Here is a 121,942-nt window from a genome sequence, read left to right as displayed (position 1 = left end):
TCCTACAAAAGGAACATCAATCAATAAATCAACCAAAGATAACTTACTCTAAGATTTAGCTTAGAAAGAACCATTCATTCATTCATTCATTGAAATCAGCCAAACTTTAGTGTTATCTGTGATGTACCAAGTACTGTGCTGGGCAATGCTGTGGACAGATATCATTCAGACCAGTGTCACTCCATAACCACTTATAGCCTGGTGGTAGAGATAATGATGTGAAGATCTCCAAAAAATGTGACCAAAGGCCCTTTTGTGAGGGATGGGTCCTTTAAGCCCATCTCACAGGGATGTTGGGGAGAGCATGTATGGCAAGGGAAAGGCACAGGTAAAATACAGTTAACCCTCGCCTGGCCAGCGTGGCTCAGTGGTTGAGCATCAACCCATGAACCTGGAAGTCACTTTGGAGTCTGGTCAGGGCAGATGCCCAGGTTTCGGGCTCGATCCCCAGCAGGGGGCGTGCAGGAGGCAGCTGATCAGTGACTCATCATTGATGTTTCTGTCTCTCCCTCTCCCTTCCTCTCTCTCGGAAGTCAATAAAGACATATTTTTAAAAATAAATAAAACTAAGTTGGTATTAAATTCAACTAACTTCATTAGTAAGATGTTAGTCATAATCTACAGGGCAAACACTAATAACAAAATAATAAAATGAAATAAATTGCAGTTAACCCTTGAACAATGGGGGGGGAGGAGTAAGGGTGCTGACCCACTGCAGATCAGAAATCCTCATGTAGCCCTGGCCGGTTTTGCTCAGTGGTTAGAGCATCAGCCCATAGACTGAAGGGTCCCAGGTTTGATTCTGGCCAAGGGCACGTACTTCAGTTGCAGGCTCGATCCTCAGCCCTGGTCAGCCCTGGTTGGGGAACACGTGGAAGGCAACCAATTGATGTGTCTCTCTCACATTGATATTTCTCTCTCTCTCCCATACACTCTCTGAAAAGCAATGGAAAAAATATCCTCGGGTGAGGGAGGGAAAAAATAGAAAAAAAAAAAAGAAATCCGCATATAAATGGACCCGTTCAGTTCAAACCTGTGTTGTTCAAGAGTCAACTGTACTGAGTTTGTAAATTACATGCAGGCCTTTTCAGGGAACAGTGAATGGATGTCCAAAATGTGGGCGAGGAATGAGAGTTAGGACTAGAGATCGGCTGGGGCCAAGTGGTGGAGAACCTCCAACATCAAGACAAGGAGTTTACGCTTGTTTCTGTAGGTGGCCGAAAACAGCTCACTGTGTCTGGCAGGAGGTAGGCATTTCACATGTATCTATTAACAATTGCCCTGTGAGATTATTGTCCCTATTTTACAGGTAAAACACCAAGCTCTGATGGGCTAGGTGACTTGTCAAAAGCAACAGTCAAGTCTGTGAGTGAGCCAGGATTTGAGTGCTAAAACTGAGCTTTGGAAAGACAAGCCAGCATCAAATTGAAGGTGGGAGAAGAGGGGGACAAGTGCAGCTTGGTGTACCAGGGAAGAAACAAAAAAGGGCTGATTGGACTGAATTCCTAACCCTCTGGGTCTAAGCTCTGCAAACACTTAGGTCTGTCTGGTCCTCTGGGAGGCATTAAATGCTTAGATGGCCTCAACTGCTGCTTTTGTTTAAATGTGCATATGAGGAAGAAAACAGGTATTGGTTCACGACGCTAAAGAGTAGGGTCATCCAAACCATGCCCTCTTAGAAGCCATTCCAGGCACCTAAAAAGGAACCAAAAATATTTACTGACTGCTATCTCCGGGGACCCTGCTGACCCAAACCAAGAGCCATTGCTTTGCCCCATTCCTCCTGGGCTGTGCCGAGGCCCAGGACATAAGCAGTTGCTGGACACGTGTCCATTTCATAGGGAGGCTGTTTGGAGAACTGTCTGTGGCCTTGGGAAAGGTCCTTCCCTGTCTGGGCCTGTTCCCTCCTCGGTAAACCAAAGGGAGCCCAGCTATTTGTTATCTCACATTCTAAGTATATACACAGAGCTCTTCTAACGTATCTAGCCCCTGGCTTCCTCGCCCAAGTCACTACTCTGCTCAAGGACAGAGATGCAGGCAGCTGTGGGGAGGGGAGAGGATTCCTGCCACAGGAAAGGTAAGTATCCAGCCAGTGAAAGGAAGAGAAGGGAACTAACTTGCTGAGCACCTACTCCACGCTGGCTGCTTGACATTTGTTACCTCTGTGTGGCAATGGCTCATCACCTCGTTTTAAACTGAGACACTCACTGAGAGAGGGTATGTTTCCCAAGTGCACATACCTAGCAAGAAAACCCCCCAGCATTTGAACTGGACCAACTCCACTGCCCAGAGCTTGTTACTCTCTCATGCAGACCATTAAATGAGAGAGGAAAACCTCCCTCACCCTAACCTCCTACCCAATCAAAGCATGTCACCCACCCAGTTTCCTGAGCTTCTCCATTAGACCCTCACCTCCCAGGGCTAAGGCCTCTCTCTCTATGGGCTGCACTGTGGGGGAGGGGGCATAAGGAGGAGGCAGAGGCCGGAGGTGAGCACAAGGTCTTTTATGAGGCATCAAATATACATTCTTATATACAAGGAGGAAAAAAGACAATGCCTGAGCCCCAGCTCCTGTCCATACAGCCCCTCCCGCCGCCGCCCTCCCCTGAGCCCAGGCCCCACGGTCCCTGGCCCTTCAGCCAGCCAGGTCTGTCTGTCCTTACTGCAGCCCATGGTGGAGAGGGGAGAGGGAGGCAGGAGCTGAGAAAGGAGCTGGAAATACGGGGCAAGAAGAGGAGCTGGAGTTTGTAAAAAATATATTTATAATAAATAAACAGGGCTGTAAAGGGGCTGGAGAGGCAGCAGAGATTTTGATGGACAGAAGGACTCAGGCATCTTGGCTCCCAGCCCCTGCTCTGATGGCTTCAATCTTTCCCTTGGGAGGGACATCTTGGGCTCATGGTGGCCCTCTGGGAGCCTCTTTCCCCAGGGCTGATGCTGGGTGCCCTGCCCCAGCGAGGTGTGTGTGGGTAACATCTGTAAAGTGCATTGTCTTCCGTTGTAGGTAGGGGAGGTGTAAGGGGAGGGCATGCAATATGGGTGAAGGAGGGCAGTGCCCTTCTCATCCCAGACCTGAGCCCCCCCCCAACCTGTCTGGACTTTGATCAGGACAACAACGTTGCAAGGAGAGGCAAGGTCCTGAAGCTGAGGGGTCTGGGCTGGGGTGGGGACTGGCTTTGCAAGGGCAGCACTGCCTCATCTGGGGGCAGCATAAGTGGGGGCCCACCCACCCAGTGCGAGGACAGTCTATGTCTCTGGCAGGCGGAGAGACACATGAAAATGTGGAGCCAGGCCCTGAGGTCAGAGAGAGAGCCGAGCCCGAAGGTCTGGCCACAACTCTACGGAGCTCCCTCCTAGCCACTCGTGGCCGGGGGCGCCCTGGGGAAGCCTTTGCCTTCACCCTTCCTGACACCTGCCCTTCCAAACCGGCCAGAGCCCACAGGAAGCTCACACTGGCCGGGAGGTCTGAGGCCACCCAGCTAGACCTGGAGGCAGGGAGGATGAGCAGAGGAAAAAGAGGATGAGGCTCCCCCAAAGGTCCTCAACACTCCCCAGGGCTCGAGCTGTGTCCAGGTTTCAAGTGGCAAGGATCCTCGAATCTGGGAGGAAACCCCATGGCAACTGTTGGGGGTTAGAGGAGGGGTGCCGAGGTAGGGAGGAAGTGGGGAGGAGGACATTTCTATGTGTATATATATTTTGGGAAAACTGAGGAAGCTGAGAGGGTGCAAGGCCCCTCGCCTGTGGAGTCCCCAGACCTCCCTGGGCCCCAGCTCACGCTCTCCATTCATCAGACCACGGTGCTGATCCGACTTGGCTTGGCCTTAGGGTTTCCAGTGGGTTGGTTGGCTGTGCCAGGGGGCCCAGAGGCGTGCAGTGGGCCATGGGGGGAGGTGGGCGGCAGGGGCGAGTGCGGGGTATGGGGTGAGGGTGGGGGTAGGGGTGGGTAGGAGGGGTGCGGTGGGATGGGTGAGTGTGGTGACAATGGTGACTGGGGGTGGTGGGGGTGGGAGTAGGAGCCCCCTGGTGGCCGGGATCCTGGCCCCCCAGAGGCCCCTGCTGCTGGCATCATCTGTGGGTGGTGGCTGAAGATGAAGTGCTTGGGGCCCTGTTTGTGAGCCGGAGGGTGCTGGGGGGCAGGACTGTACAGGGGCAATGGGGATGTGGGCTGGTGCAGGGGGTGGCGGCCATGTGGAGCAAACTGAGGGTGTCCTCCAGCGCCCCGTCTGGGAGCTCTGCCCGGCCGGCCCAAGGTATAGTGTTGGGGGCCTGGAACTGGGCCATGGGCGTGGAAGTGGCGATGCGGCCCCACAGGTGGGGCTGAGGCGGGAGGTGGTGGAATGGAACCCAGTTGAGGCAGGGGTGGGGGCTGCTGAGGAGGTGGGGGGAGAGGGGGTTGCTGGGGTGGAAGGTAGGGTGGCGGAGCAGGGCCTGGTCCTTGGCAATACTGGGCATGCAGGGCCTGGAGCTTGGACTGCCCATCGGGCAGAGCCCCCAGGCCACCGTGGCTGTGACCATGGTGGTGGTGGTGGTGGTGGTGGTGGGTGGAAGAAGCAGATGAAGAGGAGGCAGAGGCCTGGCCTGTTGGTTGCGGTGGCATCTGGAAGGGCCCCTTGCCCCGCTTGCTTCCAAATAGGGAGCCCAGGAAGGATGAGGAGTTGGACACCGGCCTCTGGCTCTTGTACTCCTCTGGCGGCGGGGGTGGGGGCGGAGGTGGCATCCTCTGGTGAGGGCGTGGACTGCTAATAACGGACCCCTGGAAGGGGGAGGGGGGGGAGTCAGGCCAGCCTGGACATCCTAAATCCCCAAACCTAAGCTCCCCCCCAGGCCCTGAAGGCTAGAGCTGGGGAGACGGGAAGCCCCACAGCATCATGAAAACAGTCCTGTACTTGTGCATGAAGCTCCCCAGCTCGCAGAGCTGTGCTGTCACATCCACTATCTCATCTGAGCCTCAGCTGGGAGAAGACAAATTAGCGGTCCCTCCTCCTCACCCCCATTTTGCAGGCAGGCAGAATGTTAGGCCCAGAGAGACAGAGTGACTCGCCCAGGCTCCAAGAGCAGGACTTGGAGGCAACAGCTCCTCGAGGCCCAACTCCAAGGGCTTCACTACTCAGAGTGGCCCAGGGGTTGACGGGGGGGCTCGGGAGAGCGGAAGACAGACTGAGAGACAGGCAGAGTGAAGACAGACAAGAGTTGAGGACAGATGGAGAGAGTGGTTGGCTGGGAGAGGTAGCCGCAGGGTTCCCAGCAGGGAAGAGGGCGGAGCAACAGGGCCCCTCCTCCTCGGGGGTCCACGCAGGGCAGGGCTGGGCTCATGCAGAGACGAGTTGGGCAGGAGCTGGCACTTACTTCGATGGTGCTGTCCAGCGATCCCACGCTGTTACGCCGCCCCCGCTTCCCTGCGCCCACAAGCAAGGAGCCCAACGTCAGAGTGGCAGCCCCCCTCCCCACTCCGCTGGGCTCTTGAGCTGGGCGCCAGCCTGGGCCCCTCCCGGGGACGGACACCCCTATTCCCTTTCCCCCGCTGAAGGGGGGGGAGGAGGAGAGCTGTAGAAGGAGGAGCAAGAGGAGGAAGAGATGGAGGAGGAGAGCTGGAGCGGGAGAAATAGAAGAGAGAGGAGGTGGAGCCACAGAGAGGGGCGAAGACTGTGGCCCCGCTTCATGCCCTGGCCCCAACCCTGGGCTCCACCTGTTCTGACCTGGCTCCGGGGGCCCCTGCAGCGCAGCACCCCGGGTTCTGGATGAAGGCAGGGGGCTGCGTGTGTGGCAGGTGCAGGGAAGGCAGCCAGTCAGTGCAAGGAGGCAAAGAGGACACCGGGTCCCACGTCTCCCCAGCTAGGGCAGGGGCCCAGGAGGCTTGCCTGCATCTGAGAGGTCTCGCAGGGAACTGCTGAGCGCGCCCCTTTTGAGCCCATCACCGGCTCCGTAGGTGTCCTCCAGGCTGCTGCGGGCCAGCGTGCCATTCACTGAGTCCTTGGCCCCTCCGGGCTGTGAAGCATTTGGCCGCATCATACCTTTCTGCTTCTCTAGCTCCGCTGGGTGGCAGGGGGAGGAGACAGGGATCCAAGGTCAGGAACAGGAGTGAGAGGACACCTGATTGACCCCAGGCCTCTATGGGCCTTTCCACCCTGTCTCCAGGGCTCTGGCTTTGCCCCTTGGACCTCCAGCACGTCCCCACTCTCAGCTACATCTCCTAAAGCCCCTGCAGCCCAGCCCCTCCTCACACCATCTCCTCTGGCTTCCTCTCTCAATGCCTGCCCTGCCTCCTCTTGCCTCTCTTGCTTTCCCCTGCCGCTGCCCACCCTCAGTTTGGTCTCCTAATCCGGCCCTGCCCTTCAAAACAGCTTCACAGTGGCTGGCTCACAGTAGGGGCACGAATGCCCCGCTAGACTATGGCAAAGGGCAATCGTTCCAGAGCCCGCTCAGCTCTCAGATACTTTGCTCCAGAGCAGAGAGCTCCTGGAAGGGCAGGAGCAGGAAATGGACGGGAACTGCGCCCTCTAGTATGTGCCGCAGTACGCTGGGTGCTGTGCGCCCTAGCTCTCTCTCAATCCTCACAAGAGTTCCGAGGCCAGTGTTATCATCCACATTTTTCAGAGGAAGAAGCTGAGAATTCGAGAAGTCACAGAGCTTGCCCAGGGCCATACAGCTGCAAACGGGGGAGCCGACAATCTGGAGGCAGGTCTGCCTGAGTCCAGAGCCTGTGCTCTTCGGCCTCCTTATACCCTCACCACCCTGCGGAGGTCACGGGGCCATCTATCCCCCTCCCCTCATCTTGGCACGCTTGCCCCTCTCCCTGAATGTCAAGGATCTGGTGAACGAAAATGCGGGACCTGCTTTGCTGAGGAGTAGAGTGGACCCTGGAACTGTGAAGGTCTGGCGGAGGAGCTGTCAGCCACCTCTTCTGTCCCCCCTCCCCCTCTTTCTCCTTAACACTATGTTACTTAACTGTAACTGCTTAGTCTATAATAGAAAAAACTTGGACAGCATTGAGAAGGATGAATTGTAATCACTATTTCCCATCATATATGATCAAAATGACTTGGTGCGCTCGCTGGGGGCTGGGAGGATGGGCTGCCAGGACTCAGCCAAGAAACTGTCATGTGGGGAGAGGAGAGGAGTGGGTGGGAAGGACAATGACATTTGCTGGCCACCTAGGATGTTCAACACGAATGTCCTACTAGCACGGAGGGCACTATGTTGGCCTTATCTCATTGAATCTCCTCAATCCTATAAAGGAGATTTCATTATCCAGATTTACGTAGGAAGAAATTGAGACTCAGAGAGTCAAGTTGGTCCAGCTTACCCAGATAATAAGTAGCATACCTGGGATCTGAAACTAGAGGCCACCTCCAATACCCAGATTCATCTCCCTGATGCTTTTCGTTAGAAAGAAGAGTTGCTCATAATTAGGCCTTGGAATAATAATCAAAGGCTGACAGGTAATGAGCCCCTTGTCACTGAAGGTATTCAAGCAGAGGCTGAAGGGTTCCTGGAATGAGGGTAGGAAGGTTGGGCAAGCTAACCCTCAGCTCTGAGACTTTTAAAGGACAGGATTCTTCGTGTCCCCAAGGCACCGTGTCAGGATGGGGGGAAGGAGACACGGTGGGGCTACTCACACTCCACGCGGTATTTCTCCATCTCCTGCACCTCAGCGATGGACTCACGCAAGTCAGACGTGAAGCGCAGCCTATCCTGGAGGCTGGGGGCGTTGAAGATGATGAGGACTTTTCGCTCCCCACCAGGTACTGCAGACAGTAACTTAATTCCAAACTGGTAATCTGTGGGGCAACGGGAGGCGGGGCCCCTCTGTCAGAACTGAAGCAAGGTGGTTCATATGCAAAATATATTTCTAATGTCAACTCTGATTGAGCCTCTTCTTTGCTCAAGCATCTTCAGTGGCTCTCCTTTATCCCCAAAAGCCTCCTGGGAGTCATAGACCTATTACTCCCTCTACTCTGGGATGTAGCAACAAACCGAACTCTGGCTGCCCTCTGGGACCCCTTCCTTTACACCTCTACCTCCACTCACATTGCTTTTTCTGCCCAGAATGCCACCCAACAAAGCTCCTCTGGCTCAGTCCTTCAAAGAGCAGTGTTATTACCATCTCTTCGGCCCACCAGAAAACATACACACTGTGGGACCATGAGCTCCCCAGGCACAGACCCAAACCATACTTCACCTTGGCCTGCCCTACATCCTGGGACCAAGTAGGTGACCTTAGCCCAGTTATAAATGACTCCCCAAACTGGAGGTTGGTGTGGATGAAGGATGAGCACGGGGGCCATGGCATAGACTCTTGGGATGATGGGATCCAAGAAGGGACTCACATGAATTCTGGAAGAGCTGCATGTGCATTTCCACTAGGGGAAAAGACTGACGGAAGCTGTACGTCACCAAGATCTTCTTCTTCTGGAAAATTTTGGTGACCTTTCACAGGGTGGGAAAAAGACAAGAGGCAGGGTTTGGGGTGGGGAATTTCCAAATGGCACCTATTTCTCATCACCTCCCTCTCCTCCCACTGCCACTCACAGACATATATACACACACAAACACACATACCCACAAATTGGGGAGAGCTGAAGCTTGAGGAGCACAACAGGAGAAAATGCAAGTCCCTGAAGTAATGACTATGCACAAACAGGCGTTTATAGTTTTCACAGGAAGTAACTGAATGCCCCCCCCAGGAAGCCTGTCCTAACACCCCACACAGATCCACCCCCACCTCCCAGAGTGCTGGTTCAGTGCTTTTCACCATAATCAGGCTTGAAGAGTGTGCTCTGAGTGTGTGATCGCCCCCTGCCGTACCAGAGGAGGCGGGAGTCTGGTTTTCATGCATCTCACCCACCCTCAAGGGTCCCAGCACACAATGGTAATCTCCGCTGAACCAATGTATGCAGTTAATGTCTTCCTCTCAACAACCCAAGGTCTTTATCAAGTACTTGGACACTCTGGACCCAACTAGCATAGGTTATGAACACCTCAGACAGTCTGCAAGTAGAGCAGTCTGTAATTTGCATTTAAAAGCAAATTATTTGGCCCTGGCAAGGTGGTTGGAGAGTTGTCCCATACACCAAAAGGTTGTGGGTTCCATCCCTAGTCAGGTATACAGGAAGCAACCAATCAATATTTCTCTCTCACATTGATGTTTCATTCTTTCTCTCTCTCTCTCTCCCTCTCTCTCCCTTCCTTTATCTCTAAAATCAATAAAAACATATCCTTAGGTAAGGATTAAGAAAAGTTTTAAAGCAAATTATTTGATTTTAGGAGGGTTACAGTGTAGTTAGGCAAAATATTTTTTTAGTCCTTCAGACTGTGAGCTCCCCAAAAAACAAGGACTGAGTCTCAGTCATCTCTGTGTACTCAGTGCCTAGCATGGGGCTGGACACACACAGGGGTCAGTGCATGGCGAATGTTGAAACATTTACTCAACAACTATATGGGCCAGGCACTCCTCTGGGTTAGGCTATTCCACATCTGACCTCTTATTTCATCCTTAGGACAACCTATGTGATAGGGAGCAGCCCCATTTCACAGAGTAGGAAATTAAGGCCCAGAGAGAGCACTGAAGGGGCTTCATCTAAAGCAGTGATTCTCAACTGGGAGTGACTTTTTCCCCCAGGGGACATTTAGCAATGTCTGGAGACATTTTTGGTTGAAAAGTGCGACAGACATCTAGTAGGTAGAGACCAGGCTGCTGCTAAATATCCTACAATGCACAGAACGGCACTCAAAACAAAAAATTATCCTGCCTCAAATGTCAATAGTGCCAAATTGAGAGACCTGCTCTAAAGGAGGAAAGATCAAGGGGCACAAGTCACTGTCCTCAAATCCCTGAGCAGAGAGAGAACTTGTTCTCTGTGATCCCAAGGGTTGAGTGACAATCGGAGGAAACCCATTGGGAGACAGATTTTAGCAGCCTTCTGTCCTCACAGTCACACAAGCAGGGGGCCCTGAGTAAGATGCTGGGCAGGAGACCCTGAAATTCCCTTCCCACCTGTAGAGTCCTCAGAGTCCCAGCTCTGAAACATGCAGGTCAGCATGGCGATGAGCTCGTTTTATTTCTGTTTTGTTTTTAAATATATTTTATTGATTTCAGAGAGAGGAAGGGAAAGGGAGAGAGAGATAGAAACATCAATGATGAGAGTCATTGATAAGCTGCCTCTTGCACGCCCCCACTGGGGGATCGAGCCTGCAACCCAGGCATGTGCCCTGACCGGGAATCGAACCATGATCTCCTGGATCATAGGTTGATGCTCAACCGCTGAGCCACACCGGCCAGGCACAAGCTCGGTTTTAAGAACCACTTCAAGCACCCTGACCACCTGAAGGTTCCAGACTGACCCCAGGGTCACAGGGTCACCTCCCTCTACCCAGCCCTCCAGGCTACTGACGTGGACCAGGACATTTCCTATCACTTCCCAGGCTGTGAGCCTATCATCTCTCCTGTTCCTCATATTTTCTGCCCCCATGTGGCTGTCACTACCTCCAAATGGATCCAGGAGGTAAAAGAGGGCAGGGGTGGCCTACACCTTATCCAAGACTGCACAGATCACATGGCAGAACACCTCATCCACCATATCTCCACCACTGATGTTAACATGGTTCACAGCTCACGGGAGCCCAGCTCACGGGAGCCCAGCTCACCACCTCCTCTCCATCTCCTCCCTCACAGTGCTCTTACCACGAGGAGGTCATTGAAGAGGAAGACCTCCCTCTGATGCAACCCTAGCCTCTGGGGGCGGTTTGGATCTGGCACCTCATAGAGCTGGCAGCAGCAAACCAGTCGACGGTGAGGAAGAGACAGGACCTAGACAGGCGTGAAGAAATAGGTGTCAGCAAGACCAGCACGGCAGCTTTAGGCACCTTAACACTGACTACAAGAGGACATTTACCTCTGATGCATATTATTGTCACTTGGACACGTTCCAGTGTCATCTCTTCCAAGAAGCCATTCCTGTTTTCCATGGACTGAAAATGACCTCTCCCTCCTCTGTGATCCCTTAAACTAACTGTAAAGCAGAATATTGTCTTTGTCTGACACTCCCCTCCCCAGGTTCTGTGAGTGCCCCCAGGGACAGAGACCACCACGTCTGATTCATATCTGCATTCCTGGTGCCCAGTGAAATGCTGGGCTCTGTGGAAAGGCATCTGTCAAAGTTTGTTGACTAAAAGACTAGAGTATGTTCTTGACTTTGGTTATCAACTATTGGCTTGGCTCCTTACTTGGGATGCATAGGCAAAACCAAAGGTGGGAAGGAGGCTAAGATTTACACAGCACCCACTGTGTGCCTCACAGTGTGCTAGATGCATCCCCATAGAGTGTCTCACTCAGTGTGCGCTGTGACCCCCAAGGAATGCATTAGCACCCACTCTGTTCGGCAAGTGAGGTGGGCCTAGGGCTCAGAGAGCAGCACTGACTCCACTTGGTGGCAGAAGCTGACCCAAACCCTGTCTCTTCTGAAGCTTCACAAGTCACTTACCGGCTTCTTGCCCACAATCATGCGCTCCACAGCTTGCACCTGGGACACATGGTCATCATTGGTCCGAAGTTCACGGCCCTGGATTCGCTGGTAGATGCCCACCAGGAGGTCTCGAGGGATGTCTTCACCATTGTCAACCCCTGGGTGGGGGAAGTAACAAAGAGATATATGGCATAAATGTTGGGAATGGGTGGCAGGGGTTCTCCACAGCACCCCACATGCAGGCCTGGGCCACAACAATGGCCAGGACTAGAAGGAGTAGGCACCCTCGACCCCTCTGTTAGGATAAGCCAGGAAAGGCATCTTTCACCCAGATAGTCAGTTGCTTTCCTCCCAGTGTGAAGATTTTGTCTAAACAACTCAGATCACACTGTGATTAAAACAATCAGATACTTTTTTTTGCCTTTCGAACTAGCAAAAATAATGTTAAATAATATCCAGTGTTAGTAAGAGTGCAAAGAAGTGGGCACATGTGTTAACATAACTATGGAAGGTAATTTGGGAAGAACCTAAATATTCAGCGATTCCTCTTCTAGGAATCTGCCCTAAGGAACTACTCAGAAATATGTACAAAGACATATGTACAAGTGCTACTGGGGAAATTTTTGAAACAACCTAAGTTCTAACAGTAGAGGAATAGCTAAGTAAAGGTGAGTACATCTGTTTAATAAAATAATTTATAGCTATTAAGAACCTGACATTTACAAAAAGCATAAGAAAATTCCTGTAGCAAGTTAAGTGAAAAGAGCGGGATAAATTGGATATATGATCCTTACTTTATGAAAAGGTATATAAGCTAGCAAAAAAGACTAGAACACCCCAAAATGTCAACCATGATTGCCTCCAGGGGGCAGAATTTTGGGTGATTAAAAGAAATACGCTAATTTTCTATATTTCCAAAAGTTCAGGAGTGAGCAGGTATTCCTTTCATTTGTTTATTCCACTTAATAAGTGGAAAGGGAAAGATACACATATATACACACACGTAAAAAACATATAAACATACATATACATGTGGGGGGGAGGGGAGAGAATGAATGAAATGAATGAATGAACGAATGAATGACTAATGACAGGATTCTGGGAGATAGCTCCAGATGGCCTCTGATCTGCCTCCCTCCTCCCGTCTACCATCCTTCTCCACTCCTGACTGTCTGCTAAGCAAACCCACTCACTCCTCTCTAAACCTTCTGTTGGAGAAAATGTCTTCTCCTTTGGAAATGCCATGCCTCCTCCTTGGACAGGTGCTAAAGAAACATCCTTCATCACACTGCCTTTCGACCTCAGCTGTCAGGGTGCTTAAGCTCATCGACTGTGCAAACCCTGAAGGTCAGCAAATTTGTCTTGTCTGCTTGCTTTTCTGCAATTCTATTTCCTTCTTTGGTTTCTGTTTCAGTAATCGTAACATCTGTGCCATTTTTAGGAGGTTGCTCTTTGGTGAGAAGCAGGCCTGACATCAATACAATAAAACAAGAAAAAAGGTCAAGGCGACACCTTTAATCTGGCACTCAAGGCCCTCGCATATTGTTTCCAACTGACCTTTCCAACTGGATCATCTACCCCATCTCGACTGATTTCCAAACAACTTCGCATTTTCCTACTTCTGTGCCTTTGTTATTCTTACTACCAGGTAAGCCCTACTTTATCTGTGCCTTCAAGATCCACCTTAAAATGAATACTGCTTCCTCCAGGGATGGCTTTGGAGGTGGGCTCTCCCTCCTCTGAGCACTGATAGTCCTTTTGGCCTGCCTGACATCATGGTCTGACATCACCGTTCACTTTCTGCCTTGTGTTGTGTCTCTGGTATTATAAGTCAGTCTCTCCCACACACAGGGAGCTCTCTTGGGGCAAGAACTATGGCAGACACCCTTCCACTGTCCTTAGCACCCATCATAGCTCCTAACACACATGAGAAACTCGGTTTGTGTCAACTGACTGGCTGAATAGTTGAGTTAAAAAATAAATGCATAAAGAGAGGAAAGGGTACTAATAATTAAGTAAGTATTTATGGGCACAAATGAAGAGAGAAAAGGAGGGAGTGATGACTGAACAGACACATGAATGATTGGGTGGAATAGTATAAGCTCTGTAAGAGTCAGGCCTTTTCTTTCTCTTGTCTAGGACCTGCTCAGTCAATATTCAGTGAGGGAATGAATAGATGGACAAACGAGTGAATGAATTAATAAGCGAATGCCCCAGGAACACCCAGTCCTAGCAGAAAGTGAGAACATCACAGGTTAATTTCCAGGGAGCCTTTCCTACCCCACCCTCCACCCTGCCTCTTCCCCTTCCCCTTCCCAGAGGAAGGACAGGAAAAGCTGATAGGGACGTGTGGGGTCACCTCTCAGGTTCTTGATGAAGTCATCTAGCTTCATCTTGCGTTCAGCCTTGACGCTGGGACTGTACATGTCAGTATTGAGGAGGATGATGGCAAAAGCAAGGATGAAGATGGTGTCTGGGTTCCGGAACTGGCGCACGAGGGCAGGGTTACACACACAGTACCGCTGGCTGCAGGGCAGGAGGGGTCAGGGCCAGGGTCAGGCACCAGTAATCTCCACCGACCCACCATCCTCCCAGTTTGGCACCACCGACCCTCTCCTTCGAGAAGCACTCCCAAGCCCTTTGGATCTGTCTTTTTCCTTCAGTTTCGCCAAGACTAGCATGCAAAATTCGCAATCACTAACTTCTACTGAACTCTGCCAGAGGATTTATGTATATGTCTTATGTAATCCTATCACAGTCCTGCAAGGTAGCTATTACAGCCCCATTTTACAGATGAAGTGACTGAGACCCCAAGTGATAAGGTAACTTGCCCAAAGTAATAGAGCTGGTAAATGGGGACGCCAGGATGAAAATCTAGATCTTTCTGACTGCAAAGCAAATGCTCCCATTATGGGAAACAAGTTCTCAGCTAAATACTCCCAAAGTTGTGGGGCCAGGATTTAAACCCAGGTCTGCCTAATCCCCACAGCACTCATAGGAGAGGATAAGAGTTAAAAGTCATGCTCTGTTATAGCCTGGCCAGCATGGCTCACTGGTTGAGCATCGACCTATGATCCAGGAGATCGCAGTTCGACTCCCGGTCAGGGCACATGCCCGGGTTGGAGGCTTGATCCCCAGCAGGGGACGTGCAGGAGGCAGCCGATCAATGACTCTCTCATCATTGATGTTTCTATCTCTCTCTCTCTCTCTTCCTCTCTGGAAATCAATTAAAAAAAAAAAGAAGAGTCATGCTCTGGCCAGTGTGGTCAGTTGGTCGGATCGTTGTCCCGAACACTGAAGTTCACAGTTTCAATTCCCGGTCAGGGCACATGCCCAGGTTGCGAGTTCGATCCCCAGTCGGGGAGCATACAGGAAACAACAGATTGATTAATGTTTCTCACATCAATATCTCTCTCTTTCTTTCTCCCTTCCTCTCACTCTAAAAACATATCCTTGGGTGAGGATTAAAAAAAGAGTTTAAGGGACATGGAGTCAGACATATTTGAGTTCAAATCCTGGTTCCACTGCTTACTCACTGCATGACTCTGGACAAGTTACTTAACCTCTCTAAACTTCCAATTTCTCATCTGCAAAATGGAAATAATAATACAAACACCTACCTTATAGGGTTGTTGTGAGTATTCGGCAAAATAATCATGTAAAGTGCCCAGCTCAGCACCTGATACCTGGTAAGTGCTTAACGAACATTAGCTACTGTTGCTGATGTCATCGTCATCACTTATTGGAGGCCCATGTCCCAGATACAAAGCTAGATACTTTATGTGCATTACGTCTGATCCTCACAGCTTAACTGTCTTGCAAGATAAGATTTATAAGTGCCATTTTCTGATGAGGAAAGTGTGAGGCTCAGAGAGGTGATCTGAAGACACACTATGTTCCCCCCCGAAATAGGGAAAGGCAGCTTCAGCAGTGGGAAGCTGGCGCACCTGAAGGCTTCGATGAGTCGCTCCACTTTCTGGGCCTCACCCTGAACCCGGATATGGGACTGGAACTTCCGGAGTGCATCATCCAAATCCATGGAGGAGAAATCCATCTCATCCACTACACAGCTGAGGAACAAAGGAGGGGGTGTGGCACTCTCAATTCCTCTGCAGAAAACCTCTGACCCACCCTGACCTGCTCAAATGGACAAACTCCTCCACTGACAGATGTCCACAAAATATGGACCCATGGCCCAAGTAAGTACAGATGAGGACAGAGCATTTGAAATTGAATCCACCCTAGAAAATCCGGTCCAGACACATGGTTACTAAGAGTCCTTTCCATTACCCACTCATTTCAGAGATGGGAAAACTGAGGCCCAAGGAAGGCCATAGGATAAGCATGCCTTACCTGGGGCCACCCAGAAGACTTTGGGAATTGGGCCAAGAGAGATCAGACCTCTTTGGTGCAGAGGGGTATGGGAGCAAGTTTATCTGAGCAGAAAGGACAGGCTGCCCCCTCCCTTCCTCCTGCCCTCCTTTTCCAGGAATCCCTGGCCCAGCCTGCCCCATCCTGGGGTCCTCACTCCAACACGTCTCTGTTGAACTGCTTCTGCCGGTTCCCTAGGAATTCCCCTATCATCTGCCGGCTGAGGCCTTTCCGTTCCAGGATGAAGTGAGCCACTCCCACCGGTGTGTCTGACAGGAAGCCCCGCTCGATCAGATACTGGATACCCTTCTCTGGTTTCCTGTAGAAAGAGGGGAGGTAGGTGAGATGACTGTCCTCTGCCCTCTGTCCCATTGCCTGAACTAATTTTGGGCCCAAAACTGATCTCAGAGAACCAAGGAAGTCAAATACATAATTTGGTCCAGTCCCTTCAGAAAACTGAGGCCCAAGCAGAGGAAGCCACTTTCTTATTTCACAGTTTCAAAATTCCAAGGCATCCTCAACCCAACTTCCTCCTTCACTGGAGCCACTACAATGGAAAGAAAACTGAGATTTAGTGAGAGCCTACTCTGTGCCAAGAGCTTTGATTTTCCCAGCAGGCACTGAGGAGTCCTGGGAGAGGGCCTGAGCTTCAGGCTAAGCCCTTCTTTCCAAGTCCCAGACCCTCAAAGTAGGAAAGAAGTGAAGAGGTGACTTTGTTCTTTATCTCACATCCCACCTATACAGGTATCACCCAGCCTCTGAGCGTTTCCATAGACGAGGCGCTCCCTACTTTCCACTAGGCCAAATCTGGGTTGAGCTATCCCATATTCAGAATCCCAGAGCCTTAAGACCCCACGAGGCTAAAATTTGGAAGAGACTTTGGTGCGACTGGAGCCTCAGGCCCATCGCTTACCTTGCATGACTCGGGACAGTTCCCTTTACTTCTCCATGCCTCAGTTCCTTGTCTATAAAATAGGGACACTACCACCCACCTTGCTGAGTTATTCTGAGAACTAAACATAGATGGCAGTGTCTGATAGGCTACAGATGTAAGGCATTTATTTTCTATTTTCAAATCAAATGTCACACTCCCACCCCACTCCTAAGCACCTGGCCCAGGACCAGGCATCTAGAAAGAGCTTGGTCCTGGTTACTGACTAGTCCAGCACTCCACCCTGCCCCCAATACCTCAAACATACACATCCTGCTAGTTGATAGATGGAAACACTGAAGCCCAAGGAAGGAACCCACTTTGCCCAGAGCTACACAGCGAGTCTGGCCAAAGTGAGGATAGGGTCCAAGTCTCCTGTTTCTCAGAACAGAGCTCTTTATATACCACATTTGCTCCCCACCAAAAAGGGAGGTTGGGGACCCCAGGATCAGAATCCATTCTATATATAGTGAACTGGGGCTCCGAGAGGGGAGCATCTCACCCAAGATCACACAGTCAGCCAGAGGCAGTGCTAGGACTAGCAGCACCTCTTATGGGTGTGTTGGGGGAATTTCTACTCTGCCACCCTGTTGCCAATCCTCTTTACTGAACGGCTGGGGAGAAACAACATCCACAAAATGAGAAGCTGGCAGAAGCAAATTAGTGCTTGGAGTTCAGCCCCAGGGGTCAAAGCGCCTAGTGGCAGGGTAGGAAGGAGCAAGGGGGGCAGAAATGGGAAGCACATACTTATTGAAGAGGTTGAGGCCGATTCTGTAATGCCGCCTCTGCACCACATCATTGTTGAAGGCTGGAGAGTCCCAGCTGTGCCTCGTCTCTCGCTGGTAAGTCTGCTTGCACAGGCCAGTGGCTGGAGGCTCCCTCAGGCTGTCCCTCGAAGAGGAGCCAGAGCTGCAGTTGATGGTCTCGTTGGAATTGCTGGAGCTCTCAAGGCTCTCATTATCTCCACCATCAGAGTTCTCGCCTGCTGCCTCGCACTTCCCCATCCTCCGAGCCCCAGCCACACCACTGGGCCCAGTGCCACTGTTGGGGGCTGGTGGCAGGGGCCCTGGTGGGGCTGGGGCTGGGCCCTCTGGGGCTGGGTAGTGGCGATGTGGGATCGGGGCCCTGCCTGGTGGCCCTTTGTGCTTCAGGGTCCCATGGGGGCTACAGCCATCAGCCTCATACACCAGCTGGCGGTGGACAGAGCCGCGATCTGAGCGGTCACTCAGGTCCACAGAGCTGTCACTAGGAGGCTCAATGGTGAGCAGGGGAAGGTGAGCAGCTCGCAGCCGGAAATCCCGACACTCCAAGCACCCAGGCCCCCTTCGAGGGCCTTCCTCACGGCTACCATCTTCCCGGGTCCCTGGTGGCCCTGGTGGAGGAACTGGCGGGAGAGGGGCTGGTGCCCAGAACTCAGGCCGGCCCTGGGGTGGGGGCTCTGTGCTGGGCAGTCGTTCAGGGGATGGTGGGGGAACTGGGTCATCCAAGTAGAGGGGAAGGTCACTGAAGGATGTGGCTGAGCTGTCCTCTTGCTGCTCCTTTGACTCTCGTTTCTCCAGTTGGGCTGACCCTGCCTCCTCAGACATGGGCCCCGATGGGTGGCAGTTCAAGGCCTCGTCGATGGATTCAGCCAAAGACTTTACCTGTGTTTGGAGAGAAAGGGGAGGAGGGAAAGGGAGAAAAAGAAAAGGAATATGAAGGGAAGGTTGGTGGCGATGGAAGAAGGATGAGAATGAGGGAGGAGGGAAAGGGAATAAGGGTAACTTCCTTCTCGATGGGTCAGCCAAGAAAAGGGATTCCCCTCCCCCACCTCCACAGGCTCTCTGCAATATATAAAATAACTCCCAGGAGCCATTCTGTGGGACTGGTAGCATATGGCAGAAGTGATAAGATATCACTTCTTAAGATAAGATTAGGTTATGAAAGACTACAGCTTCTGTCCTGAGAGCTTTCGCTTGCTTGTGCTTTCTCTCTCTCAGACCCTTTGCTCTACGGGAAGCCATGGCATAAGCAGTCCTATGGAGAGGCCCATGTAGTGACAACATGAATCCTCCTGCCAAGAGCCAAGCGACTGAGCTTGGAAGCAGACTTGTCAGCCCCAGTCAAGTCTTCTGAGATTGCCATCCCACCTTACAGCTTGATTACAGGCTCATGAGAGACCTTGAGCCAGAACCACCAGCCAAGCCACTCCCAGATACCTGGCCCTCAGAGATAATAAATGTTTGTTGTTTCAGCTCACTCTTTAAATATAGTTTTAAGCTACTAACTTTTGGAGTCATTTGTTATGCGGCAATAGATAACTAATACACTTCCTCATCAGACTTGGATAGCACTGAGAGCTGGGCCTAGGCCTGGTTCTTTGATCTCTCTACCAAACTCTGAGCTTCTTCCCTCTACTCCCCCTTGAAGGATAGTTCCAGGCCCAGTTTCTCTCTTTCTAACTCAGCTCAACACATTTCTTGATGCAGAAGAGATGTTCAACTAATGTTGGTTGTATGAGTGAATAGATGAATGATTTAGATTTTTCTTTAATACTTCTTTCCTCCCCTCTACCTCTCACCCCACATACCCCTTCACAAGCTTCAGGGAGGCATGTCTAGGCTGATGGCAGGGCCAGATCACAGAAGTTAGGCAGAGTGATTTCTTCTCTTATAAAGCTTCATTCATTCATTCATTCATTCATTCAACAATTTACCTTCTTGGCTTTAAGGAGGAAACTAACATGTGCTTAGTACCGACCACATACTAGGTGTTTTTCTATACATTACCCAGCTGAACTGAATCTCCAAAACAACTCTAAAAGGAAAGTTTTATCTCCATTTTATCATTATTCTTTTTAATTCTGACCTGAGGATATTTTTCCCATTGCTTTTTAGAGAGAGTGGAAGGGAGAGAGAGAGAGAGGAGGAGAAACATCGATGTGAGAGAGACACATCGATTGGTTGCCTCCCGCACAGGCCCTGACCAGGGCCGGGGATCGAGCCTACAACCGAGGTACATGCCCTTGGCTGGAACTGAACCCAGGACCCTTCAGTCCACAGGCCACTGAGCCAAACTAGCTAGGGCTATCTCCATTTTATTCATCATGTTCCAGTAAGGTTAAACAGTTTGCCCAAGGTCACATAGCTGGGAAGTGGCAGGACTGGAATCTGCACCCGAGCAGCTGTGCTGACATACCCAAGCCTAGAATGATGCCCCACTATCAGTGCCTGCTACATTCCCACCCTTCCAAGCTTTTGCTGATGAAATGTCTATGCAAGCAACACCCTGCCAACTAGCTCTAACTTGCAAAATCTTGACAAAGAAACCTTCCCTGGTCCTCCCAGAAAGTTTCTTCTCCTTCTTCTGGGTTCTCAGGTTACTATATGTGATCCTTTCTCATGGCTCTGAGCACACCTCTATTTCGGGAGACAGTCACACACACATGTGTCGGCCATTAGATCCTTGAGAGCTACTGATCTGGGAGATCTTTGAGAACAGGGAACCTGGCGGTTCACCCGTCTCCCCCATCGCGCCCAGCATAGGGGGAGCTCTGTGGTGTAAGTGAAAGGGCATGGGCTCTGGAAACACAGAGCTGAGTTCCAATCCATTTTGGAAAAGTCACTTCAGCTTTCAGGGTCTCAGTCGCCTCCTCTGTAAAGTTGGACCCCTATCTCACAGGCTACTATGTGGTGCACACACCAGGGGCTCATCGCCTGTTAGTTAGGCCTTAATTTGATAGTTGATCAAGTTCCAAAGAGTGAGAACTTCAATTTTCTTATGTATTCCATACACCCAGATTTTAACAATATAATTTTTTGTCTTGCCAATTCTTTCTCACTGTTCTCACAGTCCCTACTCATGGGAGCTTAAGTGTTTGTCGGGCAACACCTTTTAGGTAAAAAATCATAGGAGTAACCAGAGCATAGGGATGGGGCAGGAAGGCCCTTTTCAGGGATGCTGACCTGTTTGGAGAAGGAGTCCTCGAGCTCTGTGATGTCATTGGAAAATTCTCCCGATGTGGTGACAGAGCTTCCCCCACCATCGATGCCCCCTCCACAGGAGCCTCCATATGGGAGCCCCCGGTCAAGCCGGTGGCTCCGGACACCGGCCATGGCACCCTCGTCCAGCGAGGCAGGCTTGCCCTCGAAGTACGCGGGGTTCTGTGCTTTCTCGTATTCCTCAAAGGAAAACTGCATCCGCATGTTGGAAAGGATGATGCGTCGGGACATGCGGCTTTCCGAAGCTGAGCTGCGGAGCCGCTCAAAGTTCTTGTTCATGCGGTACTGGCGGAAGGCCGTCTGGATGGTCCTGGCAGCCCTCCGGCTCAGGAAGGAGCCCCCATACTTCCTCTCCAGCATTTCCACCTGGCAGGGAGGGGCGAGGGGAACAAGGTCAGACACTCACTACGGCCTCACCTCCCTGGACCTCAACCACACTACCACCGAGTAACCGCTAACGGTTTACAGCCACCTGAATGCGCCAGGCCTCGCTCTCAGTACTGTCTTTTCTTTCTAATCTCGGACAGCACTTGTCACACTGGACTGGATTGTGGTTTTCTTTTATTATTTATGAGAAGTAGACAGTCAGTATTCCAAGAAAGTTAGAAAAAACAGACAAGGAAGGAAGGAAGGAAGGAAGGAAGGGAGGGAGGGAGGAAGGAAGGAAGGAAGGAAGGAAGGAAGGAAGGTGCCTGACTGCCATGGCTCAGTGGTTGAGCGACGACCTATGATCCAGGAGGTCACAGCTTGATTCCTGGTCAGGGCACATGCCAGGGTTGGGGCTCGATCCCCAGTGGGGGGCGTGCAAGAGGCAGTCGATCAATGACTCTCTCATCATTGATGTTTCTATCTCTCTCTCCCTCTCCCTGAAATAAAAAAATTTTTTTTTTAAGAAAGAAAGAAAGAAGTGAAGGAATTAAGCAAAAAACAAAACCAAAAAATTCAGACACAGACAACAGTCTGGTGATTACCAGAGGGGAAGGGGGCGGGTGGGGGGAGGTGGAAGAGGGTATAGGGGGGATAAATAGTGATGGAAGGAGACTTGACTTGGGGTGGTGAACACACAATACAGTATACAGGTGATATATTTTAGAATTGTGCACTTGAAACCTATATAATTTTATTAACTAATGTAACTCCAATGAATTCAATAAAAGTGAAAAAAGAAAGAATGAAATTGAGAGCAAGAAGGAGGTGAGGAAGGAAGGAGAGGGAGAGAGGGTAAGAGAGGGAAGGAGGGTGTGGAAGGGGAGAGAGGGGAGGAAAGAAGGAAGGGAAAAAATTTGGTTCACTTAAAGTCCCAACACCTAGGCATAACCACAATCAAAATTTTGGTATATATCCTTCCAGTTATTTTTCTATACTTAGTATTTTGTGCCCTCCCCTTTAGCTAAACAATATCTTGTGATATACTGTAGCACACTCTTCTGAAATTGTCAACTTAAGTGTGTGTTTCTCCCATTAAACTGAGATTTTTGAGGACGGGGTCCAGGTCTCATTCATTTTTGCACCTCCAGTGCCCAGTATAGAGCTGAATCGCGTTTGCTGAGGGAAGTGAGACTTGGATCAGTGGTGAATGAGTCCCCATAGGGTGAAGGGTCCTGGAGCCAGTCTTCTCCCATTCCAGCCTCACTAGCCGACTATGCAGACCACCCTCAAGTGCCACGTCCCAATCCCCCCCAGTTCCCGCATACCCCCATCTCTACTCCTACCCCCAACCACAGCCATCTCCCCTGTACCTTCTTGTCCTGCAGGTCCGTGGAGAGTTCGTAGCTGTCCGACAGGGCCTTGGAGCGCTTAATCTCCTCCTCCTCCTGCTTCCTCAGGGCAACACTGGCTGGCTGGAGGCGAGCCCGCTGAGCCCAGGGAAGGCCCACCCCAGCAGGGGGACCCCCCATATGGCTGCTGCTGGGGGGCAGCTGGCTCAGCCGGTAGGGGGGTTGGCTCCCAGGACTATCAACCGCTGTGCTCAGGTCACTGCCTGGGGCATCACCCTCCACACTGTGGGGATTAGATAAGATAAGCCAGGATGTGGGAACAAAGGACGCCTGCTGGGCCAGACTGAGTATGTGGACCAAATCCCTTCCGAAACCCCATCCCCCTCAGCTTCCTCACAGTTACAGGGACCCCAATACTCCAAGGCCAGAAAGGAATCCTACCCCCCAAGCTGTCTCCTCGCTGCCCTCATGGTCCCTTGCCTTCAGGTCCCTTTGCCCTACAGCCCGATCTTCATGCCACGTCAGCCTCACCCCTCCCAGCCCCATCCTCCAGTGCCCTCTGCACCCCGCCCCCAGCCCTCTGCACCCCCCCCCCAGACCCTATCCCCTCCCAGCTCCATCCTCTACACTTGAGGCTTGGTCTTCTCAGTTTTGTCTGCAGTCCTATTCATCCTTCACTGCCTGGTCCCCTCATGGCCACATCCCCTTACAGACTTGTCTCCAGACTAGTTTCCTCCCGGTCTTGACCCAAGTCTGATTTTTTTCTGATAATCCTGTCCTAATAGGTCCGCCTCCAAATCCACCTTCCCTTGATGGGCCATTTCCCTTATAGCTCCCCCCTCCCCCCAGGCCTCTTCCCCTCAAAGCTCCATTCCCTCCTGGCTCTGTTCCCCCACACAACCTGTGCTGTGGTTTCCTTCCCTGCCTGATCCCCAGCACCACCTCAGATCAGCCCTGTCCCCAGGCCCGAGGCCCACTCCTGGCATCCTGGGCATCCAAACTCTCCCCTCCCTGCCCAGTCCTGTTCCCTGCAGCCCCAGCCCTGCCCTTAGAGGCCTGGACTTGGGCCTGGACAGTTTCCAGGGTTCCCTGGCTGCCCGGGCACAGGGCTCAGAGACAGTGGGAGGTGCCTCCCATCCAGCATCCTCACAGGTAAAGAGCTGCCCTGCGGGGCAGCTTCCTTTTTCTCCTCATGGCCTCCTCTGCTCGGCTGGGGGAGGGAGACAAGGGTCTCAAGGCTGAAGAGTGGTAAGAGCTGGGCCCTAGGCCTTGCCTGCCCTGGTTACCCAGAGCTGTTGTTCCACCAGACCTGCTCCCATGGTGCCATGGCAACCAGGCTACCAGGGAACCCAGGTGGCGACACAGCCCAGACGCCCTGAGCCCAGAGGGCATGGTGAGGAGCACGGAGGTGGGCGAACAGGAGAGGGAATTAAGAGGGAGGTCTAGTGATGCCTGGGGAGAGGGGGGAGATGGGTGTGGCTGGGCCCAGGTAATGGTCTCTTTTGGGTAGGCACAGGGTTGAGGGGGCTCTTGCCTGGTGAAAGGGTTAAGGAGCCACTCCTCAGCTCCCACTTGGCAAAGGCCAGGGTGCAAGGCGGAGGAGAGCTGAGGTGGGTGTAGGGGGCTCCCTACCAGTGCAGGAGCTTGAGCTGCAGCAGGCCTGCCAGCCTTTGCAGAAGAGCACTTTGGGCTGGGTGCTGGGCTCCGCAGCGAAGCTGCACCCACAAGGCGGGTCCTGGGCTGCAGGGGTGGAGCTCCCGCCCACTGTTCGTATTCTACCCTTTCAAGTATCAGCCTGCAACACTACCAGAAGCTAGGCAGAAACAAACTGGGGGGCTGCTCTTTACCCCAAATTCTCTCTCCTCATGGGCCTCAGGGGCCTGTGAAGTCCCCCTTCAGGAGTCAGACTCAGCCTAGCCCCTTGCCCCTACCCCTACCCTTACCCCAGGCATTTAATATGCACCTTTCCTCCCCTTCAGGACAGCAGGATCTTGCCTACCACCTCTCAAACCTCTCTCTCAGTACACAGCTCCTGCTCAATTTTTAATCAATAGTCTCCCTGTTCATGAACCATCCATAGCTCCCATTGCCCACAAGAGACACCCCAGTTCCTTATTGTGGCATTTGAGGCCTCTCCAAGGTAACAATAGCTAATGCTTAGAGAGCACGCAGCATGTCCTGGCACTATTCTTACCACGTCACATTTAATAGCTTGTTTACTCTTCAAAACAACCCCATAAGATAGGTATTGTTATTATCTTTATTTTACACATAAAGAAACCAAGGCCCAGAGAGGTTAAGGAACATATCTATGATCACACACAGCTATTAACAACAGAACCAGGATCCAAATCCAGGCAGCCTGACTCCAGAGCTCACACTCTTCAACATTAAGCCATGCTGCAGGGTTGGCTGCCAGTCCCCCACCCCACCCACCCCTCTCTCCAGCCTGGCCCAGACCCTGTTTCTCCCCAATACTCCTCTGCTTTCTACCTCCAAAGCTGCTCACACAATACCTTTCACCTGGAATACAGTCCCTATCATCTCTGCCATCTGCAATCTGAGAAATCCCCCCACACCCTAGTTCCATCAAGATTCAGGTCAGATGCCACCATTAAGAAGCCCTCCCGAAGCCCGCCTCCAGCCAGAAATCATGCCTGATCCTGTTTTGAGCTCCCCCACACAGCACGTCTGTCCTTTTTATGGTGCAGCTTTGGCAAAGTGTGACAGCTATTTGTGGTCATGACTCCCAGAATCCCAGCACAAGAAGAGAATTCACTAATCTCCTAACTAACACAGAGTACAAGGCCTGAAGCAGAGTAAGTGCTCAAGAAAAACTCCCAGCCCGGCCGGGCGTGGCTCAGCGGTTGAGCATCGACCTAGGATCCAGGCGATCGGGGTTCGATTCCCGGTCAGGGCACATGCCGGGGTTGCAGGCTCGATCCCCACTCAAGGGCCTGCAGGAGGCAGCTGATCAATGACCCTCTCATCATTGATGTTTCTATCTCTCTCTCTCTTTTCCTCTCTGAAACCAATAAAGATATATAGAAAAGAAAAGAAAAGAAAAGAAAAGAAAAGAAAAGAAAAGAAAAGAAAAGAAAAGAAAAGAAAAGAAAAGAAAAGAAAAGAAAAAAGAAAAACTTCCAGAGGAAGGGAGTCAATGAATGAGCTCTGGTAGGCTTATTAGGTAAGAGGACAGATACATTTTGACCACAGCATCCAATCCATTCTCCATCCTTTGGCCAGAGAGAGCTTTGCAAAGTATAAATTTGACTCTTTTGCTCTCCTACTAAAACCCTTCGATGGCTTCTCATGACTCAACCAGCAAACAACGATAGAGTACTTTCTCTGTGTCAGGCACAGTGCTGGGAGCTGAAAATGTAATAGTGAACAAGACACATAAGATTTGTTCCGTCAGGGAGGTGACATTCTAGCGGAAGAAGCGGACTATAAATATATACTATCATTTCGGGTAGAGATAAGGACTAGGAAGGAAATTGCAGCACAATAATAAAAGGTGCTGTTTTAGATGTGGTGGTCAGGGGAGAGCTTTTTGAAGAAATGGCATATAAGCAGAGCCTTGATGGAAGTGAAAGAGTAAGCTGTGTGGTTATCCGAGGCAAGAACAGTGCAGATAGAGGGTAGAGCCGGTGCAAAGGCCCTGAGGTAGAACTGTGCCTGGTGTGACTGAAGAATAGCAAGGCGATGTAGCTGGAGCAGAGTGACAGGAAGGAAAGTGATAAGATCAGAGGTAATAAGGGGCCAAATCATGAAAGGCGTTGAGCCCACAATAAAGACTGGCTTTCTTTTGTTTGTTTGTTAATCCTCACCGGAGGATATTTTTTTCCATTGATTTTTTTAGACAGAGTGGAGGGAGAGGGAGAGAGAGACAGACAGGGAGACAGAGAGAAACATCGATGTGAGAGAGACACATCGATCGGTTGCCTCCTGCATGTGCCCCGACCGGGGCTAGGGATTGAACGTGGAACTCAGATACGTGCTCTTGATGGAGAATCGAACCCTTGACTCTTAGGTGCGTGAGCCGATGCTCAACCATTCAACCACACTGGCCAAGGTAATAAAGACTGGCTTTTACTCTGATTGAGATGAGTGGAGGGGGAACACAATCTAACAGGTGTTTGAGGAATTATCACCCGTGGGATAACCTCCAGCTTCTTCCCCATATCCATGCAATGCTCTCCTGACCTGATCTCTGCCCCTTATACCCACTGCTCCAATACCCCTACCTGGCAACCTCCTGCTCACCTTTGAACAGTTAGCTTAGTTGTGCCCTTCCATGCCTGCCTGTCCCCTCCACACAGGTTGGCTTACAGGGCCCTTCTCTGTGCTGCCATAGGGCCCTCTAGTCACCACGATCCTTAAGGCAAGGGCATTAGTTAGTTCATCGAAGCCTTGCAACTTACTGAGGCAGGCATCATTAGCACCATTCTACAGATGAGGACACTAAGGCTCAGGCTCAGAGAGGTGATGTAAACTGGCTCAAGGCCACACAGCTATAAAGTGAGAAAGTGAGGATGCAAATCTAGGGCCCAAGCTGTCTTTTCGTGACATCTCTCTGCCTTTCCCCACTTCTGGCTCCTTGGTGCCCCTGGCTCTCCTCTCATTGACATTTATTTCAGCCCCAACCTTCCAGCCCCCAGAGCTCTCGACACCCTCTTTTGGTTGCAAAGGGAATAGTGGCAGGGAGGTCAGGCTGTCAGCTCAGGCTCCCTCCTAGAGGGCCTGGCAAAAAGGACAATGCTTGAGGGCATTACTCCAGAAGTCAGACCTATGGGCTGAAGAAATGAGACCTGGGGATGTGAAATCCCTTAACTCAGAGTCCTCAAAACACTCAGGGACATGCTGATCAGGTGGACCCCCACCACACACACCCTTGGGTGCACTCTCTGCTGGGTTATTCTGTGGGGGAACTGAGAGCATCCTCTGCATCGGGGGAAGCAAACCATGTTTCACAAATAACCACAGTACAAAGCTGAAAGTTCTCAGGGCTGGGAAACAGAGGAAGTGCTGGGGGAGCTCAGGAGAGAGATTCCTTCTGCTTGGGGGTGGCTGAGCAGAATAAAAATAAACTCGCACTTACAGTGCACCTTCCCTGTGTCAGGCATTTTCTGCACATTATTTAATCCACATGGCAAATGTGAGGGAAGAATTAGGATTCCTATTCTGAATGTGAGGAAAAAGGCTCCGAAGGGGGAAACAACTGCCAAAGGTCTCAGCAAGTGGCAGAACAGGGACTCAAAGCCCAGAGCCCTGTTAGTTCCTCTGTCGCCTAAAGGCTTCCTAAGGGAGGAAGCTATTGAATGGGGCCTTGGATAAGAGGAGTTGAGGAGTGAAAGACCTTGTGAGTCAAGGCTCTGAGATGGGGAGAAGCAGGGCAGGACGTTCTGTATGGATTCCTGGTAGCCTGCCCATGGCAGAGACGCCAACCCTCCCGGTTGCTGCTCCTAATAGGAGGTCTCTCTCCCTCCTTCCCTTTACTGGCACTGCCCGAGCCAAGCAGCCAGCAGGGGATGGGATCAGGATGCAGTTGCCATGGAAATGAATGGGGGCTGTTGCTATAGATACCATAAGATGAGGGCAAGAGGAAGCCAGGGATGCTGAGGACTATCCCCATGACAACTTGGGCTGGAAGCAGGGGACCAGAAGTGAGAGACAAGAAAACAAGATGAGGAGGTCAGTGCACCTTGATAAGGCCAGGGGCTGTGGGCTCTGGAGAAAGACTGGGCAAGGAGACCAGACCCCTTGGGAGGTGGAGGGACTCCAGTCACCTCCCTCTTCTCCCACAGCTCTTCTGCAAACTGTTTCTGCTGCCCAAGAATCCAAGTCCCCTACCTTCCAGGCCAGTGTCCCCCTTTTAGCTTTTTTTAGTGTCTCCCCCACATTTAAGCTCCTAGAGTAGGCAACAGACGGCTACTTGCACTTCCTAGGCCATGGCGAGCTGATATGCATCACCCATGCCTGTGCTTATGTTCTTCCTTGGTTTCTTCCGCTCAGGATGCCCTCCCTCTCTCTCCCCTTCACCCGCAGACTCCTTCTGTCTGGGGAAGCTCATCTGCATCTTGCAGCACCCTGGGCAGGAAAGCCCTCCTGGGAAGTCGGTTCTGACTCCGAACCTGACATTCATGTCACAGGTGGTCCTCATCTCCAGCTAACTTGTAATTATCTATTAAAGTGTCCATCCCCCACCCCTGTTTCCCAAGAGCAGTGGCTGGTGTGATTCATCTCTGTGGATCCTCCAGGCCCAACACACAGCAGGTGCTCAGCAGGCATCTTGGTACCCTAAGAGCACAGGTAGCAGTCATGCGTGTCTATGTGACCATCCTGCCTGACAACTATCACTCTAGAAGCCGCAGCCCCCTATGCACAAAAGCCACCCACATCCAGTCTTGTGATGATCTCCACCAGGCACAGAAAGTCACCATGTCCCACAATTGACCATGCATACTCAGAATTCCTCGCACCCAGCCTCACACAATCACATTCCCTCAGATATATGCCAGTGCACAGTCTCTTGCTCCTGTTAGACTGGCTGCCTCATGCAAACACACCCACACATGCGCATAGGCACAAACGCTTCCGTCACAGCTGATAGAAACCTGCCCCCTTTCCGCAGTACAGACCCTCAGCCAATTCAGTTGCCTACACAGGAGTCTACACCACAGCTCCCACGATGGCCATCTGACCTTGACTTGCCTTGTCTCTCCATTTAGTTGGATCCCTGTTCCCCCTACTTCCTTCTGTCTCCAGTCAAATGCAGGGTAGAATGTTCTTCCGCATCCCAGACATCGGTCACCTAGACCCACATGCCCTGCAGAGCCAAACAGAACAGTCTACGCACCATTCCTCAACATGACCCTAGAGCTCTCCACCAGGTTTTTGTCCATTTTCTCTCTCCTGTAATGCCTTCTCACCTCTCGACACCTATTCAAACCCTTCCCAGCCTTCCATTCTTGCCTTCCTCCTCCAGCAAGCCCTCTTGGACAGCACCCTTCAGCCCACCTTGACATCTCCCTCCTTTTGGGTCAAGAATATATTTTGCTCCGTACTGAAGCCATATCTGCTCAATCATTTCAACCCTCCACACCCTGCCTACTTTCCTCAGAGATTTCTCATCTCCCCTGGGAGACAGAGAACTTATGGAGAACACAGCCGCTGTCTTACTTTTGGTCCCTCACAGTACTTAGCTTGGAGTCTTGCACAGAATAGGTGCTCAAGCAATGCCTTCTGAAGGAGTAAGTAAGGGAGAGGAGGAAAAGAAATGAGAGCATGAACGAGTAAATGAGTAGATGAACTGACTGAGTGAAACAGTGAGTGAGAATGAGGTGAGCCTCTGGAAAACCTACGGGGTCAATGTGATGGAGATGCTGAAGGCAAAGAGCAAAGAAAGGAGAGGAAGGACGCTCACCTGGGCCTTAATCAAAACAAGGGCCACTGATCACTGCCCACCTGCCCACAGAGCACCAGACCCTATACTGGGTTTCTTGTGTTTTCTTGCTAATTCGCATGACAACCCAGAGAAGTAGATATATTCTCACTGTACTTGGAGGAAAATGAAGCATAAGAATAAAACCCTTGCTCCAGTTTACATAGAGAGCGAGAGGTAGACCAGAGGTAAACTCAGATTTGTCTAATGCCAAAGGCATAGAAAGGGAAAGTCGGGGTATGAACTCACTTGGGAGTCTCCTGGCTTTGCTCCTAACAGACACATGACAGAAGATGTGGGTCCTACAGCCCATAAAGATGTGGGTCCTAGAGCCCATAAAGGACCCCTTTTATCCCCCTGCTGACAGCCCCCAGGGATTCTTAGAACCAGCTTCTGGCAGGTGCAGGAAACATTTAGGGTCATTGCATCTGGGGCAAATGGCTTCCCCTCAGATTCAGAGATCCCTAAAACTGTAGAATCAAAATCTTGAAAGTGCAGAATCAAGGACTCTTAATATCTCAGAATATTTAATTCATACCATCAGAACATTTTTGAAATGGCACAGCCATAAAATCTTAAAACCACGGGATTGGAGAATCCAAAATTATTGTAGAATTAGAAGCCACAGGATTGCATGAAATGCATCACTGAATTACATCTTAAATTCATAGTTTCTTGTAATTGTAGCATCTCAGTTTGATAGAATGTCAGAGTTGGAGAAGCCCTTGGAGGCCCTCTGGTCAAGCCTCCCTCCTCTTTTTACACACGGGGAAACCAGGCAGCAGAGAGGCCAAGTGACATGTCCAAGTTGGCCAGCTCGAGCTTCCTCAAGGCTGACCGGCTGGAGAAGGCACCAGGCTTGAAAACATGGTGAGAACGCCACAAAATTCATTCATTTATTGGGTGCCTTTGGGGTGTTGAAAATTAAACCCTACTCTCTTTCCCAACCACTGTTCCCAGCCCTGGATAGCAAAGCAGGTAAGGCCCTGGTGAGGATAGGGAGAGGGAAGCAGGGGTGGGGTGGAATATACATCAGACAGAGAGAAGAGATCAGCTTTTATTGATGGAAATTCCTTTGTACACAGCGACAAGCACTCTGATAGGCCTTTTCCTCCTGATAATATTTACAGAGCACTATGGGAGTGGCACGGGGCATGGGACAAGGCCCTCAAGCAGTGGCAGAGATGGCAGCGATGGCCACAGGAAGGGAGAGTGACCAGGAACTAGGCAGGCTGGGTCCCGTCCCCCCGACCCCCGTCTGGTCCTCTGAGCCCTAGGCACCCTGCATCTCTGTTTGTGCTCACAGAGGACAGAGGTAGGTCCTTGGGATGTCATTTGGAGACCTCTCCAGGAGTGGCAGGCTCCAGGGTGCCTGGGAAGTGGGGTGCAGGTGAGGGACGATCCAGGTTCCAAGCTCCAAGCTCTGCTGCTCCCACATTTTAGTCAGACCTAGGGCTCCAGCCTTTAGAATTGGGGGCTGGAGTCCAGGGGAGGCAGCAGTGGGGGTAAAAATTCCAAGAAGGAGGTAGGGGAGGAAGGGGCACGATGCTTGCCCATCTGGTTCTTGAAGCAGGGATGGGGTCCCATGGAGGATTGCGGGGTGGGGGGAAAGGGGGCTGGTTAAGGCTTTTGCTTCTGCATAGAAAATGGCCCTTGTCCTCTCAGTTACCGAGAGGAGGGACTGCTGCACTCGGAGGCTGGACAGCAGAACTGATGAGCGTCTTCCTCTTCCTCTTCCTCAGTCTCCTCCTCCTCCTCTTCCCTGGGACCAGGAAGGGCAGGGTAGAGGCCACAGGCGGCGGGTGACAGAGAGAGGCAGAGGCATTAGTTTGCAGAGCAGGGGAGATACATGAAGGGCTGGAACCAGGGAGGTGGGGCTAGGATGGGGGTCATATGGGGAGGCTAGTGTGATTGATTATCCAGGGCCACAGCCTACTAGGTCAAAGGAGCCTGAGGCTGGTCCCCTCCTAGGACAACCCTCCCCCACACCCAGGCAAGGCTCAGTCTTCAGGTCTTAGGGAGAAAGTACAAACTCCAATTCAGACCAGACTGGCGCCCAGCCTTCATTTGAATATAAATAGTAGCAAATTGCTCTCTGGGGCACTTTGCATATACATCATCTCATTTAACTCCCCTCTCCCCCAACCTCACAACAACTCTGCAATATTTTAGAGATGAGGGAATTGAAGCTCCGTGAGGGTAGGTTAACTGCCCCAGGTCACATATCTGGATGAGTGTTAAGAGTCAAGAGTTAAACCTGGAATCCCTGGAGTTCCAAGTCTCAGACTCATCTGACCAGAGTCTTTGGGTGAACTTGGCACTGACTCCAAAAATCCACCCTGCCCTTGAAGGACAAAGATTTGTATTTCCTGAAGGCTCAGGGTTGGGAAAATAGGAGATGCTTAAAATTGGAGTGTGGAAAGCCCACAGCCTTGGACTCAAACAGACCTGGGTTCCAATGCTAGCTCTACAAGTGCTTCCAGGGTATGTCCCTAGGCATATTATCACCCCTCTTGGAGCCTCAGTTTTCTCATCTGTAAAAATGGGACTTATATGACAACCCCACTGGATTGTTGAAAGGACTGGAACATATGTCAAGTGCCTGACAAATACGAGCAATGGGAATATGGTGGTGGTTCTTGTTCACTGCTCATGAGCTGAATCTAATTGCCAAGGTAGCCATTTGCAAGCACACAGAGGCAGGGAGGAGTCCTGGAAGGCACAAACGCCTGTCCCTAGGGCACTGCGGAGGGGTACCAGGGGCCATACTGCATGTGGCAGTCACTGGAGCTGCACTACAGTTTCATGGGGTGGATGGACAGACAGTGGGCGGGGGACACACACCAGGTGCCTTGGGAGTGAAGAGCCTGATCTTCTGGGGAGAGCCAATGAAACAGTATCACCCCACTCCCAGACCCCTTGGCTTGGGGGAGGCGGTAAGTATGGAATCCAGGAACCTGGGAGAGGTGGGGAGGAAAGAGGATAGGCAAGGGAAGGCACTGCTGTCCATCTCACAGACAGACGAGCAGGCACAGGCAGCACACACGCGCACGCAGGCACGCACACCCTCCTCCTGCTCAGAGTTCCCTCTGACACATTGTTCCACAGAGCCCCTGAGTCAACAAAATCACATGAACCAGGGCTCAAGTCCTGAGCAAGTAGCTCTCCCTTTCTGAGTCTCCCATTCTTCATCTATAAAAGGAGAAGAAAACTCCACACTTCTCAAGGCTGTCATGAGGAACAAATAATCGTCCAGGCTCACTGCTCACTTCCCTCATATCCAGGCCAGGCCCCTGCTACCCTTCACCCTGACACCGCAGCCACTTCCTGATGTCTTCTTTCTACCCTCTTGGACCACATGAGCCTTCCTAAAGCCCACCTTTAAGCATGAATCTCTCCTTGGTGGAATCAGACACCCACCTTGGCTCCCCATTGCTTCCTGGATAAAGTTCAGACTCCCCAATTTGGCATTCAAGTTTCCCCCACATTATGGCTTCACTTGGCCTTTCCTGTCAGGTGGAAAAGGCAAGGGCTTTAGAGTCAGATAGATGTGGGTTTGAATGATCAGCCCCCACTACCTACGACCTGGATGAATTTGGGTCCATCTCTTCACCTCTAGGACTTATTTTCCTTGTCTGATAAAACGAAGAAGAAATACCTATCCTGCAGGGCTTGGTGGGATTAAATAAATTCAAGTATGTAAAGTACCTACCTACCACAGGGTAGGCTTGATGCCTCACACAGGATAACTTATTACCGTCATTATCAGTGGCATCAACGCTATCCTGCTCACTCACGCCCAGCCTTCATCACACTAGCTGCTCATGATTCCATCAGCATGTCCAGCCTTTTCACGCCTCTATGCCTTTGCTAATTGTGTTTCTTCCCTCTGCACAGATCTTTGCCTATTGAAATCTGGCCTGAACTTCATGGCCCAGCTCAAATGCTGCTTCATGCAGGAAGCCCTCCCTGACTCCCAACCAGAAGTATTCTTTGCTTCCTCCTAGCTCCAGCATCCATGCCGTCGGTCAGGGATATCCATTTATTGTTTTGAACTTTCCTGAAGCATTTCCTTCACCAAGTCTCTTAATGCCCTTGTATTCTCTCCCCCACCCCTCACTACCACCACCTCCTGTGCTTTCCTTCCCTATGCTATTTAAGGCGAGTCCCTCCACCTGGGCTCTGTAGCCCACCCCTACTACCTCCTCCACAGCAATCATCCCCTCTCCCTCCTGTGTTTCAACCTCTCCCTCTTAGTGCCTCCTTCCTACCAACATTTATAGAAGCTCAAGTCTCTCCCATCTGGGAATAAAAAACCCTCTATCTGCCCCCACATCTCCCTCTAGCACTTACTGCCCCTCTCTCCTCTTCACAGCTAAGCTTCTTGAGAAATTTGTCTACACTGGCCATCTCCATTTCAGTACCTCCCACAAGCTCTTCAACCCACTGCAATCTGCCTCATGCGCCCACCACGCCACAGAAACTGCTCTTAGTAAGGTCGTCCAGGACCTCCTAGTGGTTAAAGCCAATAGACTCCCTTCCACCCTCATCTTACTTCCCCAACTGTAACATTTGCCACTCTTAACAAGCCCCTCCTGTGCACGAGGGCTCTTTCCTTCCTCTGCTTCAGTGAGCCCACTCCCTGCTGGTTTTCCTCCTACTTCTCTGCCCACCCCCAGCTCTTCTTCCTCTCCCCATTCCTTATGTGCCAGTACCTCTTACCCAGCTCTGCTCTGGTGCTCCTCTCTTTCATTCCACACGCTGTCATTGACTTCATTCCATTCCATAGCTTCGGGAATGGCTGAGGACCCCTGCAGCTCTCTCTCTAGCATGGTCTCTCTCCTGGGTCCCAGCCTCATCATGCCTAATCCTTTCTGGAGGCTCCACCAGGATGCCCCTTAGGCTTCCAGAGCTCACAGGAAACTCTAACTCACCATCTTAACACTGCGAACGTATTCTCCTACATTTCCCACCTTAGAGAAAGGCACCACCATCCACCCAGTCACCCAAGCCTGAGACACACCTCGGAGGCATCCTAGATTCTTCCCGCTTCCTTAGCAATTCCAGCTACCAATTCCTGCTGATTCTGCCCGCTAAATAGCTCCCAAAGGCTATATATATGTCATCTGGCCCCTACTACCTCATTTTCTACTCTTCTTGCCCCTTGTTCACTCTCCAGTCATACTGGTCTCTCCGGTGTCCCTCAAACATAAAGAGCACACTCTTGCCCCAGAGCTCTTGCACTGATGTTCCTTCTGCAGATAGGTGTGGCACCAGACACAGTATATTTATTTAGTTATTTATTGATTGATTATCTGTCTCACCCACTGTAAGATCTATCAGGGCAGGCATCTGTTTTGTTCAGTGCTATATCCCTAATCCTCGGCACAGTGCCTGGGACCCAATAAATATTTGTTGAATGAATGAGTGCATTGCCAGGTCTGAACACTACAATTTACTATGAACTCCACCCTCAGTCATCTCCACCTCCCTGCCCCACCTATTATCATTTTAGTCTTTAACTCCAGTCCTCTCTTCCTCCCAATCACCTCTCAAATCCATCCCCTCTGCTCCATCCCCATGGCCACTACCTTAGCTTACCTCTCTCTTGGATTATTACAACAACCTCCTCCCTAGCTTCCCTTCATTCTAATTTGATCATGTTATTTTCCCTACTCAAGAACTGCTCATGGCTCTCCAGCTGCCTACCACAAAAAAGGAGCCTGAACTCCCCAGACAGCTGTTTGAAGCATATCTAATCTTTGCACACTCCAATGTTTAGTTTCACCATTTCTCACCTCCAGGCCTTGGTTTACACTCTCAGAGCATTCTCTCCCACTTCTACATCTCAGAATCTTTACGACTTTGAATGACTGGCTCAAACACTACTTTCTTCAGAAAATTCACAAACCAGAATCCCTCTCTGAAATCCTTAGAGAAATAAGTGTCTCCAATATCCCTCAGGATCTCTGAGTATCAGGAGTAGGATGGAAGACAGTAATTATGTCTAGGACCAAAGACTTTGGGTACTGGGTTAGCACTAATAGAGGTTCCCTTTTCCTCCTGCACTATTACCCTGGACTTCTGTCCCCCAGACCTCTGCTAACACCGGACTCATCCTTGACTCCTCCCTTTCCCTCACTTTCTATTGAGCCTACCTCATTAATAACTCTCAAAGGACTTAGATTCCATAATTTGAAGTTAAAATGCTGCTATGTGAATGGTGTCCACTAGAGTAGTGCAAGAGCAGCCCTGCTCAAATCCATTTCTTCTATGCTAGCACTCCAGTTTGGGCCTTCCAGCTGGCCTCCATGCAGAGAATCCATTTCTCATACTGCTAATATGATGTTTCTAAATCACAAATTTTACCAAATTTCTCTCCTATTTATAATCCATTCACATGACAGTTGGTCACCAGAAACACTGGTTCTTAACCTTTTGGGAGAAACACAAATCCCTTATGCATTTAATGAAAGTCATTAACCATTTCCCTGATGAAAAATACAGATAGGTATACACACACAACATTTCTCAATTTCAGGAGGTTCATGGGCCACTTGAACCCATCTGGGGCCCATACACTCCAGGTTAAGAACCTCTGGCTCTACCCAGTAACATCAGGTTCTTTTGCACACACTGTTCCTTCTGCCTGCAATGTTCTTCCACACTTCGCCTTTATGTCCCTAACTCTTAATCATCTTCTAAGGCTCAGCTTTTAGGCTGCATTGACCTGCGCCAGACCTAGATGGGGCCAGCTCCCTTCCTCTGGGCTTCCACAGCCCTCTGTGCTCTCTTCTATTTTAGCCCTTGTCAGTCTCCCCAGTTGACTGGAACTTGTGGAAGGTAAGAACCATTACCCCACATAGGCCGTGGCCACAGCAGAACTCCATTAAGTGTCTACTGAAATGAATACTAACAACTGCTACACTTTTTTGAGTACCCCTTGTGTGCCAGGCACTCAGCGAGGTGAATTCTATTTATGATCTCATCTACTCCTCAATAAACAAACCCCATGATGCTGGTGATATGGTGTCCTTTTTAACAGATAAGGAGCTAGGCTAAGAGATGTTAAGTGAGTAGTTTAAGGTCACTCAGCTAGTGAAGGACAGAGTTGGGATTGAAAACCCAATGTGTTTGCACCAATGCAAGTATTGGTCCACCATGCTTCCCTGCCCTGGACTGTGAGATTGCATCAGCCAAAAAACAGGGCCGAGAACCAAGGTCAGAATGCCCTGCCTGAGCTCCATTTCCCAGAGCCACCTACTTTGACTTTCCCTCCCTGTGTCACCATGCAAAACCAGGCACCTGGTCTCTCTCTTTTGGTGCAATCCCCTCCATCCCATGCACTGCTCTCAGCCTCCTCATCCCAAAGTCCCACTATGGTCAGGCCCATCCTTTCCCCCAGAACCATCCCCAGACACATACAGTTTTTAGATCCAATCTAATCTAAGGCTACACGCTTGGCCCTGAGGAAAGCAAGACCCAGATAGCCCCTGCCCTTCAAGAGTTGATAGTCACCCAGACATTTAACCTGTGTCATCTCCAATCCTAAAGTCAGCCCTGAGGAGGTAAGTAGGCATTATCCTCTTTACACAGATGAGGAGACAGGCTCAGAGGTTAAATGTCTTGCTCAAAATCATAGAGTTGGTAAATGGCCAAAACTGGACTTGAATAAAGGTACTGACTCAATAATTTTTTCCCCATTAGGTCATCCCTCCTGGAAGAGCCAAAAGTGGGCATCTATTTCTGGCAGGGTTGGGGGAGGAAGGAAAGCTATTATTCTTTCAACACTCAATACACATGTTCCCTCCTATAGGGGACAGATAGGGCTAGGGGTCCCTCCTCTGGCAGCCCTCTGAGCCTACTTCTGTCTCATCTCAAACCACACTACACTGCCATTGTCTATCTGTCTTTCTCCCTTCTAAACTTGAGCTCCCTAATGGTGGAATCAGATACAGTTCTTTCTTATATCCCACCAAGGTTCAGCACAAGGCCTAACCAAGAGCAGGCAGGACAAATGCTTGCTAAATGAATGGGGTAGTCTCTGAGTTAGTTATTAAAAGGAAAAGCAAGATCTGAACAGTGGATACAGGAAAAAGATATAGAGGAGGAGGGAAATGAGTTAGTGAAAGCAAGGAAATGGGACCAAAGAAAAAGGCCAGTACTTTTAAAATTGTGACAGGGTGTGTATAACATGTTATTGTTGTTATGGAGATTTTGTTTTCCTTATAAGAATGGGATCATTCCAATAAGCCCTGCTCTGCAACTTGCTTTTTTCATATAACAAGAAGTCTTGGAGATCTTTCCATACCAGTACACGGAGAAAAATCTTTTTCTTTTGATCTGCTATAGAGTAATCCATAGTATGGATGGATCACGAAGGAAAAGCTGTTCCTTACTGATGGACATTTAGGTTGTTTAAATTTTTCGCTATTACAAACAATGCTGCAATGAATATCTTTGCATATGTCTGGAAGTATTTTGAAGGACAGGTTCCTAAAAATTGAATTGCTGGGCCAAAGGAATGCATTTTGTTTAAAATGTAGATAAAAGTTATTTCTTTAACATTTTTACAGACTGATTATATGCAACCTTTTCATTAAGAGTTGGTTGAGAATGCTACCCTACAAGGGCATATGATAAAGAGTTGCACAGTATGACTTATGTTTGCAGTTGGGATTGAGGTATTTCAGAAGAGGCCTCTGCTGGCCAAATTGGGGTCCATCTAGTAGTAAATCCTCAGAGAAATCTAGCTTTAAGACATGGTTCCCAGCTTGGAAGTATATGACATTTAAGATTCTGGTGGCAACCAACGAATTGTCCCATTAAAAAAATGGTACTGCCCTGGCTGGTCTGGCTCCCTGGTTAGAGTGTCGGCCTGCACAATGAAGGGTTTCGGGTTCAATAAACAGAGCTCAAGGGCATGTACCTGGGTTGCATGTGGGAGGCAGCCAATCGATGTTTCTCTCATATCGATGTTTCTCTCTCTCTCCCCTGCCCCACTCCTTTCCACTCTCTCTAAAATCAATGGAGAAAATATCCTCAGGTGCGGATTAACCAAAAAATACAATTAAATTAAAAAATGGTACCAATTTGCACTCCAATCAAGGTGAGAGGTTCTGTTTCCTCACAACCCTTTCAATATGTTAAATTTTTGTACTTTTGAATCATTACATTGTTGTTTTAGTTACATTTCTTTAGCTATTAGTAAGCTTGAGCATCCTTTCTCATTCATTAACTAATTGTCTATTTCTTCCTGGAGTTGTCAAATCATGTCATTTCTCCATTTTTAAAAAATATGTCTTTATTGATTTCAGAGAGAAGAAGGGAGAGGGAGAGAGATAGAAACATCCATGATGAGGGAGAGTCATTGATCGGCTGCCTCCTGCACGTCCCCTGCTGGGGATCAAGCCCACACCTGGGCATGTACCCTGACTGGGAGTCGAACCAGGATCTCCTGGATCCTAGGTTGATGCTCAACCGCTAAGCCACACCGGCTGGGTTATTTCTCCAGTTTAAATGGGTTGCACACCTTTTTCTTCTTGATTTCCAGGAGACGATGTAGATGCAGACAGAGATAGGAACCGTTGCCTGATATCTAGGTAACAAATACTTTCTCCTAGCCGACTGTTTACGTTTCAACTTTGTATATAGTATCTTCACACAAAAGTTCTTAACCTTAATGTAGTCAAAATTAGTTGCCTTTCCTTTGTGGCTTACGGATTTTTAAGTCATGCTCAGAAAGGCTACCCTAATGCTAAATATTCTGTGACAGATCTCAGAGGGAAGGGGGGAGGGGAGACGGGAAGAGATTAACCAAAGAATTTATATGCATATATGCATAGCCCAGGGACTCAGACAATAGTGTGGTGAAGGCCTGGGGTGAGGGGGTGGAGTAGAGGCCAGGTGGAGGGCGCCAAGGGGGGGGTGGTGTAAAATGGGAGACATCTGTAATATAGTCAACAAAAATAAATTAAAGGCAAAAGAATACATGGAAGCAAAAAATAAAATCCCTACATTGACAAAAAGTGAAAAAAAATTCTGGACTTTCCTTTGGCAGTTTTACAGCTTTATTTTTTGTATTCGGTTATACATGAGGTAAGGATTTAACTTATTTTTTCCCAACTGGTAGGCAATAGTCCCATCCCATTTACTGACTCCCCACTGATTTGAAATGTGTTCTTTATCATAAATTCCCATATGAATACATGGATTTGTTTTTAAACTCTTTATTTTGTTCTGTTTATGTATTCTTCTATTTCTGTGATGATGTAATATTTCTAATTACTGCAGTTTTATGATAAATTTTTGTATCTAATAGGGCAAGCCCCCCGTTTGTTCTTTTTAAAAATTTTCTTGGTAATTCACGAACTTCAAAATCGAATTGCCCAATTCTCAAAGAAAATAACACTGAAATTTTAATGAGAAATGCAGTGAACCTTTTGACCGAAAGGGGGGTGGGGGGAATGTCACTTTTACCGTGTTGAATGCTCCTGTCCAGGACTAGGAGAGGGCTCTTGATTTACTCAAGTCTCCTTACAGCCTTTGATGAAATTTTATAGTTTTCTATAGAAAACTATTTCACATTTCTTGTAAATTCCTAGGAATTTTGCAAATTTTTTTGCTATTGTGAATGAAATCTTTTTCTATTATGTCTTCTAATTAGTTATTGCTAGTATTCAGAGAAGCTAATAGTTTAGGTGTATATTTATCTTGTATTTACCCATCTCACCAAATTTTCTTATTAATTCTAATAATTTTTTCTTTTATTCTGCTTGATTATCTATATAGACACCCATATCATCTTCAAATCATGCTAACTCTGACTCTTTCTGATATTTATACCACTTATTTCTTTTTTTAAAAAATCCCATTGGTTAAACTTCCAGAAAAAAAATGGTTAATGACAGTGATAGCAGTCACCCTCATTTTGTTCCTGAATTTAATGGAAATTTATCTAGTACTTCTCTGTTACATTTGAAGGTTGTCTTTGGTTTATGACAAAATTTTTTTTTTAAAAAAATGTCTTTATTGATTTCAGAGAGAGGAAGGGAGAGGGAGAGAGAGAGAGAAATCAATGATGAGAGAGTCGTCATTGATCGGCTGCCTCTTGCACGTCCCCCATTGGGGATCGAGCCCGCAGCCCAGGCTTGTGCCCTGATTGGGAATCGAACCTTGAACTGGCCACAATCTCCTGGATCATAGGTTGATGCTCAACCACTGAGCCACGCTGGTCGGGCACTGACAAAAATTCTTTACCAAGTTAAGGAAGTTTTAATTGATCCCTAGCTTACTGTACTAATTATCTATTGCTATGTAACAAATTACCCCAATGCTCCAAGAGATAACTAAGACTAAGAGTTTTTAAATCAAGAATGAATATATAACTTTATCACTTGATTTCTTTCAGCATTTATAGAGATAGTTATAGGCAATTAAACATAGATAAAAACTGAGGTCTTGTCTCTCAGTGTATATATATATATATATATATATATATATATACACACACACACACACACTCTTTTCTCTTTAATCTATTAATGCAATTAATTACAATAACATCTTTCCTAATGTTGAACAATCCCTGCACTACTGGGACAAACCTTCATTTGTCATGACACATTCTTCTTTTAGTACATTGATGGATTCAGCTTGGTAATTAAAATATTTGTTACTCTATTAATACTTGAGATTAGGCTATAGTTTTCCTTTTTTGTGTGTGTCTAAACTTGTCCAGTTATACTAGCTTTCTGGAATGAACTGGGAAGCTGTCGACCTTTTCCTACTATCTGATCATTCAACCAGCATGGCTCAGAGGTTAAGCATCGACCTAAGATCCAGGAGATCAGGGTTCGATTCCCAGTCAGGGCACATGCCCAGGTTGCGGGCTCGGGGACGTGCAGGAGGCAGCCGATCAATGACTGTCTCATCATTGATGTTTCTATCTCTCTCCCCCTCTCCTTTCCTCTCTCTAAAATCAGTAAAGACATATTAAAAAAAAATTCAGTAGACCTTTCATAATACCAGAACTTCCATAATTACCAACTGGGCTTGGTACTGTTTCTCACGAGAAAACTTGGGCCATCTTTTAAACTTATTCTATACTGTTCTATTCTGATTAGGTTTTCTGCCACTTCTTAAGACATTTGGTAATTCATATCTTCCTAGAAAACTACCCATTTCACCTAGATTTTCACATTTATTGGTATAAAATTACAGAAATCATTTTCTTATGACATTTTCTGTCTCCTCAGAATCTGTGGTTAAATCTCTCTCATCGAACCTTATTTTATTTATGTTTTCTTGCCTTTTTCTCAGACATATCTGGCAGAGGGGGGTCTGTCCAGTTTACTGGTCACTTCAAAACCTACCTCTTAGTTTATCAAATCTTTTGTTTTCTATTGCATTAATTTCTGGTTTTATCTACAGTAATTACTTTATTCTGCTTTCTTTTGGTTGTTATTTTTCTACAATCTTGAATGGAATGGTAAGTTCATTTCATTTAAACTGTCTTGTTCTCTAGCAAAAGCATTTAAGACAACAAATTTTCCTCTGGGAACCCCATGGTCACATCCAATAAGTTTTTATACATAGTATTCTCATTGACATTTATTCTAAATAGTCCATAAATTCCATTCTTCTTTCCTTTTTAACATAAGTATTTTTAAATTTTCAAATGGGCCTAGCCTTTTCTGCCATTGCTATTAATATTTCATTTTATTGCATCATAATCAGAAAATGTAAAATGTGTTTTCCAATTAACTTGGAAATAATGCTGTTCCTCAAAGGTGTGGGCAGATTATTGCCTCTGCCTGAATGCCCTTCCCCATCCTATCCAACTGGCAGACTCTTACTCATCCTTTAAAACAGTTCAGATGCTACATATTCTAGGGCCAAACTCCCGCTTTTGGCAACAGGTATCTAGGGAAGAATTTTTAAAGAAGGACAAGCTACAAACAGGTTCTGAAGGTCCTCTTTGGTCTCCTGACCTGGTCCTCCAGTCATTCTGCTCATGCGCTCAGACACCCATTCCACAGTCACTCCAGGGGCTAGAGGGAGATGGGGGGAGGGTCTGGCAATGCTCTTGCATATTTATATGTCTGGGTGGGTGAGGGATGGGAGGAGGGATGGGTCTAGCTCTTACCTGCTCTCTGCCAGCCTGCCTGAGGGGGTAAGCTTCATGGAGTCAAGGACCTGAGTAGGACAGCAATACTGGTGTAGAGTATGAGACGCTGTGGACCTGAGAGACAGTGAGAGACAGAGAAAGAGAGACAGAGAGAGAGACAGGGAGGGAGGGAAGAGGCAGGGTGGGGAATGGGGACAATGAGATGAGAGTGAGTGGGGGAGGGAGGAAGGGAAGATGAGAGGAATGGGTGGGGGAGGAGACGGAATGGAAGAGGAGGGGTGGGAGGCAGGGAGGCAAGAAGGAGGGAAAGGAGGGAGGAACCGGAGAGAGGGAGGGAAGGAAGGAAAGAAGGAAGAAAAAAAGAAAAAACCACAAAGTCAAGAAAGAGAGGACGGCACTCGAACCACAAACAGAACACAACGACAACAGGGGGCAGCAGAGACAAAAGAGCCGGGCTGGGCCTCCTGTGTTCCAGGTGACTCCGTGAGGACCTTGGCCACGGAGACACTGGCACACCACAGCAAGGAAGGGGGAAGGGAGCCCTCCTCACACCAGACGCCACACGAGTAGGGACGAGGGGTGGGAGGGAGGGGGGATGAAAGAGAAAGGCAAAAGATGTAGGGGGGCTCCCCCTTATAAATACTCCTTACAATAAGGAAGGGAGGGATGGAGAGAGGAGAAACTCTGGGTCCAAAGAGCCCAGGCCAGGTGAGTGGAGGAAACATTGTGGGAGGAGAGGGAGAGAGACAGCTAGAAACCGAAAGAGACAAGGAAAGGGTGAGACAGAGCTGGAGAAAGACAAGAGAAAGAGGAAGACGGAAAAGGGGTGAGACAAAGGACACAGAGAGAAGACAGGGAGAGGCAGAGAGAGGCAGAGAGAGGAAAGAGGAGAGGAGAGGAGAGGAGAGGAGAGGAGAGGAGAGGAGAGGAGAGGAGAGGAGAGGAGAGGAGAGGAGAGGAGAGGAGAGGAGAGGAGAGGAGAGGAGAGGAGAGGAGAGGAGAGGACAGGAGAGGAGAGGAGAGGACAGGAGAGGAGAGGAGAGGACAGGAGAGGAGAGGAGAGGACAGGAGAGGAGAGGAGAGGACAGGAGAGGAGAGGAGAGGAGAGGAGAGAGGAGAGGGCGGAGGAGAGCTGACAAGGCCTCAGTGGTCTTGGTGACAGGATGGGACTAGGGGTGGGCAGCCCAGGTGGGGCCCAGCTAACCAGAGGATAGGGTCCTTACAAGGAGCAGAAGTCTTTACTTCCAAGGCCAGCGCTGCACCCCCAGCCCAGGGCAGGGCCCATGCTCCGCCCCCCAGCTGTGTCCCCACCCCTAGTGCAGGGTCCAAAGGCCCCTCGGCCTCCTGCTTCCCATGATTAAAGTCCAGAGAATGAAAAGGGAAGAGTGACAGCTGGCTGGTGAGGCTGAGGAGCTGGTCCCGCCCCTACCCAGCAAGGGACAGATGCTGGTAGTGGCACTGGCCCTTCCAAGGCAGCCTGCCCCCGTCCCCGCCCCCGCCCCCCACAAGCCCCTGAAGGCAGGTTGTGGTCAGGGCCTGGCATTCAAGAGCCCAAATAAAGGCCTGAAGATGTGGCTGCAGGCCAGGCCAGCTGCTCACTATCTGACGTGCTGCAAATTTGAGGATACCCAAATCTTAGAACCTTTCAGAATCTTGGACTCCGAGACTTCTTATCAGAGACTCTGAATCATCATCACCAGAATGACAGTTTCTCAACTGCCATCAACGTGCCAGTCACCCGCCCAAGTCCTTGACTGGTTATCTCATTAATCCTGAGACTCAGAGACCCTAAGGCTGCTGGAATGTTGGTATCAGGGAATCTCAGCGGCTCTGTGGAGCCCTGCAGTGCTGGGCCAGGCTAGCATTCCAGGGCAGCCACCAATCACACCCCTCCCAGGCCTCGGACTGCTCGGGGCTCCAGGGTCTTTACGGTGCTGGGCACCCTGATATCCATGGGCTTACCCACTCAAGCTGGCTCCCTCCCCCAAGCCAAAGGCCTCCAAGAGTCCAAGAGGGGAGCCAGGAACCAGGAAGCCAGAAGGCTGCTGAATCAGCAGCACAGGGACCAGGTCTAGGCCTGAGCAGGAAGGAAGGGAGTCAGGCTGCAGGGGTTGGGGGGCCCAGGTTCCTACCTGCTACTCCTCCCGGGGGGCTCCATGGGTCTGGACCTGTCCCGAGGGCAGGCGCCCCCTGGCCCTGGGCGGTGCCTCCACGGTGTCACCAAACCCTCCTCCCCAGCCCTTCCCTAGAAGGAGGAACCAAAGAGGCGGGGCCAGGCCAGCTGGGCTGTAGGCCAGACTGCAACTGGAAACTTTGCTCCTTCCCTTGCTCCCCCAGGAGGGCTAGGAAGTCCTGGTAAGAGGAAGCAGCTTTCAGAGCTCACAGTGACTCCTCTGGGCCAAACCTCAGGCTGGGTTCCCTATGTGCACCTCCATTGGAATCCACCCAAGCACCCTGTCAAGTGTGTGTCAACAGCCCTATTCTCCTGAAGAGAAAAGGAGATGGACACGGCACAGGCAATACAGCCAGTTAGTGGCATAACCCCAAGATCAGGACCTGGTTTGGCCAGTCCCAAACCTGGAATCTGTCCCCTCGGCCATGCGAACACAGAAACCTTTCCATGGAAGCTTTTCGCACATTTCCTCATCTTCAGCACAGCTAAAGAGACCATTTGGTTGTTGTTCTGGGATGCTCCAGATGACGTAAAATTCAAATCACTCATTTTGAGAAATCAGGATGAGGCCCTGGACAATATTCTTGACCACTGCAACAGTTCTCACTCAATTCTGTGTTGTTTTCTGGACTGGCTGAGAGAAAAGCTCCCTGAAGAGTAGAGAGAAAGTCAGAAAAGCCATTCACGATCAAGAGGCTGTTTTTCCGAGGCAATTGCCCCGCCTGGTTTTACCGATGGAGAAATTGAGGCCTGAAGAGGGGAAGAGTCTTACTGAAGTTCATAGAGCCAGTCAGACTAGAATCCAGGTGCCCTGACTCCCCAGCTACCTGCCACAGCAATCACGCTCTCCTCCGCATGGGCGGGGCTGTTGCAAGGAGAGAATGGAGGATTTGAAGGATGTGGGGGCTCCTGAAGAGTAGCCCAGATCCAGCTCAGTGCATTCCTGTCCTTTCACAACCCCAGAGACCAGGCCCCTGGCTGTTCTGAGCAGAAGGTAGCCCTGGGAGGGGCCAGGGGGCCAGTGATCTAGAAGGAATAGGAGCTGACAGGCAACAGGCCAGCCTTCCTGCCTCCCTGCCGGGGCAGCTGGTTCCTCTCAAGAAAGCCAAAGCTGCTGAGCAAGATAGGCCCTCCAAACCACCACAAAGTTGGCATCTATGGGCCCTTCGTGGCATCCTTGGCCCACCCCTTGGTCCTTAGGACTCTGGACTCAGCGTCTGCTTTTTTCTCTCTCCTTCAGCAACTCTCCTAGTTCCTGCCACAGCTGCACCTGGCACCCATTTGCAGTTATTTTGCTAAGAGCTGCACCTCTGGCCCAAACCTTCTTCCTGGCCTGGCAGGAGTTGAGAGACAGAAATTCTGGTCCTGGCCCTACAGCTGATGCTGTGTTACCTTGGGCAAGCCCCTTCCCCTCCGTGGTGAGGCCAAGAGCCTTCACTTTGGTGCCTGGGAGAGCTGAGTACAAGTCCCCACGTCAACCACTTTTCAGCTGCTAACCCCTCTGAGGTTCAGTTTATTCATCTATAAAAGATGAGTGGTGATTCCCACTTCACAGATTCTTGTGAGTATTCAGTGAAACGAATGTGGACATGATGAAATATCTCAGCTTGAGCCTGAGAGAGTTTGACCCTTCTCCCAGAGAGGCAAGGGAGACCCATGGGAAGGCTGTTTGTTTCAGGAATGGGACAATTTCTAGGAAAATATCTCTTAATCTGGGCCACTCTTGGAATTCAGACTATCTGAGCATGTTGGGTAGACTCATGGGATGACCACCAGAAACGGAAGGGAAGAAGGAATTATATGGGTGAGGAGTTTGACAGGGCACTGGCAAGGGCTTCAGTCCCTTATTCCCAGATCCTGTGGACCAAGCACTGGGTTGGGGGCTGGACAAGCAGTGACTAAGGTAGTTTATGTCTTGATCTCATGGAGCTTATATTCAAGTGAGAGGAAACAGATGTTCAACAACTAATGGAATTAAGCTGGGCAAAAGTGGAGTTAGCAGGGAGAATGTTTCAGGCAGAGGAAACAACTTGGGCAAAGGACCTGAGGGAGTATTTCACGAACTGCAAAGAGGCCGAAGGGGCTGGGTGGAAAAAACAAAGAGAAGAGAGGTGAGACTAGAGATGTGGGTAGAGGCCCGATCATGCAGAGCCTTGGAGGCCACGATAAAGTTTTAGTATTTATACCAAGAATACTTTGGCAGCCTGTGGTTCGTGGATAGGCATAGGGGTGTCTCTGAAGCCCCTGAAGTTGTATGACCAATATTTATGCATAACAGCATGTTTCCGGGGAGAGCATAGCTTTCATCAGGTCCTCAGATGGGTTTGTGATCCCAAAATAATAGGGAAGTTCCTTATATGAGTCCATTCACAAGTGCCTATGCTTAAGTTAGTGGCAGGCATTCTAGAACCTTCTGTGAGCTGGCCCCTACCCACCATCTCTAGCTAGTCAAAGTCTTTCCCCATCTTCACCCTGTGCTCCATCTAGACAAGTGCTTGCAATTCTCTGGCTCTCTGCTGTCAGCCTCTATCTGCCTGTGCCTTCCCTCTGCTCAAAAGGCCCTTCCCCATCCCCTAACCCCCACTGCCACCTCCCCACCTCTCTAGCTCCCCCTTGTTCTTTACAAGTCAGCTCAGAAGTTGTGGTCCTCTGGGAACCTGCTCTGACCCCTCCCCTGTGTCCTTCCCACCCTGTGCTTCTCTCAGCACTGTCGCGTCTTCTGGGCCAGGAGCTCTGTGGGACAGGGACTGTGTCTTATTCATCTCAGTGTCCCTATCATTCGGCACAGGGCACCTAGCCACACAGGCCAGTAAGTGTTGGTAGGAGACGCACAATCCACTGAGGTGGAGCTGCAATACAGGCTTGTGGACACTAGAGGGCACTGTGGCTATTAGAATGCTGGCATGACGCTGGCCGGCCGGGGCTCCAGGGCCTGCTACGCAAACCGCCTGTCTCCAGGAGCCCTGAAGCATGGAAACTGCTCTTGGGTTCTGCAGCTCTTCAGTTCTGGGCCTAACTGACCAGGGTTCCTGTTCCACCCTCCCAATTTACTTTTTGCCCCCTTTCCAGACCACTTGTCATGACAGTGCCACTCTACTGCACACACAGCCTTCGCAATTCACAAATGCGAGTGCCAAATACCCCTCCCACAGCCCAAGCGTACATTCTTTTTTGCTCTGCCTGCAACACCCTCCACTTCATCTCACCCCACCCCACAGCTCCCCTGGCCAACTTCTACTCATCTTCCAACCCTCAGCTTAGATGTCAGCTTGGAGAAGCCTCCCTGACCCTCAGGCTGGGCTGGGTATACTTTCGGGGTGCTCCCACAGCACCCTACACTTCCCCTGTAATTGTCTGTAATTGTCTGTTTCCTTGACTGCTTCCATACGAGACAGTGAGTTTCCTCAGAGCACGACTCCGGACTCCGTTATTACTTATCATCGTTACAAACTGCATTTAATTTAGCACATCAGTGCCTGGCCCATCACCCTTGAATGAATGACTGACTAAATGGACGCACGGCCTCTAACAGCTCACTCTACCCTCTGGTTTGGTTTGCTCCCTATTAATAAAGTGGATGTGATCACCACTACTTAGCAGGGCACTCGGAAGATTAAAGATAATACGTGCTGAGTGTTCTCTAACAGTACCCGACACATAACAGACATTTTTGGATCAAAACAATTGTTAATATTTGGAATAGTAAAAAAATGGATGGGAGGAGCTGAAGGAGACTCGGCCCTGAGTAGGGACAATCTCACACACTCGGCTTTACCATTTACATGGGGAAGACACGGGCTTTGACAATAATAAGAAAAGTATCATTTTTATTAGAAATAATGACAGCACCTGCCATGTGCCACACCAGAAACAGGAGGCTCCCAAGGAGGAGGAGGTGGGCAGCCTCTAGTCTCAGCCAGGGAATTGGAGGCCAGGGCTGAGGTCAGGGCGGAGGGCATTGACCCTGCGTCTGGAGACCAGTCATTACAGGCACAGCTGGTTCCCAACTCTTTACTCATAGGTGAAAACTTGTCTAAGGGGTCATTAATTCCCTCTGTAATTAATGTAAAAACTGCAGGGTTTGTATTAATGGAAAACTAAGCTCAAGCGTCAAGCTGATAATATTGATAATGTGCGCTTGTAATTATATACTGCAGATAACTATAAATGCAGTCACTGCACTAATAAAAGGTAAAAATTCCTGAAGCAATCAAGAACTTGGTAGCAGCTGTACCATGGGTAGCATTATGCCAGTCATTCTGAGGCTATGAAAATCACCACATACTGGGAGCAATGGTAATATTCACTGTGCACTTAAAAGCTGCTTCAGCATAAAATAAGGGGAAATTTCTAGGTAAAACGGGGCGTTCTGATACAAGAGTATGAAATTTGAAAGCACAGAGAGCAAAGATTAATTTGCATTACAGTAAGAACCAGAACCTTGATGAATGGGCAATCTTACAATCCTGGGTCTCTGAGCAGTCTGCCACCAGGCTGGGACCTCACTGTGGAAACATCAAATCTGTGGTCACTGTAGAAGACCAAGTACCAAGTATTTGACCTTTCTGCCCTCACCCACTTCCAAGAGAATCGACTCCCACCTACAGCCCCTTGGCACCTCGTGTTACCATAGGCTAGACAGAAATGCTGCAGTCATATGGGGGTGGACCCTGAAGCTGGAAGGTCACATTGCTTGAAAGCAGAGGAAGCCAGTCCAGAGAGAGAAGTCAGTGACAAAGAGATGACAGGGACCAGGCTGACATGAGAGATGAGAGCTGAGACATGGGCCCTAGAGATGGAGGGAAAGAGAGAGACACAGAGAGAGAGAGAACGCCAGCAATCTTGGTCCCTTGGTTTTGGTCCTTGACTTCTTTGTCCCACTTCCAGTTGGGTCGTGGCCTGGCTATACCTCATTTACTGTTCTTAGATTCCCTGAGATGTAGCCTCACAAGAGTTCCCCCTACCCTTTATTCTTGACCGAGTTTCAGTGGGTTTCTGTTCCGTGCAACAAAATGGACCCAGACTAAGACAAGGGGAAACTGGGGCTATAAATGCAGGGCTTGCACAACGCAAACCACATAAAGAACACTTATGTAGGGAGGGGTGAATGCAATCATAAAGCATTTGTGCTTGTTCACCCAAATGCTCCCTCATTTCCTGACACTTCCTACCACAGGCAAACACTAAAGCCACGCGCGCACGCACTGACATCCAGTGGCGCACAGAAACAAAGGCAGCAACACCAGATATGCTCCTCCTATGCGGACACCCTGACAGCAGGGCCCAGCTAGCAGGCGGCGCGGCCCCTGCCATCTTCCTCTTCACAGATCACCGATGGGGCCGGCTGGCCGGCAGGAAGCATCCACGTGCATGAACACAGTGGCGCTGCCCGCAGGCTTGGGCCAGGAGTGGAGGCTTGACTGGGTGCTGTGCAGCCTCCCTCCCCAGCTGCCAAGTGACTCATTCCCAGGGCTGCTAATTAAAGCCAGGACAGAGGGGACAGAAGCGAGGGGAGGGGAAGAGAGAGGTTTATTTTAGTGCCAACCAGGCAGGCAGCCAGCTTAGGGGTCACCCACTTCCTGGAGATGGGCCAGGTGGGGGCAAGGGATTGCAAACAGGAAGGGGAGGGAGGACCCTCTTACCCCTTCTTGTCTCTTGTGAGCTTCCTGGAAAGGTACCTTCTTTGGGAAAATTACCCAACTTCCCCCGCCTCCCTCATCCTCTGTCCCACTGTCAGATTCCAGCTCCACCCCCTCCAGACTCTCATCCTTACAACTGGCTCCGCCTCAGCAGCACACTCCCATTTGGGCTTGCCAAAGCTGGCTCATCTGTGTCTGTGCCCCGCTCTTATCCACCCCCTCTCTCACCCCAAGGATCACACAACACAGGCCTGGTACACAGGGCATGCTCTGTGGTGCTTCTGGAATATGCCTGGGTTAGCCTCAGTACAGCACAGTGGTGACTACAACTCTGATGGTCTGGATTCCTATCCTAGTTCTACCACTGGGGGAGGATTATTTTAGCTCTCTAAGCCTCAGTTTCCTCATCTGTAAAATGACAAGAGTATATACCCTATAGGATTATTGTGAGGATTAAATGAGAGAGTATGTGAAAGCACCCAACATGGTGCCCGGCATAGCTTTAGGGATCACCCAGCAAGTGCTGCTGCTAACACCCACCACAGGCCTGGGCGACAGCACTCACACAGAACCCAGTGCCAGGCCTGGCTCCACCACATAGTACCCGAGGGACCGCAGACAAGTCACATAAGCTCTCAGAGCACTGTCTCTCCAGTAAAACGGGATTTGCAATACACCATAGATTTACTGTAAAGCTTTCAGCCTGTCAAGTGTCCTGTGTGGAGCCAGTTCCCAGAAGGGGCTTGATAAACTGCAGCGGTGGTTACTAAGGCTAGCAGGAGGAGCTCAGACCTTCGGAGCCAAAGAAGCCCAGGAGGGAGGAAGCAGGCTGTCCAGAGAGGGCAGGACTGGAGCTGGGCCCCCCAAAGTGCACTGGACAGGCAGTAAATGACAAGGTTCCAGGCAAAGGAAGTGGTGGGAACGGACAGTTGGACAGGGCAGGCCCCCGGGCTGCACCGAACAGGAGGCAGCATGGGAGGGAAGAGCCAATGCAGTTGGGGCGGCTCTGGGGACTAGCGGTGTCTTGGACATGCGAATGTGGGAACCACGGAAAGTCCTCCGTGAGGTCTCAGCCACCCCAGATTCCAGGAGGTCAAAACAAGGAAGAATTTTAGAGATGATCTAATCTAAACTCTCGTTGGACAGATGAGGGCACTGAGGCCCAGAGTGGGAGGCCTCTGGGAACAGAGCCAGCAGTGGCTGCTCCTCCCACCTCTCCTCCCGAGGTTGCAGCGGCTCCTGTTGCCATGGGGACATCCCAGGCTCCACTGGGTGTCAGTGGCTCCCCACACCCTCCCTCCTTCCTTAGCAACAGGCCACCTCTTCCAGCTCTCATCCTTGCGTGCCTAGCAACCCCAGCCTGGTCCCTGGTCCCTCCACACCCCAGTTCCAGCCTGACCCTAACTGCAGAAGCAGTGCCTCCAGGCCTGGGGTCCTTTTGCTTCTGGTGGCAGAGGTATTGGGTCCTCCTACCCCTCTGTTTTCAAGTTCTACACTTCACATTTCTCAAGCTTGACTATTCAGCATATGACAGAGATTAGGTTGGGGAAGGCAGAGGGCACTCCAGTGTGTTAGCCACTATTTTGTGCTGAGCATTGCTTTACTGTAAGTTCTCTCATCAATGCACAGAAGTCAGAATTATTATCCTCATTTTACTGATGAGGAAACTAATAAGGATCAGAGAAGTTAAGTGACTTCCCAAAAAACACACAGCTAGGAAGCAGGCTCTGCTGAGAGCTAACTTCCTGAACTTGGGCCATCGCTAGTCCCTCTCTGGACCTTGGTTTAAGGTGCCTGGAGGTCTGACAACTTCTCACAGATCTACAGGAAGTCCAGGCACCTTCTTCTACCCACAGCCCTCCTGCAACACCAGCTGTTCAGCTCTAATTAGACTCCACACTTCCTCTGGCACCCACACTTGGAAGCCCTCAGGCCTGGGCCTTGCCACCGGGGTTTTCAACACACCAATTCTGCTCGCTCCTTGCTGTTCTGCTTCCAACGCAGCCGCGGTCTAATCCCTCTCCTTGGTGTTTCTTCTGTCCTCCTGACCTCTCCCCTTTACACAATGCTCATTAGAGGAGGGCACTGGAGCTCCAAGGCATGAACAGGTTTGTCCAAAGTCACCTATCTAGAAAGCGACCTAGCCATAAATGGGGCCCTTTGCTTCCCTTGCTATGCTGCAGAGTCCAGCCTCTCCTCCAGACCTCCCCAGTCCCCCCTGATGACAGAAGGTGTCTGACCCAGCCTTGACCAGCATTCAGACCTTTAACATTTGAGGCTTTCCTGTCCAGATCTGTTTTAGCCCGATTGACTGCCACCATCTCTAAGCCCAGCCTCACTCCCTGGGCATGCCCGCTCCACTTCCAGCAATGTCCTCCATCTGCAGGGTCTTCGGGTCCTTCATCCACAGCCCAGCTTAGATGCCGCCTTCTCCCGGAGGCCATTTCTGACCCTTAACTGAGGTGAGCTCAACAATTTACATGCAGGTACTGAGAGCACCCTCAGGCAGCCCCGCCTGCCCTGGTTCCCAGTTAGTCTTCTCTTCACGTCTGCCACATCTTGCCCCACAACTGCAATGTTCAAGGTCCTTTCTACAGCCTGAATTTAAGCGCTACTTCTCCAATTGCTGAGTCCTCAAGGCCCCTGTATCTTCCTTGACTGTGGACCCAACACAGACACTGGCTTTGGAACCAGACAGCCCCGGGTGTGAGTCAGAGTGATGCCACCCAGCCCCATTGCTCTTCTTTCCTTGGGCAAGTCACCGACCCTCTCAGGAGCCTCGGATTCCTCATCTGTAAGTCAGGGGTCCTAATCCATGCCTAATAGGGCTGTTGTGAGCATTAAAGAAAAACATGTTCAGAGTTCTTATTATGCGAGGAGCAAATGATAACTGCTATTATTACTAACATTAGGAGGAGGAGGGTTACTATGATCCACAAGGCGGCCCACAGCTCCTGCAGGGCCGTCACGGGCCGGGCTCTGGGCTTTGTGCCAGGCAGACTTGAGTTTGAATCCAGACTCAGCCAAATATTAGTTGCGTGGCTTTGGGCAAACCAGGCCGAGCCATAGTTTCCCCAACTGTAAAACAATGATGGCAAGGCCAGCCCAGGTCTCGCCTACAGTGTCACAGGGAGGATCAAACAAAAGAAAGTTGTTGGCTACTTCAGCGCGTTGTAAAGGCCCAACTTACATCGCCCTACGATTTATGATTATGATAATTACGAAATACCCTGAGCTACGGGTCCCAGGAACTCCCCTGCTGGGAAGTGCTCAGAGCTAGAGACGCTGCCAATCTGTCGCTGGACAAGTAGGAGGCATATCAACACAACAGAGATGCCTGGGGGCCTGTGCTGGGAGTCAGCCCAAGCTGCCCTTCTCTAAACACACGGTGCAACAGTGGGATCCAAGTCCTTTCCAAGACCTGTGACTTCCTAAATGCTAGAACGGGCTGTGGCCATCCCGTATCTTTTGCTGCGTGCATGGGCAGGGACTGACTGTCTTGTTACATATACTGGGCCTGGCTGCGGCCACCACATTCACCTTGACTTCCTGCCAGCCCGAGCATGCGCCACAGCCCCTACCTTGGCCCTGGGCATAGGTGCGCTCACCCCATCCCCCCACCTGGGGGCTGGGGCACAATGTGTCTCTTGCACTTCTGCCTGTAGGCTAAGCTCCTCTGCCCCCTCCCATATCCACTGCCAGGGTGCTGGGACCTGGGCTGCTGCATATGGTTGGACAAGCTGTGCCCTGCACAAGTGTTCACAGCCAAGAAGGCACAAGTGGGGCCTGAATCCAACCTGTCCTCTGCTCACTGAGCCGGAAAGCCTGATGATGGGCCACAGTAGCCCAGTGGAAAGGGAACCTTCCTCCAACTGACCCACTCAGGGGACTCTACTCTTCGAGAAGGTGTTGTATATGCCGGTGGCAGCCCTGACTGGGGCCTGGTGGGCCCATCCCATGCCTCTGCTGCCTGGGTCCACCCCAACACCCCCGACCCGAATGCTAAGACTAATGGGCCCTCCCTGAGACCCCCAACATCCTCCCTTAGTTCCTATACTTAACACTTGTGTTTTCATGAGGCTTCAGATGGGTAAGGCCTGGGAAATGTGCAAATAGCCCTCACCCTTAACCCAGTTTTGCTCCCGCCTGCTCAAGTGGCAGATTGATCACCACCTGAAAACTTACTGAAGCTTGGAAACCTTTTTAGCAAACACGCAAAAAAAACAAACAAAAAAACCAACCATGTGCGTTTGTCACCATAATGTAAATTTCTAATATATAGAAAGTGTCCCATCAAAAGTCCATCCAAATTCCACTACTCAGGGCTAGTCGTTCAGGGTGGAGCATGAAAACCAGACCAGGGAAGCCCCACATTTATTGTCCCCTCTTTTCCTGGGAGCAGAAGGTTGAAAAGGTCCCAGGGCCAGAGCTGAGCTCTCTGGGGGTCAGCTTTCCCATCTGGGCAGCTCCCGTGAACCCCTCTGGGGTTCAGCCCAGCCCCCGAGTCAGCTAGGGTCAGAAAGACTAAGGGCTTGAGGTTTCAATCCCCTCCCCACACCCGCTACATTCACCTCAGCCCTCCCACCCCACTCCATACCCACCCCTAATACCAACAGGACAAAACCCCTGGAGTTGGCCCCCACCTCTGCCCATGGATCCCGAAGTAACAAACCAAAGGCCCCCCCCTCCAGTCCCTGTCCCATCTCCCAACCACTATTAAAGAAAGGAGGTACTGACCTGACTGTTCTGGAATTCTCACCATCAGATCTGAAAGGGAAACAGAGGAAAAAAACAACAGTCAGCATATGCTCTCACCTCTTCTCCCTCTACCCTGTGCAGTGGCCTTGAAGGCTGAGGAATAAGGTATTTCAGGCAGAGCAAAGAGCCAGAGCAAAGGACTTGGGATGGCAAAGGGCCTGGTCAGTTGTTGGGGCAGGGAGGAGGGCAGCGTGGCTGGGGTGCAGTGAGCAAGGGGAAGAGCGGTCAGAGGTGAGGTTGGGGGCACCAGGAGCCGACCGTGTGGGCCTGGTGGGTCAGGGTGAGGGGTGAGGCCTCCCTCAGGGTGGCTGAGTGGCAGCTCGCTGCTGTGGGCAGGGGCAAAGCCCGAGGTTTGAACAGCACACGGAACCTCAGATATTGGCTCTGCCACTTATGGGCCCTGGGACCCGAGCAAGTCACTTCCCCTCTAGGAATCTGAGCCTCAGTCTCCCCACTTGTAACATGAGGCCAATTCTCACAGGGCTGTTGGGATGATTAAGCCCTTTGAAACCCAGCAGACAAATGCCAGGTATTATTAACAACATAGGAAAGGCTTTGCCAACTGCCTTGTCCAACCTGCTTATTTTGCAGATGAAGAGAACGAGGCTGAGAGGCAGTGAGTCAGCGGCTAAGCCTCTTCATCTGAGGCCCCCTCAGGGGCAAAGGAAGGGCGACAAAAAAGAACAGAATGGGGGACAGCTTCGAGGGAAATGAGGGGATGAGTGAAGTCTAAACCATGCCAGAGCTGTGTGTGTATGTGTGTGTGCACGCGCGCGCACTTGCAGGGGAAGGGGGATTAGGAAGGGGAAAAGTGCATTGGTGTGTTGGAAGGACCAGGGAACTTGGAAGAAGTGGGACAGTGTGAGAAGTGCCTTCCGCATCCCCTGTTATCTCCTTTCTCCTTCTTTACCCCCCTCCTCCAACCGTGACTCGCCGCAAAGGGGACAGAGATGAACACATTGCAGGCTCTGTCCTCAGGTGAGAGAAGTGCGATGTGACCTTAAGTGAGAGGAGTGACATCTATGCTGAGTGCAAAATGAGAGAGGGGCAGGCAGGAAGCAGGTGGACCTCAGGAGAGACTGTTGGGAGAGTGAATGGAGCACCCCCAGCGAGGCGGGGCAAGCAGCAGCGTGCTGGAGCTCAGACAGTGGGTGAGTACAGTATGTCCAGTTCTGCTCCTTACTAGCCACATAATCCTGGGGAAGGCACTCCCCTCTGTCCAGCCTCAGCCTTTTCCCTTGTAAAATGGGGGTGGGTTTGTAAGAATCTTCCCCCTTGTGGGTGGGGCTGTGAGGCTTGGCCTAGCCTAGTGCCCTGCACAGGGTGCAGGACAGTGGGTCAAACCTTAAGCCTTCACAGCCCCCTAAAGGGATGGAGGACCAGGGCCACAGAGCACCTTTTCACACTTACTAAACTTTCCATCTGACTCTGCTGCAAGGAGATTGCTTCTGAGGCCTGGTCCAAGATGGGAGGGGCTTAACTTTAATGACTCCCCAACGACCAACAGGATGGAAGCCACACCCCTCAGCCTCTCTCCCTCATATTAACCCTCTGCTCCAGGCAGGCTGGTCTCCTTGCTACCCTACCCCACCCCAAGCCCCAGCACACACTTATGCGGTCTACTGTAACCAGGTCCTGACCCAGGAATACAAACCCTCAAGGAGTTCAGGGGACTAGCCCCTGCCCCAGTCTACTGTAGAGTGACATCCATACTCATCTCCATTCTCATGTGAACAATTGCTAAGCACCTGCCATGTATCGGGCAAGGTGTCATGCTCTTTCTGCACGTTACCTCCTTTGACCCTACAAAGTGGGAATTACCCATCCAGTTTTAAGATGATGGAACTGAGACTAAGAGAAGTTGAAATGATTCGCCTCATGTCACACAAGTAAGGGGAGCTTGGTGTGAACCCCAAAGCTTGTGCTCTTACCACCAGGCTCCACTGTGCCAGCAGCTCAGGGCTGGGCAATGCTCACAGTTAAGGTGGCTTTCTTTATCCTGATTCCCCAATGTCAAGGCACACACTTCCTCTCCAGGCCCTTTCTTCTGAGAGATGTTACAGTCCTCAAGATGGCAGCTAAGGGGAGCAAAAGAACTCCCTTCGAGCCATGACACAGAGTGAGTTAGCCAGTTCTCGCTGTGGACTGATTTTTACTAGTTTGAGATATAAGACGTCATATGACCCTCAATGTGGGGTGCTTCCACCTTGGGTTTGCAGCCCTTTATGCACGCAGTATATTAGTACTTATGTATAGATAACAATCAACACCTCTTCAGGGCTAATGCCTTGCCCAGGGGTCAATCCAGCTCTTACTCCAGGAAGCTGGGCTTCCATTCTTTTGGGGGGGCAGCACAGACTCATAGAAAGAATGCTGGGTTCTATTATGGCTCCTTCCTTAACTGGCAGCATACGGAGATTTGGACAAGGCACTGCTCACTGGACCTTGGTTCCTCATCTATAAAACAATGGGCCTGCATTAGTTGAGTTCTGAACGATCTTCAGGCCCTAAAACATTAGTTTCTTCAGAATCCCAGTTTCTCTCTTTTATCAACCACAGCCAGCTGTCTACATAAAGAAGCAAAGCCCCAGGTAGCAGACCTCCCTTTATCGATCCACATCAGGAGAGATGGTTTTCTCCTGCTAGTCCCACAGCCTTCTCTTAATGAAAGGCCACTCAGGACCCCAGGCTTCTCAAAGGCTCAACTGTGCCAATTCCCATCCTCGGGAGTGATGCTCACTAAATGATAACATATTGAAGCCTATGAGTATAGTGACCATATTTTCTTAACCAAAAACTCAAGCATGTAACCTGACCAAGGATTTTGATGTTGTTGCTTCCAGGCACAAGGGACAATCTGACAGATGAAAGAATCAATGGCAAAATATAGAAAGTTCCTGAATCTATTGGGGACTTATGGGGACCACAGGGCAGAATAATTGAAAAAAATGTAGGTCCTCGATAGCCATATTGGGGTTTCTGTCTTCACCTCCTGACTGGATTTCCTGCTTCTGGTTTTGATCCTCTAAACAATCTGTAAACAGTACCTGGGGAAACTATAATTAGTTCTCTCCAAGAACCTGGAATTAGATAAACAAGGTCGTTCTCTGAGATCTAAACTATTTAAAACACACACAAAATGTACCAGAAACAAGATATGCAAAATTACCTGAAAGAAACATACTGGTCCTCAAGCCAGGATTTGAGTAACATGTCTAAAAAATCAGGTGTCCAACGAAAGGAGATTGGACACCAATGAAAGTAGATTTTTTAAAAGGAGACTTGAAAGGCAACCGTGAACAGGGCTCCTCCCAGAAGTGTCCAGAAGAGAAAGAGGTGGGTAGCCTGACCCAGGAGTCATGTAGGTCTTTTCAAAAGCTGAGATCCAGCCCTGGGGGCAGCCAGGCACCTCCTCTCCCAAACATCGCTTTATCTAACTGCAAGTCTCTTCAATGGACAACTCCCTTCTCTAAAGGGCAAACCAGTTGATGTGGTTCTTCTGCTACCATCATTCAGTAATTTCCCTACCAACATGCCTGCTGGTCAAGCCCAAGCTCTCCAAAGGTCTAAAGCTCTAAATCTCACTGCCCTTCTATCTGTTTTTTTTGGTTTGTTTGTTTGTTTTTGTTTTTGTTTTAAAAAAAGCACATTTGGTATTTGCTAACTGGAACACTCTTGGCCCTCTCTATGGTTTTAAAAAATATTTTAATTTTTTAAAAAGTGATACATGAAATAGTTTAAAAAGTCAAATTGTAAAAGAACCTTAGCAAAATAATAGCCTTTTTGTCAACTATTTTTTTTTTCTGAATTCATGTAGATATTTCTAAAGTAGATGCTTACATTGCTAATCCATGTTTGAAATTTTTGTGCATGTCCTTTTCAAATTTTATTTTTACCAAGTAATACATGTATATAGATTTTCCCATCACACTGTATTGCAAGAATTATAACAAAAACCCCCACAAATTCCCCACTCTACCTGCCCTTCCCCCAACTCCCACTCTCAGAGACAGTTTTCAAGTCTTTTCATTGCTTTTTTTGGGTATTTACCTCCTCCTTTCTAAAGAACACACACATACGTCTATTTCTTGATTTATTTTTTAGTTTTATGTATAATGTACGGAATTCCTACTATTCAGGGAGAGGATACAGCTCTCTTACACACACTTCCGCCTCCAGCCTCCAGTTCTCATGAGTGGCACACATCCCCTCTTCTCATTCTACCACTGTAGTCATATCACAAAGTTTTGGTTAAATCAATATTAGTGGTTTCTATTTTTATGACTGCTTCGATACTAATAGTGGATAAATAATATCATATGCTATAATTATATTTCCTTTCTCACATAAGTTTTTTTCCCTAGTGTTGTTTACTGTTATTATTTTTGCTTGCATAGTTTTCTTCATATATATGATCAATTCTCCCTAAACTCTGTCACAAGTGCAATTCTCCTCTCAATATGTTTTGACATATGTAATCCATCAGATTTTTTTTTTTTTTCCCTTTGAGACATCATCCCTGCTGCAATCCAGACTGGTTGTGCTCTAGGCCTGCACAAGGTTGCCCTAAGATCTTCTCCCTTACCTATAACCCTGGGGTTCTGTGTTGGATTTCCTGTTTCCTAGATTACTTGGCCTTTTTTTCTGAGTTCATGTCTGCGTTTTGCTAGAGCGCTTTCTCCAGTGCTTCCTAAGAAAAGAGGCATGAGACATAAAATCTTTAGATCTTACATGCCTGAGAATGTCTTTATTACACCCTCACCTTTGATTGATACCAACTGAGTATAGACTTCTAAGTTGTTAATTGTCCCCTCAGAATTTTGAGAATGCTCTTCCATTGTCTCCTAGCTTCCAGAGTTGTTTTTGAGAAGTCTAATGTCATTCTTTTTCTTGATCTTTTGTATATGACATGGTTTTACTCTGGCAGCTTTTAGGATCCTCCCTTTATCCTTGGTATTTCACAGGAGCATACCCTGGTACGGATCTTTTTATTATTTACTTTGCTGGTTACTCAGTGGGATTTTCGTTCCTTTGGTACTGGACATGTTCTTGTATTATGTCTTTGATCATTTCTTTCCTGCTGTTTCCTCCATTCTCTGTTTCTGGAACTCCTATTGTTGGACGTTGAGGTTCCCCAATTGATCCTCCAGTTTCCTCATCTTTTCTCTTCTGCCATCCATCTCTTCATCTTGTTATTCTGCTTCCTAGGACATTTCTTCACCTTTTATTTTCTAGTCCTTTTGTCGAAATCTGTATTTTGGCTTTCACTCTCTTTTATCTCCCAGATTTCTTCTCCTCCCTTTATTACCTCTGTTCACGCCAAGTTCTTCTTTTATGTTTGTTTGTTTGCTTGTTTGCTCTTTTGGTCATTCTTGAAGGTTGATGGTCTTCCTCAAATAGCCTTGTACTAACTGATCATCTCTGACTACCTAAGGCTTGAGGGTTTTTTTTAATGTCAGTTTTATTGAGGTTTAATTGACATGAAATAAAGTATACCTATTTTAAGGGTCCAAGCCTGGTGATCCTTGGCAACTGATTCCCATGACACTAACAAGCTGGTGGGAATCTCTGTGTGTAGATGGCACCTGCCAGGTGGTGGGCTTCACTACAGAGTTACTGAGCTGCAAGCCTGTTCTTTTGCTGGAAGACTGCAAAATGTCATCTTTTGGAGGCCTTTTTCTGGGGCCTTTCAGTTTCCTCAGAGAAGATTCCTTCACCCTTTTGTGCGGTCCTTTGGTGTCCTGGAAGTAGGGGAGTAGAAGGAAGTTGGGGCCTCACTGTTTTAGGATGCAGATCCCTTTGCTCACAGCCCTGTTTCACCCCATCCTCTGTTGTGCCTGGTGTTCCCAAGCCCAGGGCCTCTTAATTTCAATTTCTTCAAAGAATCAACCTCCAGCTGCAGAGTAGGGGGTGGGAGAGAGTCCCTCACTGGGTGGGATAGGGGAAGGGCCAAGAGAGTCTGTTAACAGATTTTCAATGTTCTCCCTGTTTTCAGTTCCACACCTTGCCCTGCCTTGTGGTTCACAGCACCTCTGAATCCTGAGCATTTATGGGGCTTTCTGGATGGAATAGTTTACTTCTGATCAGGATTTCCAACCTTATGTGTTTCTACCTTTTTTATTCCTTTACTCATATTTCAGTGGGATTTGGGGAAGCAACAGAGGTAAATAAATTTATTCAATTTGTTGTGTTTAACAGGAAGTTCCCCTTCTTATTCCAGCCAACTCCTATTCACTTTCCAGTAACTTATTTAGGCAAGACTTCCTTCAGGAAGCTTGTCTCAATGTTCCTAGGCTGGCTGAGAAGCCCTTCCTCTGTTCTCCCACGGAATCTTTTTCTCGACTCTAGCACAGCCCTGATCAAACTATTCTGAAAGTGTCCATTTCCATGCCTAACTCTTCCTGCAGACTGGGAGCTCCTGCTGGTCTGGGGCTGTTTCTTAGTCATGTCCATACCCCAAGTTCCCAGCATCCGGTCCACAGAGGTACAGAGCAAATATGAGGTGATGGAATGAATGAATAAATGAATGATTATAAGAGTGAATCAGAGCAGCCAGAGGGACCATCTAGAAAGGGAAATAAGCTGAAAGCAATTGTTCCTGTATAAGGCCAGTTTCCAAAAAGCTGTGAAAAGCTGTATGTGCAAAGATGCCCACTGTAGCATGATTTAAAAAAAAAAAGTAAAAAAAAAAAGGTCCAGCTTCTACACCCTATATTCAGAGGATGGTTAAGTACATATGGTATATCCTTGCCATTAAAAATGATGCCATTGCTGGTCGGTGTGGCTCAGTGGTTGAGCATCAACCCATGCACCAAGAGGTCACTGGTTCAATTCCCAGTCAGGGCTTGATCCCCAGTTGGGGGCGTGCAGGGGGAGCTGATTGATGTTGATGTTTCTTTCTCATCAATGTTTCTATATATCTCTCTCCCTTCCTCTCTCTCTAAAGTCAATAAAAATATTTTTTAAAAAGCATGCCATTGCTCTGGCTGGTGTTGCTCAATGGTTAGAGCGCCGGCCTGCACACTGGAGGCCGATTCCTGATCAAGGGCACCTACCCGGGTTGCAGATCTGATTCCCCAGTTGGGGCTCGTGTGAGAGGCAACCAAAATTGATGTGTCTCTGTCACATGGCTATTTCTCTCTCTCTTCCCCACTGTTTTCTCTCCCCTTCCACTCTCTCAAAAATCAATGGAAAAAATATCTTCACTCCTTGGGTGAAAATTAAGAAAAAATGGTGCCATTCAAAATGATGCTTAGGAAGAATATGCAGTGACATGGAGAAATGCTTAAACAAAAAAAGCAAGGAAAAAATCATATGTGCTGAATCATTTCAACTATATGAAAAGAATGCAGAGAACAAGGGAAATACACCAAATGTTCAGAGTGGCTGCCTTTGTGTGTTGTAATGATGGGTAATGGTTTTCTCCTCTACTTTTCCAAGTTTTTCTAAATTTTCTAATGGAAGAATACATTAAATGTGCAATTTTGAAAAGCTTTTTAAAAAGGAAGATAAGTATCCTTAGAGTGATATGAACAAAATACTGCGAAGGGGGCCTAAGGGTCTGTGTGCACATCTAGCAGTGCTTGCTGGGAAGGCTCAGTTCTTCACTGGCCTGAGATCCTGAAGGCCTGGGCCCATGGAACTCCATCCTCACTACAAAGCAGGACCTAGCTCAGGAAGCCAAAGGGGGAGCCCTGCCTAGAACAAATTACACTGTCATAGGCTGTATTGGGAAACAGAGGCTCCTACACTGGGCCCCACACTTTAGAGGTCCTTCTCCATGAGGTGAAGGGTCTGTAAGGCAAAGGGAATATGTCTATCAGGATCTTTGGCCCTCTCTCTTCCAGACTAGACTCCAGGTACACAGGGCCCCAGAATTCCTGGTCCACAGTTCTTGAGCTTACTTGTAGGAATTACATGGCCTTACTATCCAGGTCGATCTGCTAGGCCCAATGGGTGGCCAAGGGGAAGGAGAAATAGATGGGGCTTGGACATGGGCTAGGGTATCCGTATCTATTTCAAGGTTCCATATGAACCACAGGTGAGAAGAGAAGGGCGGAGAGCCAAAGGCTTCACCTGTACCTTGCCCGAGCCCCAGAAATACAGAGGCAGGCAAGTCCGTAGGTCCCTCCTAAGCCTCTGGATTTGTAGAAGGGCCTAGCCTTGAGTGTTAGACAGATTTGGGTTCAAATCCATTTGTTTGCTCTGTAACCATGGATGAGTCCATTCCCCTCGCTGAACCTCAGTTTCCCCAACTATAACATAGGTATAATAATTCCAATTTCACAGAGTTGTTGTGAGGCTTGCTGGCGGCACAGGCTTTTTGGGTCAGAAAGGCCTAGGTTTAAATCCTATCTCTGCCCCTCCTAACTATGTGATTTACATCTCTAAGGCACAGTTCGTTGATCAATATAATAGAGATAGTAATACCACTAACCTGATAAAGTTGTTGGAAGGATTATGGTTGTAATGAATATATAATAACATTGGAAAATGCTTAAATGAGAAAAGGCTGTTTTAAAATGGTCCTGTGAATACTGGCTATGGTGGAGTTGACTGGGCCTCAGCACGCCCATCCCCCTGCCCAGCATTATTTGTCTCCATAGCACTTACCACTATCTGACATATTCCGTATCTTCTTGTTTGTTTCTTTTCTGTTCCTGCCCCCTACGTTTACACACTAGAATGTCTGCTCTTCAGGGCAGAGGTTTTGTCTGTATTGTTCACAGTTTCCCAGTGCCTGGAACAGTGGGAGTGTGAAGATGTTCTTCAGCAGTTGAGAAGGTATCTGCCATGTAGATAGGGATAAAAAGGCATTCTTGGCCAGGAGAACAGCTGGAATATAGGCATGGAAGCATAAAGAAGTTCACTATGCTGCCCGGCCGGTGCGGCTCAGCAGTTGAGCGTTGACCTATAATCCAGGAGATCGTGGTTCGATTCCCAGTCAGGGCACATGCAGATCCCTAGCAGGGGGTGTGCAGGAGGCAGCTGATCAACGACTCTCATCATTGATGTTTCTATCTCTCTCCCTCTCCCTTCCTCTCTCTGAAATCAGTAAAATATATATATATTTTTAAAATTCCACTATGCTTAAGGAAGAGACAGCTCAATACAACCTGAGCGCAAGGTCAGGAAGGGAACAGAGTGGCTAGAAAGACGTGCAGGGCTGTGGTCTGATCCAAAGGTGCACACAAGAGCTTTCCTACACCACAAGCGGTGTGGAGACCTACTTGTGATAGCCAGGAAGTAGATAAGCACTAGAGAAGAGGTTGAAGTTGCTTCCCAAGTTCAAGTGCCACCTAAATCATCACCATGTGAAAGGTGAAAGTAAAAACCTTCTGAAAGATAATTAGGGAAAGAGGAAGATTCATTTCTAAGGGGCCCATCTGAACCAGGAATCAAACCTAGAAATGATAACATGGTGGGTACTGAAGTCAGGTGGATGAGGCAATGGTGACATGCAAGAAAATCTTATAAAGATTTATTCAAAGAGAATAACAACTAGATGAACCACAGGACAAATCAAAAGGCGTGTTGGGTAATGTAACTGCTTTCGGCAGCAGATTCACGCAACAGCAATGACAAGATAGTGGCAGGGATGTGAAATGAAGGCCACAGTGGTTTCAGCTGATGCCTAGCTTTTTGCTTCCTTTCCTTCCTTTCTTTCTTTCCCTTTCTTCCTTTCTTTCTTTCCCTTTCTTTCTTCTTTCTTTCTTTCTTTCTTTCTTTCTTTCTTTCTTTCTTTCTTTCTTTCTTTCTTTCTCTCTCTTTCTCTCTCTCTCTCTCTCTCTGTCTCTCTCTCTCTTTCTCTCTCTCCTTTCTTTCTTTCTTTCTTTCTTTCTTTCTTTCTTTCTTTCTTTCTTTCTTTCTTTCTTTCTTTCTTTCTTTCTTTCTTCTTTCTTTCTTTCTTTTTAAAAGGAATTTAAAACATTTAATTCTTGATTATCCATAGAGCAAAAGAAGAAACTAACATCTATGGAAAATCTAATATGTATTAAATTATGTATTCAATATGTATGGAGCCTGGGTTGCGGGCTCAATCCCCAGTAGGGGGCATGCAGGAGGCAGCCGATCATTGACTCTCTCTCATCATTGATGTTTCTATCTCTCTCTCCCTTCCTCTCTGAAATCAGTAAGACTTATTTAAAAATAATAATATGTATTAAGCACTTTGTGTGTATAATCTTCTTTAATTTTTGTCAACCCAAATTCATAGGTATACTCATTTCCATTTATGGATCAGGAAACCATTTTCCTTAGAGAAGTCAATCAGAATATAATGGAACCACGATTATGACTCAGAAGCATTTTGCTTCTGATGAGTCTTCCCATAGTCCTTGTTACCACCACTCACTGGAGGAGCGCTGGGATGGTAAGGGTGATGTTAAGGATGGCTGCATACTTCAAAGGAAGTATTTGTCTACCACTTTTAAAATTTCTTCTTCAGGAAATAAAGAGGCAAGTATCACTTCATGTTTTTATTTTAAAGAGAAGCAAGACAGGCAGAGACTACGACAAAGAGCTTCCAACACCAGGTAAGAGTGTGAACTTCATCCTGTAATTTCCGGGGAGCCTCTGGAGGCTTGGTCCAAGGAGTGATAAGGTCAAATGCTGTCTCCCTAACTGCCCACTCCTTTCAACCACTAAAGCAAGCGTTATTTGGTCCTTAGCATATGCTGCCTTCTAATACCCCCCCCCCCAAATAAAGTGACTATTTATTAAACACCTGCAATGGCCCAAGACTTGTACTCTCTTCGTAACAGCTGTGCAAGGTAGTTCTTCTCATTGTATAGCTGTGAAAGCTGAGGCTTGGAGTAGCAGTAGGACCTACTTAGAGCCACACAGAGAATGAATAGTGCAGCTGAGTTTGTCTGGGTTTGTCTGACTCCAAAACCAATGCTTTTAACTGCTACAGCCTTGGCTTCCTTTTATCAGGCCAGAGCTAAGCGGCACTTCATCTCCCGTATCAGCCCGCAAGCTTGACCTCTCTCCCTCACCAGGCTCAGGTCCTGCCTCCACACAGTGCAGTGCGCCCTCCCCTCCCCCCCCCCCCCACACACCACGAGCACTCAGGGACTGCTTCTGGGAGAGGTAATCACTCAAGGATGGAATAGGAGAGCACCAGAAAGGGAAAGTGGAGTTAGGCACAGGTATTGCAGCCCAGGTCAGCTCAGCACTATCACAGAGAGCGAGAGAGAGCTAGAGCAAGAGCGAGAGACACATAGACAGAGACAGAGAACAGGAAAATGGAACTGGCTTTCTAGCCTTCTTTTCTTGCCTCCCTCTGCTGGAGGAAGAGGGATGAAGGTTCAGCCATGATAGGAAAGAGAGTGGGCGGGAGGGGGAGCAGCTAGAGCAGCCTGCTGTTGCAGAAGCCTTAGCTCAGCCTCAAAGCCCCCTCCTGTGCACTTGGGGCTCATCCCTGGCCCACCTGCTCCCCACTGCCTAAGAAAGGAGGCTGGGCTGCTCTCCAGCACCCACCCAAATCCTGCCAAAGCACAGCTCACAGCAGACCATACCCCCTTCATTCACAGCAAGGGCATCCTGAGAGGCGGAGCAGCTGACCGGGGGTCCAGAGGGAGGCAGTGGCAAGCAGGGGTCAGAATGCGGGTGTCCAGTCCCTCAGTTGAGGACTCTCTTGACTGCATGGTCTAGATGGCTGAGGTTATGGAAAAGGGGTGCTCTGAAGGCTGCCATGGGAATGCTCATGACAGGGCTGGAGCCAGAGGCAACACATGCCAAAATGAGGCCATCCAGGGTTGGGTATTTGAGGGGTTTAATAATAATTTCCATTCTCAATTTGGACTGAGAAAACCAAGCAACCATTTTTAAAAGTAGCTTTAGCCTTGGTTTGGACCTCAAGAGCACAAGTGTTTATATCTCTCCTCTCTTCTAGGACCCCACTAACATGAAAGTGAAGGAATAGAAGAAGGTACGAGCTCATAACACTGAGGCGGATGCAAGAGGGAGGTCCATGTCAATGGGTGAGAAATTTCCACAAATTTCTGAAAGCAAAAACCAAACAGAAGAGTGTTCACAGTGGAAGGAGAGCCAGGGACACCACTCAGGGGGCTGCAGCTGGGGAGAGAGCCAGTCGGGTCATCAGAGGCCCAGAGAGAATGTAGATTTGGAAATGGTAGGTGTGGGGGAGGGGCTGAAAACAGGGGGATAAGGCTGAAGGCAAATACATGAAATCCTCTCCTGTCCCCCAACCCCCGGACTCAGAGCACAAGCTGCCTGGCACTCACCCTTAGGCAAATTATCAGAGGGCTTTCGGCTAAAGAAGTTAAACGATCTGGGGTGAATTAGGGCACCTACTGACATGTTGGTGCCCCCTCAAATAAAGTGCTTTTTATTCTGCCATTTGGGGAACACCCATTCTAACAGCCAGCTCCCCGGTGGCTCACCTAAAATAAAGCCAGTGAGTGAACAAACCTGCCTGGATAGACAGACATCTCAGTCAGACCTTCTATGAACTCATTCATAAACTATAAAATGGAAAATACGAGAGAAAAGATGCGTGGCCTCAAGGATCAATCCAGGAAGTTCGGCATCCAACATTCCAGAAAGAGAAAACAGAGAAAAGGAAGGGGAGGAAACTATCAGAGAAATTACATAAGAAAAAACAGTGCAACAAACGGCAAGGGCTCACCGAGTGCCAGGTGGGGTGAATGACAGGCAGACCTTGAGCTGAGTGCTGGTTACATAAGGAGTGTTTGGCTTCTGAAAATTGACCAAGTTATTCGTTTGTGATATGAGCGCTTTTCTTTAGGCATATTATATTTCAGTATGAAGTTAAAAAAAACCCTCTCCTCAAAATATCCAAGGAAAATTTCCCCAGAAGATGTGCTATGAGTATCTCATGGATTCAAGAACTCCACATGACAGTAAGCAACCAAGCAAATTAATAAGAAGGAAGGAAGGGAGAGAGGCCGAAAGGAAGTCCTGGTCCAAATATAAAACAAAATAAAAAGCGGCATGATTGTGAGCAATTTGTAGAGCATAAGGAAGGAAAATTCATTTGATCTTGAAGCTAGAAACATTTTCCTGGAAGTAGAGAGGTTGTGACAGTGAGCCTGTGGGAAGTGATGGGCAATTAGAGTACACTATTTGGTCCTGCGATGAATAATATTGACATAGTCATCATCACATAAACACAGTGTCTCTGTGGTCAACTTTAAAACCAATTTGTCTACATAAGGCACTGGAAACCTAATTATCGTTACAGAACAGGATGTAAATGTAACCAGCCTTACTGGATGCAGAACTCCTGAACACAGAAAAGTGGGAGGTGGAGGGCAGAGGAGAGGTGGGGGGAAGGATGGGGCACTAGGAACTAGGGTCGAGATACCCTGTGTAAAACAGATGGAATAAGAAATCACATTTTAAAATAATATTTAATAAAGTTACAAAGGTAACTAATAGAGGATCCAAAATAGTAATACAATTATCAGAATTTAGGAGGGGGTGAGAAAGAGCCAAATGTTATAAATAAGCTAAATTCTCATTTGTCATTGTAGGAAGAAGTCAATAGATAATGTTTAAAGTTGGTAAATGAAGAAATAACCCTTGGAGCATGTTATTTAGAGACAGGAAGTTACCACCAGAAAAACCTAAATGGTAAAAGTGGTTCTTCTGGGGGCTGAGAAGTGGGGGCAGGGAGACTGGCTTTTTACTATATACATCCTTGTGTACTATTAGCCTTTTTTGAATTGTGTAAATGTACTTCTTTGACTTAATTTTAAAAGCAAGTCCCTCTTCTTTCTTTGGACCTCAGTCTCCCACACAGTACATACAAAAGGGGGAGGTTGATGATCCCAGGGGGAGGTGACATGAGGACCTGTTCTCCAATCCATGCTTCTTTTCACAGCAGTAGCAAGAGAGGAGAGTGAAGGACTAGCTCCTCCCTAACTAACCCTTCAACTCCTCACAGGACCACAGTGACCCACGCAGATGCGGCCCTCTCATCTGCCCCAGCCTGCACCACCCTCTGGTCTTCTTCAAACCCTACCCTGGCCAGTCCAGTTTCTCCTGCCTTCCGTTCACTCAACTATTTACACCCATTAGTCATTTATACCCACCTGAGTCACAAAGGGTTTGAGGTGGCTTACTCCAATAACACAGATAAGAAAAGAATAAAAATTAAACTAGAAAATAAGAACTCAGAAAAAGAGATCAACAAAGATACTAGAGCTGTTCTTCAGATTAACTGGTGGCTGAGGTGGAAAGCAAGATACAATGAGCCATGACAGTCTCGTGTTAGGAAGGAGGACATATAACAGTTTTCAGGGGAAGCAAATCTGCCGAGCTCTGAATTCTTTGATTCATTGGCCATGCGAGATTTCATAGAGAAGAAAACGGTTTTGTCTTGTTTTGTTTTTTTCAACTTTGTCTTATTCTGACGATAAGCTATTTAAATATTTGGATGAGTTATCTCCTATAGAAACTGAAGAATCCGTCCTGGCCCGATGGCTCAGTTGGTTGGAGCATCCTCTGGTGTACCAAAAGGTTGCGGGCTCGATTCCCAGTGAGGGCACATACCTAGGCTGTGGGTTCAATTCCTGGTTGGGGCACATACAGGAGACAATGGATCCATGTTTCTCTCACTTCAGTGTGTCTCTCTCTCTCCGCCCCTCTTCCTTTCTCTCTAAAATCAATAAAAACATATCCTCAGGGAGGATTAAAAAACCCCTGAAGAATCCCTGGCAATATGATTATGAAATGAGGTATAAGAGCATATGCTCTGGCACAATCAAGGATTATTTCACTGGTTTTCTTCCCCCAGAAATGATTCTTTATTGAGCACCTGGAAGTACCAGGGAGTGCCATTCAATGATCTTCGGTAACCCTGAGAATTGGGCATCGTTGTCCCATTTGACAAATGAGGAAACTAAGGCTCAAAGCAAGCAAAATGACCTAGCTGAGGTCACCTGGTGAGTTGGGGCAGAGCCTAGATTAAAATTTGGGTCTGTCTCCAAAGCTCATTTTTTTTTGTTGTTTTTTCCATTGAGTTTTTTTTAAGAGAGAGTGGAAGGGAGGGAGTGGGGAGGGAGAGAGAGAAAGAGAGAGAGAGAGAGAGAAACATCAATGTGAGAGAGACACATGGATGGGTTGCCTCTCGCATGCGCCCTGACCAGGGCCGGGGAACAATCTGCAACCCAAGTACGGGCCCTTGGCAGGGAATCGAACCCGTGACCCTTAGGTGTGCGGGCCGATGCTCTACCACTGAGCCACACCAGCTGGGGCTCCAAAGCTCATTCTTTATGTATCATACCATAGGGCCTTAAAACGAAGGCACCCAGGCTTGGAGACACTCTGCCCAAGGTAATGGGGACACAGCGATGACAGGCACAGCCAGCCCCGGCCTCTCCCATGAAAACAGAAAAAGGGGGTGACAGGCTTGGCTGTTGGGCCAGAAACTGCCTCTGAGCTGCCTGTTACATTAAATGAAGACCTCTAAGGCAGAGAGCAGCAGAAAGAAGGCTGGGCCTGAGTTGAGGAAACTAGACCATAGACCCCAGCTATGAATCTAGCAGATCTGATTTCTGAGGGGCTGAGCCAGGGCAGAGGGTTTGTCTGCCCTGGAAGTAAGAGACCCTTTATTTAGGTGATGCCTCCTCTTCCTCGCTTCCTCCCCTACAAGTGGCCCAGCCTCCGTGAGCCCCGGCTTTCTCATCTGTAGAACACAAAGATAATGACTCCTGCAACTTCCACAGGGTTTCAAGGCATAAAATAGTTCATTTAAGGAACGATGCTTTGGTCACTGGCATTAATGTCAGAGAGACTCTTCTAATCAGAGCTCCTCTGCTCACACGCTGAGTGACCTTTTACAAGTCCTTTCTCTCTCTGAGCCTCAGTCTTCTCATCTATAAAATGAACAGCCTGGGCTGATTGATTTTTAAGGATCTTTCCAGCTCCAAGTTTCTTGACTTTTATGCTGGTATTATTAAAACCCTTCTGGTCATGAATGGCTGCCGGTCCTCTGAGCTCCCGCAGTAGGCTGCATTCCCCTCTGTCAGAGCACTTGTCATTGCATTGTCACTGCCTTTTTTTCTCAATAGATTATCTCTATGCCCACTGCCCAAGCTCAGGCCTTATCTCTCACCTAGACTGTTACATGGGCCTCCTCACTGGATGTCTCCAAACAATTTTCCAAATTGCCCTCTAGTGTGATCTCTCCAAAACATGGTTCTCAACAGGTCACCCAATGCACACCTCTTCCCTCAGCTTACATCCCTACTTTGGCTCCCAGTTACCAACAGGATAAAGCTCCTGAGCCTGCTATACAAGTGTCCTCATGACCTGGGCTGGCCGACTCTTCAGACTCTTCTCCAGATACTCCCTGCCTCCCAGTTTGTGCTCCAGTTCATATTGACTTGATAAAAGTGCTCTTCCCCTCCCCGTACCCTGCTGCTTCCAAGCCTCTGTGCTTTCACTCATGCTGTCCCCTCTGCCTTAACCTTCCTTTTGCCAATTCCCACCAACCACATGCCATCCTTCTTCAACTAGCCAACTGCTACTCATCCTCCAAGCCTCAGTGCAGGCATCACCTCCTCCAGGAAGCCCTCCCTGACAGTCAGGATAGATGCTTCTCCTTTGGGTACCCATGGCCCCCTCTGGCATAGCATACAGAACACTAGATCGCAATCATCTGTTTCCATGACCATCTTTTGCATCCAACTGTGAGTGCCCTGAAGCCAGGAACTGTATGTCAATCACAGAACTCCCTGTCTGTGACAGCACGACATGCCACATCCTAGGCACACAATATTCACTGGAGTGACCTCTCTCTCAGACATGTGGTAAGTTCCCATATGACTTCTCCCCCGTGCTCTTCCATGGCACAGAGTTTTGCCAAGTTACTATTAATAATAAAAACTGCCTAGAACTGAGTAAACACACACTATGTGCTGAACACTTACCATGCGTCATCTTATTTAATCCTCACAACAATCGCCATAAGATCGGTTATTTATGAACTGGCTCACATATCAGATGTGTACAATTGTGTGAGATGCCTTTCAGTTTTATAAGGAAATTATGGGGAAGGAAGAAATTAGGCACTTTCCATTACAGACATAATGACAATAATTCTAAAGTGGTTATATAGAGAAAAATACTGGTTTCTTTCAGGTGAATGTGGTTTACTGCATCCTGGAATCCAGTAGGAAATCACAAGGCCTAGATATGCAATCATATTATCCTTAAAAAAAGAAAAGGCAGAAAAATCACATAGCTACAAATAAGTGCATTTGAAATGGCACATATCTGGTGATAACTGTGATAGATTTCCTTCTAAAATGCTAGAGGAATCACCTTGTCAGCTGCGCACCTCTGGCTTGTCATATTTGTTTTGAAAAGGCTAGGATGCGACATCGATCCTGGCTGGGCTGTTTTGGTTGCTAAACTCCACCTCTAGGGGGCAGGGCAGCCTCACATAATATTTTCCATCCTTGTCCCTCAGCTTTCTATCCAAACAGGAGCTTGGTGAGTGTGCTAGGCAGTCAGGAAATTTTCTGATGCATTTTTGTAGGGGGTAACTCGAATCTTACATATCAGAAAACAGTTTTATCCCTGCTTCCGACTTGAGAAAACAGAGGCCTTGAAAGTGAAGTGGCACCTAGAGTCACACAAAGTCCCCCTTCCCCGGCAGGGCGCCACTTTCTCAGAATGTTAAGTTCCCAGAAAGCTTCAGTTCCGAGGTGCCTGAGAATGGGCTTCCAGTACAAACTGGAGCTACTGACATGGATGCTTGGAGAGAGACCCAATGCTTCGAAGAAGTGAGAGTGACTAGCAAATGATCTTGCCCAAAATGAGTTACCTCAAAAGAGAAAACAAGTCATTTAGTCATCATTTCCCCCCTGTGACCAGTGTTTATCCTTCCAGAAAATACATCAGGGAATGAGCCAGAGGGACTGGATCTTATTCTCACTCCAAGACACTGTGCCTGGCCCAGGGTCTGAGCTCAGTCAAGATTTGATGGATAAATAAGTAACTTCCCACTGGCTTGCGAGGACTGTGCAGAGGTCCTATGCAGGCCTCTTTGCTCCTTTCAGAACAGAATACCTTCCATTGAGGGTCAAGACCATGGTATGATATGGCCACGGCATGGGATGAAGAGGTAACCACGGGCAGATGGCCCAAATGTCTCCAAAGTCCTGCCTGACTCGGTTACCCTGACATTCTATGAACTGGGAGACTGGTGAGTGTAAGAACAGAGATCAGAGGCCAAACAGCATCAGGGAGCATGAAGAAAAGCCACACAGAAGCCAAGAGAATTCTGAAGTTGAGTCATTTCTCTCTGTAGAAGTCCTGGAATGAAGAAAAACTTGGGTACCTGTGGCCATTACTGCACCAGGACTAAATCTGACATTCATTTATCGACTCAACATTTATCGAGCAGCTACTATGTGCTGTGCTCTGTGTTTCCAAGCCTCTAGCTCCTTCACTTATGCTCAGAACACCTAGCATAGGTGCTCTCAATATATATCTGTTAAATCGCATTCTGAAGGGGCTCTCAATCTAGTAGAGAGGACACAAGATGTAAACTATTAACCATCAGGGTATAAAAAGGGGCAAAGTGCTCATTTCAAGGGTTAGGGGTAGGCCAAACACCAGGAGGGACCAGCAAACAAACATGGGAGAGATGACAGCAGAGCTGAGCTAGGAAGTGGATGGAGCAGCCCAGGAGAAGGGGAGAGAATGAGCAAAGGCCCAGGAGCGATCCGAAGGCTGAGGGGGGGAAAACGGTGCGGCACTTGGGCCAGTGTGGCTGAGTGAAGGGGACTGTAACTGGATGAGAGAAGAGAGGTAAGTTGGGGGCACATTCAAAGAGGACCACGCATGGCAAGCAGAAGAGTGACCATTCTCGTGCAGGCAGAAGAGGGGGAAGGAACGGGGGGGGGGGGGGGGACGGGTCATTGGGGAGAAAAAGGGACATCTGTAATGCTTTAAACAAAAAAACAAAAACAAAAAGAGAGAGTGAAACCATTAGAGCCCTGCAGAAAGCTTGGCCTGCTGCACTTCATCAGAGGCTTGGCGAAGCAAGAGCAGGAGGGGTATCTATTAGGAGACTACAGCAAAAATCCGTGAGGCAATCCAGGAGAGGGAACCTGATTGGGGCAGTGTTCCCTGGAGCTCTGCTGGGGGAAGCTCTGAGCCACAGCTGGAGTGTTGTGGCTTTACGCCCCCCCTGCCTGCGGGAGGCAACGGTGTAGCATGGGCTCGGGAGCCAGACTGTTCTGGGCTCCATGCAGTTGTGTAACCTCAGGCATGTAACCACACCTCTCTGATCCTCGATCCCTTGTCTGAAAAATGAGAATAATACTAATACCCACCTGGCAGGGGCTCTGTGCAAATGAGATTAGAGGCAGTACTCCCTGATGGGTAAGAACACTGCGGACGGACTCTGGAGTCCGGCCATCAGGGCTCCTTTTAGGTCCTTCTCAGTTCTTGCCCTTATTCACTGAGTGACCTTGGGTAAGTTACTCAACTTCTCTGGGCCTTGGTTTGCTCATCTGTAAAATGGATTTAATGACAATATCTCCATCAAAGGATTCAGGTGACGTTTGAATGAATTCATACATGGAAAGTGCTTAGAACAAATAGTGCTTGGCACACAGTAAATGCAGTAAAAAAATGTTAGCTATTATTATATAAAGCCACATAGGGTGGTGCCTAGCACGCAGAAGGCTGAGACTCACTCAGCACAGGCACGGCCCCCGCTCCATGCTCCAGGCCTTTACTGTGCTCCCAGCAAATTCAGAAGCCACAGCAGGCGGGGTGGGACAGATCAAGAGCAACAGAAGGCAAGCTCACGTCCAGTGTTCTTCCCACCTCCCCCTCCAGGAGACACTCGCTCTCTTCGAAGCCCCCTGCGCGGGTCCTCAACCAGTGGCCTGGCCTGCCTTGACTCTTCCTCTGTGACTCTCCACTCCTCACCATCCTTGCTATGCGTTTTATCCTGGGCACCATCATGATGAGGGGCTGGCCTGGAACCTCGTATCTCTGGCCGGGGGGAGGGGCTCTCGAGCACAGAGATCATGGTGTTGGCTCAGCCTGGTGGCCCCTCCTGCTGTGTGCACACAGCTGAGAAATGTTTGTGGATAAAAACCACCCCATTCTTGCCCCAGATCTAGACAGAGAAGGAAGACTCCTCTAATTCTCATTCAACTTGACAATATCATTTCCTCCCACATGAGTATAATGCTCCCAACACAGTAGGGGAAAGATAAATGGTTTTCCCTCCTGAGAAGAAGGAAAGACCCCCCTGGGAAAAGCACCCGAGACCCCACAGGAGACAGACTTCCCCAGGGCCTCTCCCTGGGCTCGCTCCCTCCCTCCCAGTGCCCTCAGTCCCTGTGGGAGCATGCTGACACCCCAGGGCATGTGGGAGACAGCTGTGTGGTAGACCAGACATTGCTCTGGCTGTCAAGAACACCAGGTCAGCCCTCTGGTTGCTGTCCCCCAGCGTGAGCCAGCTTGTGGGTGGGCAGGGGGTGGTTGTGGGTGGGCAGGGGGTGGGGGCAGAGGATGGAGAGTTACCACCAAACCAGCTTCAGCTCACCACCACCTACAGCAGAGTGCCGGAGCTGGGCCCATGCACAAAGCGTGGGGAACACAGCTCTCTTCAGTGTAGAGCAGCTCAGCAGTGGCCCCCAGCATGCCTGTAAATCATTCCAGGTGCCTGACCTGCAAGGGGAGCCAGGCCAAGATCAACAAAGAAAGCAGGGCTCTTCTCTAGTCATCTGCCCTGGGGGGAGGGGGGGGGAAACAACAATTCCAGGGAAAAAGACCTGAGCATTGGTAGCAACCGGCAGCTACTAAACAAATAAACAAACAAACAAATAAGCAACGCCCTCGTGTACAGAGGACCAAGAGACCAGAAGGAGGTCGGGCCTCATCTCGCCCTCTGATGTACTAGAAAGGCCACACCCAGAGCACAGCAGAAGGCATACTGGCATCCGGGAACTTGTCCAGAAGAGACAGTGCGGGAGGATGTGGGAATCCTGGGGGGATGACATAGATGGGGGTGGATGTGACAGCTGCTATCAACTGCAGTAGAGGGAAAGTTCACAGGATCGGGAGTCTGTCTTATGGGTAGTGTGATTTCTGCTGTGTCGCTTCCCTTCTCTGAGCCCTCAGTTGCTTCAGCTATAAAATGTTCATTGTGTACACAGACGCACAGGGTCACTGGGAGGATTCAATAAGTCCCTAGGGAGAGGGGGCCCTCAACAAGCCGCAGCTGGACCCAGGCCCCTCTCTCCCCTCTTCTTCCACCAGAGGGAGCCTGGGGACCAGGAGCGCCCAGCCTGTACCAGCATCTACCTATCCTCCCCCAATGCTGCAGCCTCTGCTGCTAAACTCCCACCCTGCCTGCCCTAGCTTCCAGCGGCAGCCTTCTCACCCACTCTATAAACCCAGAACAGGCCTGGCAGGGGAGTCACTTGCAGCAGCCGTGGCGGCAGCAATGGCTACTGCATCATCAACAGGCCCTCCCAGCGCCTGGCCAGGAGGCAGAGTGGAAAGGAGGGAGACACAGCCTTCTTCCCTCCCCCGTCGACTCCCCCACTCATCCTGATCAAATTCTCGATACCTAAGGCTCCCCTGGCCTCTCCCAGTTTTCATGACCCAGCCACATCCTGAGGCCAAGAGATTCCTGTGGGTCGGAAAGCTGCAGTGGAAAAATAACAGGCATTGAAGACAGGTGGACTTGGGTTCTAGTCCCAGCTCCATTAGGAACTAGTAGCATAACCTTGAGCAAGGTCCCTTCATCTTGAAGCCTCAGTTTCCTCATCTCTAAAATGGAGTTATTAGTGCTCATTGCACAGGGCCTGTTGTGAGAATAGAAGAGGAAATAATGGAGGTGCAAATATTTAATATGTGGTTATGAGAAATTCAAAGAACTATCTAAATCCCCTTATTAATCCTGTAGGAAATGTGAAGCCAGGAAATCCAACAAGAACTGGGAAAGAGCAAGAGGTTGATTTGCGTGGACAGCAGACACACAGAGCTCAAGAGCAAATGGGCTGCCAGCCAGCCAGGAGGTTCAAACCTACGTCTGCAGGATGGAGAATCTGAGCGTCATGGAATCCTGGAATCGGGGGAGGCCAGGTCATTTCATTGGGCTTTACACTTGATTCAGGAATTGTGCTTTCTCCATCTCTCCTCGACCCCCACTGGGCCTCTGCTGGGCATGTCCAACTAGCCCCCACCCCCACCTCTTGAGGCAGTCCACTGCATCACCAGACAGCCAGGTTGGAAAGTTCTTCCAGATTTAATCCCACATTTTCCCACTGCTCTTGGTTCTGCTCCCTGGAGCCACACATAATGAGGCTGCTTCCTCTGTCACAGGCCTGACCACTCTAGAAAAGTCCGCAGCCAGGCTTGAGGACCACAATGCCCATCCAGTCTCCCTCTGCCGTCACCCTATCATGGCCCTTTCCTGAAAGAAGACCAAGACCGTTCTTGGTCGATCCAGATCCTTCCTCCAGCGTGGAGCTCCAAGCTGCATGCAGTCAGTCCTCCAGGAATGGGCTCCCTGCAGCCCCGCCTGGGCAGTAGAGCCTATCTCCCTCTCCCCCAGACTGACTACTTTGGGACAGTCCACACCAAAACTCAGCTGAGAGTGCACTGCAGTGAAGCCTAGCCAGTGAAGCCCAGCCGGGCCCTGGAGCTGCAGCTGCTGCTTCTGGGGCCCAGCCATCTCAACCCAGCACCCCAGTCTGCTGCCTCACCACGGGGGAGTTGCAGAGAGCTGTCTCCCGGCAGATTTCCTGAGGCAGAAGGCTTCCCCACCCCCAGCCCAGCCTCCAAGAGACACTCCACTGGTTGTGGCACATGGTAGGACCAGCTGAGCAGTGAGAGGAGGGGGAAGGCTGTCCATTCGATAGAGGACTTCAGACTTGCTCTGTAGTGTGGCTGGATTAGTCACAGAACCATCAAATTGAAGCTGGAGTGGCCCTTAAAGAACATTTAAGGCAGACCTTGCCTTTGAAAAAGATATAGGTGAACTGATGGCCAGAGAGAGGAAGGCACTCAGTCAAGGTCACAAAGCCAATCTGCAGCAGAGCTGGAAGGGGAACCCAAGTCTCCTAACTCCCAGTTCAGTGTTCTTTCCAATGGAGCAGAAAAGAAATCAGGGAGCCTTTAGGGCAGCCCTGTGAGCCTGCATGTCCTTGGCTCTCTCAGCCTGACATTTATCCTGACCAGCTTACTGTGGTATGTGCATGGAAGAAGTGGACCCAGCCTATGGCCCACCAACCCAAGAGATAACGCCAAGGTGTCTCAGATAGGCAGACACACAGACCCCAGCACAGGAACTGGCACTGATCCAACAAGAGGGAAGCTCTGTAGACTTCTCTTCCTTGTCCGCTCTTTAACTGGGTGGTGTTTCTCTTGAGGGTGGACAGGGGGTGGTCTTTGAGGAACTAGCCAAAGGCCAGGCTTCCATCTTTGTCCCCCAGGCCAGGATGTGCTGCAGTTCCCCTCAGATGGATGTCTCAGCCTCCAGCAGCCATTCTGGTCCCCACCTGCCTCTCTGGGAAAGGATGGAGCTGAGGCTGCCAGAGGAGACAAGAGCAGGCCTACACTCAGGACCTGCAGAGGAGACCCCAACAGGCAAAAAAAGGGGGATCTTTTCCTTGGGGCTCTGAGTTGGCACCTTCACAGACAATAAATACATCCAAAATAAATAAATAAATAAGTGGGAAGCTATCCTCTGGCAAGGGTACAGCTAGGGAGTGAAAAAGTGGAGGGGTGATGACTGCTGTAGGCTCTCACTGGCCATGGTTCTGAGAAAGAAGAGACGCCTGCTCTCACCAGGCCAACCCAGTCTGGGGTGGCTAGAGAAGGGGCATTTGCTGCATGGGGGGCCCCCGGCTTCTTCTAACAGGTTGGGGCAGGAGAGGAGGACATGGAATCAGGCACCAGGTTCTTACTTTACCGGCTGGACAAGTTGGAGAGGGCACTAGATGGGAAGAGCAGGGGGTTATAAACACACATTCCTTACTTTCTCTGGAGGGTTGTGGCCGGGCTGGTGCTGGTACTGGTGCTGTGGCCGCCGCCGGTCCCAGGACTGGAGCTCCTGGATGCGCCACGGCTCAGTTGGCCCCGCTCCCGAGGTGGCCGAGGCCCCACGCCCACCGCCGCTGAATAGCCGCCTTCCTTGTCGCGGCCAGGGTGCGCTGGCCCGACCTCCCGCCCGCCCCGCTCGCGACCCAGGGCTGGGTTCTCGTGGTGCAGGTGGCACTGGGCCACGTCGCGCTCTCGGGTTGAGTAACCGGTAGTGTCCTGGAGCGGGTAGGAGGCGTCCCGCTCCTTGTCCCGGTACACCGCCTCCCGGTTCTGGTAGGCGCCTTCCCGGTTCGGGTACCCCACGTCCCGGGCCGCCTGGTGGAACTGGCTCTCCCGCAGCTCGCGGTGGTGGAACTGGGTGTCTCGCAGGTTCTGGTACTGGCTCTCGCGGCCGGGGCTGTCCCGTGCGCCGTGGGGGTCCCTGTGCAGCTCCCCACGGTGCAGCTGGCTCTCCTCCCTCAGGTCGCGGTTCTCCTGGGTGAGCTGGTCCAGCTGGCCCTCCAGCTCCTCGATGCGCCGCCTCTGGGTCTCCAGCAGCTGCTGCTGGCTCTCGATGATGTTGTTCAGCTCCAGCAGGTACTCCACCGCCCGATTGGGGCTCTCGGATCCCGGGCCGCCCGGGGGCCCCGACCCCGCCTCCATCCTAGCGGCCCAGGGGCAGGGGAAGGGGCAGGAGAGCCCGGTCCCCGCTCGCTCACGGCGCCACCCTCCCCCGGACCCAGCCGGGGGAGGGGGCCGGCGGGACGCGAGGGCGCGCACCGGGCTCGAGGGCCCGGGGGCCCGGGGGGGCCCGGGAGACAGCGCTGGGTCCGGCGGCACGGGGAGCAGGAGCTGAGTCTGCCGCTGCTGCCACCACTGCCACCGCCACCGCCACCGCCACGGCTCAGGAGGACGCGGCCCACGGCGCTCCGCCCGCTGCGGAGTCACTGCGCAGCGCGGCCGCGCGGGACCGCCCCGGCCGCCGGCCCGCCCCCCGCCCCTGCCCCCATCCCGCTCGCCCGGCCCGCCCCCGCGCGCCCCACCTGCCACAGCCACCAGCGCCCGACGGGAGACCCGCCCCAGGCACCCGCGCCAGCCTCACACAGGCTGCCTGAAATCGCTCCCTTCCACCGGTCCCAGTGTCCTCACCTAACGCAACCTAATCAAGCCCTCCACCTCAGTCCGTTCCAATGTGCCCCGGGTCCGCCAGGCCCAAGATCCTCATCTAAGACACCCCAAGAACCCCCATCCCAGGCAGCTGCCAGGTCCACGCAGCCCACGGACTCCCCATCCCCTTTGGGTCTTCCAATCTCAAGTGTCAGATAACCCCCATCTTAGCTAGTGCCTGGGTGCCACCAAGGTTGTCCCAGGATCTCCTATCTCAGCAAGCCCTGGGACTCACCATCGCAGACAGACTTAGGATCAAAGCTCCGTATGTTCCTTCGACCCTCATTTTCTGCTCTTCTTTGGAAATGCTCTCCTCCATTCAGCCCGTCATCTCCTTCCAATGGAATTGTGCCCATCTTTCAAGACTTAAACGCCACCTTACTGAAGCCAACCCTGATTTCCCAAGCCAGAAGTGCTTACCCTTTCTCGCCTCTTGACCTCCCACTGCACTTCTCTTGTGGCATTCGTGGGACAAGTGGAACTCTGCTTTATAGTACATTCGTTTGTGTTTTTGTTTGTTTTTTTAATATATGTTTTTATTGGTTTCAGAGAAAGAGGAAAGGAGAGGGAGAGAGAGAAACATCGATGAAAGAGAGAAATATCCATCAGCTGCCTCCTGCACGCCTCCCCCGGGAATGGAGCCCACAACCAGGGCATGTGCCCTGACTGGAATGGAACCTGTGACCTCCTGGTGCACGGGAGGGTTCTCAAACACTTAGCCACACCTGCCAGGGCTGTGTTCTTGTTTTATATCCTCTGCCAGACTGAACTCCTCAAAGCCAGAAACATGTCTTCATTCATCTTTGTGAGCAGGTTGGGGTAGAGGAGAAAGCATGAATTTTACAGTCAGAAAAAAACCTGGATTTAAATTCCATCTTCTCTCTGAACTTTCATTTCCCTATCAATAACACCTACCTCACGGGGGTGGGCTTGGAAAAAATCACGCAGAAACATTTGGCAAGGAGAAGACAACCCACAGAATGGGAGAAAATATGTGCAAGTGACATATCTGATAAGGGCTTTGTGTCCAGATTATGTAAAGAACTCTTACAGGTCAACGACAAAAAACAACCCACTTTTTAAAAAATGGGCAAAAGATTTGAATACACATTTCTCCAAAGAAGGTGTTCAAACGGTCAATAAGCACGTGAAAAGATGCTCAACACCATTAGCCATCAGGGACATGCAGATCAAAATCACAATGAGCTTTCCTTGCTACCCATGAGGTGTTTTTCTGGGGTCCTGTTGTAACTGAAAGGGGAACTTTCACAATGTCCGGAGCCTCTGATGTCCTGCAAACGGAGGAGGATGTCCTTAAATTCCTTGCAGCAGGAACCCACTTAGGTGGCACCAACCTTGACTTCCAAATGGAAAAGTGATGGCATCTGCATCAGAAATCTGAAGAGAACCTGTGAGAAGCTTTTGCTGGTGGCTCATGCCCTTGTTGCCACTGAAAACCCTGCTGATGTCAGTATTGTATTGTCCAGGAATACCAGCCAGCGAGCTGTGCTGCCACCAGGGCCACTCCTATTGCTGGCTGCTTTACTTCTGGAACCTTCACTAACCAGATCCAGGCAGCCTTCTAGGAGCTGAGACTTCCGGCGGTTACTTATCCCAGGTGACCACCAGCCTCTCACAGAGGCGTCTTATGTGAACCTGCCCACCGTTGCTCTGTCCCACAGACTCCTCTGTGCCATGTGGATGTTGCCATCCTATGCAACAAGGGGATCACTCAGTGGGTCTGATGTGGTGGATGTGGGCCCGGGAAGTTCTGCTCATGTGCCGGACTATCTCCCATGAACACCCATGGGAGGTCATGCCTGATCTCTGCTTCTACAGAGGCCCTGAAGAGATTGAAAAGGAAGAGCATGTTGCTGCTGGAAAGGTTGTGACCAAGGAGGAGTTTCAGGGTGATTGGACTCCTCCAGCTCCCAAATCTACTGCTACTCAACCTAAGATCACTGAATGGGTAGGAACAACCACTGGGTGGTCTTAAGCTGTTCTTCCAAAGGCTCTTAAACAGAAAATGAAAATAAGGTTGTTGAGAAATAAACCTCAGTTTCTTAAAACACACACACACTGAGATATCACTTCACACCCACTATGATAGCTAAAATAAAAAGGACAGACAAGGAGAAGTATTGGCGAGCATGTGAAGAAATTGGAACCCTCATTCTTTTCTGGTGGGAATGTAAAATGGTGTGGTCAATTTGGAAAACAATTTTAAGTGTCTCAGAATGTTAAACACAAAGTTACCATACGGCCTAGGAATTCCACTCCTAGGTATATACCCAAGAGAAATGAAAACATGTCCACACAAAAACTTGTACATGAATGTTCATAGCAGCATTATTCATAATAGTCAAAACGTGGAAAAAATCAAATGTTCATCTATTAATGAACAGCTAAACAAAATGTGGCACATCCACACGGTGGAACATTATTCAGCCATAAAAAGGAGTGAAGAACTGATGAGTACTAAAACATGGATGAACCTTGAAAACATTATGCAAAAAGAGACCCAAAAGGACACAGACTGTATGATTCCCTTTATATAAAATTCCAGAATAGGCAAATCCATAGAGACAAAAAGCTAAGTAGTGACTTCCAGGGGCTGGGGCATGGGTTGGGGAAAGGGGAGTGGCTGCTAATAGGATGGTGTTTTAAAGGGAGAAGGAAAATGTTCTAAAATGAGATTGTGGTGATGGTTGTACAGCTCCATTAATTCAAAACCACTGAGTTGGAAGATCACATGATCTCACTCATATGTGGAATCTAATGAACACAATAAACTGACGAACAAAATAGGTCCAGAGGCATGGAGCATGGAACAGACTGACAGATCCCAGAGGGAAAGGGGCCGGGGATGCGGGGAGAGATTAACTAAAGAACTTATATGCATATATGTATAACCCATAGACACAGACAGTAGTGTGGTAGGCCTGGGGGGGGAGGGGGCAGGGGCTAGGTGAAGGGGGCAAAAGGGGAAAATGGGGGACATTGTAATACTATCAACAATAAAAAACCACTGAGTTATACATTTTTAAAGGGAGAATTTTATGGTATGTGAATTATATCTGGATAAAGCTGTTTTTAAAACAGCGTGCACAGACAGAGTCTAGCACCTCACAGCAACCACAATAATAACTAACATAGCTATAGTGCTCACCATGTGACAGGCACTGTGCTAAGCTCTTTACGTGTACAAACTCACATAATCCTCATGACAATCCAATGAGATAGTTAATGTTATTACATCCATCTTACAGATGAGAAAGTAAAACCCAGAGGTTGAATGACTTGCCCAAGGTCACACAGAGGCATAGCCAGGATGCTCAGATGTTTCCTTCTCACTTCTTTATACCTTTCCTCATACCTTGTATATTGGTGTTCCATAAGTGTTAAATTAATATATCCACCAAACTGCTATTCACCCAGTGAACATTTAATGAGCATTTATTATGTTTTAGGCAATGCTTGCATTCTGCCTTATCCCTGCTTCTCTCATTCAGAGTCCCTGGGGTAGGGGCAGATGGGCACAAAGATTCATTCACAAAATATTTACTGAGTGTCTATGATGTGTCAAGCACTGTTCTAGACACTAAGAATATAGCAATGAATAAAGTTGACAACAATCCCTAACCTCATAGAACTCACAGGGGGAGAGAGACAAACAAATAGGCTATAGAGAGCATTTTGGATGATGTACTGGGTTGAGTAGCATCCCCCAAAACTTGATGTCTAGCCTGTAAATGTAATCCTATTTGGAAATAAAGGTCTTTGCAGATGTAATAAAAATTAAGGTGAGCTCATACTCTGTTGGTGTGACTAATTCAATGACTAGTGTCCTTATAAGAAAAGGGATATTTGGACACACACACACACACACACACACACACACACACACTGAGAACACCATGTGACGATGGAAGCAGAGACTGGAGTCTACAAGCCAAGGATCGCCAACAATTGCCAACAGCCAGCTGAAGCTGGAAGAGGCAATGAAGGATTATTCCCTAGAGCCTTCAGAGAGAGCATGACCCTGCTGGCACCTTGATTTCAGACTTGTAGCCTCCAGAACTGAGAGAGAATAAATATCTGCTGTTTTAAGCCACCCAGGTTGTGGTACTTTGTTGCCGCAGCTCTAGGAAACTAAGACCGATGGAGAAAAACAAAGCAGGGAAGGACTATGGAGAGCTCTGGGAGCCTGTGCCCTCAGGGAGCGACCAGTCTAGTCAGAGAGCTACAACCATCAGTTGCAAACAGGACTAACAAGACAGAATGTGCAAGGCGCTAGAGTGGAGGCACCAGGACTGCGGTGCTGGGATGTCTTTATGGATGTGAAAGCATTTGAGCTGAGCTTAAGATTTCTACCTGGAAGTGGTAGAGCTGAGAAACACGTGCTGAAGGGAGCCAGCCATGTCCAGTAGTTAGAAAGGAACAGTCAGGAAAACAGTGTGTGTTTAGGGAACCACATACAGTTTGGTTGAAGAGAGCACAAGACGTGTGTGTGTGCATGTGTGTGTGTGTGTCTGTGCTGTAAGGGACAGGAGGAGGTGGGAGGACATGGCTCGAGTCAGTCTGGAGAAGACTCATTACCAAACTGGAGCATCTGGACCTTCTCTTACAGACAATGAAAAGTCATGGGAGGTTTTTGAGCAAGAGAGTAACATGGTAGGAAGGGAGAGGGTCCACGTGGATATTGTATGTACTGAATATTGCACACTACAAGGTGAGCCTTCTATTGGTTCCTTGTTGTTGTTCAGCAGACACTGGCACTACCTTCTTTTCCTGCCACTGCCTCCCAGAGGCAATTCCCCGGAGCTTTGGTCCCTGGTGTGACTGCCTCAGTCCCCCTTACCCTCGAGCCAGCTTTGCCAATGAGGAGCTAGAGCAGAAAAGAACCCTGAAAACCACATCTTAGCCCCACCAGTATCCAGTCAACAGGAACTTGTCATGATAATGAGGACCATGAAATATTTTCCTCAGAGGCAAAGGTGGCATCTGTTCAAATTGGTTTTTCGTATTGGATTCTCACAGCTCTTCTCATAAGCAGATCTTCTGTACCTGTTAGCTGCCAGACACGAGATGGGAAAACCAAATTTAGAAAAAGAAATCATGGCCCTGGCTGGTGTGGCTCAGTTGGTGGAGCATCATGCCGTGCACCAAAAAGTCACCAGTTCGATTCCCGGTCAGGGCACATGCCCGGGTTGCGGGTTTGATCCCTGGTCAGGGTGCATACAGGAGGCAACCAATTGATCTCTCTCTCTCTGCCCCTCCCCCTTCCCTCTCTCTTCCTCTCTCTAAAATCAATAAAAAACATTAAAAAAAAAAAAATCATTGGTCTTTCCCTCCAAGAGTTTACAGCCTAGAATATCAGAGCTGACATGATCTCAGAGATGAACTTGTTTTTCAAATGAGGACACTGAGGACCAGAGGGAAATGGTTTGCACAGAATTGCCGGGTGACCACTAGGCTACAGTTTCTTATTTGGGCTATTTGCTGGGGTCTGGTGTTCCAAAGAGTCTTAAGATTGTAGACTTTAAAGAGTAGGATGGTAGGAAAGCGACCATCTGGGAGAAACATAGGAGAAGAAAAAGGGAAAGGAAAAGGAAGACTCTCATCTCTGTGGGGATCCCTAAGGAGACAGTGGTGCTTAAAACTGAGACAGCATTTGTCTAATTAATTAATCATCCTTCCAGCCCTCTTCCCTCCACCAGGGGAAGGGCTAAGACGTAGCCGGAGTACCCGTCAGTCTCAAACAGTCTCACAGAAAGCCAGCCTAATAGGCTAGTCTGGAGTTTCAATTTAGGAAAAATTTTCTCTCTGAAGATGATTTGTAAGCTTGATCCTGTCAGAACATAAAACCACATAACCCAATGTGTTTCCAATTTTGTCCTAGCTGCCATAAAACTTGAAGCCAAATTCAGAGTCCAATTATAATCCAGTTCATTTCAGGTACCTGGCAACATCTGTTCACACTTCCTTTGCATGGTCTCTGCTGTTTTCGTCCACGTCTTTATTCCTAATTGTCTTCCTTCATGTTGCAACTGATGAGTGGCCTAATATCCCCTTTAAAGTAGGCAGGACATAACTCTTACATAAACTAAACTCTATTTACAAATGCTAAGGGGATTTGAATCAATAAAATACATTGAAAGGGACAGATGATATTTGGCCTAGAGCTTGGCAGGCTTATGAAGAAATGATTACTGGCTTCAAATATCCAATAGGCCGTGGTGGTGGGGGGGAGGGTGTAGGGGAATTTGCCTGCTTAGCTCCAAAGGGTACAGCCAGAAGCAATAGGTGAAAATTACAGGGACACAGATTCCTGGAAGGAAGACACCTCTCACAGGCTACGCTTGATGAAGACGGCGAGCTCCCCATCACTGGAGGTCTTCAGATAGTGGCCGGCCAGCCTCATTTGGAGGGCCTACTGCACAGGGAATGTAAAACTGGGTGGAGGGGTTGGGTAAGATGATTTTAAGGGCTCTCCCTGATATATGCAAAACAGTTCTAGATGTAGAAAAGAAGACTGGGGGTGGAGTGGGAAGAGGGGACAGGAAAGAACAAAACAAAGGTTCATCGAATGCTGGAACATTCCAGCCCAAAGCAGTGAACGCTGACTGCTCCTGAGACTCTTGTAAAAGGGCAAATGGCCCATAAGCAGAACCCAAGCCCTCATTTCCCCAGTCTTAGTCCACGCGACTCCTACAGGACAGGAGAAACAGAAGAACCTGCGGCATTGTTCCCATTGACATCTAACTGGCCATTGTTCAAAGAAGGGCAGGTCAAGACTGTTAGGGCTGGAAGGGGCCTTAGAGATCCCGCAACCCCAATCCCCCATTTTAGGACTGGAGAGAAAGAGGTCCAGACAGCAGAAGGGGCCTGGCTCCCTGGCAGCCACTCCACCTGATCACATGCTGCTGAAGGACAGTTTTACTTACCTTTCAACCCCCTAGCTGGGCCTGGCTCCAGGCCCTTGCACTGGGTGGGTGTCCAGCAAGCAGTTGGAAAATTGGATCGAATTGCCCAGAAGGGCTGGAGCTAGAAGCTAGGCTTTTTGACCCACAGCCCGTGAAGCTTTCCATGATAAAAATTAATCCAATTCAATTCGAGAGGCATTTATTTGGCATCTCTGTGCGCCGAGCCTGGAGCTATGGCAAGAGATGAACAAGAGGCAGGCTGTGCCCTCAAGGAGGAAACAGCTCCTCCTGGGCACTGGGTTCTTCCCCTCTCGGCCCCATGCACCTGCTGTTCTTTTGGCATGGAAAGCTCTTTCACTGCCTACTTACTGCCTATTCATCCTTCAGATCTCAGTTCAAATGTCAGCTCATCAGCGGCACCTTCTTTCACTCCCAGATCAGGCAGATCCCTCTGATACAGGCTCTCAGCGAGCCCTTCTTTTTCTCTGAACTTAGCAAGTGTGTAATTATATATTGATTTGGGCGGTTCTTTATTTGCTTCCCTCCTGCCTCCTTCACTAGACTGTTAGCTTGACAAGGGCAGATAGTCCGTCTCTTGCTCCCCACTTTGTATGAATCTTGCAAAAGCCTGGGACACGGTAGGTGAGCAATAAGTAATTCATGTTTTTTGAATACCTAAATCAACATTCTAATGGGGCATCTAGATAGATAAATTATAACTACAATTCAATGTGATAAGGGGTATAAGATGATAAGGAAATCAGTTCTCTAGGAAGGAGGAAGCCAGCTCCCTTATCAATGGAGCTGGCCTTGCAGAATGTGTACCTTGCCAGACAACCAGAGCATGGGCCGGACAGCACAGCCTTGTGAAAGTGCCTGTTGTGTTCAGACAAACCAAAGCTACATGTCAGAATCATTCTATGTCCTTAGCCCCCTGAGAGGCAAGTCAGTTCCACCACAGTTGGACAGACCGGGCACCTGAGCGCCGGTTGGGGTTAGGGAACAGTTGGCAAAATCAGACCACATGGGGCTGGGAAAGCCGACAGGAATCTCCTGATATTCGAGATCCACGATCTCTCTGTTCCTCAGTGTCCTCTAAAGAGAAAGGCTGAGAGGGTTGATTGGTCCTGGAATGAAGGGACAGTTCTGCACCTTTTGGGTGGGGTTAGACCTACTTCCAGGCATAAGAGAATGTTGCCCTCTAGTGGTAATAATGATGATGATGATGATGATGATGATGATGATGATAATGATAAGTCTTGGAGGTGGTCCTTGCTAGGGTGACCAGCTATCCCGTTCTGCTCAGGATTGTTTTAGCACTGAAGTTCTGCTTCCCAGGGATGGAGGGGCCTCTAAATCCCAGGTTAGCCTAACCCCTTGATGGCATTCAAATGCACTCTGCATACACATGATCTCACTAGATGATACATAACCCCCAAGGCCAGGAGTCAGGACTCAGTCTCCACAGCTCTGTAGAGCTTTAGAGATCCAGCCCATTTTCCAGGTGAGGAAAGAAAGCCCAAGAGAAGGGAAGTAACTTCCTTGCTCAACATCACGTAAATCAAAGGCAGAACTGGGATCTAGGTGCCCAGACCCACAGCCCGGGGCTTTTTGCCTCTGCCTGGTGTGCCATCCCCTACTTCATTATCTTGTCTAGGTCCCATATCCTCCAAGAAGCCTTGCCCAAACTACCCACCCCTTAACCCTTTCAGAAAGCTTCCCCGTCTGAAAGCCTGAAACACTCATTTGGCACTTGGCATGTGCTATAGGTACTGGGGTTTTTTTGTGTGTTTTTTTTATCCTTTAAATGTATAACCAGGAAAAAAAGGAAGCTCGTCCCCCTCAATACCCCCGGAAATAGTGGGGAGGAGAGCAGCCTCTGGGGTGAAGAGTCTCAGGTGTGCCCACAGTTTGTCCAGGGCTCTGAAGGAAGGGCATTTGGCATTGCAGAACAAGGGAAGAAGCAAAGGAGAGGCTTTTGCAATCACCAGGTGGATTGATTTGAAAGCCAAGAGCTGAGCAGAGGCAAGAAGGCGTCCCTGCAGCCTTGAGAGGAGAGAGAGTGAGATCCTTCCTCTCCCCAGTGACACCATCAGGGAATGGATCTTAGTTTTCTTGCTACCAGGATTGCAGTGTCCTTCCCTGCTCCCCTGGTCCACGATGAGGACCCCCAAATCAGCTCTTGCCTCTCCCCTCCACTGAGACAAATTTGCAAACTCCCACATCTCTGTGGAAACGGCAGAGAGCAGGAGAGAAGAAAAAAGGAGAAAAATCCACCCACATGCCAACAAACTGGAAAAAAAATAACCCAGGCCTTGTCTCACTCAGCTGTTGGCTTGCTACTCCCTCCCACTGTGGCGGCTGCTCCTGCCTCCTGGACAGGGACCTAGCTCTGTGCAGCTTCCCTTCCATCCTGAGCTGGCTTTTGTCAATACCCCTCCCCCAACCCCAGCTACAGAAGGGAAGGTCCTGGAGCCCAGGGGTTGAAGAGCTGTATGGAAGGACTGACGGAGCCACTAAATGTTTGTGGCTAATCACCAACTCAGTTCCCATCACTGTCCCCCAAACCATGCAGGGGCCAAACCTTCCTCCCATCCCAGGAAAAGAAGTCAAGTAGCTCTCTCATTCCAGGCAACTCCTTCCTCAGATGCTGTTCCCTGCCTGCCCCTCACCCAGCCCGTTCCCTCTGCTGCTTCTCTCTACCATTCCATTTTTAGGCTCTGTTTTCAGTCTAATTCCCTCTACTTTTTATTTTTTAAATACCTTATTGATTTTTAGAGAAAGAAAGGAAAGGGAGAGAGAGAAACATCAATGATAGAGAAACATCCTTGGGCTGCCTCCTGCACCCCCCCCCCCCCAGGGATTGTGCCAGCAACCCGGCAGCCTTTTGGTGCATGGGACGATGCCCAACCAACTGAGCCACACCAACCAAGGCACCCCCTCTACTTTTTGTGCCCTATTTTTTTCTTCACCTTCTGCCCTGGTGAAGAGAATATGTTTAAAAAATAAAATAGAGTGTGCTTATAAGTAAGGAAGGCTCTGGAAATCATCACTGTTGGAAACTGTTGAGGAAAATTGAGATGTTTAGGCTGTGGGAGAGAGGATATGGTCTCAGAGAATCATGGAAGATGGAACCGCAAGGAGCTTTTAGAATAACCATTCCTAACCCTTCATTTCACAGATGAGGTGACTGAAGTCCAGATAGGGAAGAAAACCTGGGTTGTCACACAGAAGAGGAGACAGCTTTGGTCTGTGGGCCTCCAGGAAACAGAAGGAGGACCAGTGGGTGAAAGATATGAGAAAGCAGATTTAGATGACAGTTTTGTTTCTTCCTTCCAAACCCTTATTCTTGTTATTTTATTTCCTTCTCTTACTGTGCAGGATCTCCAGTTCAGTGCTGAGCAAAAGGGGCGTTAAAGGGCAAACCTGTCTTGTTACTCATCTTAAAGGGGAGAGGTTCAATATTTCACCATTAGATATGTTTGCTGCGGGATTCTGGAGGATGTATTTTATCATTTTAAGAAAGTTCCCTCTTATTCGTAGTATGCCAAGAACTTTTTTGATCACAAACAGGGGTTAAATTTTAAATGTTTCCTCAGCATCTTTTGTAATGATCATAAGTGTTTCTTTCTCTCTTCTAATCTATTTATATGGTCAAGAATGCAGTATTTAGCTCAAGAGAAAGATAAAATTTCTAACATTAAAAAAAAAAAAAAAACATCCAAGGAGGCATTGGGTCAAAGTAGGCAGCTCCAAGTCACTGGAAATGCTCAAGCACAAGTGCATCCATTCAGTAAATATGTATGTCCCAAGCTCTGTTCCAGGTGCTGATGACTCAGTGGCGAAGAAGGTCCCTACTCTTCTGAAGCTCACATTTTAGAGAAAAGAGGACAAACACAAATAACCAACAAATACATGAACAAGATTATTTCAAAAGATCAAAAGTGCTTTGAAAACAAATGGGAAAAAGTGCAATAGTAGTGTGATTGAGTGGGGATTAAGATTAAATAGAGTAGCCAAAGAAGGTCTCTTAAAGGGGGTGACAGTTGAATGACTAGAAGAAGCCAACCATTTTAAGAAGATCTAGAGTCATGTCATTTCAGACAGCAGGAAATATAAGGGCAAAGGCCCTGGGGTGGGAATGAGCTTGGTGTATTCAAAGGACTTCAGGAAAGAGTCTGACTAGAGAGAGCACAGGCACTGGGATTGGATGAGGTAGGAAAGAAGTTCTATGTAGGGCCTTGTCAACCCTGGGAAGGTGTTTAGGTTTTATTCTAGGTACAATGCTGGGATAGAATAGGTTTGAGCTGGGAGTGACATGATCTATAATTGTTCTGTTTGATGTGTGGAGAATGGATTATAGTGGGGACAAAACTGGAAACAAGTAGACCAGTTAGGAGGTCCAAGCAAGAGACTATGATAGCTTTGACTAAGATAGTGATGATAGACAAAGATAAGTGGACAGATTTGGGATGTATTTTTATCTGAACATTATTAATCAACTTGATCTGATTGGCATTTATAGACTATACCATCCAACAACAGCAGAAAGCACATTCTTCTCAAGCTCACAGTGAACACTCACTAAGATAGACCATTTTGTGGACCACAAAACACATCTTAACAAACTTAAAAGAACAGAAATCACACAAAGTGTGCTCTCAGAACACAATGTAATTAAAATAAAAATCAGTAAGAGAGTATTTGCTGGGAAACCCCAAATGTTTAGAAATTGAACAACACATTTCTAAATAACATATGGGTCAAATAAGAAGTCTCAAGAGAAATTTTAAAATATTTTGAGTGAAATAGAAATGAAAATACAATTAATCAAAATTGGTGGGGTTGTACAAAATCCCAATCTACAAAAAAAAAAGCCCTCTTGTAACTAACAAGAATATATATAGCAAGGTTGCTGAATACAAGGTCAATACACAAAAGTCAATTGCTTTCCTATATACCAGCAATGAACAATTAGAATTTGAAATTTTAAGAAAACTGTACTACTTACAATAGCTGCAAAACAATGAAATACTTAAGTGTAAATATAATAAAATATGTACAGGATCTGAATGTGGAAAACTACAAAAGACTAATGAAAGATATCAAAAAAGATCTAAATAAATGGAGAGATAGTTCATGTTCATGGACAGGAAGACTCAATACAGGGTGCTGCAAAAGTAGTTTTACAGTTGTGAGTACACAAAACAGAGTTTATTCTTGTATTATTATTTATTAATTATTGTATTATTTTCCATACACGCAACTGTAAACCTACTTTTGCCACACTCTGTATTGTAAAAATGTCAGTTCTTCCCAACTTGATGTATAGATCAATGTAATTTCAGTCAAAATCCCACCAAGCTATTTTGTAGATATAAACAAAGCAATTCTAAAGTTTAAGTGCCAAGATGTTTAAATACTGTATTTTCCAGCTTCCTGTCTTCACACCAGAATAAAGTATTGGCACTCACCAAAAAAAAGTTTATGTGTAATATCAAAAGACCTAGCACAGCCAAAATTATACAAAGTTGGAGGATTCACACTACCTGATTTCAAGACAACCTCAGTACTATAAAGCTACAGTACACAAGAGAGTGGTATTGAAGAAAGAACAGACTCAGAGATCAATGGAACAGAATGGAATATATTTCAAGGTAGAACCAACAGAACTTGTTGATGGATGTACAGGGCGAGGAAAAGAAAGGAATCAAAAAGGATCATCTGTATGAGATAGAGGAAGATTGGGTTAGATGCTTTTAAAAATTTCTTCCCAACTGTTTTAATACAAAATTTGTAAAGTCTATGATTCCCTGGCCTGACCCACATATTTCTCCCGAACCATGGCGGCTACACTTGGGGTTGGGGTCTCCTTACTTACTGACCCCACACCTCCAAGCTCAAGCCCCCCATTCCCACTTTCTCTTCTGTAAAGGGGTGTTGGGGACTTTTTGCAAGTGAAAGCCAACGAACCCTGTGAATGCTGCCTCCAGTCTTGGTTTTAAGAGGTTTCAAGCTATGTGTGTCAAAGATCTGATTACCCTATAGTGTGTTAATGAAGCATGAGGGAGAAGCTGGGGCAGAGAAAGAAGAAGGGAAAGAGAGCGAGGAAAAGAGAAAAGGAGAAGAGGAAGAAGGATATACGGAGGAGGGGAGAAAAAGAGAAAGAATAAATTACCTCTTGGTAGAAAGTGGGGAGAGGAGCAGCCACAATGGCACACAGGAGTCCCCTGGGGCAGAGTGCATGCAGCCTCAGTTCATGTCCTCAGCAAGATCCTTTCTTATTTGCAGCCCTAAGAGAGCAGAGAGACTGTTATATGGAGATATAGACATCTGTAGTGACTACATCTGGTCAGAGTGGGAGGGTGGATGAAGAAAAATGAATGTAGTTAGAGCAATGGTGCTTAACTTTTTGTTGAGTCACAGACCTGTCTGAGAATATGATAAAGCTATGGCCTGCATACTCTCCCCAGAGAAATGCTAATATACACAATTATACCAAAGTTTACCTACAACTCAGCATGTTAATGGATTCTCTGAACCCCTCCAGGGTCCATGAACCCCTCTGCAGAATTTCTAAGTAAGAGAATATTTAGGAGGTGAGTCAAAGAGGAAACTGTTATTTATGGCTGAGGTGGTCGGGTGGATGATGGAACGATTCACTGATACAGAGAACACCTGAAGAACAGGTTTCAAGGAGAAAGTACTGAATTAGATTTTGGACCTGCTGAGTTTAAAGTGTCTGTGAGATATCCAAGGGGAGATATTAGGGAAGCAGTTGGGTATATGGCTCTGGAGTTCAGGAAAGGAATGTAGGCAGGAGCTATAGAGTTGGGAGCCATCAGCAAGTATATGGTTATTAAAGCCATAGGAATGGATAAGATCACCCACTGAGACTATGCAGAGTGAGAAAAGAGCCTCGGACACAATCTTATCAGACACCAACACTTAAGGAAAGGATAGAGAAAGGTGAACCCACAAGTGGAATGAAGAACCAGTGGCCAAAGAGTAAACAGTAAAACTAGGAGGGTAAATCATCTTTCAAATGTAGGGAATGGTCAACATGCCAACTACCACATAAAACAAAGTCTGAAAACCATCCACTAGATTAGCAACAACATCACTGGTAGTCTTGCAGAGAACATAGAGTGCTGGGAGTGAATGGCAAATTACAATGGGTTAGGAAGGAAGGTGTGGAAGGCAAAATGCTGTTCGCCCATGAGACAGAGAATAGAGAAGTAAGGTAGAAGCCAGAGTGATGAGGCACTGAGGCAGTGTTGTTGTTATTTATTTAATTTTTTGCTGAGAACATTTAAGCTCTACTCTCTTAGCTAATTTCACTTGTACAACACAATCTTATCAACTCTTGTTACCATGTTATACATTAGATCCTCAGACTTTATCTTGTAGCTGAAAGTTTGTACCCTTTTGTCAATCTCTCCCCTATTTCTCCCCCTGCCAACCCTTGGCAACCACTTTTTTACTCTGTTTCCATGAGTGTGACTTTTGGATGGTTCCCTTTGCTGTGCAGAAGCTTTTTAGTTCGATGTAGTCCCATTTGTTTACTTATGTTTTAGTTATGTTTGCTTCTGGTTTCAAATCCAAAAAATCATTGCCAAGACCAATCAATGTTAAGGAGCATACACTTTTTGTTTTCTTCTAGGAGTTTTATGGTTTCAGGTCTTATGTTCAAGTCTTTACTCCATTTTGAGTTGATTTTTGTGTATGTTGTAAGATAGAGGTCCAGTTTCATTATTTTGCATGTATCTGTCCAGTTTTTCCAATAATATTTATTGAAGAGACTTTCTTCCTTTCCCCATTGTGTATTCTTGGCTCCTTTGTGGTAAATTAAATGACCTTATATGCATGTGTTTATTTCTGGCTTCTCTACTCTCTTCCATTGATCAATGTGTCTGTATTTATGACAATACTATACTGCTTTTCCCAGTTTTATTGACATATAATTGACATGCAGCACTGTATAAATTTAAGGTGTGCAGCATAATGGCTTGACATACATGTATTGCAAAAGGATTACTACAATAAGTTTAGTTAACATCCATCACCTCATATAGTTACAAAAAATTGTGCGTTTTTTTCCTTGTGATGAGAACTTTTAGGATCTGATAACATACTATTTTGATTACTACAGCTCTGTAATATAGTTTGAAATCAAGAAGTGTGATCATTTCAGCTTTGTTCTTTCTCAAGATTGCTTTGGCCATTTAGGGTCTTTTGTGGTCCCAACAAATTTTAAGATTGTTTGTTCTATTTCTGTAAAAAAAAAAAAAAATGCTACTGAAATTTTGATAGTGATTGCATTGAATCTGTAGATTGCTTGCATAGTATGGACATTTTAATATTAATTCTTCCAATCCATGAACATGGAATATCTTTCCATTTATTTGTGTCCTTTTCAATTTCTTTAATCAATGTCTTATAATTTTCATTGTACAAGTCTTTCCTCTCCTTGGTTAAATTTATTCCTCAGCATTTCATTCTTTTTGATGTAATTGTAAATATAATTGTTTTCTTAATTTCTATTTCTGAAAGTTCATTGTTAGTGTATAGAAATGCAACTGATTTTTGTATATTGATTTTGTATCCTGCAACTTTACTAAATTTCTTGATGAGTTCTAACAGTTTTTTGGTGGATTCTTTAGGAATTGCTATATATAATATCATGTCATCTGCAAATAGAAACTGACTTACTTCTTCCTTTACAATATGGATACCTTTTATTTCTTTTCCTTGACTAATTGCTCCAGCTAGGATTTTCAGCACTAAGCTGAGTAAAAGTGGCAAGAGTGGGCATCCTTGTCTTGATCCTGATCTTAGAAGAAAAGCTTTCATCTTTTCACCATTGAGTATGATGTAAGCTGTGAGCTTGTCATATATGACCTTTATTGTGTTGAGGTACATTCCCTTTATACCCAGTTTGTTGAGAGTTTTAAAATTTGTGAATGGATTTTGAATTTTGTCAAATGTTTTTCCTGTATTTATTAGGATTATCAAATGAAGGATAGCTTTTATCCTTCGTTTTGTTAATGTGGTGTATCACATTGATGGGTTTGTGGATTTTGAACTATCTTTGCATTCTTGGAATTAATCCCACTTGATCATATTGTATGATCCTTTTAATATATTGTTGAATTCAGGATATTGGCCTTTAATTTTTCTTTCTTATAGTGTTCTTACCTGGTTTTGGTATTGGGGTGATGCTGACCTAAGATTGACAGTGTTTCCTCCTCTTCTATTTTTTGGTAGAATTTGAGAAGGACTGATATTCATTCTTTAAACATTTGTTAGAATTCATCAGTGAAGCCATCTGATCCTGAACTCTTCTTTTTTGGGAGGTTTTTGATTACTGATTCAATCTTCTTAATTTTTTAAAATTTCACAAAGTACATTCTATTTATTTATTTACTTTTTAATCCTTACCCAAGGATATTTTTTCCATTGCTTTTCCAAGAGAGTGGAAGGGAGAGAGAGACAGACAGACAGAGACATTGATGTGAGAGAGACACATTGATTGGTTGCCTCTGGCATGAGCCCTGACAGGGGCCAGGGATCAAGGCTGCAAGGTCCAAGCCCTTGGCCAGAATCAAACCCCAGACCATTCAGTCTGTGGGCTGACACCATAACCACTGAGCCAAACCAGCTAGGGCTCAATCTTTTTATTGGTAATCAGTCTATTCTGATTTTCTATTTTTTCATGATTCAGTCTTGAAAAATGTCACTGAAATTTTGATAGTGATTGCATTAGATCTGTAGATTGCTTTGGATAGTATGGATATTTTAATAATATTAATTCTTTCAACACATGAACATGGAACATGAACATGGATATCTTTCCAAGTCTTGGTAGGTTGTATGTTTTCTAGTAATTTATCTATTTCTTCAAGGTTGTTCAATTTGTTGGTATAGACTTGTTCATAATAGTCTCTTATGATCCTTTGTATTTGTGTGGTATCAATTGTAATGACTTCTTTCATTTCTAATTTTATTTATTTGGATTCTCTCTTTTTCTTGGTAAGTCTAGCTTAAGATTTGTCTATTTTGTTTAACTTTTTAAAAACCAACTCTTAGTTTTATTGTTTTTTTTTCTATTGTCTTTTTAGCCTCTGTTTCACTTATTTCCACTCTGATGTTTGTTATTTTCTTCTTTCTACTAACTTTGGCTTATTTTGGTCTTATTTTTCTAGTTTCTTGGGGTGTAAAGTTAGGTTGTTTATTTGAGATCTTTCTTTTTTCTTAATGTAGGTGTTTATTGCTATGAATTTCCTGCATCCCGTAAGTTTTTTTTAAATATGTCTTTATTGATTTAAGAGAGAGAAAGGGAGGGGGAGAGAGAGATAGAAACATCAATGATGAGAGAGAGTCATTGATCGGCTGCCTCCTGCACACCCCCTGCTAGGGATCAAGCCCGCAACCCAGGCATGTGACCTGACCAGGAATTGAACCTCGATCTCCTGGATCATAGGTTGATGCTCAACCGCTAAGCCATGCCAGCCGGGCATCCCATAAGTTGTAGTATGTTGTATTTCCATTTTCATTTGTCTCAAGATTTTTGTTGTTTTGATTTCTTCTTTGACCCATTGGTTGTTCGATAGCATGTTGTTTAATCTCTACACATTTGTGAATTTTCCAGTTTTCTTCTTCTAGTTTCATAAAATTGTGTTTGGGAAAGATGCTTGATATGATTTCAATCTTCTTAAATTTATTAAGGTTTGTTTTTTGGCCTAACTTGTGATTTATCCCAAGAATATTCCAGCAGCAGGAAAATGTGTATTCTGCTGCTGTTGGATGGAATGTTCTGTGCTGTTCTTTAAAAAATCCCACAGCTTTATTGAGGTATAATTACATAGCATAAAATTCACCTGCTTTAAGTATAAATTCAATTAATTTAAACATATTTATGGAACTGTGAAACTATCATCACATTCACTTGTAGAACATTTCCATCTCCCCAAAAGACCCCTGTGCCCATTTGTAGTTACTCCCCATTGACACCCTCAGCCCCAGGCAACCACTAATCTATTTTCTATATAGATTTGAGATTTTTGAAATTTTCATATAAATGATTCATAATAAGTGTTTTTTGTGTGTCTGCTTTCTTTCATTGAGCAAAATGTTTCTGAAGCTTATACATGGCATATCATATATCAGTATTCCATTGTTTTTTTTTATTGCCAAATAGTCACACTTTGTTTAGGAATTCACCAGGTGGTGGGCATTTGTATTGTTTCCACCTTTTGGTTACTATAAATAATGCTGCCATGAACATCCAAGTACAATTTTTTTATGTAGACGTATGTTTTCATTTCTCTTGCAGAGTGGAATTTCTGGGTCACATGGTAAAGAATTGTTTAAATTTTTAAGAAATGGAAGCAATATTTTTTTAATTGAGGTAAAATTCATAAAATATAAAAGTAACCATTGTAAAGTATACAATTCAGTGGCATTTAGTACATACATAATGTTATGCAACCATCACTTTGGTCTGAATACCAAACAATTTCATCACCCAAAAAGGAAACCTTGTACCCATTAACCAGTCACCCTCTATTTCCCTCCTGTGTCCAGTCACTAGAAGCAAACAATATGAATTTATTTTTCTGGACATTTCGTGTAAGTGTAATCATACAGTAAGTATATGGCCTATCGTGTCTGCTTTATTGCATTTAGCATAATGTTTTCAAGGCTTATCTGTGTTGTAGCATGTATCAATACTTCATTCCTTTTTATGGCTGAATAATATTCCATTGTATGGATATACCACATTTTTTAACCATTCATCAGTTAATGGGCATTTGGGTTTCTTCTACCTTTGGGCTATTGTTAATAATACTATTATAAACATTTCTGTACAAGTCCTTGTTTGAATACCTGATTTTAATTCTTTTGAGTATATACCTAAGAGTGGAATTGTTGGGTCATATAGCAATTCTATATTTATCATTTTGAGAAAATACCAAACTAATTTCCACAGAACCTATATCATTTTACATTCCCATCAGCAATGTATTCAGAGTCCAATTTCTCTACATCTGTGCCAACACTTATTTCCCTTTTTTAAATTATAGCTGTCCTCAGGGATATAAAGTGGTATCTTACAGTGGTTTTGATTTGCATATCACTGATGATATTGAGCATTTTTATGTGCTTCATGGTAATGTGTATATCCTTTTTTAAAAAAAAAAAACTATTCAAGTACTTTGCCCATTTTTCAATTTGGCATTTGTCTTGTTGAGCTGTAGAAATTCTTTATATATTTAAGATACAACTCCCTTATGAGATATGATTTGCAAATATTTTCTTCTATTCTGTAGGTTATTGTTTCACTTTCCTAATGGTATTTTATGATGCAAAATTTTTTTTTATGAAGTCCAATGTATTTTTTAAAACTTCTTTTTAAATTTATTTTATTGTTGAAAGTATTACAGATGTCCCCCATTTTCTCCCCTTTACCCCCCTCCTCACTTCACACACCCCTCCCCAGTCTTCTCCTGTCTAATGCCTGTGTCCATAGGCTGTGTATATGTACTTATAAGTTCTTTGGTCAATCTCTTCCTGCCCTCCTTCTCACCTTCCCTCTGAGATCTGTCAGTCTCTTTCATGCTTCCATGTCTGTGGTCCTAACTTGTTCATCAATTAATTTTGTTCCTTAGATTCCACATATAAGTGAGATCATGTGATATTTGTCTTTCTCTGACTAGCTTATTTCACTTAGCATAATATTCTCCAGGTCCATCCATGTTGTCCCAAAGGATAGGAGATCCTTCTTTTTTATAGCTGCATAGTATTCCATGGTGTAAATGTCTCACAGCATTTTATCCACTCATCTACTGATGGGCACTTGGGCTGTATCCAGATCTTAGCTATTGTAAATAGTGCTGCTGTGAACATAGGTGTATATATATTCTTTGTGATTGGTGTTTTGAGATTCTTAGGATATATTCTTAAAAGTGGATTTACTGGGTCAAATGGCAGTTCCATTTTTAATTTTTTAAGGAACCTCCATACTGTTTTCCACAGTGGCTGCACCAGTCTGCATTCCCACCAGCAGTGTACCAGGGTTCCCTTTTCTCCACATTCTCACCAGCACTTGCCATTTGATAATTTGTAGATGGTAGCCATTCTGACAGGTGTGAAGTGATACCTCATTGTGGTTTTAATTTGCATCTCTCTGATGATTAGTGACATTGAACATTTTTTCATATGTCTGTTGGCCATCTGTATGTCCTCTCTGGAGAAGTGCCTATTCATGTCATTTGCCCATTTTTTAATTGGATTGTTTGTCATCCTCTTTTTGAGTTGTATGAGTTCTTTGTATATTTTGAAAGTTAACCCTTTATCAGATGTATCATTGGCAAATATGTTCTCCCAGACCGTGGGTTCCCTTTTCATTTTGTTGATGATTTCTTCTGCTGTGCAGAAGCTTTTTAGTTTGATGTAGTCCCATTTGTTGATTTTTTCCTTTGTTTCTCTTGCCCTAGGAGATGTATCAGTGAAGATTCCACTACGTGAGATGTCTGTGATTTTACTGTTTATGTTTTCTTCTAAGATTTTTATGGTTTCATGACTTACATTTAAGTCTTTTATCCATTTTGAATTTATTCTTGTATATGGTGTAAGTTGTTGGTCTAGTTTCATTTTTTTTGCAAGTATCATCCAATGTATCTTTTTTCTTTTGTTGCTTCTGCTCTTAGTGTCATACACAAGAATCCATTGCCAAACCTGAGGTCATGAAGATTTACCCCCATGTTTTCTTCACAAAGTTTTATTGTTGAGATTCCAAGATGGTGGCAGATTAAGTGAAAGTTACACTAACACTCTCCTAGGACCAAATTGGAATTACAACTAAAATATAGAAAAACCATCCTGAATAATCAACTGAAGACTAGCTGGAGAGCACCCTCATAACCAAGGACCTAAAGTGGAGACCACATAGAGCCTGCTAGGAAGTATGGAGGTGCAAGAGGGTTGGCCGGGATCCCACAAGCAGAAGCTGAAGTTCCAGAGGGATATCTCAGCTGTGGAGGTTCCCACTGAGAACTCTGGGGTCTAAACTCAAGCTAGGCTACCCAGCCTACAGCACCAGAACTTTGAAGGTACCCACATAACATCTACCTGTGAAAAGCAGCACCATTTCTCTCTGCTAGGGAGAGAGATCTGGAAATGCAAGCACCATCTTAAAGGGCCAACACACAAAGTTTCATGTGCAGTCACTCACCTTGGGCTCTGACAGAGAGAGAGAAGAGTGGACTAGAGCTGTGTGAGAACAGAGCTTGGAGGGCACCCGTCTAGATTCCTGTGCTGAGCCATTCCCCCATGCTGCAGAGGACATCTTTCTCAAGCAGACATTTACCATCCAGGCAGGTTTTGCCTGGTGAGGAAGCAATTGCCCCACCCTGTTGGAAAACCTCTCACCACACCCTGTGGAGTTCTTGGAGCCTGAGGCTCATTAAGAGACTGAATAACAATCAGCCTCTGGGTGCTTTGAGTCTTTGCCTGATTCGCTTCTGGACCCTGGGCTTGGAAAAGCAGACCTTGGTGTGCATCTTGGTCCTTCCCAAACACACGCAGCCCCAGCAGAGGGAGCTACAAGTTGGGGATCCCTGAAAGTTCCAAACAGGGTACTCAGGGCCAGTCACAAACAGCATCTGACATTGCCCTGCACCAGAGACCCACCAAAAAGACTGGAAGTCATAGCAGATCTACTTAATACATAGAAACAAACTCAAACAGGCAGCCAAAATGCAGAAACCAAAAAAAAAAAAAGTCCCAAATGAAAGAACAAGAGAATTCTCCAGAAGAAGAGCTAAATGAAATGGAGATAAGCAATCTATCAGGTATAGAGTTCTGAATACTGATCATAAGGGTGCTCAACAGCATGAGAAAAGATATAGAACTATGAAGGAAATTAAGAATGACATAGCAATAATTAAGAATACATTGGCCCTGCCGGGCATGGCTCAGTGGTTGAGCATTGACCTAGGATCCAGGAGATCGGGGTTTGATTCCCGGTCAGGGCACATGCCCGGGTTGTGGGCTCTATCGATCCCCAGTTGGGGGTGTGCAGGAGGCAGCCAATCAATGATTCTTTCATCATTGATGTTTCTATCTATCTCTATCTCTCTCTCTCCTTTCCTCTCTCTGAAATCAATAAAGATATATATATATTTTTAAAAAAAGAACACATTGGAAGGTATAAATAGCAGATTAGAGGAACCCAAGGACTGGATCAGCGAGTTAGATGACAGAGTAGAAAAATCACTCAATCAGAGAACCAAACAGAAAAACTATTAAAAAGCAGAACAGCTTAAGGGAGTTGTGGGACAACATGAAATGTAACAATATTCACATCATAGGAGTCCCAGAAAGTGAAAAAAGCAAGGGATAGAGAGCCTGTTTGAAGATATAATGGCAGAAAACTTCCTTAACCTGGTGAAGAAAAAAGTCACACAAGTTTAAGAGGCACAGAGAGTCCCAAGCAAGAACCCAAAGAGGCCCATGCCCAGACACAACATAATTAAAATGCCAAAATTTCAAGACAAAGAGAGAATCATAAAGGCAGCAAGAGAAAAGCAATCTGTTACCTACAAAGGAGCTCCCATAAGGCTGTCAGCTGATTTCTCATCAGAAACTCTACAGGCCAGAAGGGAATGGCATGAAGTATTCAAGGAAATGAAAAGCAAGGGTCTGAAACCAAGACTACTCTATCCATCACGGGTATCATTCAAGCTAGATGGTGAAATAAAGAGCTTCCCAGACAAAAAATGGCTAAAGGGGTTTATCACCACCAAACCAGTATTGTAGGAAATGTTAAAGGGAGTGCTGTAAAAAGAAGTGGAATGCTTGGTGGGGCTCTCCTATGAGACTATCTGGACCAGAGATTTTGTTTGCTGGGATTTTTTTTTTATTACTGCTTCAATTTCATCAGTTGTTATTAGCCTATTCAGGTTTTCTGTTTCTTCCTGATCCAGTTTTGCATGAGTTCACTCATATGTGTAATCTCATGAACAAAATAAACCCATGAACAAAATAGATCCAGAGACATAGAAGCATGGAACAGACTAAAGAGTCTCAGAGGGAGGGCAAGGGTGGGTGTGTGGGAAGAGATTAACTGAAGAACTTATATGCATATATGCCTAACCTATGGACACAGACAATGGCATGAAGTTTAAGAGGCACAAGTTTAAGAGGCACAAGAAATGGTGTAGGCTTGGGGTGGAGGTGGGTGCGGGGTAGAAGGGGTCAAGGGGGGAAAGGGAGGGACATCTGTAATACTTTCAACAATAAAGACAAATTTAAATAAAAAATAAAATAAAATTTAAAAGTTTGCTGTAAAACAGTATGCCTGTTACTCAGGCAGCAACCTCATACCTCTTGTGTTTACCACGTCTCTTGATTGCATCATTTTCTCTTGTGCTTGATTTAATTTCATGTTGTTTTATACAGTAATATGCTGCACAGTTTTGCAACCTAGGTTCAATAAGCCACGCCATATAGCCTAGGTGTGTAGTAGGCTATACCATCTAGGTTTGTGTAAGTGCACTCTATGATGTTCACACAACAATAAAATTGCCTAACAAAACTTTGCTCACAGTGTATCCCTTCTCTCTATCACATAGAAAGAATATATATATATAATTTATATATTAATATATTTTTAATGGCAAGTGCCTATCTGGACTTGGCATTCTAGCTCTGGCCCCCCCCCCCCCCCACCGCCAAACTCCACCCTTTCTTTCAAAACATGGCCTCCAACGGTCCCTCCTGTAGCCAGGTCACTCTCAGCAAAGCCACTCTTGCCCCACTCCCTTGCAGAAGCCAAGATCCATTTTGCATCTGAGCCCTTGTTCCCCGCTTTAATTGTGGAGCCTGATGCATCTGTTTAAGTTCTGCCCTTGGTGCTTATTAGTTCCCTAAACTTATGTAAATCACTTCCTCTCTAGGAGCCTGTTTTTCAGAGATGAAACAGGATATTAATAATTTCGACATAAAGGGACTGCTTTGAACATGGGAAAGTTATGTATAGAGTCCTGAGCAAATAACAGAAAGAAACTCATTAAATGTTTAAGCTCCATCCCCTGCCTCCCCATCCTCTTGCTGTCCCCACAACACAAGGTCACAATAGGTGTTCAGGATATGATTCCTTCTCTCTCTTCTGCCTTGACAATTGTTACTCTAAGACCCTCTTTTGAGGCACAATTCCACCATTACCAAATCTGTTATCCAAAGGGAATGTTGGGAGAGGCTGGGACAACTTGAAAAGTGACTTGAAGTTGATCAGAGTTGGAGTCCCACCACAACGTTACTTAGCTGTGTGGCTTTGGCAAGTGACATAAGCCTCCCTGTGCCTCGGTTCACTTACCTATAAGGGGGAGTGGAAATACTAGCACCTACCTCAGTGGGCACCCCAATTTTCTAACCCTCACTGCACCCCTTCTCTCCATCTTTCAGCTCTCAACTTAGCTGGTTTGGCCTCAGCCAGTGTCAGCTGACCCAAGTCACACTCCCTCCCGGATAAACCACGCCCAGGAGCACAATGAAACCAGCTAGGCAACAGCAGACCTCAAGCAAGCTCTTTTGTGCAGGAGTGCACACGGACAGAGCTGAACTCAAATTTCATTCCTTACTCAGCCATTCATGCACCTAAATCAGTGAAATGAATATTTGCTGACCCTTCCTCTGGGACTGGCAAGGTGCTAAGCTTTGCTGGAGACAGAAGCCTTGTCCTTAGGGAGCTTCTGATATGATAAGAGAGAGAATCCTAGGCATGAAATCCACATGGGGTAGGGGCAGAGGGAAGCTCTCCGGCCTGTGAGCCCAGAGGACAAGATCAAGGTAGGCTACTTGGATAAAGTGACACTTGAGGTGAGTTCATAAGGTTTGGGGAATTGTAATGGAGGGCCTTCCATGTAGAGCACATTGCAAAACACCTAGACAAGTGAAAGCATGGGGCATTGCAGGAACTACTTGTAGTTAGTTCAGTAGTCAAGGCACAGTGTGTCAGACCAGGAGTGGCGAGAGATGTGGCTTGAGAGGTTTGGTGAAGTTGAATCTATGGGTGACCTTAATTGCCAAAAAAGGAGCTAGAACTTTATCCTTGGGGGGTGGTGTCACAGGAGGAAGTGATGTGTTGACTTCTCTGCCATGCCCTCACTGTTGCTGTGCAGAAGGTAGGTTGAAGATGGCCAGTCCAGAAGCCAGGAGCCTGGAAGTGGACTTGGGGTCGTTCATGTGGGGGGTGTTGAGGCTGGAGCAGGTCAGTGGCAGAGGATGAGGAAAGACTCTGGATTTGAGAGACAGAAAGGAGACTCATTTGGACTTGGTGAGGGATTGGCTATGAGGAGAGAAGGGGGTTAGGGCTACACATAAGGCAGAAGATACAGAAGAAACTATTGCACAGGTGTTAAGGGGGTAATTAGGGCAAAGATAACGGCGGGGGGAACGCTGAGTGCTACGAAACCAGAGTGGGACAGAAACACTATCCTGGAGGTGGAGGGGTTCAGACTAAGACTCACTGTGTTTTCTTGGACCCTCTGGTCCTTTAGGTTTCCACCTGACAAGTTGGGAGACAAAGAATGATGATTGTGAGGAATGAATCACATAAAAGTCTGTGCAGTAAGTCTTAGCCCTGTGGATGCTTTAAGGCGGAGGCCTGTGGCAGGGTGTTTGGTCCAGGGTGGAGTGAGGCGGGTCTACTCTTTGTGCAACAGCATTGCCCAAGAAGGGTGTGTGGGGAGGGGCAGTGTGACCTGAATACGTGCCTGTTGGTTTTGAGGAGGGTCAGAGGCCAAGGAAGTCAAATCAATTTTACCTTGGGAGGCCCTACCTTGGAAGTCGGCAGTGAGCGGCGTCTCTGAGCCGTGAACCCTAGACTGCCACTTCCTCAGGAAGTACCCAGGCCTGAGAGGCCCGAGGCCTCTGGGCTCTGATCTCAAGTCAGCGCCTGAGTTGCTGTGTGACCCTGAGTCAGTTCTAACCCACTCTGGGTCCCAGGTTTGCCACATGAGCAACAACGAAAATAAAAGCATGTGTGTTGGTGGAGAAGTGAATGAAATGTTTCCAAAGGTCCTCTATAGGTTTACTATGCTTCAGTTCTATGACCCTGAGCCTTTTTAAATCATTTAGTTTTGTCTCTGTCCCTGACTTCCTGTGCAGTCTTGAGCCAGCTACTGGACCTCTCTGGATCTATTTTCACATCTGGAATATCAGGAGATTGGGCAGAGTCTCCAATGTCCAATGATTCTCCCTGGAGGACGTTTGCCCTCATCTCCAGCTGAATGTTTCAGACAAATCAGAGGAAAGTGAGGCTGGTCACAGACGAGCCCCCTTCCAAATCTTCTGTCTTCTCCCACTGCCCTCCCCTCCCTACTGCCAGGAGCTTGCAACACTGGCTCACTTGCCAAACTTGTTGCTATGGCAACGGTTACAAATAACTCAGATGCAGAGGAAGATTTTAACCCAAGAGCTGCTGGGCCAAGGGCCTCTTCCTCCCACTCTACACCCGACTGAGGGACAATCTGACAAATTCTTTGAGATCAAGTCACTTCCCTGCTCACAAGCCTGCCAGTGTTCCTCAGTGTCACAAGATTAAGTCCTGGCTTCTGAGGCCCTGCTGAAACCTAATTCAGATCTTTCCAATCACATTTCCCACTTGCTGCCATTAAAAAGTGATCACTCCAATTTTGAGCACCTACAGTCTGCCAAGCCCTGTGTTGGATGCTTTATATATAATAGCTAAGGAAATCTTCCCAGAACTCTATCAGATAAACATTATGATTCCCATTTTGCAGGGGAGAAATTGAGGCCCATGGGTGTGACTTGAGTAAGGAGGTCAGAGAGTCAGAATTCAAACTCAAATCCATCGGGATTCCAAACGCAGTCTTCTCCATTGTCAATAGTTCACAAAGTTGGTCTACACACTTGGGGCCTATCCAAATAGTCTGAGGCTTTTAAAAATTCTGTTTCTGCCCAGCTGATGTGGCTCAGTTCAGTTACTGGTCAGGGCACATGCTCAGGTTGCAGACTCTATCCTCAGTAGGGGGCATGCAGGAGGCAGCCAATCAATGACGACTCTCTCATCATTAATGTTTCCGTCTCTCTCCCTCCCTTCCTCTCTTTGAAATCAATAATTTAACAAAAGTACAAACTTTCAAACTAAGGATATGATGGATTATAAACTCTAACCTTGGTACATGGGTTGTTTGCTACCAAATATTAAAAAAAAAAAAAAAATTCTGATTCTAACTTCCATTCAAGAAGGTGGAATGCCTCTGTCTCCTCTAACTCCTGACACCCCATAAAATAAGAGTGAAGGAATCAAGCGTATAAACCCACATCTCCAAACAAACTGGAGGAGGTTCCATCAATGGGGAAGAGACTTCAACAACTTCCTGGCAAGCAGAAAGGGGTTGGGGATGGGGGGTGGCAACTGAGAAAGCAGGGTGCGAAAGGTAGAGGCACAGTCCACCCGTGGGAGGGATCTGCGTGAAGAACGCTGGTCTGCCTTGCAAAATCCTGGTGAGGCTTTGGCACAGAAAAGGTATCCTGACAGTGGGAATGAGATGTAGAGACCCCGACAGGGGGAGAATTGAAAGTATATGTCAGAACAGTTGACTCTCCCACCCTCCCTGTGCCCTTCCCTGTGCTCATGGGTAGAAATCACAAGAGCCAAGCATCTATGCTGAAGCAAATTACAGAGCGTTCCCCCCCAAAAAATCAGTCTCCGAGCAAAGCCTTTCCTTTCTGGACCCAGGAGGCCTCCAGCAGAATGTGCAGGTCCCTACACAGTCACCTTAAAGGGAAGGCTACCAGTGGCCTTGACCAATCCCCTCCCCTTACACAGGCTCCAACTAATCAACTTTTACTGGTTATCTTCTTTAAAATCAATGAGCTGTGAGTTTGAATACTTGTGAAAAAAATATATGAATAGGTTTATGAACGAACTGATGAAGGAAATGGGAAAAACTAAGGCTGGGCACATTTCAAGGGGAAAAACCAAGCAATTATTAAATTCAGGAATACAAAACAAGGTAAAAGACATCCAGGTAATTATAGTACATGTCTTGGCTCTGTAGCAACTGCTGATTTACTAGGAATTGGGATATAAACATACTGGAAGAGTGAGGGGAGGAGAAATAGGATGTGTGTGTGGAGGGTGATAAAATCCTCTTCCACCATCACAAGACGTCAGGAGATAATGACTCAATTGTTAAGAAATAGTAGCATAAGCATATGATATAGAAACATGGTGGTCCTTGAGGTTAAAAGTTTTTCAGCTTAAAAAAAAAAAAAAGTTTTTCAGCTTCAAGTAATAACAACAATAACAAAAAATAATGAGCTGACAGTGGCTTCAATACATATTGCCTCCTTCCTTCCTCCTTCCCTCCCTCCCTCCCTTCCCCTTCCTCCCTTCCTCCCTCCCTCCCTCCCTCTTTTTCTTTCTTTCTTTCTTTCTTTCTTTCTTTCTTTCTTTCTTTCTTTCTTTCTTTCTTTCTTTCTTTCTTTCTTTCTTTCTTTCTTTCTTTCTTTCTTTCTTTCTTTCTTTCTCTCTCTCTCTCTCTCTCTCTCTCTCTCTCTCTTTCTTTCTTTCTTTCTTTCTATCTTTCTTTCTATCTTTCCTTCTTCCCTCCCTTCCTTCCTTCCTTCCTTCCTTCCTTCCTTCCTTCCTTCCTTCCTTCCTTCCTTCCTTCCTTCCTTCCTTCCTTCCTTCCTTCCTTCCTTCCTTCCTTCTTTTTTTCTTTCCTTCCTTCTCAGGAAGTTAATTTATTATTAACAAAAGTGTGACAGGGGTCCAGGTGCTCAAAGATGCCATTCAGAAACCAGGCTCTTTCTAATTTTTTGTTCCTTAATGTGTTGCCTTTATCCTCATACTCATCCCCTCAAGGTCACAAGATTGCTGTCACAGCTTCAGGCAGCACGACTATATCCAAGGAAGAAAGAAGAAGGAAGGGGACAGTGTCAGCCATGTGTCTCAGGAAAGCCAAATTCTTTTCAGAAGGCCCCCGGATAACATCTCATGGCCATAACTGCGACACGTAGCCATCTCTAGCTGCAAGGGAGGCTAAGCACATATCTGGCTCTTCAGCTTCTAAGTGGAAGAAGCCAGGGAGAAGGGGGTTGGGAGTGGTAAGTGCCAGAAGAAACAGCCAAAGACTGGTAAATAGTTTAAAGTAGCTGCTTCTAGGCAGCAGGACTTGCAGTTGGAGTGGAACAGGATATTGCTGGATTTTTATTATGAGCTCTTTAGCACTATTTTATTTTTTAAGTGTGTGCTAGTATTACTTTGATTAAAGATTAAAATTTAGAAATAAAGTGTTATAAAAGCTGGTGGCAGTTTTCTGTCTCCAGAGGAATGGACATCAGTTCACTTGGAAGCAAACTAACCAGAAGAGGCTGTTTACTTAGACTCAGGTTTCCACCCACCTATCTTAGAGTAGATTGTGCTGCACCATTAACCTGAATATGACTGGTAGAAAGCAGTCCAGCACATTGCAGCAGTTGCCTGGGTTGGTTGTGGTTTGGGAGTCCTGGTCCCATCCCCTGCCTGCCATGTATGCGCACTGTGACCTCTGTGACCCAGTAAGTGGTGCCTGGGCACCACACCTTCCCCCCTTTTGGAAGTGAAGGTGATGTGGGTGCCGCACAGAGTCAGACTCAGCAAGTACTCTCCCCTCTGATTGTTCTGAGCAGTGACATGATTTGGGTATACTTGAATGGTACTATGCTTTCACTGAGTTCATTTTTTATCCTAAACATTGGTCTGGACTGGACTGTCCCTGAAAATTATTTGTTCTTAAGAGATGTGTGTGCACATTTTTTCCGAAGCCTTTGTTCACAAAGATACTCAATTTTTGCCAATCAAGAGATATGCAGGCTTGGATTGCTGTTGACTCCAGTTGGAGGAAAGAGTAAAAAAGAACTAGACTGGATTGTTGTTTCCACTACATATATTGTCACTACTTAAAAAAAAAAATACATCTTTATTCATTTCAGAAAGAGGAAGAGAGAGGGAGAGAGAGAGATAGAAACATCAATGATGAGAGAGTCATTGATCGGCTGCCTCCTGCATGCACCCAACTGGGGATCGAGCCCGCAACCCCAGCATGTGCCCTGACCGGGAATCGAACCTCGATCTCCTGGATCCTAGGTCAATGCTTAACTGCTGAGCCACACCGGCTGGGCTTATTATTACTTTTTTGTTGTTGCTAATCCTCACCCAAGGGAAAAAAAAAATATATATATATATATATATTTAGAGAGAGTGGAAGGGAGGGAGGAGGAGAGAGAAGGAGAGAAAGGGAGAGAGAGAGGAACATTGATGTTTGAGAGACACATCAATTGGTTGCCTCACACACACACCCCAACCAGGATCGGGGATCAAACCTGCCCTCTACCTGGAATGGAACCTTCGACCCTTTGGTGAGGGGCTGACACTCTAACCACTGAGCCACACCAGTCAGGGTCATATATTGTTATTTAACATTAAAAACAATCGACTCTGTGAAATATGCTGCTGACTGTTGTGATTGTCTTGGGTGGGCCTTGCGGACCAGGTCAGCATGATGGGAGGCAGGTATGTCAATGTCCAAGGAAGAAAATAGTTATGTAGAGTATTATGCTGGAGCAGAAAATACAGTTGGCCTGGGTGTGGGGAACAGAGCAATAACCTCCTCTCTCTAATGTCAAGGTAGGAGCTGAGATCTGGACTCCAGGTAGGGAGCACATGGCCCAAAACCATCCAGTTGGTAAACAGTCATCCTTCCCACACACAGTATCATACTAGGGGGATAAGGAGAGGGACATCCACTAGGCAGCCACCTTCAGAGAGGCATGGGTGACATTCTTTTGGAGAGGTAATATCTGATATCCATTAAAATTTTTCCTTCTGGCTTAGTAATTGTCATCTGTTATCCTCAAGACTCCAGTAAAGTTCTATTAAGCTCACATACACAGAAGATATTACATCCATTTAAAAAAAGGATGCTATGAAAAAGGCACCTTTGGAGAATAAGAAAGATTGCTTAGAAATTAAAAACTACTGCCAGGGAAAAAAAGTTCAATAGAAGATAAAGTCAAGAAAATGTTCCCAAATGCAGAATAAAAAAAACACAAAGACATAGGAAATGTGAGAGAAAATAAAGAGACAAAGACAGTCATCCAGGAGATCCAACTCCAACTAATAAGAGGTCTAGAAAGAGAACAGAGAAAATAAAGGAGAGAAAATTAGCAAAAAAATAAAACAGTGATTTCTCAGAGGAGAGGGTCATGATTCTTCAGATTGAAAGGGCCCAACCAGCAGGTGCCAGCAAAGCAGAGGGGGGAAAATACATTTCTGGGCTCATCGTTGTGATATTTCAAAACACTAAGTATAAAGGAGAAAAAGACAAGCTTCCAGAAGTGGGGAAAAGAGGTTGCCCACAAAGGAATGAGGATAATATTAGCACCCGACATCCCATCAGCAGCACTACACACTATAAGAAATACCTTCAAAATTCAGAAGAAAAGTATTTTAACAGAGAATTCTAAAGACAAACTATTATTCAAATGTGAAAGTCAAAAAATGCTACATTTCAGACATGCAAAACTTGAGGATGTTTTCCAACAAAATGTGATTTATCAATCAGGATTTTGGATGCAAGTAACAGAAACTGACTCCAGTTAATTTAAGCAGAAAGGGGATTTATTGCAAGGCTGTCACGTAGGTCACAGAAGTCTGGAGAAGGGGGCATGAGAAGGCACACTGAGGCCACACTGTGCTAACAGCTGGGCCAGAAAGCTGCTGCTGGTACTGCTCCGCCCGCTGCTGCGACCCCTGGGCGTCACCCTGCCATCACGTGCCTCTGCAGTCGAGGCGAAGCATCCTCCTGTCTGTCCTCATTTATCTGTGGTCCACCTCGGGACTGTGTTACTCCCGCTCTTCAAATCTATGGCATAGTATTGTCCTCAGTCCGTTGAGGCTGCTCTTTTGTTTTATTTCATTGTATTATTACTTCTCCCTGTCAGTCCCCGTCCCCAACCCATTCTCCCCCCCACCTTAGTGAGCTACTCAAGTGTGTTTCATGTACGTACGCTTCCTCCAAGCCATCTTCCATATGCTTATTTGGATATATGCATATCCACGAAAATACAGTGTTGTTTTGCATTTACATAAATGGTACTATGTGTAAATTTCATTCTGTTTTTTCACCTTTTTCCCTCAACATTGGGTTTTGGAGACCCATCTCTGTGTCTGCAGTAAATTTGTCTCATTTCTTTTTATTGTTTTATATTTTCCATCCTATGAATATACCACAGTTTGCTTATCCAGTCCCACGGTTATGGACGCTTTGGTTGCTTCCAATTAATTCTCCACTACCACAAACAATGCTAGAGCAAACAGCCTCAACTGTATTTCCTTAAGGACCTGTGTGAGAATTTCTCTGGAATATATACCCAGGAGCACGATGGCTGGATTGTAAGTTATACATAGACAGTAAGTCCTCACTTAATGTCATTAATAGGTTCTGAGACTTTAAGTAAAATGACATATAGGAAAACCAATTTTACCATAGGCTAATTGATATAAACAAGAGTTGAGATCATCACCTCATCAACGTTATAACAAAACAATGTTTCTGGAGGATCTGCTCTACTTACTTCCAGGTGGTGCTACCAAATCACTCTCTGGAGTATCTGCATCCGTTTACACTCCCACCCACAGGTTCCCTTTCCCTCCCATCCTCATCAGCACTTGATATCTGGCTTTCTACATCTTGCCATTCTTATAGTGATTTCTCACTATGATTTTAATTTTCATTTTTCTAATGATTAGCAGAGTTGAAAATCTCTTAATAATATTCAAGTTTCTCCTTCTGTTAATTACTCTTCATATCCTTTGTTAATTTTCCTATTGGGTTTACTGTCTTCTTTTTTCAGTTGTTAATACTTTATCAGTTTTGCACACTGTAACTATATTCTCCTAATTTATCACCCACCTGTTAATTTTGTATATTCCTGTCTCCTTCAAAGCCAGACCTTGACACACGGTGGGCAGGGAAAGGAAGTATCTGACCACATTCAGTTTCCACAGTTGAAAGCAAAGCCCTGTCTCCTAACAAGATTCGCACCAGCAGAGAATCCCCCCAAATCGGATGGGGGTTTAGATGCTGAGCAGCCACTCCAGTGCACTTCTCTGGGTGTCTGACATCCACATATGCCCTTCTTCCCATACTTACACAATGTGTCCCCTAATACAGAACCTCATACAACCCAATCTGCACTCACTCCCTCTCTAAAGGAAGGCAGCAAAAAGTATGTGAGAACTTTCATTTGCAAGCAATAAAAAACTCAACTCAAACTGGCTTAAATAAGAAATGGAATTTATTGGCTCACTTAGCTGAGAAGTCCCTACGCAGGGCAGACTGCAGGTATGGCATGATCAGAAATATGGTTCTGTTTCTCAGTGATTCTCTTGACTCTGCCTCTTCCATTTGTCTGCTCCGTCCTCAGGTAGGCCTTCCACATGTTCACAGGATGGCTAACAGCAGCAACCAGGCAATGTACTTCTTTCTTCATGGCCAAGGGAAAGCAGGCCAGATCTTCCCTCAAAAACTGAACCAAAGCCCTAAGCTTCAATGTGACGGGAACATTTTTTTCCCTTTTTATTGAATTTATTGAGGTGACACTGGTTAACAAAATTATGTTTCAGGTGCACAATTCCACAACACATCATCTGCACATTGTATTGGGTGTTCACCACCCCAAGTCAAGTCTCCTTCCATCACCATTTATTCCCCCATACCTTCCTTCCCCTCCCCCTCCCCCTCCCTCCTCCTCCCACTAATTGGATCATTCTTGAACCAATCATCACTGTGGCGAGAAGGAGAGATTACTCAGATTGGTTTATACCAATAAAGGTCTACTCCTAGAGCGGGAGGTGGGATCAACCCCGCTCAGAGTGCATAGCTGTTATACAATGGAGGAGGCAAGAAATGGATATTGGAGAACCACCACAAAGTCCAGTACAAAGGAGTAAACTAAGAAAAAGGAAGCTATGAGGTCCAGAAAAGATTGGGTCTAGCCCAGAAGAGTATTGAAGGGATGTTCCAAGATAACACTAATGCCACAGGCCTACAGAGCAATCAGTCCAAATTGGAGCAGGAACATGGAAGACTCCAGGAGGAAGGTATCCAGGGGAAAAGGAAGATTCAAATGATTTTATACTTTTTTTGAGAATTTGGAAAACTTAAGAAGGAGATAAGTCAAATGATGCAAGGAAAAAAAAAAAAGGCAATTAGAAAGGGGGAAAAATGCATGAGCAAAGAAATGTAATCCTAGTACACTAATTGGAGGTTTAGAGAACAATATTTACATAATCATAATAACATAACACTCTATCAACTTGTCAGCAAAGTATGGATGACTTAATTATGGTTATAGAACAAAATGTAAATGTTATTATCTTTGTTAATATGAAAGTAAAAGTATAAATGATAGAAGTTAAGACATTGAAAGAGGGAGTATAAGTCCATTATGTAAAGGTACAAAGGTAAGAAATAGAGACCCCCTCCGGTCGTGGCTCAGCGGTTGAGCGTCGACCTAGGATCCAGGCGATCGGGGTTCGATTCCTGATCAGGGCACATGCCCGGGTTGCGGGCTCAATCCCTAGTCGGGGGCGTGCGGGAGGCAGCCAATCAATAACTCTCATCACTGATGTTTCTCTCCCCCCCCCTCCTTTCCTCCCTCTGAAATCAATAAAGATATATTTTAAAAAAAAGAAAAAGAAAAAGAAGTAGAGAATATATAATTAATGGGCCTTGGTCGGTTATGCTCAGTGGTTAGAGCATCAGTCCAAGGACTGAAAGGTCCTGGGTTTGATTCCCACCAAGGGCATGTACCTCAGTTGCAGGCTTGATCCCCAGCCCTGGTCGGGGTGCATGTGGGAGGCAATCAATCGATGTGTCTGTCTCACATCGATGTTTCTCTCTCTCCCCTCCTTCCACGCTCTCTGAAAAGCAATGGAAAAAATATCCTTGGGTGAGGATAAATATATATATAATTAATGGTATGGCTGTGTAGGGGCATGGAAGGAGAATGGTTGGGTGGTATAAATAGCAGGAAGTCAACAGATAATGTCTAAAAGTGATAAATAAATTTGTAAATAGAAAAATCTGTCTATTAGAGATATAAAGATAATTATCAGAAAAATTAAAAACAGACAGTTATAAGTAAACTAGTAGATTTCCAGATCAAGATGGCAGACTTACCACATGTTTACCTCCACTTCCACCTGAGACCTACTAAAATGATAGCAAAGGAATAAAAAAGCAAAAAAACACAATGATGAAAAGAATGGTAGCAGATTCATCAGCAAAAGAGAGATTTCAACAAATTTCAGGAAGATGGAAGATGGGAAGTAAATGGAGGAATGGTGACTGATGAAACATGGTGGAGGAAGCCATGATGTGGAGTGTGCATGGAGGTGATGCCACCAAGGAAGGAATTGATCTTTCTCTTCAGAAGCCTGGAGTGTCTTGGGTCTTAATGCCAAGTGTGATGTAAAGTGGGAGTGAGATGTGGGGCTGAAAACAAGGAGATGAGTTGGAAGGCTGTCTATCAAACTGTTAAACCACCCTCCTGTGTACAATTCACAACAGCCAGGTAGCTACCCATTGGGCAAAACCCAGAGAGTTCTTATCTAAGGAAACTGAACAACCTCAGAGGAGAAAAATCTTTGCATTGTGACATTCAGGGACTCTGCAGCACAGCAGTCAGTTTTTCCCCAATCATCCTCAAAGAAAGCCAACAGTCACCTAGCCCTGTCCCCTACACGCAGAGCTTCCAATCAGATTTTATTGCTACATTCTTAAATATGGGTAAACAACCATGGATCACCAGGCATTTGGGAAAAGTCTGCACATTGAAAGAGATCAAAATAAGCAAACAGGGAAAAGCAAATTCCAAAGGAAATAGATATTTCAAAGAAAAGAAGGAAATATAAAAATACCTCTATTTTTCCCAGAGAGATTCAAGACAATAGTGTACCCATTTAACAAGAATAGGATTCTATAAGAAAGGAAAAGTGAATGTGAATGGATATTTGAAAATTTTTAAATGTGGTTGTCAAGATGAAAAGAAATGTAATAGAAGGGTGGAAGATAAAATGACATCTTCTCCCAGAAAGTAAACAAAAACGAAAGGAAGAGATGGAGAACTAGGTAGGTAGGGTTGAGGGAGGGAGAAAGAGAGGGAAAAAGAGAACAAATAAAAACTACAATAAACTTAAAAGGTCTAACATCCAACTTTAAAAAGTTCCAGGAGACAACAAATTACACAAAGAGGTATGTATCAAAGAAATAAGATAAGAAAAATTCCCAGAGTTAAAGATCTTCAAAATGAAGGGACCTAACCAATGACCAGCACAATGAATGACAAATCCCCAAACACCTAAATACATAATTATAAAATTTCAGAATAAGAATAAAATTTACAAAAAATAACTATTTAAAGAGGGGGGTGGATAGAGTAGAAGTACTTTTCCCCATCCCTCTCCCCAGGTACAGTTAAAGTGCTAGAACATGATATGTAAACATAAGAAAACTGAGAGGTGGAGAGAAGAAAGCAAACCTGCTGGGAGTGACATGGTGGTTAATTCCCTGGGTTTGCTTTTCATTTCACATTCCCAAGATCTTCTTGGTGCTGGTGCCCTAGCCAGTTTGCCTCAGTGGTTAGAGTGTCAGCTCTCAGACTAGAGGGTCCAGGGTTCGATTCCAGCCAAGAGCATGTACCTTGGTTGCAGGCTCAATCCCCAGTCCCGGCTGGTGAGTGAGCGGGAGTCAACCAATCTATGTGTCTCTCTCACATCGATTTTTTTCTCCCTCCCCCTCTCTCTAAAAAGCAATGGAAAAAATATCCTCAAGTGAGGATTAAAAAAAAAAGACTTGTGCTGGAGAAGGTAGCAATTAGATAATAACCACTCTATGCCCAGCCACCATGGCTCAGGGGTTGAGCATGGACCTATGATTCAGGAGTTTGAGGTTCAATTGCCAGTTAGGTCACAAGTCCGGGTTGCAGGCTCAATCCCCAGTAGGGAGTATGCAGGAGGCAGCCGATCAATGACTCTTTCTCATCATTGATGTTTCTACCTTTCTCTCCCTCTCCCTTCCTCTCTATGAAATCAATAAAAATTTAAAAATAGTAAAAAAAAGATAATAACCACTCTACTCCAGCCAAACACCACAGAAAAAAAGTGTGGTCCTCACCAACAAAGGCAAAGTGGGGAGCCTAGACTTTCACCCTCTCTGGCTATAGAGTCACCACAGCCCCTTCCTGCTGGGATGGTGTCAGAGATGGTTGAGTGGGGAGTTGGAACTCCCACCCCCCATCTAAAAGTAATGAGGAAACCCTCAGAGGAAACCCTGAGTGGGGATCCTGGACTTCCACTGCCACCTGGCAATAACAAGGCACCACTCTTTTGCTGCCAGAACAGTGTCTGAGGAGGCAAGCTGAAACAGAATATCTAAATAAGATCCATATTCACATAACACAATACCCCAAACTCCCAGGTTTCAATAGAAAAGTACTCATCATATCAAGAATCAAGAAAATCTCAACTTGAATGAGAAAAAATACTCAACAGACTCCAACACCAAGATAACAGCGATGTTAAAAATGATCTGACAAGGATTTTTAAGGAGCCATCATAAAAATGCCTCAATGTACAATTAGGAGCATGCTTAAAAAATGAAAATATAGAAACTGTCAGTAAAGAAATATAAGATATAAAGAACCAAATGGAAATTTTAGAACTGAAAAATACAATAACCAAAACAAAAAGGTTAATAGATGCGTTAACAGAAAAATGGAGAGGACAGAGGAAAGACTCAGTGAACTTGAAGATAGAACAATAGAAATTACCCAATCTGGAAAACGGAGAGAAAATAGACTGGGGAAAAAAAGTGAACAGAACCTTAGGGACCTGTGAGACTATAACAAAAGATCTAAGATTCATATTCACTGGGGTTCCTGAGGGACGGAAGAAAAAGAGATGGGGAAAGCCACCTATAAAGAAATAAAACTCAGACTGATATCAGACTTCTCATAAAAATTGGATGCTAGAAAAAAGTGAAGCAATGCCTTCAAAGTTCTATGGGAAAATGACATTGAACATCAGACTTTATAGCCAAGTGTGAGGATGGAATAGATATTTTCAGACATGTGAAGATTCAGAAAGTCTACCTTTTATACAACCTTTCTGAGAGAGTTACTTGAGGATGTATACTATCAAAACAATGAAAAAAGTAAACAAAACAAAAACCCTGATAACCAGTAAATAGTGGATATATACCAAGGAAAGCAGTGAAGGAAAGTCCCAAAATGACAGCCATGCATCAGGCCTAGAGAGTGACTAAGTCTAGATTTCAGAAAGGGGATAGAGGGCTCCAGAAAGAAGGTCTCTTGGGAGGAAAAAAGTGGGCTTAATGAAATACTTAATGTACTAGAGATTTTGAAAAGAGAAAAAGGAATATATGATAAAGTAAAATAATGAAAGAGAAAAAAAATAATTAGAAAGGAGGAAAAATGAAAAACTGCTAAGGAAAACTAAGGAAAAATTATAAAAGGACATTAATTCACTTTTTAATATTTATAATCACATTAATATAATAACTTTATTGTTTTTCCACTTTTAGAATCAAACTCTCAAACTATGGACAAAACAAACACACACAAACTTAACCATGATTACAGAATTCAATGTTATCAACTTAGACACTATAAAAGACTAGATGACAGAAGTTGGGAGGTTGACAGTAAGGAAGAGAGCAAAAGGAAAAGATATTCTCATTTAACAAAGTTCTGGTTAAGAAATATTGTCTCTAGTTCATGGAACAAGAAATAAAGGTGTTACTTAAGTTCAGAAAGATATCTAATAGAAAAACTAAATTATATTAGAAGCAGAAAGGACAAGAGTTGAATTTGATGTAATTGATCTAAATCCTCATCTGTCATAGCAGAATACCAATGAATAATGTCTGAAACTGATAAAAGACAAATGCCCAAATAGCATAATATTTAGATATAGATATAACAATCAGAAGAAATAAATAAAATTGGTTACTAATAATTAAAAGTGGTAGAGGGAGGGCGGGGATATGTGGGACAGCAGATTCTTACGTTTCATAATGTCCTTTTGTACTGATTTGAGTTTATTAAGTTGTCTTCTAAATAATGTTCATGCATTACTTCTATTTTTTTTATCATCAGTTTATTTTTTTTCATTAGATTCCACATATTAGTGAGATTATATGGTATTTTTCTTTCTCTGACAGGCTCATTTCACTTAGCACAGTAATCTCCAGGTCGCAGAGGGTAAGAGTTCCTTCCTTTTTACAGCCATGTAGTATTCCATTGTGTAAATGTACCACAGCTTTTTTATCCACTCATCTATTGATGGGCACTTGGGCTGTTTCCAGATTTTGGCTACTGTAAATAACGCTGCTATGAACATAGGGGTGTATATATTCTTTCTGATTGGTGTTTTGGGTTTCTTAGGATATATTCCCAGAAGTGGGATCAAAAGGCAGTTCCATTTTTAATTGAGGAAACTCCATATTGGTTTCCACAGTGGCTGCACCAGTCACCAAGAGTGCACTAGGGTTCCCTTTTCTCTACATCCTCACCAGCACTTGTTTGTTGATTTATTAATAGTAGCCATTCTGACAGGTGTGAGGTGATACCTCATTGTAGTTTTAATTGGCATGTCCTTGAGCATTTTTTCATGTCTATTGGCCTTCTGTATGTCCTCTTTGGAGAAGTGTCTGTTCATGTCCTTTGCCCATTTTAAAATTGGATTGTATGTCTTCCTAGTGTTGAGTTGTATGAGTTCTTTATATATTTTGGAGATTAACTCCTTATCAAATGAATCATTGGTGAATATGTTCTCCCATACTGTGGCCTCCCTTTTCTTTTTTTTTTTTTTTTTTTTGACGGTTTCTTTTGCTGCGCAGAGTCTTTTTAGTTTGATGTAGTCCCATTTGTTTATTTTTTCCCGTGTTTCCCTTGCCCTCAGAGACATATCAGCAAAAATATTACTCTGAGAGATGTCTGAGATTTTACTGCCTATGTTTTCTTCTATGACTTTTATGGTTTTGTGTCTTACATTTAAGTCTTTCAACCATTTTGAGTTTTTTCTTGTGTATGGTGTAAGTTAGTGGTCTAGCTGCATTTTTTTGCACACACCTGTCCAATTTCCCCAACACCATTTTAAATTTTATTTTATTTTATTATTTTTTAAATATATCTTTATTGACTTCATAGAGAGGAAAGGAGAGGGAGAGAGAGAGCTAGAAACATCAATGATGAGAGAGTCATTGATTGGCTGCAGCCCACAACCCGGGCATGTGCCCTGACCCAGAATCGAACCCCGACCGCTTGGATCCTAGGTCGACGCTCAACTGCTGAGCCATGCCCGGCCGGGCCATTTTTTTATTTTTTAAGAATAAAACTACACATTTTTATTTTTAAAACATTTTAAAATTGATTTTTAGGGAGAGAAGAAGGGAGAGAGGGAGAGAAGCATCTACCGGCTGCCTGCTACAGGTCCCCTACCAGGGATTGAGCCTGCAACCTGGATATGTGCCCTGACCAGGAATCGAACCAGCAGCCTTTCAGTACATGGGACAATGCCCAACTAACTGAGACACATTGGCAAGGGCCCAACACCATTTATGGAAGAGACTGTTTTCACCCCATTGTATTCCTTTGTCAAATATTAACTTGCCATAAAAGCATGGGTTGATTTCTGGACTCTCTGTTCTGTTCTATTGATCTATATTCCTATGTTTATGCCAGTACCAGGCTGTTTTGATTACAGTGGCCTTGTAGTATAGTTTGATATTGGGTATTGTGATCCCTCCAACTTTGTTCTTCTTTCTCAAGATTGCTAAGGCTATTTGGGGTCTTTTTTGGTTCCATATAAATTTTTGGAGTATTTGTTCTAGATCTGTAAGATATGCCATTGGTATCTTGATAGAAATTATGTTGAATCTCTAGATTGCTTTGGGTAGTATGGACATTTTAATGAGGTTCTTCCAATCCATGAACATGGTATATACTTCCACTTGTTTACATCTTCCTCTATTTCTTTCTTCAATGTCCTAGAGTTTTCTGAGTACAGGTCTTTCACCTTCTTGGTT

At 46.9% G+C, this 121,942-nt stretch overlaps 1 protein-coding gene across 2 annotated transcripts; it reads right to left on the bottom strand.

Moving 5' to 3' along the window:
* Window positions 1-2,489: 2,489 nt before the first annotated feature.
* Window positions 2,490-80,322, bottom strand: IQSEC2 (IQ motif and Sec7 domain ArfGEF 2). 2 transcript variants are annotated; one of them, XM_087829546.1, is made up of 16 exons: window positions 79,616-80,322; window positions 55,585-55,614; window positions 43,054-43,149; window positions 22,484-22,745; window positions 20,709-21,110; window positions 17,512-18,407; window positions 15,991-16,152; window positions 15,410-15,532; window positions 13,822-13,988; window positions 11,481-11,620; window positions 10,682-10,807; window positions 8,328-8,427; window positions 7,617-7,778; window positions 5,859-6,032; window positions 5,347-5,396; window positions 2,490-4,753 (listed from the first exon to the last, which is right to left on the bottom strand). In XM_087829546.1, exons 1-16 carry the CDS (start codon window positions 80,320-80,322, stop codon window positions 3,788-3,790), a joined length of 4,563 nt encoding a protein of 1,520 aa, XP_087685672.1. In that variant the 3' UTR covers window positions 2,490-3,787. The 2 variants fall into 2 exon arrangements, with proteins under 2 accessions (XP_087685672.1, XP_087685673.1); XM_087829547.1 differs by lacking the exon at window positions 43,054-43,149.
* Window positions 80,323-121,942: the final 41,620 nt, after the last annotated feature.

The sequence above is a fragment of the Miniopterus natalensis genome, chromosome X, assembly GCF_054644295.1.
Source record: "Miniopterus natalensis isolate mMinNat1 chromosome X, mMinNat1.hap1, whole genome shotgun sequence".
In the NCBI taxonomy this organism is placed as follows: Eukaryota; Metazoa; Chordata; class Mammalia; order Chiroptera; family Miniopteridae; genus Miniopterus; species Miniopterus natalensis.
This window is presented reverse-complemented; position numbering and strand designations above follow the sequence as displayed.

What these genes read in the sequence shown, in the direction of transcription:
- IQSEC2 (XM_087829546.1), bottom strand. Translation starts at nt 80,322, where the DNA reads ATGGAGGCGGGGTCGGGGCCCCCGGGCGGCCCGGGATCCGAGAGCCCC. An exon ending in GCCACAACCCTCCAGAGAAA is followed by an intron (nt 55,615 to 79,615) that starts GTAAGGAATGTG and finishes TTTCCCTTTCAG; the next exon opens with ATCTGATGGTGAGAATTCCA. An exon ending in TTCAACAGAGACGTGTTGGA is followed by an intron (nt 15,533 to 15,990) that starts GTGAGGACCCCA and finishes TTTGTTCCTCAG; the next exon opens with CTGTGTAGTGGATGAGATGG.